Source organism: Pistacia vera, unplaced genomic scaffold (assembly GCF_008641045.1).
Source record: "Pistacia vera cultivar Batoury unplaced genomic scaffold, PisVer_v2 Contig512, whole genome shotgun sequence".
In the NCBI taxonomy this organism is placed as follows: Eukaryota; Viridiplantae; Streptophyta; class Magnoliopsida; order Sapindales; family Anacardiaceae; genus Pistacia; species Pistacia vera.
Genome location: NW_022196349.1, coordinates 181,174 through 325,352, shown reverse-complemented (window position 1 = coordinate 325,352; position 144,179 = coordinate 181,174). Strand labels below are relative to the sequence as shown.

Here is a 144,179-nt window from a genome sequence, read left to right as displayed (position 1 = left end):
TTTTGTTGCTGATTGGGTAAGAGTAGACTGTTTGTTGTAGGGTGTTGAATTCATAATAATAATATAAATGTATATATTATCCTTATTCGGAATGTTTTCAGTATATATTATCATTATATTTCATTTCAGATTATTCTACATTTCATTTCAGATTTAGGGTATTGATATTTCTTTTGGTATCAGTTGTTTTGTTTTTATTATTTCTGTTGCTGGTTGGGTAAGAGTACACTGTTGATTGTAGGGTGTTGAATTCATAATAATAACGTAAATGTATATATTATCCTTATTCTGGATGTTTTCAGTATATATTATCGTCACATTTTATTTCAGATTATTCTACATTTCATTTCAGATTATACTGTGGCACATATAATCTTCGTACATAACATTTAGACTAAGAATTAACAGTCATATGAAATTGGAGAAGTTCAGCTAATTGAGAACATATTTTGAAATCAAACTTTATTAATTGACATATTTCTGTACATACAGTTCAGTATTTGAACTACACATAATTACAATTAACATTCATAGTCCGTTCCCCAATTAACTACACAAATGTTAAGAAGACAGAGATTGTTCAGTAGTTCTTCATCCTAGTGTAGGGGGTGGAGGCTGACTGGAGGAGGACGAGGCTGGTGACAATTTCTTCATTATGTTGGATATTTCTGTCATGCGTTCCCCAAGGATGTCAACCGTTTCTTCTATTCTTGATGCGAACGAGTTGAAATCACTTTGTAACCGATCCTTTTGTTCCTGCATTTTCTTCTCAATACGTGAAAAACTCTCTTCTTGAAACCTTTCGATCCGATCAATTCTGCTTACTATTTCGTCTAAGGTTTGAAAAGACATTTCTTCTACATTCTGAGAAGATCCAGGTTCCATACTCGTTCTTCTTCTTTTTCGCACATAGACTCGTCCTTCATTTTCCCCTTCTGGAACAGGGACACCTCCCTACACCATTGCCTCTTCCTCAATTTCATCCCTAATCAACAACCATTCTCCTGACACATTCTTTTTAATCAAACCCCTTTTAGATAATGTGACATTCCCCAACAAATTATTTACAGAAAACGTTATCTTATTGGCTTCATCTGAAGGGGTGATCTGAAAACCCAACTTCTAACATATTAGCGTAACAATCATCCCCCAATAAATGTCACCTTTTTCTGCTTTAATCTCTCCCAACTTTTTAATTTATAACTGAGCTAAATTTACTTGCTTCCCTGTTACTGCTACTTCCATCAACAATAAATCCTTCACTGTCACATTTCCATTTGTCTCTTTCCTGCCATTAAATGTGAATATTAGAAATCTGTGAAAAACTCTCATGGTAGGATTTCTTAACTTCGTAGATTTACACCTATGTGGATGATAAACCCCTATTCCAGAAACATCTGTCCTAGCTTGTTTGGAATCCCACGTTTTGAGTACGCTATCCAAACCTTCAAAATCAATCCCTATCCAGTTTGCTAAGTCCTATGGCCTCATTACGCAATTCTGATTCCTTAATCTAAAAAACATTGTATACGGCGGTAAATCATCAGTACTTGTCTCCACAACTTCCAAACTACTAAAAAACTTGTAAATCAAATGCTTATATCTGTCATATGTACTACTCGCCAATTGCTCCCATTTCAAATTATGAATCCAACCATTAATCTCATCACCTAAACCCAAACTACTTATAAATCCTATATCTAAACTTCTTCCAAGACAAATATCTCTTTTCACCATCTCTTGGTATTGCTTTTTATGTTGCATGTCTTGAAATTGGACTCCAGATGACGAAGAGCCTCCAACCGGAGTGCTTGTGTTTTTTGCTCTTACCATTTTCTACTTCCTTCTAAAACCCTGCAAAAAACATATCCATAAGTAATTCATGTTATATGACAAAACATATATGACATTAAACCAATATCACAAACACAAAACACATACAGCATAACCATGTATCCCACTTTTAACAGTATACTATCAAAATCAATCACATTATAGACAATCAAAAGAGAAATTAATCAAAATGTTAAAGAATATAGTCATTTTTTGTTGCTGAACCTTTCCTCCCAATAAAAACAAAGTCTCTTTGATGACAATATCCATACAAGTTTAGAACCAGCAAATTATAATTAATGCGTCAATTAGTTAAAGTTGGTGGAGAAATATTTGTTGATGTTATCAAGAAAAGGAACGTATCCATCCACAACCATATATACTATAGTGCCTTGCTGGTTAACTAATGTTAATTAGTGGTTCTGTCTTGAAGTTTAATTGGAATCCACATTCTTGGGGTGAGTCATATTAAGAGTTGTTTGATTTCTGTATGTGTTTGAATGGGATTTCTTTGGTTATGTGTTATATGATGCATGCAATGATGGCTTGGATTCCATGTGATTATGAATTTTATGTCGACCGAAATTATACATGTAGTGATGGCTGGTTTTATATGCGTTTATGGGTTGCATTTTTGTTGAATAAAAGCATGAATTGAAGGCTGGAATTACATGGTTCTGGACTGCATTTTTGGCCAAATTATGCAGGTAAAGGTGGCTGGGATTTTATATTTAAAATCCGAGCCACCTTTACCTGCATAATTTGGCCAAAAATGCAGTCCAGAACCATGTAATTCCAACCTCCAATTCATGCTTCTGGACTGCATTTTTGGCCAAATTATGCAGGTAAAAGTGGCTCGGATTTTATATTTAAAATCCCAGCCACCTTTACCTGCATAATTTGGCCAAAAATGCAATCCAGAACCATGTAATTCCAGCCTCCAATTGATGCTTTTATTCAACAAAAATGCAACCCATAAACGCATATAAAACTAGCCACCACATGTATAATTTCGGTCGACATAAAATTCATAAACACACGGAATCCAAGCCATCATTGCATGCATCATATAACACATAACCAAAGAAATCCCATTCAAATAAAACTCCATTAAAGCAAGATGAGATTTAAAAAATATCAAGTGTTGGAGCATCCAGTAAGAATTGTTCAAGTGGCTGTACGTATCACCAAAGAGATGAACAGAAAATTAATTACAAAAAAAATGCATTAGTCAAGGAAATACAGTTATGGAATATGGCGTACTAAGTTGGGTTAAAGAAAGCGAAAGAAGACATAATGAGAAGAGTAGATTAATTTAGCATTTATCCAAAACCTACTGTGCAAAGTTTAGATTCAAAATGTAGGTCAGATCAGCAAAGATGCCCAATACAGGTGATGGAGATAAGAATCTTAACAAAGTAAGAAGGTGGACTCTAAAAAGAGGAGAACAGAATGTAACTCTCTTTGAAGGTCCTCAAACAACTGAATAATTTAAACTTATTAAGAGTTTATTCAACTCGTCTTTCCTTGATTGACTGTCTGCACTGCACAGCCACGGACTTTCTTTTCTTTTATTAGTTATTATCACAATGAAGTTAGGAATTTGAATGAGAAATAAGAGCATATAATTAAACCAAGAAAAAGTAAGCGTTATGAGAACCATAATTAAGTCTTTTCTTTATTTTCTTCCTCCACTTTTATCCATGGAAAAGTATGTGTTTCTTTACTAACATGACCAACATCCCATTTCCTACAGCCATGACCCCTTCCTGTTTGGAATTATGGGCTCATGACCTCTCTCTTTCTTTCTTGTCTATATCAATCGCAACAAACAATCTCAGTTATTCAAGTTAAACAAGGCATAACAACATTTCAATCATTTATTTTTCCCTTTCAATTGATCCCATACATGTATATATATTCTAACACCCAATTAAGTTGTCGAATAGGAAAAATGAATTCTAATTTCCTATTTATGTACAATAAGCCTAGCAGCAAAAAAACAAGGGCTCTACAACTGAGGATTCCTCCCTCTTCACAGCTCCCCTCACAATGTGGCAGCCTGAGGTCTCACCCGAACACATAAGACCCAATAAATATATCTATCTATTAATAATCAACTATATAAAATATGAATCCCACACACCCCAGGAAGCTATGACCTATGACATTGTTATGATGTTTATAATATACAAAAGCTCGATTGGTTGGTTTCAACAACTCATGATAAATCAAAAGATCCCTGCCCTTCACTGATTGCATATAGCAGTTTCTTCTAAAACACCCAAAACAGAACACTTCTATTTGTCAATCACACAAACCAGTCCCACCAAATTGACTGGATTTCTCTTTATCAAATCAACTCCATTCAACACAAATGTAAATCCAACACATTCATCCAACATTAAAAAAATAAAAAAAATAAAAAAAAAAAATTGAAAAAAAATTGGAAAACAGAAGTGTCTAATTACCGCAGCTGATTTGTTTTTTGAGATGAAGAAGACGATGAACCAGAGCGCACAGATGAGATGAAGAACCCGATGAACTAGAGCACAGATGGAAGAAAGAAAAAGAAGACCGTTGCCCTTTTTTTTTCAAACGCTTTCCCCAAAAGTTTTAAATAAACCTAAAACTTTTTTAATTCTAATTTTTGATTTTAATTAGAGGTGGAATGGGACGGGCGTCCAAATATTTTTTTTAAAATTTTTAAACCAAATTATGGACGGGCATCCATTCTATACGGACGCCCGTCCACACATTAGGGACGCCTGTCCACAATTTGTGGACGGTTGTCCTAGATTTTTTTAAAAGTTTTATATTTTATAAAAAGGACGGGCGTCCATTATTTAATGGACGCTCATCCAAAATTAAAGGACGGGCATCTATTAACATATGAACGCCCGTCCAATGTTAATTTTTTTAATATTTTTTATTTGTATTTAGCAATAGACAGGCGTCCTCTAAATCAGGACGCCCATCCGTAGTAAATGGACCCCCGTCCATATAATATGGATGGGGGTCCATATTAGTGAACAGCCGTCCATATGTTATAGACGGCTGTTCATTAGATAAAATTTAATAACGCTAAAACACGTTGGATGGTTGAGTCAATACACACGTCAGTCGATACAAAATTTCAGTGTAAAAACACTGGTGTCTCTAGCATTGTTGAAAATAATATTAGCAAAGGCTATACCGTCTAAAGTTTAGTTCAATTCAAGCCACTGTGGGTCAAAAAGCTAGCAACAGATTTGTGGGCCAGGAACTCCTTTTGAATAGCCCACGACCTAGCCTATGATTGGCTTCTATAAGCTCCATTAGGTAATAGCCTAGAAGAACTTCGTTTCAATAATTACAATGCCGTGGCAAAAGCCCAACATATGTTCTATGAGTAAGAATATGGATATGAATATGACATACTACTAATAGCTAGTATCTTTATTTTACAGATACAAATGAACATGAGGGAGCAGAGACAGAAGTTATATCATGTTTGAAACTGAGACTTAGACATTGGGCAAAAGCAAAAACACAAAACCCACAATCAATTAATGAATAATGAGTGGTTTCAAGCAATTAGTAAAAGATGAAAGACACCAAAATTACACTCTTCTCTTAACCCAAAGCACTTTTATAACCATCAGTTCCGTCATCAATCAGAGATCTCCATCTCTCAGCTTCTGTCTCTCTCCTTCACATCATTTTCGACTACCAGTTCCAAGCTGCACTTAAGAGATAAGAGAGCAGCAGTATTACAGAGCAATAACAAATGCCAACTGTTACAACAAGTAATCAGTAAGTAAATAGGGGTTCACATCACAATCTTTAATATGTAGTCTGAAGCTGAAGGTAATGCCACATTTGGGATTTGAAATCAAAGACAAGTAAAAAAAAATCCAAAATAGAAATGAGAGGACGAAAGGAGGACCACCTCAAGAATAAGAAATTCTGCTTTTGTTTTTTGATGTGCATCCCTTGATGAGACATCTCATTTCAAATTACCAAATAAACTCTTCAAGACAATTTTTTTGGGGTAAGTAATCAAGACAGAGATTCTTGCACCCAATAATATGTGGACCTGAGCCTAAGCGCGGAGGCTTTTGTGGGCCCTCGGTCTCTACTTGGGACCACTCAGGTCTTTTTTTATGTTACATTACAAGTTAAATTATCTGATTTTGTCGTCCCTATTTCATATTTACACTTGATTTAGGTTGAATCCAACTTCCCATTATTCTATTATTTAATCATTAATTTTTTTTGCACCCCCCTAAATCAATTATTTGACTATGAGTAAATTGGAAAACAATTAAAAAAGACTAAAAATAGAACAGTAAATTAAAATATGATCTCCACTTGGAAGTTGGAACTTCGTTTATGGGTTGAAGCCAACAATTTCCCACTATTCCAAAGATGGAAAAAGTTGAATTTAGACTTGTTATGGTGGCAGATTTGACAATTAAATTTAAATCACGCGTAAAAGAAATTTAGGGCCAAATCGTTTCCCTTTTCAATTCCAGTTTTTTCTTGGAAAATATAGTGTTAGTTCACCAATCAATTTGAGTCACTACAAGAAATAAAGTTTTTTGTGACAGCATTTACTGTCACAAAAGGGTTTTTGTAACAGTTTTGTAACACATTTAAACCTGTTACAAAAAACGCGGTGTTATAAAAAGTTTGCGAAAGCTTTGTAACAGATATAAAAACATTTGTAATGGCAAATAAATCACAAATAATCTTTTGTGACAACATATCTTAGGTCAAAGAGACATGGAGCAACTTCCCAAAAATACAAATAAGAATAGATAAATAATTCCAAAACGTCTTGCACCAGTTCCCAAAATTTTGAATCATACATTAATAATTCCAATACCAAAGGAGTTAGTAAGGCAGAGATGTTTTATAATTGATGCTCCCCTAACGGTAAATATTGCTAGCGTGCCACAGAGAGTTACAATATGGGAATTAAAATGACCACAAAGTAGATAAACAATTTACCCTTTAGGGTCAGTTTGGTTCGGGGTTAAGTGACATTACTGGGATAATGTCATCTTATATTACTTGATTACCACGTTTGGTTGTCAAGTAATATAAGATACAAGTAATCTTCAAATACCAATAGTGGTTACTATTGGTAATATAAGAGGTAATCTGATTACCTCCATTTTCTTAGGTTTTCTGAGATTACCAGGGTATCTTTTTTTGTTACAATTTTATCCCTTATAATAAAAATTTTGGACAATAATACCCCTACTTTAAAACAAATTTACATTAATATCCTATTTCAATTTTACCCTTGTTAATTAAATTTTGGACAATAATGCCCTTATATTTAAATAATTTACAGACCACCACTGCCACCCACAGCCACCACCACAGCCACCCAGCCACCACCGCCGACAGCGGTCAACCACCACGGACCATCGCCGGAAAATTGCCAGGTCCGTAAAAACACTGAAAATTCTGTGGGAGGCTCCGGAGGTTTCTCTATGGCCGTTTTTGGCCATATTGACGGCCGAAAACGGCCAAGGACCAATCTGGCCGGAAATGGCCAGATCCCTGGCCGTTTACGGCCAGGTTCTGAGCAGATCCCTTGATCTGGCCGGAAATGGCCAGAATAGATCTGGCCATTTCCGGCCAGATCTGGCCCGATATGGCCGTTTTCGGCCATCAATATGGCCAAAAACGGCCATAGCGGAGCCTCTTGGTCACCGTGACGTACTCACGGGCACATCCGTGGTGGTTCGCGGTGGCGGATGGAGGTGGGGGTGATTTCGTCATAAATTAAAGTTTTATATAGCGGGGGTGTTTTAGCTAAATCTGAAATATTGGGTGTTAAAAAGAATTATTCAAAAATTAATAATAAAAATAATTTTATATTAATATTTAAAAGGGGGACAATTTAGTAATTTAAATAGCATACCCACCAATTTATTCCCCATAACCAAACATATTAATATAACATACCCACCAACTAACCAAACATATTTTTCTAAAGATTCCCAGTAATCTTTCAAGGTAATCTATCTTTCCAGTAATTCAATATTCCCAGTAATCTAACATTCCTGAACCAAACACCCCCTTAAAAGGAGTCAACACCCTGTTTATTTCACTTCAACATTTACAAGTCAAAGAATTTCAACAGACACAAAAGAAGGGACAATGATGAAGAAATTCTAACCAGAGTATCCACAAATTATATCAATTGCAATTTGCATCCCTGCCACAAGTAGACCTGACAAAACGGGTCTGGACCCGCAGGTTGGACCGTACCCGGGTAAATAATATAGGGTACGGGTCCAATTTATTAAACCCATTTTTTTAGACCCGTACCCGTACCCGGCCCTAAAACAAATGGTTTATACGGGTGAACCCGTGGGCACCCGCGGGCACCCGTATTTGCAGAAATCAACTTTTTAATTTTTTGAATCCCTAATTTTTTTCACGCTCACGCCTCTCACTCTCTCAGTCTCATACTCTCAATCTCATCTTTGATTTGATCTCTCAAACTCCACATCTCTGATCTCTCACTCTCATAGTCTCATCTCATCTCTGATCTCTAACTCTCAGATTCTCAGCAACTTTATCGCGGCCGCATCTCAATCTCTCATCGTTCATCTTCGTCTGAAGTTCAACTAAATCAACTCCCTATCTCGGTGTCTCCATCTTCGATTAATAGTCAGTTCGTCACTCGTCGGCTGGTAATGAATCCCTAACCCCTAATTTTGTGTGTTTGTTTTTGTTTTTGTTTTTTATTTTTTTGACAGATTTTGTGTTTTCTTTTTTGTTTGAATGGTTAATATTTTGTATTTTAATTTTTGTTTGTGAGATTAATGTTGTTTACACTTATATTGTTGTCTGGTTGAGCTTTCCCTATACGTAGATCTGTAGAGTTGTTTGGGTTGAGTGTGTTTGTGTTTGGTTCCCCTGGTTGATGGGTTTTCCTCTTTGCAGATTATTACACTGATATAAAGATTAAAGACAGGCTTCCAAGTTCCAAGTAAAAGAAACTGTGAAGTGTGGAAGGATAATCTCTTTTGGCAAGGCAGAATCGAAATTACCTTCTTCACAGATCCATAATCTTGATACAGAGGTACTAAAATTTCAGTACCATGTATTGATGTATCATGTATGCAAATCCAACCATGTATGCAGGATTAAATGTTNACCAAAAAGAAATCCATTGTATGCAGCTTTGGGAATAATTATGGTTTTGTTAATATAAAGTGGGTTGGAATTAATTTGTGCACTCATTGCAATTAAAGGTTGTTGAGTATAAAAAGAGAATGTACAGTACCACCTTATAACAATTTAATTAATTAAATTGCCGCATTTTAAAATCATTAATTTATAAAACTATAAAAAAAATTGTATCTATAATGTATAAGATTTATTATTAGAGTTTATATACTATTTATTGGATTTGATCAGATTATTTAAATAAGAGTAAACGATATATTCTCACCCAAGGTTTGATGAAATCTCAAGTTGGTACTGTAGGTTACATTTATTCTAAATTTTCACCCTTAAAAAAACAGTATTAACAATTTTTAGGGTTTAGAAAGTGCAATTACCATAATGCTCTTAACTTTAAATTAATAAATTATGTTTTAATCCATAAATTAGTATAATTATACTTACCATTTTATTTTCAAATTATGTCAAAAATACCCTCAGTCACTATACACCCTCGTCAGAAACAGCCCAATCTAGGCTATTTTCGATGGCGTCAAACCCCCTGGTCACCTCCATCACCTTCCTCATAGTCTGTTGTCCAAAACCCCTCTGGTTCCCGACTCATTGGTCCCTCCAATCATCGATGTTGTTAGGCTTAGGGTTTCGGTGTTCTTCGTTGGATTTCAGTCGATTCCGATGGTGAAAATCCAATTGGACACTACCACTACAACCATCGTCTCCAAATCTATAAAACTCTTATGTTCCTAGTAACAGTTTCGTCGCCGTTCACCGGCCGAGAGTTCATGTTCATCAGTCGTTTTTTGGAGAAGTGGTGGACGACAAACGGTGAGATGTCATGGCTGAGAAGGTTAGGTGTTTTGTAGGGGATGATGCAATGAGTCAAATGGTGGTGATGGTTGGGGTTGTCGCTGTTCAAAACGGCCGGAAACCGGCAAAAACCAGTCGCATGTCGCGGCTACAGTGGCTAGCAATCGGCGAGTAATGAGGGGTTGTGAAGGGTATGGTTTTGTAGAGGGGAGGATGGGGGTTCAAACGGTGGTGACAAGAGTTATTTTGGGTGGAAGAATCGCCGGAAAAAGGGCGAAAAGTGTCGGGGACACCATTTGCTAATGTGCGTTGGAGGACAATTAGAGGCGATGGTCTACTAACGTGCACCGCCAATGTAAAATGACCAATTTACCCTTTTACCGTTACATCAAACATTTTTCCGTCACTTTAAGGATGGGAATCTGGAATAAATGTAACCTGAGGTACCAATTTAGGATTTCGTCAAACCTTGGGTGGGAATATGTTGTTTACTCTTTAAATAATTAATTAACAAGGATCATCATCATGGAATAAAATACCAAAGGTTTGTTGAATGCACATTTGTTATGTTTTGGAGCTTACACAAAAGCTATTAAATTGTTGCTTAATTAATGAGCATATGGCTATATATATAATTTTTTTTTAGAAAAACCATGTTTGCTTTTGAGTCAAATCATGAGGTATAATGTCATTACTGTTTATGATGGATGTTTTTTTCGGATCTTAGATTAAGAATTTTATTTAATTTTATCTTTAATAGAATGAGATACTTCTACAAAGGGTCAACAAATCCTTGGTGAGAAGAGGAACTTTACATATGATAATCACTAAATTAACTCTAATTAATAACGCCGTTTAATTTAAACCAATTTGATTGATAGTATAGATGTTAGCTACGGACGCATGACATAATAAATATCATTAGATAAAGAATAAACCATTTTTCCCACCCAAGGTTTGCCTTATTGACACTTTCTCACTCAAAAAGTTTTAAAGTACCACTTTCTTACCCAAAATTAATATGTCGATACTGCTCAAAGCCAATTCTGACGACAAAAATTTTTTTTGTCACTACCATTTGAACCTTTGGTCTTCTCTCTACAAAACACCTCTTACTCTAGTTTTTTATTTCTTATCAATTGTTGATCATTGCAAAATTAAGGTTTCTTATTCTTAATTGATTTCGACGACGGATATTCAATTAATCACTATTATTCGATCTGGTAGTCTCTATTATACAGAACCTTTCTTACTGGGCTCTTGATAACGTATCCAATACCGATTAAAAAAGTAAAATATATTTTAAATATTAATAAAATATAAACTTTAAATAGAAAAATACTATTTTGAAACTTTTTGCGTCAAAAGTATCTTTAACGCAAACCTTCGTTTTCTCGTAAATAAACATAAATGTAAAATGTTGACACAGCAGTTGCGCAGCATAGGGTACCACCAAACTAGTAAATTAACCATAGTATAAGGAAGGAGATCAATTGGTCCACTGGACTAAACTTTCAATGAAACTTTTGTCCTTTTCAATGGACCAACTTTCCCAAACGCACAGGCATTACCCTTTGTTTAAGTTTGTCTGATTATGTATCCATAACCATACCGATCACAAATTGCCAGCATCATTGTTAGGTAAGAAATTCTGCTACTTGTCTCCTTGAAGTTAGCCAGTTGGACCAACCAACAAAAAGACAAAAGCCAAGTTTGATTTATTAAACCTGGTTTGGCCTAGATTTCAAGGAGATAGCATAGACTTAGCATATTTAAAGACAGGAAAATCTCCTTTGGACATAGCAGAAAACCTCATAACCACTAGAGAAATGTAGTACATTGGAACTCATCAATTGTTATCATATCAACAATCATTACAACTTACAATCTTCGTAAGTTTTACCCTATATAGCTCCAAGAATTCATTTTTTTGCTTTTGCAGGTATTGCCCAGACTCACCTTAAAGATATTCTTAACTGTAATGCAGAAATTCATCCCTAGATATGACTGAACTTTAAGTCCCTAAAATGTTCTATGACGCAAAGCTTAAAAATAGACAACTGAAATTTTTCATATGTTTACTTGGGGAACAATTTTTTTTTTTTTTTTTTGGGATATATAATTAAATAAACAAGATATGGCAGTCTAGCTTGAATTCAGTTAGAAGCCAGGCTTACAGAATAGAACAAAGAAATATGCCGAATGCTGCAGAATCAAAATTTGTACATAATCAACCATAAGCAAATGTTGTTGAAGCAAAGTTACTTCCGCTTTGATTTTTTGGAGGCCCTTCGATTATCGAGTTTCTTCTGTGCAGCCTCAAATTCTTCATCAGTGGGTTCTGAATTTGCACTAACACCACCATACTTAGACACCAATGATGAGAACATGGAATCAAACCGGTCTTTCCTCTCAGTTCGGCGTTGAGATATAATTGCAACTAGATCTGACTCAGATTGCTTGTTTGCTCTGTTAAAAATAAAAAAGGCCAAGTCACATAAACAGTTGAGACATAAAGAATATACAAAAAGCATTCAGTAAAAAGACCCTAATGCAGAAAACTCACTTCCCCCTCCTTTTCAGAGGACTGGTTGGTGGTTTAGTTTCAGATACTTTTGTAGCCCATTTTTGGTAAGCTTTAGTAGCTTTCAGTTCTCCTACACAAGAAAAAGAAGATTTAGTATCACAATCACATTGGAAGTGCGAGAAAATAATGAATGTTTATAATTTACAAAATTTTAATTTTCTTAGATGGGACTCTATGGTGGAAGGGAAACTGACAATCCATGCCCACTCAGGTTGCAGGTGGGGTTAAAGTTCAGATGCAAAAATTTATTGAAAACACATTCAACAGCTCAATATCGTATGAAGCTTTACCTGCACCTAGTGCCTCATCAAGAATATCCTTGAAACGATGTGAATCAAGTTTAGGATCCGAACAGAGCATTGAACAGAAGAGCCTGTAACCAGAATTTCAAACCATCAAACCAGCAAAGTCAAAAGGAAAAAAGGAGAAACACATTGTTCTTTTACCTGTTCATATGCCCCTTGTACTTCTTATACAGATCAATCAAATCCTTCTTTTCTGAATCGGATCCCCTATAGTTTGCTTCAAACTCTTCAATATCAGCCTCAGTAACCTGAAATATTTGCAAACACTGTCAACAAATGGGAATGGAAAGCAATAAAGTACACCTGTACAATGCATCGCTAACAACCTTTTTGTAAATAGCTCCGAAAAATTCTTTCAAATTTTGAACAACATCACCTGCAAGATCCTGCTCAACCAAAAAAGACAGAATATAAGATACACAATGCCTTGGTAGTTAAGGAATTTCTCAGATTCCAGGACAGAATCTTTCATTTGATTGGCAAATAAATGAAAAAAAATTCATTTGTTTCTCGAAGTCTGAAATAGTGAAACAATTCTTCTTCATATTAGGAAGGCAAATTTTCCAAATGTCTGACATGGTTTAAGTTTTTTTTCCACTACAAATAAATTTGTCTCATAACAAAGGAATTCTGGAGGATAGACTCCTTCAGGTGGCAGAAAGCAGATAAACAATTTTCTATCACCATCGATATCAATTAGCCCAAACTAAATTCAGTAAAACAAAGTTATGCAAACAAAAAGTTGCTGGTACTCACAGCGTCATCAACACAACCAGTCTGATCATAAAGCGCCCTTTTCTCGTCATCGCCAAGAATTGATATGACCTTTTGCAATTGTTGAAATTTCTCCTTTGCTTCCTGTGGAAAGAAAATATGACAGAATACAAATACAGAGAAAAAAAAAGGGTTAATAAAATGCTTCAGATGAAATTTGACAGCAATACAGACCAATTTTACCTCATCCCCAGGATTTTTATCAGGATGGAGTTGCAAGGCTAACTTATAATATGCTTTCTTTATTTCCTTTTCAGATGCTGACCTTTCAACACCAAGAACCTAAAAGCAGAGAACCATCAGTTGATATATCTTGCTTGCTTCACTACAATTAATAAGACAAATTGAACATAATAGCAAACCAATGAAGGATGGATGTGACCATGCATAAGCCTAAATGTCCGAGTGCAATAAATAAAATATTTGAAGTAGCATTCACCTACTAAAACAAAGAACTACTTCAAAGCTAGCTGAAGTAATTGGTTAAGAAGATTAAACTTTACTGCACCTGATATGGAATAAACATGCTGCTTCTTCGCATTCAAATCGTTCATAAAAAAGGTTGAAACCTCAAAATAAACAACAATGTGTGAAGAAAAATGCACAGGATGGAATAAGATAAATATCTGGTTATTCAAAGCCAAACACACTATATTGTGAATACAGTTAGTCAAAAAACCGCTTACCCGAAAGTATTGAAACTAGAATCTAAATATATGTGAGCATGCAATCCATGGTATATGATCATCGAGTTTAAGAATGAAACCATTTATGTGTAAAGCAAAAGAAAAATACACACATGAAAGTTTTCCAGTAAGAAAACAAAAATATTAACATTTCATGCCCATTGGCTATTTAAGTATCTAAAGAATCGCAGAGATAGCATAATCTAGACAAACAATCTTCAAGAAGATCATTTTGAGATCAAAAGTTTCTTTCTGAACTTAAACCCACGTAGAACCTCAACAGAAATTAAATGAAGCATATCTTCTTAAGAAGTTTCCAGAGAAACTATAATATGTCTATTTACGTATTCCCACCCATCTGTCTCCACTAAAAGATTAGTCGAGTGTAAACATTAAGGTTCCACTCATGAGTTTAACATTTTTCTTAATTGATACTCACAGACACATTAATACCAATAGGGTGCTTTTTAAGTGGTTATCATTCAAGAACAGAACACTTCAAAACCAATCAAGGAACAAATCCAAACAAGCAACAAAGAGCCATCCACTGGGATCTTCAACCGAAGCGTCTTCATAATCATTTGTTTTCTCCTACGCAAAACCTAACCACCGGGATAGTATCTAAGCTTCTACATCATCCAAAAATTTAGAACATTTCTCATATTTTTAAAATATCATTGCAAATAAACAATAGCAAACTTCTCTTCATGATTCCAATTATCCGAACTATGTTTCTATTAATGGTTTACTTTTGCTGTCTCTTCCATTACGACTTCAAGTAATAGCAAGATAATAAACTGATCATTGATAAATTACAGATATATCAAATATAATAGTGACAACACTGCAACAAATAAAATAAACCCAGGTTCTAATTTCTAATCATTTCAAAAACAAAACATTGCGTTCAAAACAAAAATTAAAAGTTCGAGATAAAAATGAATTGGGAATGATACCTCGTAAAGGCTCTTCTCATTGGTCGAAGATTCATTCAGATTCTCGTGATTTATTTCTTCTTCTTCGTCTTCATGAGAAACCCTAGTTTTCTTTCCCTTTCCCTTCCCCTTTCCCATTTTAGCCTCCAAACACACTTTGAACTTTGATTTCTCTTTTAGAGCTTTCTGAAACAAGGTGAAATGAGTGGAAATAGGCTTTTAAATTAGTTTTGTTAATTACTAATGTTTTGGTCCCCGATTTATTCCCGCCATTTAGGTTTTTTTCCCGCCGGGATGAGTCTGGTGTGTGCTTGTGATAGGCGCGTTAACTTATTGCATCATTACCGTCAGCTGATGGGCCCGCGCAAAGATTATTCTCTTAGGCCGTAGATCTTTCAGACTGCTGACGTGTCAAGACACTTTCTGAGTTAAAGACTTAAAGTCAGTTTGATTTTATCAAAATAAAAAATTAATTTTTAAGAATTAATCAAGTTATTTATTATTATTTTAAAAATTGATGTATGATATTTTAAAAATAAGCTATCAATTTAAATTTAAAAAAAAACGATTTTTCTTTTAATTTTTACTGTTGTTATTATATTTGAAAATTATTTTAGAAGATACTTAAAAACAAATCTCCACAAAATTCTTTGAATCTTTGTTTTCGAAACAAATCTTTTAAAATTTTATATAAAAGCAGATTTGTAATTATATTATAATTATATTTATTTAGTACCATTAAAATTATAAACAAGAATGCTATAAATATTATCCCACCTAAAATTACAACTTTATTATGTTCTTTTTACATCCAAATTTTACTTCAAATCAGATTTGTAATTTTATTACAATTTCATTTGTTTAATGTTATGGAAAACTATAAATAATTTTTTCTTATGTTATAAATATTTCAACCCTAAATTTGGATATTGTAATATTATATATGTCTTATATATATAAGGAGATTACAATTTGGTACCATGTATTTTAATAACAAAAAAAAAAAAAAAAAAAAAAAGTTCACTAAACGATTTGAATATTGTTGAAATGATTAAGCTTAAGTGTCCAGTAGATCACTTTTGAAGGTAATTAAGTTTCAAGTTATTCATTTTATAAATGAATTTGAAAGCTCTCTTAATACACTTTTGAAAAATCAAATATTTTTAAGTTGATTTTACATATGAGAAATGACAATATATCAATAATTCTTTAAGTACAAAATGAACTAAAATAAATAACATAATTTATTGGGATAATTACGAAACCCACCATTTATTGTTATTTTTATTTTTGTAAGCATCCGGTGATTTGGAAAAAAAGATATTAACCCTCTTTCATTAATTTTTTCAATTATATTTAACAGATATTTAGGTATTTTTAACATTCTCTAGTTTAGTGAGGCTAATTTTGACTTTTCAATTTTACAAAAATACTAACTAATTTTCTTTCTCTCTTTTTTATTTATTTATTTTTCTTCCTCCGACCTTCTTCTTCCTCCCCATCCTCCACTTTCCTTCTCCCATTTCCTCCTCTCCTTATCTTTCTTCCTTTAAGTACCAACCGTGGGTTTGTATCCCTCAAGGGGTTAGCCTAGCGATCAAGAAGGTTTGTTCCCTTCCTTGAATTCTTGAGTTCAACCTTGAAACTACCTACCACATAACATTGTGGTTCATTTGGTTTTTTGGGCTTGTAAGGTTTCATGAACCCAAAAGATTAGTTGAGATGCGCGCAAGCTGACCCGACAACTCGTTACAAAAAAAAAACCGTGGGGTCATCAATGATAGATTGCATTGACCGGATTTGGACCTTCACGATTTGGCCATTGCTTGGCCAACTTCGGTGTTGGGATTGCAATGTTGGTTTTTTGGGCATAAAATGCATGTTATGGTACTAAGTTAAAGTAGTGGAGTTTTTTTTTTTTTTTTTTCTAATGAAAACCTCATGATTTGGGAGAGGAAAAAAAAATTGGATAGAATTTTTGTTGGTCAGAGAGACAAAAAATGATAGATTTTTTGTTAAAAATTGATAGAGTTCTATTTGTTGTGAAAAAAAAAAAAAAAAACATACAATTTGTTTGGCAAATGTTAGAGTCTGAAAGTGGCTCTATTTTGGTGATAAAAATACCCCATGTGTGATTAAATTGAAGTATATTGAGACAATTAAAGAATTTATGAATTTATTCACGAAAATCGCTTCCTAATATTTTTCTTATGAATTTAACGTGTTTGGAATGATTTTGGAAAGTTTATGAGTTGATATTAGGTTGTGGTTTATGGATTAGGGGTGATTTTGTCTCATTTATGCTATTTAGGGGGTAAAATGTCATGTTTTAAGGGGCTGATTTTGTCACTTTTTAATTATGCAGGGACCAAAGTGATATTTTTCATGTTGTTCTATAAAAGAAAATGAAAAGTCGCAGATCCAGGAGGCGCTGTTCATCCATCTTTTCCAGCGACGCTTCATCTTACTTTCCGGCGACCTTCGGCGACAGTTCAGCTTCCTTGTGCACAGATCATCGTCATCTCCATCGTCTCGGATCACCACCGTGGGAACCATCACGCCGCGGTGACGTTTCATCTTCCACCACCGCGACTTTTCGTTTTCCAGGCGAGATTTTACAGTTTTTCGGCGATGTTTCGGCTCCCCAGGACCTGATCTCCCTTCCCCACGGCCAGATCTACACTTCCCAAGCTTCAGCCGCCGCGAAAACCGCTAGAATCTGCTACTTTGCCGTCGCGCCTCTTCATCTTCCAGCCCAGATCTTGCTCATTTCAGGCGACTTCTCACCTCCCCATGACCTGATCTGAACTCCCCATCACCAGAGCTTTCCATCGGTACCTTCGGTGCCTTCGGATCCCATTTCCGCCACCATTTTTCGGAAGACCCGTCGGAAAATTAACGTTTTCCGGCGAGTGCGGCTGTTCATATTCTGGGCTGTCTGTTGGTCGTTTTCCCCCCTTCTTCGCATCATATCACTGTCGGTTACCTCCTCTCCGCCATGGTCAGCTTCGTTTCCATCGTTTCGGCCTCTGTCATCACCACCATGAGCGGCTAAGTTCTCGGTTGTCTGTTACGGCATAGGCAAGATCGAGTTTGACTCCACGACTCTCCTTATCAGCTCTCGACTAATTGGATGAGCCCGATTATAGGACATTTGGTAGTATTGTGCTTCGGATTATATTTGTTTTCGTTTCATGTTTGATTTCGATACTTTAATATGATTTGAGCATAACTTGTGATGAATATTGTTGTCCATTATGATTTAATGTTTAGATAGAACTTGCTGAATGATAAACGTTGGTTTGAAATAATTAAATGATGAATATAGCTTTTCATTACTTCGCATCGATTGTAATTGAGTTGTGTTCGGATTTAATTTAATTTCTACTATTGTTGCGTTTATTGTGAAGTTGGTTGATTGGATTATACGTGTTGACAAATTGTATTTGTTAATCACGTACAAACTAGTGGTATTGCCTTGTAGCGTTTATCGGCGTTCAATGATAGTCTTTAACCAATCGAACTTGAGTGATCAGGTGAGACAGGATAGATTATACCTAGAGTGTCGGGAAGCCATTTCATTGATTTACCTTGCCTTGTAGGTTTAGGGGATCGTAGAGGGTGGAGAAGAATTGTGTGAGTCGGTATCGTGTCGAACCAAAACCGTAACGGCAACATTTTTATTATAAAGTCTTTATTAGTTTTAATTTCACTCTTTCATTATTTGCATTTAGTCTATTTAGTTTCATTAATCAATTGTCAAATTCATTTCTACTACTCAAAATACATTAGGTTGTTAGTCTTGCTCCTTGTGGATTCGATCCTACTTACCGCTAACTATGGTATTTAGGTTTAATTTTGTGACTGTGACGATTGGTCTAACAGCAAAGAATAGAGTAAATGGTAAAAATTGTTTGTTATATATATGCGTGTGTGTGTGTGTTTATATTTAAATTGGAGGGTAAAAATATCAATTTATAATTTTTATTAACGTAAGTTAACGAAATGGGAGTTAAGCTCTATTTCCCGAACCAATGAGTGCTTAATAAATAATTTAACACGGGAGTTTCATGTAATTCTGCCTAATTATTTATAGTTAATGCAGTTGAATTGGCTAGATCATCCATATCGGGGATTCAGGATCAGCTTGCACCAAAATAATATACAAAAATGCTATATCCACCGAACAATTGCATTGAAACACGTGAAGGCCGCCACGTTGGACGATTGAATGCTGAGATAAATGGACGGCTGTCCAACAGTTTTGGACGGCCGTCCATACATCCTGGACGGTCATTCATAGTGGAATGGACAACCGTCCATAAAAAAGTTGTTTTGTTTTGAAAAAAAAAAAAAAAAACAATGGACTTCTATGGACGGGCATCCAGTTAATATGGACGGCCATCCAAATTATATGGACGGCCGTCCATAAAGATGGATGCCCGTCCATAAAGATGGATGCATGTCCATCTTCTGTGGACGGTCGTCCATCTTATAGGGACGGTCGTCCTCAAACGATGTTTGTGAATTTTTTTTTTTTAAATGGTTTTAAAATATAATGGGGACGATAGTCCATCTATTGTGGACGGTCGTCCACACTAGATGGATTGCCGTCCCTAGTTTGTGAAATTTTTATTTTTTAAAATATAATATACATATGGACTCCAGTCCATCTAGTGTAGACGGTCGTCCTGTAATAATTGCTTTATATTAGGATACTCATAGAAATATATCAAGTAAAATACATTTATATTAGTAGAAGTAAATGGGCCCAAAATTTTCTTTTATTACATATAAACATTCTTTATACAAAATAGAATATCATTTACAAAATGCCATTAGAACAGCAAACAGTGTAGCTATTGCTCCTTGCTTGCCGACGCCCATCCGACTGCGTTCTCACTTAGATCCTGCAACCATAAAGAAACACAATGGGGTGAGCACAAAATAATGCTCAGTAAGTAAATCTTCTACTCGACTGTCCCCGTACCTCTTTCTCTTAATTCTTTCCTTACACTCTTCTTATCTCATTTATTATTTTCTTTTTCACACAACTCTCGTTACTTAACTTCTGCTATATGTCAGGGCCTCATCTTACCGGAGGCACGGCCGGGTGGAGTTCACACAGCACCAACCCACTCATCGCGACTTTCAGGTGGAGATCACAAAGCACCAACCCGTTTTTAGTCTCTACTGGGTGGAAATCACAAAGCACCAACCCGTTTTTAGTATTTTTCTCATTTGTTACTCTTAGAGTAGTTCATACACAAAGTTCTCTACTCTTTCTCAAGCCACTTCTCAATGCACAATTAATCTTCTCCAAAAATGCACTCATGAAATGCCAACATGCAATGTTGCAAGAATTTAAGGTTTACTATTCATAATTCTCTTAGGCATTTCATCAAACAACTAGTGCGCATACATAAACGCTACTTTATCTATGGTTCTATCCCTCTCTTGAACCATTCAAAATGGGAGAAAACTCTCTCATCAAGCTATAATTCCTGTCACAACATAACACTTCCAAAGAGATTTCTCAATCTCCTCCAATTCCATTTCAAACTACATTCTCACCACACATCACACTTCTCATAATTGAAGTGTATTTAACAACCACAAAGCAATTCATCTCCATCTCAATTCTCAATAACATATCATCTAACATGCATACACAATTTCTATTAAATCTCTACTCAAAAGAGTTCTCAAATATCAACTTGGATTAGAATTTACTTACCTTGTAATGGAGAGATCTCACTAGCATTTTCCTTTCCTTTACAATGCTTGTCTCTTCTCTACCCTTTAAACAATAACACCATAAGATTTGAATACACAAATATATGCAAAACTTCACATCTAAAGCAAGAATCCTTACCTTAGGATGCCTTAGATTAATCTTCTACCTCAAACTACTCAAAAAGCCCTCTAAAATTCTTGAAAGGTTGAAGGGAAAGTTGAGAGGAAATAGAGAATGGAAGAGGCGGTGGAAGATGAAGAATGAAGGGTTCACTAAGCTTTATCCCTTTTTATCTTAAAATATCTTCATTCATTCCCATATTGCCCTTGCTCTTTCTTGAAAACTCTATCCTTGTCCTTTAAATCATTACAATCACACCCCCACTCTAACATATTCTCCATAAAATTTTCTTACAATTCACTCCTTACTCTTCATGCTAATTAAGGGTAGAAAGGTCATTTTATCCCTATGGAGAATTCTCTAGAAACCTCAATAAACTTTTCTACCATCCCGTCGCCGTAGCGAAGAACTTTTCGTTGCCCCAGCGAAAAATTACAGAATCGATACCGCAATTACAAAGCCAACATCGCCATGGCGAAGACTATTCTTCGCCCCGGCGAAGACCGAAATTCCAAACTTCACCAAAACTCAACCAAAATCAGCGTAAACACTTAACAAAACCAACTAAGGGCCAACCCACTGAAAATAACAACATACGAGCTCAAATAAGAACAAAGCAATAAACATTCAAACATACAAAATAATTTACTACGTACCTCAAGTGGGGCGTTACACGTCCCTTATGTATGGACGCCAGTCCATGTTCTTTGGATGGTCGCCTGCATTACATGGACTGGCGTCCATATTTGTTGAAAAAAATATTTTGTTTAATTAATATTAATGAATGGCTTGTCTAATATGCTTCATTTGTGAGCGCCAACATTTTTTTCTTCTCTTCTCCTTCGTCTTCGTCATTTGTTTTTCTTCTGTTCTTCGTCTGCGCCATTTGTTTTTCTTAGCTTCTCCTTCGTCTGCATGTTGTGATTCCTTGCTTCGACGCCGATTGCTTCCTCAACAACCAAGCACCAACAGCAATACCTTTTTTTATAGAGATAACCGAAAAACAAAAATAAATATCAAACCTTTCAAAGCTCAGAATTTTTTGTTAAGGTAAAGAATTTTTGACTTATTTTATATATTCATTTAGTTTCATATTCTGTTTTGGATTGAATATATGTTTGATAGATAATATTTGTTGGCGATTGTTGTGAACTAGATTCGTTAATGCGAAAACTGGTATTAGTTGTGGATGAAATAATAGAATATGGAAGAGTCTATTTTGCCTCGTTTCAATGATGTTGAGGTAAATTCTGTTTGAAACTTTTTTAAATGTGTTGTATTGTTTATTATGATGTGTTGTATTAGCACATTCTTATTTTCTTTATTATAAAACCATTGAATCAAGAAAATCAATGTGATGAATTAGAAGATACGAGATGTGCAAAGGAAGAAGTGGAGCCTCATATTGGAATGGTGTTTGATTCAGTTGATAGTTTGGTGAAGTATTACAGAAGGTATGAGAATAAAATGGGTTTTGAAGCAATAATACTTACGTCAAAGAAAGGAGATGATGGGGAGATGAGATACATGACAGTGGCGTGTTCTTATTATGGGAATGAGAGAAGTAAATGCAGAAATACCTTGAAAAAATAACCTGTTGCAAAAATAGATTGTAAGAGTCGGATTAGTGCAGCTTTGAATGGTGAATACAAATGGGAAATTAAATCAGTTGTGCTTGAACATAACCATGATCTTACAAGTCCGACAAAAAGAAGATATTTCAAGGTAAACTGAATGATACAAACTTTTGTGAAAATGAGGCTTAAAGTTAATGATCAGGCTAGGATTAGACAGTGTAAAAATTTTCAGTCATGTTCAGTTGAGGCAGGAGGTGTAGGGAATTTGACATTTCTACAAAAAGATTGTAGGAATTACATTGAAAAAGTTAGAAAGCTACGACTTGGAGTTGGAGATGCTTCGATAGTACTAGAGTATTTTATGAAAATGCAAAAGGAGAATTCAAATTTCTGGTACATGATTGATGTAGATGAAGAGAGTAGATTAAAGAATGTGCTATGGGTTGATGCTAGATGTAGAGCCGCATATAAAGATTTCGGTGATGTTGTGACCTTCGACACAATGTATCTGACGAACAAGTATGATATGCCATTTGTTGCTTTTATGGGGGTTGATCATCATGGACATTCGACATTGTTAGGTTATGGGTTAATTTCACATAAGGACACAGACACATTTATACGGCTATTTCATTCTTGGTTGAATGCATGGATGTTGCTCCTAATGGAATTATCACTGATCAAGATAAGGCCATGCAAAATGCAATTGAGATTGTTTTCCCGGATACAAGACATAGGTGGTGTTTGTGGCATATAATGAAGAAATTGCCTAAGAAGTTAAAAAGGTATAACGGATATGAAACTATATGTTAGAGTAGATGCTCTAGCGCCAATCAATTATTGTAGAATTGACTCTTTGTAATAATGTTCATTAATCAATAATAATAAAAGGCATTTTATTCTATATCGCGTAAATCATTATTATTGCAATATATACTGATATATGTCCTTAAAATGGTAGAACCATGACGAGGGTATCAAGTATTTCAAATCTTGATAGTGAGAACCCTATGAGCACATATGGTGGCCATTCTAGAAACGTCCGTAGCCCCAGTATTATTNTTTCAATAGAATTGGGGATTTCAGGAGACTTTGCTGGAATACTGAAAAGAGAAATACAAAGAAAAAATTGAATATTATATGTGAAAGATTTTGTGGTGATATATATATGAAGAAGAAATAATAATTACAGATTTACAGTTCATTAGCATGGCTTTATGCTTATTTTTAAGCAATAATTACAGTAAACTACAAACAAATTCAACTTCCAGAACTGCAGTCGCTTATTATAATCTTGTTTGTTCATTACAAAACAACAGCACTATTCTTTGATTATTCATTTATGAGTAATGCTGTATTTACATCATTCTTTTACACAATTTTTATTATATCATGATATAGTATATGCCACAACTATACAAATTCTTTTATAATATTAAAAATTAAAAATAATTAAAAATTTGTGTTGTTATGACATATGTTATATCATAATATAATGAAAATAGTATAAAAGAGTGGTGTAAATGTAGTATTACTCTTCATTTATTTGTACCAGAAAGAGAAGCAATTAAAAAAAAAAATGATAAAGGTTGGTGGGGTCTGAATATTAGGCAGATAGCCATCCACTTGATCTCATATGTTATTGGATTAGGTGTCGAGCATCTTGATTTTAACAAAAATGCTATATCCACCGAAAAGTTGCACTGAAAAATTGCACTGAAACACATGGAAGCCGCCACGTTGGACCGATTGAAAACAGACATCTCTATGGACAGGCATCCATATAATATGGACGCCCGTCCATAGAGATGGACGCCCGTCCATAGAGATGGACGCCCGTCCCCAGTTTGTAAAATTTTTTTATTATTTAAAATATTTTTTTAAAAATAATGTAAATATGGACGGCCGTCCCTAGTAGATGGAAGTCCATCTACTAGGGATGGCCGTCCAAATTACATGGACGCCAGTCCATCTACTAGGGACGGCCGTCCAAAGTAGTATAGACGGCCGTCCAAAGTAGTATGGACGGCTGTCTAAAATACATGGACTGGCGTCCATATTTGTTGAATTTTTTTTTAATTAATATTAATGAATGGCTTGTCTAATACGCTTCATTTTTAAGCGCCAAATTTTTTTCTTCTCTTCTCCTTCTCCTTCGTCTCCGTCATTTGTTTTTCAACAATTCTTCGTCTGCGTCATTTGGTTTTCTTAGCTTCTCCTTCGTTGCGTGTTGTGATTCCTTGACGTCGGTTGCTTCCTCAACAGCCAAGCACCAACAGCAATATCTCGTCCAAGCACCAGCAGCAATATCTCGTTTTACAGAGATAACCTTGAAACAAAAGTAAATACCAAAACTGTTAAAGCTAGGATTTGTTTGTTAAGGTAAAGAATTTTTGACTTATTTTATATATTCATTTTGTTTCCTATTCTATTTTAGATTGAATATATGTTTGATAGATAATATTTGTTGGTGATGGATTGAATACATGTTTGATAGATAATATTTGTTGGTGACAGTTGTGAACTAGATTCGTGAACGCAAAAACTGGTATTAGTTGTGCATGAAATAACTGAATATGGAAGAGTCCAGTTTGCCTCGTTTCAATGATGTTGAGGTAATGAGTTAGAAACTTTTTTAAATATGGGTGATTGTATTGTTATATGTTTGTTCACATTCTAATTTTCTTTATAAAACCATTGAATAGGAAGAAAATGAATGTGATGATGATTAGAGATACGGGATGTGCAGAGGAAGAAGTGGAGCCTCATTGGAATGGTTTGATCGTTGATTGTTGGTGAAGTATTACAGAATGTGGGGAATAAAATGGGTGTTTTGCAGCAATGATAAGCTCGTCAAAGAAGGAGATGATGGGGAGATGAGATTACGCTGAAGTGGCGGTTCTGTGTCTGGGAAGGAGAGAAGTAAATGCGAAATACATTGAAACAAAAAAAAACACCTGTTAGTTGCAAAAAACAGATTGTAAGAGTCGGATTAGGCACCGTAATGGTGAATGAATACAAATGGGAATTAAATCAGTTGTGCTTGAAATAACCATGATCTTACAAGTCTGACGAAAAGAAGATATTTCAAGGGGTAAACGAAACGATACAACCTTTGTGAAAAGGAGGCTTGAAGTTAAGATGATCAGGCTGGGATTAGACCGTGTAAAAATTTTTAGTTCAGTTCATATGTTGGCAAGGGAGCGGAGGTGTAGAGGATTGAACATTTCTACAAAAAGATTGTAGGAATTACATTGAAAAGTTAGAAGGCTATGACTTGGCGTTGGAGAGCTTCGGCAGTGCTGATATGTTGATAAGAGTTATGTTCATGAAAATTGCAACTGTATGATTATAATGACGGTTTTGGCGATTGAAGAATGTGTATGGGTTGATGCTAGATGTTGAGGGCCGCATATACGATTTTGGTGATGTTGTGACTTCGACACAAGTATTTGACGAACAAGTATGATATGGCCATTGCGGCTTTTGTGGTGGGTTGATCATCATGGACACGACATTTTAGGTTGTGGGTTAATTTTACATGAGGACAGCAGAGACATTTGTATGGCTGTTCGTCTGGTCTTGAATGCAAAGATGTTGCTCCTAAGGAAATTATCACTGATCAAGATAAGACCATGCCAAAATGCAATTGGGATTGTTTTCCCGGTACAAGACATAGGTGGTGTTGTGCATATAATGGAAGAAACTGCCTGAGAAGTTAAGAGGGTTAAAGAATATGAAAATATAAAGTTTACGTTACAAAATATGTGTATGATGTGGCACGGAAGAGTTTCGAAGAACGGTGGCACAATTATTGATGTGTTAACCTTCATGACGAATGAATGGTTATCTGGATTGATATAAAGAAAGAGTACGTCGGTGCCGCATTTCTTAAAGATATATTATGGGCAGGTATGTCTACTACCCAAGTAGTGAAAAGTATGCAGCATTTTCGATGGATATGTAAATTCCAAAACACATTGAAACAATTTGTGGGAAAAATATGATAATGCATGCGAGATAAAGTGGAAAAGGAGAGGGGGCGATAGTGATTTTAGATCTTCAAGTCTTAGATACCATGCATAACTAATACCCATTGAGAAACCATTTCAAAATGAATACACAACTGCAAAATTTAAAGAGTTTCAAGAAGAGATGCGAGGAAGAATTGTGTGAATTATCTTTTCTGAAAAAGTCCAATTCGTATATGACGAGTATTAGGTTTTAGAAGATGTTTGGTTTGGAGATAGTAATCGGCGTGTTCCCTTTTGGTTTACTTTGAAGAAATTTCAGTGATATTCGTGCCAATTGTCATTGTTTGAGTTCAAAGGGATTTATGCAGACATGCCATTATTATGTTGATTCATAAAAGGGTTTCACACATTCCAGATAATACATTCTACGGCGTTGGAGGGAAAAACATAAAGAAGATGTCATACGAAAATCAAGGTAAGTTATAATAGGTGGAGCACAAATGTTGAAGGACAGCGTTTTGAGAAGTGGTCTAATCTAATGGACAGTAGCTGATATGACATCAAACAATGAGGAGAGACTTAAAATTGATGAAATGATTACTGGAGTGAAAAAATCAGTTGGAGCAGAAGGAAAGTGAGGGAGGGTTTGGGTTAGTAAAGAGGGGGACAACTCCGCAAGAGAGGGAATAGTCTAATAATAGTCCACGGGTAGCTCGCAGCAAAGGTCGTCCTCCATGCAAAAGGAAAACAATCGAAGGTTGACAAAATTGTACGTAGGGCTAAAAATAAAAAATGCGGAAAACAAAGACTTGGTATGAGTTTTATACACCCATTCTGACATGATATTGTTTTTTTAAAGATTATTACATATTTGAAGTTATTATAATATTACTGATTATTAATGTGTTATGTACTTTATAGGAAAGAAATCATCAGCAGAGCGAAACAACATTACCGAAACTGTACTGGGAACTCAAGTATTGTCAAATGATAGTTGCTACTCAGGTATGTGTTATGTAGTTGGATAATTGTAAAAACCTTAAGTTTTCTAAAACATGTGCTAAATTGTGGTTATTAAACATTGACAGTTGTCCACTGGTCTGGTTTAGAATCTCGAAGCAAATGAATTTATGTCCTGGACAGGAAGATGTAAATGATGAACATGTTTCGTGGGAGAGATTTGATATGTTAACTGGTTGGAGCATTGTTGCATTGTATTCGGTAGAAATATTCACGTTGTGGTAATTTTGACGAATGCAGTTAGTTAGCTATATGCTGAATAAGGTGTTTGTTTTTATTCTTTTGTTGCGATTGGTAAGAGTAGACTGTTGGTTGTGGGGGGGAATTCAATAATAATAGAAATGGATAGATATATCTTATTCGGAATGTTTTCAGTATATATTATCGTTATATTTCATTTCAGATTATTCTACATTTCATTTCAAGATTTAGGGTTTGATATTTCTTTGGTATCAGTTGTTTGTGTTTTATTTTTCTGTTGCTGGTTGGGTAAGAATACATGTGATTGTAGGGTGTTGAATTCATATAATAACGTAATGTATAATTATCTATTCTGGATGTTTTCAGTATATATTATCTCACATTTATTTCAGATTATCTACATTTCATTTCAGATATACTGTGGCACATATAATCTTGTACATAACATTTATACAAAGACATTAACAGTCATATGAATTGGAGAGTTCAGCTAATTGAGATATTTTGAACATATTCTTGCACATACAGTTCAGTATTTGAACTACACATAATTACAATTAACATTCATAGTCCGTTCCCCAATTAATACCCAAATGTTGAGAAGATAGAGATTGTTCAGTAGTTCTTCATCCAAGTAGGGGGTGGAGGCTGACGGAGAAGCGAGGTGGTGACAATTTTTCATATGTTGGATATTTCTGTAATGCGTTCCCCAAGGATGTCAACCGTTTCTTCTATTCTTGATGCGAACGAGTTGAAATCACTTTGCAACTGATCTGTTGTTCCTGCATTTCCTCTCAATATGTGAAAAACTCTCTTCTTGAAACCTTTCGATCCGATCAATTCTGCTTACTATTTTGTCTAAGCTTTGAGAGACATTTCTTCACATTCTGAGAAGATCAGCTTCCATACTCGTTTCTTCTTTTCAGCACATAGACTCGTCCTTTATTTTACCCTTGGAACAGGGACACCTCCCTGCACCGTTGACTCTTCTCAATTCATCCCTAATCCAACAAACCATTCTTGACCACCTTCTTTTTAATCAAACCCATTTTAGACAATGGACATCCCCCACACAATTATTTGCAGAAAACGTTATCTTATTGGCTTCATCTAAAGGGGTGATTTAAAAACTTAACTTTGACATATTAGCGTAACAATCATCCCCAATAAATGTCACCTTTTTCTGCTTCAATCTCTCCCAACTTGTAATCAATAACTGAGCTGAATTTACTTGCTCCCTACTGCTGTTTCCATAACAATAAATCCTTCATGTCACATTTCCATTTGTCTCTTTCTGCCATTAAATGTGAATGTTAGAAATCTGTGAAAAACTCTCATGGCAGGATTTCTTAACTTCGTAGATTTACACCTTGTGGATGATAAACCCCTATTCAGAAACATCTGTCCAAGCTTGTTTGGAATCCCACGTTTTGGGTACGCTATCCAAACCTTCAAAATCAATCCTATCCAGTTTGCTAAGTCTTGGCCTCACTCCACAATTCTGATTCTTTAATCTAAAAAACATTGTATACGGCGGTAAATCATCAGTACTTGTCTCCACAACTTCCAAACTACTAAAAAACTCGTAAATCAAATGCTTGTATCCGTCATATGTAATACTCGCCAACTGCTCCCATTTCAAATTACGGATCCAACCATTAATCTCATCACCTAAACCCAAACTACTGAAAAATCCTATATCCAAACTTCTTCCAAGACAAATATCTCTTTTCGCCATCTCTTTGTATTGTTTTTTATGTTGCATGTCTTGAAATTGGACTCCAGATGACGAAGAGCCTCCAACCGGAGTGCTTGTGTTTTTTGCTCTTACCATTTTCTGCTTCCTTCTAAAACCCTGCAAAAAACATATCCATAAGTAATTCATGTTATATGACAAAACATATATGACATTAAACCAATATCACAAACACAAAACACATACAGCATACCCATATTAAGAGTTGTTTGATTTCTGTATGTGTTTGAATGGGATTTCTTTGGTTATGTGTTATATGATGCATGCAATGATGGCTTGGATTCCATGTGTTTATGAATTTTATGTCGATCGAAATTATACATGTAGTGGTGGCTGGTTTTATATGCGTTTATGGGTTGCATTTTTGTTGAATAAAAACATGAATTGGAGGCTGGAATTACGCGTTTATGGGTTACATTTTTGGCCAAATTATGCAGGTAAAGGTGGCTGGGATTTTATATTTAAAATCCCAGCCACCTTTACCTGCATAATTTGGCCAAAAATGTAGTCCAGAACCATGTAATTCCAACCTCCAATTCATGCTTCTGGACTGCATTTTTGGCCAAATTATGCAGGTAAAGGTGGCTGGGATTTGGCCAAAAATGCAGTCCAGAACCATGTAATTCCAGCCTCTAATTCATGCTTTTGGACTGCATTTTTGGCCAAATTATGCAGGTAAAGGTGGCTGGGATTTGGCCAAAAATGTAGTCCAGAACCATGTAATTCCAGCCTCCAATTCATGCTTTTATTCAACAAAAATGCAACCCATAAACGCATATAAAACCAGCGACCACTACATGTATAATTTCGGTCGACAAAAAATTCATAAACACATGAATCCAAGCCATCATTGCATACATCATATAACACATAACCAAAGAAATCCCATTCAAATAAAACTCCATTAAAGCAAGATGAGATTTAAAAAATATCAAGTGCTGGAGCATCCAGTAAGAACTGTTCAAGTGGCTGTACGTATCACCAAAGGGATGAATAGAAAATTAATTACAAAAAAAATGCATTAGCCAAGGAAATACAGTTATGGAATATGATGTACTAAATTGGGTTAAAGAAAGCGAAAGAAAACATAATGAGAAGAGTAGATTAATTTAGAATTTATCCAAAACCTACTGTGCAAAGTTTAGATTCAAAATGTAGGTCAGATCAACAAAGATGCCCACTACAGGTGATGGAGATAAGAATCTTAACAAAGTAAGAAGGTGCACTCTAAAAAGAGGAGAACAGAATGTAACTTTCTTTGAAGGTCCTCAAACAACTGAATAATTTAAACTTATTAAGAGTTTATTCAACTCGTCTTTCTTTGATTGAGTGTCTGCACTGCACAGCCACAGCCCCAGCCACAGCCACAGCCACAGACTTTTCTTTTCTTTTATTAGTTATTATCATAATGAAGTTAGGAATTTGAATGAGAAATAAGAGCATATAATTAAACCAAGAAAAAGTAAGCGTTATGAGAACCATAAGTAAGTCTTTTCTATTATTTTCTTCCTCCACTTTTCTCCATGGCAAAGTATGTGTTTCTTTACTAACATGACCAACATCCCATTTCCTACAGTGATGGCCCCTTCCTGTTTGGAATTATGGGCTCAAGACCTCTCTCTTTCTTTCTTGTCTATATCAATCGCAACAAACAGTCTCAGTTATTCAAGTTAAACAAGGCATAACAACATTTCAATCATTTATTTTTCCCTTTCAATTGGTCCCATACATGTATATATATTCTACCACCCAATTAAGTTGTCGAATAGGAAAAATGAATTCTAATTTCCTATTTATGTACAATAAGCCTAGCAACAAAAAAAACAAGGGCTCTACAACTGAGGATTCCTCCCTCTTCACAGCTCCCCTCACAATGTGGCAGCCTGAGGTCTCCCCCGAACACATAAGACCCAATAAATATATCTATCTATTAATAATCAACTATATAAAATATGAAACCCACACACCCCAGGAACCTGTGACCTATGACATTGTTCTGATGTTTATAATATACAAAAGCTCGATTGGTTAGTTTCAACAACTCATGATAAATGAAAAGATCCCTACCCTTCACTGATTGCATATAGCAGTTTCTTCTAAACACCCAAAAAAGAACACTTCTATTTGTCAATCACACAAACCAGTCCCACCAAATTGACTGGATTTCTCTTTATCAAATTAACTCCATTCAACACAAATGTAAATCCAACCACCATTCTCAAACATCAAAAAAAAAAAAAAAAAAAAAATTGAAAAAAAATTGAAAAACGGAAGTGTCTAATTACCGCGGCTGATTTGTTTTTTGAGATGAAGAAGACGATGAACCAGAGTGGCAGATGAGATGAAGAACCTGATGAACCAGAGCGCAGATGGAAGAAAGAAGAAGAAGACCGCTGCCCTTTTTTTGTTTTTTCAAACGCTTTCCCTAAACAACACCAAAAGTTTTAAATAAACCTAAAACTTTTTTAATTCTAATTTTTTATTTTAATTAGAGGTGGGACGGGCGTCCAAATATTTTTTTTTTTTAATTTTTAAACCAAATTATGGACGGGCGTCCATTCTATACGGACGCCCGTCCACACATTAGGGACGCCCGTCCACACATTAGGGATGCCCGTCCACAAATTGTGGACGGGCGTCCCAGATTTTTTTTAAATTTTTATATTTTATAAAAAGGACGGGCATCCATTATTTAATGGACGCCCGTCCAAAATTAAAGGATGGGCGTCCATTAACATATGAGCGCCCGTCCAATGTGTATGGATGGCCGTTCACTTCCCTAATTTTTTTTAATTTTTTTTATTTGTATTTAGCAATGGACGGGCGTCCTCTAAATCAGGACGTCCATCCGTAGTACATGGACCCCCGTCCATATAATATGGACAGGGGTCCATATTAGTGAACGACCATCCATATGTTATGGACGACCGTTCATTAGATAAAATTTAATAACGCTAAAACACGTTGGATGGTTCAGTCAGCACACACGTCAGCCGGTACAAAATTTCAGTGTAAAAACACCGGTGTCTGTAGCATTGTTGTGATTTTAAATTACTCCAGAAACATCCATCTTCTGTCTTTATCATTATGTTTGGTATCATTAAATTAAGAGTTGACAACTTTTTCCCACGCAAAAAATAGCGCACCAACATTTTCCCATCCCCACACTTTTAAAACACCATTTCACCACCCAAAAATTATATTCCTTTAACAATTTATATTGAATACATTATAAGGACGAAAATACCCCCAATCGTCGGCAACCACAACGCACCTCAACCAAATTTTGGCATGGGAAATCGACATAAAATTGACACCACTTTCCCCATTTTCCCTCTCTCCCCACCTGATTCCACCCGATTTTACGCCCATTGCCGCTAAGGTTCACGTTATTTCTCTTGCCGGATTTTGGCGATTTTCGACGACCAAAATAAAAATTGACACCACCCCTAGACTCACCATCAACCCCTTAACAAAACCCCCAACCTTTTGGCGCCTGATCACTCACCGTTCGCTAGCCACTACCTATTGTTAGTGTATGCCCTAGGAACCAATCGTGTCGTCGGTTCTAAGGTATTATGTTTTGTATATATATGTTAATGTATATATTTTGTATATACAGTACATTTTTATCTTATCAATAAAAGAAAGTGTTCTTATTTCACATGTGGTTTATTGCTTCATTTATATATATGTATTATATGTGAAATGTCCGGATGATACAAATCTTTAAAAGATCAAAATCATCAATGTATTCCCTACATAGATAATATTAATTGGGCAATAATATTATATAGTAGGTATGTTGAATGCCTCCATAGAATATCATATGATGGTGTTAGTGTGGGTGATTATAAAAGTTATATCACTAGGGCATTAGCATGGATAAACGGTTAGTGAACTGTTTATCGAATATGACCATTTATGATGAATCACATGGACATTTAAAATGTAGTAAATGATTCATCATAAGATCATACTAGTGTATTATTAATCCTTAGACCAGAGATATCATGGTTAGATTCTGCATAAATGCATATGGTTCATATGATGTATAAACACGAGGCTAATCATGTCATGTGTTAATAAGCCGATTTGACTATGTGTTGTTTATGTATGAGGACAAGTGATAGTCAAGATGGGATCTGTTGACTTGGTATAGATTGATATCAAGTTCCTAGACAAATGTCAAGATACATTGGAAAAGGGTCCGGCCGGCGTATATAAAATGTTATCTGAAAGCTTGTTTCATGGTGACACGTTCCATATGTATTGATTGTCAATTTGATATAAAATTAAGATAAGGATTTTGACATACCATGGATCCATTCTTAATTGGGATTAGACAATAGAAGGATTTGATTATACAACGCGCATGATTATAAAAGGGTTCGTTGGAGTATATCTTCATTGTGACTTAGGGGTTATGGAACATTGCTAGTTGTCTACCATAATCGGTGGAAGTTTTGTTCATAAAGAGTTATGACAAAACATATCAGAATAGACTATGATATTAAGCCCACAACTAGGCCACAGTAAACCTAAGAGGTCACACATAAAAAACTAAGGAGAATGAAGAAATAACCAACGAGAGTTGATTATCGAACGTTGACTAGCACCTACCAAGAGTAATAAAGTTATTTATATTATTATCATTGAATTAGATTCAATGGAGGATTATATTAGTTATTATGAATAATTTAAGAGTTAAATTGCTAATTGGAATTAAATGGAATTCTAATTCATAATTAATCATTTTCTTTATATTAAATTGAATTTAACAATGGGTTGTAATTTTAAACATATGAACAATTTAAGGGTTAAATTGTTATGTAAACAATTTAAGAGTTAAATTGTTAATTATGATTAAATGTTAATCCAATGTTATTATTTAAAGAAGTTTAATAACTTCATAATAATTATGAAATTATTTACAACTCCAAAACAATTATGGAATTGTTTAAGGAAGTCTAAAACAATTATGGAATTGTTTACAATGCTACATATATAAAGAAAATGATAAACCAATTTTAAGATAGAAATCAAAATTTTTTAGAACCCTAAATGTCTCTCTTGGCCTAATTCTTCTTTTATCTTAGTGTGGATACTCTTTTGTTTAATTTCTCTTGAAATTAAAAGTCTCTAAGGTTGCTAAGGGCTTAAGGTAACAAGTTATACCTTATTTGTTTTCAATTTAATTGAATTTTTTTTTGCAAAATATGAATATACATGTTATAGTATCACATACATCATTCTCTATGCATTCCATCTTTCATCTATTTGGTTGTTTCTCGATCTCACTGTTTCATGGCTAGATTCCAGCCGTTATTAACACCAGAAATCACCATTGTCACCACCATTCCAATCCCCATCCTCACCTCTTCAAAACCCCTACCTCCACTCGCCCTCCCATCTCGCCGTTTGCCGCCAGCGACCTGTGTAAAACCCCTCCTTAGTCAGGTACCCTTGAATATCTCTCAATGAGAATCCAGAGAATTCATGTCTGGGGAACGAGTTGTATCTAGAAAACATGTGGAAGAGTAATAATAATGTCCGAAACATTACTATAAGATGTACCGTAGGATCAAAATTTGTACCTTCAAAAATAAAAGTAAAAACTTAAATTCATTTGGGCATCAATCAATCAAAACATATTAATGTTATTTTCATTCATATGGTGGAAGCTTCAAAAAGGTGTTTCAAAAATATTTTTCATTTACATTATTTACATCAAGATAAAACGTCAGGATGACAATAAATTATCTCTCCTCATGCATAGCCTTGCTGTCTCCAGCATCCCTCGCTTCTGGATTACTTGTAAAACATTCAACCATGAAAGGGAGAGCGCTAATTACTCATTAAGGAATGATCCATTTAATACCAAGTATGTTATTTGACGTTCATTCAAACACATTCATTCACATACCACACCTCTTTTGCATCTAAGTATGGTTCTTTTTCTTTACTAACTCATATGTTTTTCATCATCTTCCCCAGGGTCATATAAAACATTAAGTGTACACATACAAAAAAATATGTAAATATAGTGCATACACATCACACGTCAAGACATAACATCTAAATATCATCTAACATGAGTACAAATCGTCTCATGATGTAAATAACATCATAACTCATGTAATGCAACTAAATGCATATGAATCATCCAACATCTAGCCGATCAAACTTTTCTTAGCATCTTAAGCACTTCATATCATCTAGTCTCAAATTCATCTAGAGCTCATATCACCGAGAGGCGTGCTTATGCGTTATTTAGAATCTAAAGCATATATTCATCTTTCCTGTCATCTAGCATCAAATTCATCTAGAGCTCATATCATTGAGAGACATGCTTACTCGTTATTTAGCATCTAAAGTATATATTCATCTTTCCTCAACCGGTATACTAGGATATGCTTACGTGTTTTCTATCCTATCTATATGCATCTCTAAAATTTTATGGCATTTAAATACATGTTTTAGTGAGCTTAATACTTTTGATTCATCTATGGATTATCAATCCATTTACATTACCTCTTGCTCACATTCATCATTTTGAAACATATATTACAATGCATCTTCATGCCATTTCATAACATTAATCATGCATTCGCATCCATGACCATGTATATCTTTCAAAGATCATCAAACTAATGGGTAAACATTAGTACATGTCTTAATTACAACAATACATTAATAATCAATTCATAATCATAAGAATTGATCATGTTAAATCTTAAACTTTAATAACTAGAAGTTTATTCTTCAGGCCATTTTCCATCCATTTCTCAAGTGAATTGGCTCTTGGCATAAACATAAAAGTTATAGGGCCATGTCTTAACTTTCTAATGCTTCAAGAATCATCTCATTTCGATTTTTATAAGTCAAGTTATGGTCAAAAAACTTAAGCATGTTTAACATAACTCCTAAAATTGCCAAATCCGAATTTTTCATATTAAACCATGCCATATCAACTTCTATTGACAATTAACAAATATGTCAACTTATGGAATTAAACCTCCCCTTAATAGTCTTTAACATCTTAAGGAAAGGGTAAAACTTCACTCCCATGATCATCCATCATTGCTGTAACATTGTAAGTTAATGCAAACAATACATCAATACTTCTAATAGCAACCATTCAACACCATGTGGCCTCCAATACTACAAGTTTTGCCATAATCAACATCAATAGTTCATTTTCTTCAATTAAACATAACAACTCATAAAACATAAGTGGCAATAACTTCATGTATAATGAATTCAAGGTAATAAATAACATTAATGAGTTCAACTACACGTGTCATCAACTAATTACATGCCTTAAAGCCTTAATTCAAGGTTTCATTAAAATCTACAAATCCTAGCATAACTCCTAAAGTCATGGGAGGTTCTTCCTTACCTTTTTAAAGAATTCCCCCACCAAATCTTTTACCTTTATCTTCTTTTACACCTTATTCCTACATATATAACATTATACCTTAACATCTGCCTCAAATCTTCAAATTACATCAAAACTAGGGTTTTTATTCCTTACCTTAAACCTTCAACTTGAAGATCCAAGGCTTCTATCTTCTTCTCCTTGAAAAATTATGCAAAACTCCTTTAAAACTTAGAGAGAGAAAGCTTGTTTCATAGAAGATTTGAGAGACAATGGAAGAAAGGTTGAAGAAATGATATCTCTTTTGGGTTGAACGAATTTCCTCTCATTTATAGGAAAATATTTCATTAATTTTCCAAAATTATGCTATTGGCAAATTATTTTAATTGTATAACTCATAAGTCCTTAATTTTTCATATAAGGGTATTTTGGTCATTTGACACCTAAGCATAATTATTACTTAATTAATGCAATTGAATGCAATTAAGTCTATTAATCCTTGACCTTTTCAATTCTTATCCATATTTTGCCCCTAATACCTGTTTATGGATAATTGATTCATACCTTTACAAATGAATTGACTATTTTGTCATTAGTTAGATTTTATGTTTTTTAACATAAAATTAACATCTAAATGACTATTTTGAGTTGGGAACATGCCTTTAACATCTTGGGTATTACAACCTGCCATTGTTGCCGCGAGACAGTCGCTTTTTTGCGACCCCAACCATCTGAAAACAACCTGATTTTACGACGATCGTCGCTAATAGGGCTAACGCCCTTAACAGTGAGTCGAATGGCGAGGTGGGGGATGATTTTCAGTGGAGAAAGTGGCTGGAAAAAGGTTGAGAAATTGCTAAAGACAGCTGGCATTTTAAGAGTGATTAAAGAAGTCAAAAGACCATCCTGCCCTCAATTTTGACTAACTTTTGATCATCCTGCCCTTCCTCACAATGAAAATTACTAATGGTGGGTAGTAAAATGGTATTTTAAAAGTGTGGCGATGGGAACATGTCAAATTTAACACTGTTTGACGAGCCGAGCAGCTCGCGAGCTGACTCGACTCGTCTAAAGTTCGTTAAAGACTCAGCTCCAAATTAGCCAAGTTAACTCATTTCGAACTTGCGGCTTGCGAGCCTGAGCTGGTTCGTATATGCAAGGTTACTTTAGTGACTTTTACAAACTATGGGGGAGTAAAACGCTATCTTCAATCTTAAAAATTGGTAAAAATAACATTTCACCCCAATGTAGTGAATGGAAAAACACGAAATAAGCCCCCCAAACCAAATTTCCCAAATTGAAAATAGAGTATGAAGTCTAAACCTTGAAATCCCTAAAATCATTTTTCCATAGAGTTGTGCAAAGGTATCATTATCAGCTGAAATTTCAGTAATTTCAGTATAAGAAATGAAGTTTGGCAACTTGAACCATCTAAATCTAATCTTCTTCAACAAAACCTTCTTTGTTTGACCAAAAATCCATGATTTAATTGGCAAAAATATAGTTTTAGCATTCGTGGGTGAATGGATCTAGAATGAGGATCTAGAGTGAGTCCAGTCCAAGAGGATATAAAGATAAGGGAAAAGAAAAATCAAGGGAATAATAATGGTGCACATAGATAAAGAAGAGAAGTAATTAGCAGAAGTTTAGAGAATAAGAAAAAGGAAGTTGTTTGTTTCTTCGTAAAGCTAGGGTTGAAGAAATTCGCACAAAAAAAATTGAAAGAAAAAGGAAGGTCAGAGGAAAATGAGGGTTGTGGAAGTTTTTCTCATTTGACTATCTTCAACCTCAAACACGAAACTAGGATTAAGAAGAGAAGATGTGATAAGAGCTTGAAAATACATGTTTTGTTAGTGATTCAATTGGATTATTTGTGAAAAAATGTGTTTTTATTGTGAAATTTGAGTTAATTATTTCATAAATACCTTTTATGAGATCTGGGGTGTATTTTGAGGTTAAAAACGATATTGGAATGAAGAAGAATGATTTCGATGGAATTCGTGATGAGTAGGAACAAACGGTGCAAGAATCGGAGTTGAAACGAGAAAGTTGTGACGCGTTAAAGATAAAACTTAAAACATGGAAATTTGTCAAGATGAGCATGCTTCGATGTTTTTATCATAACTTGAACTGTAGAAATCTGAATTCGATGATTCTTGTGGCATTGGACAGCTTATTCAGAGAGCTACAAGTTCATGTTGATGACTTCACTGCATTCTGAATATTCTAGACTTTTGGGACAGAAAGAACTATCATCGCGGTGACAGAAATGGTTTTGACAATTAATTCTTTCCTAATTAACCTCCAAACCCTGGCACTATAAATAAGGGTCTTTAATTAGTTTTTAGGGAGGTTAGAGAAGGAGAAAGAGCAGCTACTATTTTGAAGATCGGAATTCTTGCAGTTTTCGTTCACCAATTAAAGAAGTTTTTCTATTTTCTTTCTCGAACTCATGTTTGTCAATACAATGGTTGTTTTTATTACTGCAATTATGAACTAAATTCCTTTTTTAGGGCTAAAGATGTAACCCAATTTATGAATATGTGTTGACCTTATTGTTGTTAATTTTCATTTAGCATTAATTCTTAGTTTTATTACTGTGTATAATGCTTTCAATTCTTAAGGGCCTGAGAGTTGAATGATTTTATGAGTTAGGTTGAAATCGAGAGATGAAACCTGATTAGTCTAAGGTAATAAAACCATATATTGAGTGAACGCTAGAGATAGGTTACCGTGATCTTTGAGGCTCTGGTAAATTCCATAGAACTTAATGATCTCTTAGCTTCTAAATCCACTTTAGAGATATTTTGGGTTATTGCTTAAGAATTAATTTACTAATTATTCGAGAGAAAGTTAGTGAAACATTAGGGAGTTTAGCCTTTAGAATAAGCTTAATTAAGTTAGCAATAATTGTCAATGCATATGATTAAATTGGTGTAAAATATGTGTCCTAGGTTTAGTCATATTGATCTTTTTACCAAAATATTAATAAAATTTTTCTTTCGTTTAGTTTTAGTTTGTTTTATTTTTCATTAATTCATTCTTAAAATTTTGTTTTATCAAATAGTAATAAAATAGATTGGTTTGGTACTTTATAAGTAGTTCTCTTAAGATTTGATACTTGTTTACTCGAGCTTTACTATTTATGCAATTTCGTAGACTTACGAATAGCGTGTCAAGGTGCCTTTCATGAACATTTCAACTCACCTCTAGAGAGAGAAAGAAGAATTGCAAGTTTGACTTTCAAAAAAATCTGGGAAATTGTAATTATATATTAATATTATTAAGGAAAAATATATTAAATTAGGGATATGCTTAGAATATTCCCTAAATATGTGACGGATTTGCCCTGCTAAATCCTATAATCCTAGCACTACCCTAAGCAAGATAACAGCAACTTACAAATTCAATTCAATATTATATTATCGGCTCGGCTCGTGTAGGACTTAAAAAAACTCGGCTCAAGATAAGCCAAGTCAACTCAGCTTGAACTCGTTATACAATTCGAGTTTTGACCAAGCGCTGAAATCCAAAGCTTGATAAGCTTGGCTCGAACTCGAGCTCTAACCATTTGTATAGAGCCAAACTAATTAGCCAAATACTCAACTCGCTCGGCTCAATTACAGCCCTTTATGTCAGTAAACTATTTTTTGGGTGAGAAAAAGTCGTTAACTCTGAGAAGGTTTTGTATTAATTAAGATAAACCAACAGTGAAACCACTAAACCAGGGCATAAATCCCAGGAACCAAAACTGGGAATGGTTTTGCATCCTAGCTCGAAACAAAATCTAGCAACCGTATTGTCACAGCCGCCAATTCCATGTTTGTTTCGGAAGCTGTTTGGTTGAAAGAGGAAATTAAGCCAATAGAATCTCATTAATATAATACCTTAAATGTAAGTCTTTGTTTGTTTTCATGGGGTATAAATTGTTGTGTATGCCCTAGAACCAATCGTGTCATCGGTTCTGAGGCATTATGTTTTGTATATATATGTAATGTATATAGTTTGTATATACATTTTATCTCAATAAAGAAAGTGTTCTTATTTCACATGTGTTTATTGCTTCATTTATATATGTTATTACATGTGAATGTCCAGATGATACAATCTTTAGAAGATCAAAATCATCAAAGTATTCCCTACATAGGTAATATTAATTGGGAATAATATACATAGTAGACATGCTGAATGCCTCCTAGAATATCATGTGATGGTATTGGTGTGGGTGATTATAAAAGTTATATCACTAGGGCATTAGCATGATACGCGGTTAGTGAACGTTTATCGAATATGGCCATTTATGATGAATCACATGGACATTTAAAATGTAGTCAATGATTTATCATAAGATCATACTAGGGTATATATCTTTAGACCTGAGATACACGGTTGGATCTGCATAACGCATATGGTTCATATGGGTATAAACATGAGGCTAATCATGTCATGTGTTAATAAGCCGAATTGGCCATGTGTTGTTTATGTGTGAGGACAAGTGATAGTCAAGATGGGATCCGTTGACTTGGTAGATTGATATCAAGTTCCTAGACAAATGTCAGATATATTGGAAAAGGAAATCTCCGGCCGGGGTATATAAAATGTTACTGAAGGTTGTCATGGTGACATGTTCCGTATGTATTGTATTAAAATTAAGATAAGGATTTTGACATACCATGAATCCATTCTTAATTGGATTAGATACGAAGGATTTATTATACAACGTATATGATTGTAAAAGGTTCGTTGGAGTATATCTTCATTGTGACTTAGGGGTTATGGAGCATTGCTAGATGCCTACCATAATCATGGGAGTTTTGTTCATAAAGAGTTATGACAAAACATATCGAAATAGATTGTAATATTGGGCCCACGGCTAGGCCACAGTGAACCTAAGAGGTCACACATAAAAACTAAGGAGAATGGAGAAATAGCCAAGAGAGTTGATTATCCAAGGTTGGCTAACACCTACCGGTAATAAAGTTATTTATATGAACATTTTCTTTATATTAAATTGGATTTTACAAGGGGTTGTAATTGTAAACAATTAAGGGTTAATTGTTAGTAAACAATTTAAAGTTAATTGTAAATTGTGATTAAATGTTAATCCAATGTTATCATTTAAAGAAGTTTAACAACTTCATAACATTATGGAATTGTTTAAGAAGTCCAAAACAATTATTGAATTGTTTACAAGGATTCTTATATAAAGAAAATGATATATCAATTTTGTGTAGAGAAAAAAAAAATCTCTAAGAACCCTAAATCTCCCTCTGGTCAAATCTCTTCTTCCTTGGTGTGGATACTCTTTTGCTTAATTTCTCTTGAAATTAGAGTCTCCAAGGTTGCTAAGGGCTTAAGTAACATGTTCTACCTTGCTTATTTCAATTTATTGAAATTTATTTTTAAACTATGACTAACTTGTTTAGTATGATATGCTTGATTCTCCATGCACTATCTTTCAAATGGTATCAGAGCCAAGGATTTGATCCTTATTTGTCTAAAATTGGCCAAAAAGTTCATGTCATATGTTGAATAATGTTATGTATTTTTCCAAATTTTGATTTGTGAATGTTATGATAGCTTTCTTGTAAGAGTTGTAGATCCATGCATGTGTAGCCTTTATTGCCATAAAATTGTTTTTGACCTTTGGTTGCTTAGTAGAATTCGTACAAGAGATACCTTGTTTGAAATTTTTTTTTTCAATTAATTCTTATGAATTTTGTTTGAAGAACATGAAGGTTATGGCCAACACATCATATTTAATGGAAATTTTAGTGTTTGATTGAAGTTGGACAAATGAGTTTTGGTTAAAATGTTGCTTGTTCAATTTTATGGCTTGAATAAGATTCTTGATGGTTAGGACATTGTATGATGCTACTATGTCAATTTTGATGAAAATTGATGTTGTTCACATGATTTTGATTATGTGACATTTTGGCCATGACAAGTTTGGTAAATTAATTGTTGATTAATGAGCATACTTGTTTAGACAATTCAAATGAATGTTTTAATAGTATTAAAATGTTCATGGATCATGGAGATGTTTTTTGTTCATATGAGAAATAGTTGCATATTTTTTAGTAAGGTGCAAAAAGGGTTTTTTGATCTTGATTGGCATAATTTGTTATGTTATATTGTGTTTGTTAATATGTGATTTAATGGAATTAAAGGGTATAAGATAATTTGTCTTAAGAGTTAAGGGTAAAATTGTCTTTGTGCCAAAAACATGGAAAGTAGTGTGAACACAATTTAATTGTTAATTATGTGTTTGATAAGATTAATTAGATTAGTGTATATTATATGACATGTGTCTTATAAGATAAGCATGTTTAATTGTTAGTCTATGCGTTTGATAAGATTCAATGCCATGTGTCTTATAGATAAGGGTTGAATAATTGCTTATTTAGTAAATGTTCATTATACCCTAAAGTTTAATAAATTGTTTTTAATTTTGCTTATTGATGGGCAATGTTGAATATATTAATATATGAGATATGTGTGTTATATCAACATAATGCATTTTGTCATGTTTCATAACAGTAATGCTATATTGAAGCATGCAATATGCTGTATGTTTTATGCTATTAATTATGCCATTGATATAGTTAAGTTTTAATATTTATATGAAGTGTTGAAACTTAATTTATGACATGACATTTAGTTTTGGTTTGTAGTTTGGGGGTTTATGTTTTATATTTGTTGATACATATTATGAATATGTATAGGGTAGATATTAAAACATTAACCTAAAATTAAAACCTAAACTTTAAATCTCCCTAGTTAAAATATTAAGTCTATGCCTTCCATTATGAGTCCTTAATTCTTTGCCATAAAATTAGAGATCCCAAGATTTCTATTATGTGGGGATGCTAATTTATGACTTAGAATTTATTGTCTTAGTTCTTGGTAGAATTCATATTGTACCCAAGATTTCTATTATGTGAGGGTATAATAGGAATTCTATTTTAAGAAAGCATAATGGGTCGGATTTAACTAGTGTGGTACCAAGATTTCTATTATGTGAGGTATCTGAAACTAGAGGCAAGAAAATGAATCATAGCTTATATGTAGATAAAAGGAAATGTTTCCTACTTATTGAATTTAATAGACCAAGATTTCTATTATGTGAGGTTTATGAAATTTGATAAGAATTTGATTCCCCACTAGAAATTTTAATCCAGCAAAATTTCCGAATCTTTATCCGGAAGTATAGGTTTGAATAAATAGTGGAGCTAATTAGATTAGCAGAAAAGATTATTATATATAACAACACTCATAATTTTTTTTAATTTTCTTGCAGCATCTCTCATAAGATATAAAATAGTGAAAGATGATAATCTACTGTTGAAAATCCTGGATGACAAGAACAAGTTAGTTGGCCATAGTAATTTCAATGATTGGCTAGGAAACTGAAAAAATATTGAATTCAGAAACGCAGCCTATTTTTAGAAACACCCCTGCCTGAACCTCCTCCTTCTGATGCTCCTTCTGATAGCATAATGAATATAAAAATGGAAGAAAGATGAACTTAAGCTCGCTCTTATATGTTAGCATCGATGAGTGACAAGCTTCAGAGAAAGTGTGAAAAGATGAAAAATGCTAATGAAATTTACCTCGCGTTACAAGAGTTGTATCGTGAGAATTCGAGGATAAGGCAATATGAATTAAGTTCAACTTTATTTGGAATGAAGTTGAAAGAAGACGTGTCACCAGAAGACATGTCATGAAATGATTAACATTCTGGGGCAATTACATGCCATGAGAATTGAAATGGCCGGATACCCTCAAGGAGGATTTGGTTCTCCAACTCTCCCCATTTCACACCTTTCATCAATAATTATCATCTCAATGGATTGAGAGAAAACTTCCTGATTTGTTGAATGAGATTCAATAGTTTTATGATCAGGAAAGAAAAGGCAAAAGGCAGGAGGTTGTAAGTATGACTTCTTCCAGTAAGACAAAGAAGAAAAAGCCAATGAAATCTCAAAAGAAATTGGGAACAAGACCCAAGGGAAAGGGATTTAAGAACAAGGCTGCTCCTCAAGCCAATAAATCTAATGAAAGGGCCAATGCTTTTGGTGTAAAGAAGTGGCACTGGAGAGGAATTGTCCTCTTTATCTAGAAAGTCTTAAGAAGGCTAAAGCTCTTCGCATGCGAAGACTGGATCAAGTATGTCCCAATGCTATGTCATTGAATTGAATTAAATGTTAGTTCAAATAATTCAACCTGGATATTGGATTCAGCTGCTACTTCACATATTGTGTTTGTTGCAGGATCTGCAGAATAGTTCTGCTCTAGCAAAAGATCAAGTCTGTTAAGAATGGCAAATGGAACAAATGTTGCTGCCGAAGCCATGGGAACATGTAGTTTGAGGCTTCCTCAGGACACATTTTGTATTTGTAGAATGTCCTGTATTTTGCTAAAGCCACTAGAAATAAATTTCTGTTTCTGTATATGTAAATATGGTTACAGTGTCAATAGAAATGAATGTTTGTTTATTTTGGAAATAAACTTGTTGGCAAAGCTATCAATATAAATGGTTTGTATGTGCTGGAATTAATTGGGCATAGCAATGAATTCCATAACTAATAACAAACTCGGAATGAAATTAATCCTAAATTACTTTGGCATCATAGATTAGGTCATATAGGAGACAGAAGAATAAACTAGTTAGGAGAAAGTGGACTTTTAAGTTCACTGGGTTCAGAACCTTATCCGACCTCTGAATCTTGTCTTCAAGGAAAAATGACCAAGTCACCTTTAAGAGTAAAGGGGAAAGGGCCAAAGAATTGCTGGAATTATACATACAGATGTATGTGACCATTTAATGAAATGGCCAGAGGAGGTTTTCACTACTTTATTACCTTTACTGATGATTATTCAAGGTATGGGTATTTGTTTTAATGAAATACAAATCAGAATCTTTTGAAAATTCAAGAAATTTAAGAATGAAGTAGAGAAACAAACTGGAAAGAGTTATTAAAATTCTACGATCAGATCGTGGAGGTGATACTTGAGTACCGAATTTCGAGATTTTCTAAAAGAAAATGGGATTAATCACATTAACTCCTCCATTTACACCACACACAATGGTGTATCTGAAAAGAGAAATCGTACTTTATTGGATATGGTGCGATCGATGATGACTTTTACGGACTTGCCGATTTACTTGTGGGGGTATGCCTTACAAACAGCAGTGCATATTTTAAATAGAGACCCATCTAAATCAGTCCAGAAAACACCATATGAAGTGTGGTATGGCAAACCACCTAGCCTTAACTATTTAAGGTCTAGGGTTGTCCAGCTTTTGTCAAGTTGTTAAAACAGACAAGTTGGACGTAAGATCTGAAAAAGGTTGATTTATGGTTATCCTAAAGAAAGTTTAGGATATTATTTTACTTCCCTACTGATCAAAGAATTTCAATCAGTAGAAATGCACATTTCCTTGAAAGAATTCTAGAAAGAGGGTGTGGGAAGAAAAATTGAACTCAATAATTTTTTGAAGAGTCTCAAATCGATCATACTCAGATAGGTGGACCAGATCAAAACCTTCAACGCATTAACAATGTTCCAGCCCATAAATCTTCTAGAATCTCGACCCCAGAGGGATATTATGGCTTTTTACATGAAAAAGTTTTTAAATCTTTTTCAGTGGGAGAAGTTGATCATGGAGATGATCCTAAACTTATGAAGAGGCGATATTAGATGTCGATTCTAGAAGATGGCTAGAAGCAATGAATTCTGAATAGAATCCATGTACACTAATCAAGTTTGACACTTATTGATCCTCCAGAAGGAATAGTTCCTATTGGTTGTAAATGGGTTTTCAAGAGAAAGGTTGGAGCAGATGGAAGGTAGAGCCTATAAGGCTAGACGGTGGCGAAAGGTTATACTCAGAAATAAGGGTTGGATTAGAGGAAACTTCTCACCAGTTGCAATGCTTAAATCCATCAGAATCATGCTACTATAGCAGCACACTATGATTATGAAATTGGCAAATGGATGTCAAGACCACATTCCTCAATGGATTTATTGAGGAAAACATATATATGCAACAACCTGAAGGTTTTGTATCCAATGCTGAGAGATATAAAGTGTGCAAATTGCATAGATCTATTTATGGATTAAACAAGCTTCCAGAAGCTGGAATACTGATTTGATGAAACAATCAAAACTTTTGGTTTCATAAAGAATCTGGATGAACCATGTGTATACAAGTGGGTAAAAGATCATGTCATGATTTCCTCATATATATGTAGATGACATATATAATGGGAAATGATTGGCTGATGACTGAAGTTAAGATGTGGTTGTCAAAAGCTTTCTCAATGAAAGATTTGGGAAGCAAATACATCCTAGGAATTCGCATCTATAGAAATAGAGCGAAAGGATTGATAGGGTTATCTCAGAGCATGTATATAGAGAAAATGTTGAAAAAGTTCAACATGTAAGACTCCAAAGAGGTTTTTGCCTTGCGGCCATGGACTACATCTTTCTAAGGATATGAGTCCTAAGACTGATCAGGAGCGACAGCGGATACATAATATACCCTACGCTTCAGCCGTGGCAGTCTTATGTACGCAATGCTATGTACAAGGCCTGATATAGCTTATGTGTAAAGTATTGAGCAGATATCAATCAAATCCGAGAGAAAACATTGGTCATAGTTAAAACAATCTTAAGTACTTGAGAAGGACTAAATATTAATACTGAGTTATGGAGGTTCAGAATTGAAATCCAAGGATACTCAGATTCTGATTTTCAATCAGATGTGGATGATAGAAAGTCTACATCCGGATTCATCTTTACATGTAATGGAGGAGCAGTTAGTTGGAAAAGTTCCAAACAGTCGACCATGCCGACTCCACTACAGAAGCTGAATATATTGCTGCTTCAAAGCAGCAAAAGAAGGTGTGTGGATACGCAAATTTGTAGCTGAACTTGACGTGGTTCCGAACTGAGTTATCCGATAACCTTGTTTTGCAATAATAATGGTGCTATTGCACAACAAAAGAACCAGAGCACACCAAAATCAAAACATATTCAGCGTAAATATCATTTTGAGAGAGCTTGTTGAAGCTGGAAATTTTGGTGCAGAAAACACCTTCAGCGGATACGTAGCTGATCCACTTACTAAAGCGATGACACAGAAGCAATTAGATCATCATCTTGAGAAGATAGGTATATAGATACCACAATGATTGGCTCTAGTCAAGTGGGAGTTTTGTTAGTGTATGCCCTAGGAACCAATCGTGTCATCGGTTCTGAAGCATTATGTTTGTATATATTAGTTATGTTATTAGTTTATATATACTTTTATCTTATCAATAAAAGAAAGTGTTCTTATTTCACATGTGGTTTTTGCTTCATTATATATAGTATACATGTGAAATGTCCAGATGATACAAATCTTTAGAAGATCAAAATCACAAAGTATTCCCTACATAGGTAATATTATTGGGCAATAATATTACATAGTAGGCATGCTGATGCCTCCTGAATATCATGTGTGGTATTGTGTGGGTGATATAAAAGTTATATCACTAGGGCACTAGCATGGATACGCGGGTTAGTGAACTGTTTATCGAATATGGCCATTTATGATGAATCACATGGACATTTAAATGTAGTCAATGATTTATCATAAGATCATACTAGGTATTATTAATCCTTAGACCTGAGATATCACGGTTGGATTCTGCATAAAAGCATATGGTTCATATGATGTAAAACATCAGGCTATCATGCCATGTGTAATAAGCCGAATTGGCCATGTGTTGTTTATGTTGAGGACAAGTGATAGTCAGATGGGATCCGTTGACTTGGTATAGATTGATACAAGTTCCTAGACAAATGTCAAGATACATTGGAAAAGGAAATCTCCGACCGGGGTATATAAATGTTACATGAAAGGTTGTTTCATGGTGACATGTTCCGTATGTATTGTATTAAATTAAGTAAGGATTTTGACATACCATGAATCCATTCTTAATTGGGATTAAATAACGGAAGGATTTGATTATACAACGTATATGATTGTAAAGATTCGTTGGAGTATATCTTCATTGTATAGGGTTATGGAGCATTGCTAGATGTCTATCATAATTAGTGGGAGTTTTGTTCATAAAGAGTTATGACAAAACATATCGAAATAGATTGTGATATTGGGCTCAGGCTAGGCCACAGTGAACCTAAGAGGTCACACATAAAACTAAGGAGAATGGAGAAATAGCCAAAGAGGTTGATTATCCAAGGTTGGCTAGCACCTACCAAGGGTAATAAAGTTATTTATATGAAACATTTCTTATTAAATTGGATTTTACAAGGGTTGTAATTGTAACAATTTAAGGGTTAAATGTTATGTAAACAATTTAAGAGTTAAATTGTAAATTGTGATTAAATGTTAATCCAATGTTATCATTTAAAGAAGTTTAACAATTTCATAATAATTATGAATTGTTTAAGGAAGTCCAAACAATTATTGAATTGTTTACAAGGATTCCTATATAAAGAAAATGATATATCAATTTTTGTGTAGAGAAAAAAAATCTCTAAGAACCCTAATCTCCCTCTTGGTCAAATCTCTTCTCCCTTTTGTGGATACTCTTTTGCTTAATTTCTCTTGAAATTAAGAGTCTCCAAGGTTGCTAAGGGCTTAAGGTAACATGTTCTACCTTGCTTATTTCAATTTGATTGAAATTTATTTTTAAGCTATGACTATACTTGTTATAGTATGATATGCTTGATTCTCCATGCATCTATCTTTCATAAATATCCCCCCAAAGTAGAACCATTACCCACCAAGAGCAAATACTACTAAATGGGTGTTTGTCTAAGCTTATAAGCTGGTTAAACTAGCTTATAAGCTCTAAAATTAAGCTGATATGTTTGTTTATAACTTTTTTTAGCTTATAAGTTGAGCTTATAAGCCAAAAAAAATAAGTTGGGGGGAGGTACTTTTTTTTTTTTTTTTCTTATAAACACTCTGCTTATAAGTTAGTTCGACCAAGTATATTATTACATTATCATTGTTTAATTTTAAAATTCCATAATATACCCTTATTTAATGTAGTACCCTTTCTAGTCATTTTATAATAAAATATACTTATAAGCCATATTTTACCAAACACGTCAACTACTTATCAGCCATTTATAAGTAATTTAACCAAACACGTAATTACTTAAAATTTCAAATGCTTATAAGCTAAAATTAGCTTATAAGACTTGTTAATTATAAGCTAATTTTCTTATAAGCTACAAACACCCCCTAAAGCTTATAAAAATTTGCCCAAAATTTAATCTTTCAACTCTGTGTTTCGTTGTCAATTTCGAAGTATAGGAAGAGATGGCATGCACTGCTGGTCAGGTCATACGCTGCAAAGGTACATTGTTTTGATCATTTTACGTTTCTAAAGTTCAAGAGTTTATGATTCATGAGTTTCCTCTATTATATATATATATTTTTTTTTTCCTTAGCAACTAATGAGTTTTATATCATTTTATGTAGCTGCTGTGGCGTGGGAAGCTGGAAAGCCATTGGTAATTGAAGAAGTGGAGGTGGCTTCTCCACAAGCAAAAGAAGTTCGTTTGAAGATCCTCTACACTTCCCTTTGTCATACCGATGTTTACTTCTGGGAAGCCAAGGTAAATATCTTCACAATTTTGTAAACAAAAACACTTTGTAGTGACTTGTATACACTCTGAATTCATCAAAATGATATCTTTTTTTTTTTTTTTTAACTATTTTTATTTCTCAGGGGCAAAATCCTCTATTTCCTAGAATTTACAGCCATAAGGCTAGAGGGTATGTGAACTTTTATATTTGTGCACCATTTCAAATATCTGAATGTACATTTCGTTCATGCATATGCTAATTTGATTCTGTATGGTGATTATTGGTGAATAGGATTGTGGAGAGTGTTGGTGAGGGGGTGACTGATCTCAAACCGGGGGATCATGTGCTCCCTGTGTTCACTGAGGAATGCAAAGGCTGTGCTCATTGTAAGTCTGAAGAGAGCAACATGTGTGATCTTCTTAGGATCAACACTGATAGGGGTGTTATGCTCAATGATGGTAAATCAAGATTCTCCATCAATGGCAAACCAATTTACCATTTTGTTGGCACATCAACTTTTAGTGAGTACACAGTGGTCCATGTTGGTTGTGTTGCCGAGATCAACCCCTTGGCTCCTCTTGACAAAGTTTGTGTTCTCAGCTATGGAATTTCAACAGGTACAGAAACATGGGAATATTTTTTTCTTTTATTCCAGTAAAACTCAATTCTTTGCTGAATTGGTTATGAATTAATTTTTGTTCTTTTTTATTAGGTCTTGGTGCCACTCTTAATGTTGCAAAACCTTTAAAAGGGTCAATAGTTGCTATCTTTGGCTTGGGTGCCGTGGGGCTTGCTGTGAGTATTTTTACTGCCCATATGAATTGTTTTAGTGTCTTTCACTAAAATTTTCAATGACCATATGAAATTTATGTTTGTTACATTCGATTAGGCTGCTGAAGGAGCAAGGATTGCTGGGGCTTCTAGGATTATTGGTGTTGATTTGAATTCAAATAGATTTAAAGAAGGTAAACTATCTGTTTCTTACAATATATAACTATAACTAAGAGTTAAAATCTATCAGTGAAAGAACCATTGCTTGCTACAGTTCTGAGATTTTACTTTGTTTTTTCAGCAAAGAAGTTTGGAGTGACTGAATTTGTGAACCCAAAAGATCACAAGAAACCAGTTCAAGAGGTTTGTCTCTAGATTCTTTTTCCTCATATTCCTACTAGTGTTCACATTAATATTTCTGATCTAATATCTGATAATGATCTAAACAATTATCCTGCACATTGCTGAAATACTAGGTGATTGCTGAGATTACCAATGGAGGAGTAGACAGAAGCGTTGAATGTACTGGAAATGTTGACCCCTTGATTTCTGCATTTGAATGTGTCCATGATGTAAGTTCATAAAGTTCACATCCCTCAAATACTAGGTGATTGCTGAGATTACCAATGGAGGAGTAGACAAAAGCGTTGAATGTACTGGAAATGTTAACGCCATGATTTCTGCATTTGAATGTGTCCATGATGTAAGTTCATAAAGTTCACATCCCTCCTACATCAAACTAAATTTAGCATGAACTATTAGTCCAAACATGTTTATTTTAGAATGCTAATGAGCAATAAAATTTAATCTCAGGGTTGGGGTGTTGCTGTTCTTGTGGGGGTTCCTCATAAAGATGCTGTGTTCAAGACTCACCCTATGAATTTACTGAATGAAAGAACACTCAAGGGCACATTCTTTGGAAACTACAAGCCCCGTTCTGACCTTCCCTCTGTGGTTGAAAAATATATGACCAAGGTATGCAAACTAATTCGAAATCAACCGGTTTTAAACTAACTTTCAACATGGGAAAATTTAAATGCTTACTAAAATTATGCATACGCACATATTAATTCCATGTAAAATGTTGCAGGAGCTTGAAGTGGAAAAGTTCATCACCCATTCAGTTCCATTCTCTGAGATCAACAAGGCATTTGAGTACATGCTTAAAGGCGAAGGCCTTTGATGCATCATCCGTATGGAAGAGTAGGATTTGGTTGTAGAAAGCAAGAGTTTCTTGAATTGGCACATAAATAAACGTCGTCTTTATGACAATGTGTATATGCATATTAAGTACTTGTGGTAAATGTTGGTGTGTATTCAGTTGCATTCTTTACTGGAAAAGAGAATATGTGAATGTATTCAGTTCAGGCCCGGCTCAAGGGGTAGGCAGTCTCACCTAAAGTTTGACAAAATAACAAGTTTGTACTTCTAGTTTTATATATTCTAATTTACACCCCTAAATTAATACATTGAATTATTTTAACAATAAAAGCCTAAAATATCCATTTACATGTCTCAAATTATTCTACCCCAATTCCATCCCAAAATTTGACATTCACATAAATCATCTCCACCCCTCTTCCACTGTCAGCCGTTTGAAGTTGATTCCGATCAATTTTCTCACCAAAATTGACTAGAATCATCACTTTATCATTTCCCAAGTGTTTTTTCAACTTTGATAGCCCTCGATTTAGCCGATTTCTTACAAATCTCATAACCCAACTCCACCGTGCACGACAGCTATTTTTGGCCTTTTCAGCATGTACCTGACGTTGTTGGCCTTCCCTGACATCACAATTTTCCTCCACCCAAGGATCTCACCAAAATCCCTATCATACCTCATATGTTTACTCCGTCAATCACCAACCACTGATACCTTTCGGGTTATGACTTCTCAAGCCTTTTCTAGCCAATCCGGGTATTGGAAATTACCTATTTCACCACCCATCGCTTCTCCAACATCTGCTCTCCAAAACCCCCCACCAACCTAACCCCGTTAGTCTGCCAATCACCGTCCACTTCTCTTAGTGATTTTGCATCTCAAAAGGCAAGAAAATAAATTTGAAATAATTTTTTAATATATGCTTATATTATTAGAAGGCCCCCAAAGTAATTATTGCCTAGGATCACAAATGCTCTTAAGACGGCCCTGATTCAATTGTTCAAATTTCATCTTTATACAATAAAACTTTGGTTAGGAGATTGATTGAGGGAACATTATGAAATTCTCTAATACACTCAATATTCTTAGGCTTTTTGCTAAATTAGAAATGGAATGTGCAAGTTTGCAGTCAATCCTGGCTAGCTAATATAGTGGAAGCAAACCGTTGTCATTTTTTATTCAAAATGTGTCTAGGTATCTTAAAAATTGCTGGCTAAAACAACTTCACCTATGGCTGAAAGAGACTTTGGGACAATCTCTTATTGTAAAGCAAATTTCAGCACCTCAAATAGTATTAGAACATAATTGAACACTAGATTTCATATAAGAAAAAATATGGTTTTTTTTTTTTTCTTTGTTTTGGATGACCGGGGTGTTCGGGCCAATTTACGCACACCTTAATTAGTCTCTGAGACCTATTGAATACCTTACAAGCCCAATAATCCAAGGTCAACCACAAATGTAATTGATGATTTCAAGGTTTGAATCCAAGAAATCAATGAAAGAAGTAAATCTCATTGACCATCAGGCTAACCCTTTGGGGTTAAATGAAAAAAAAAAAAAAAAAAAAAAGGTCTTTTGCATGCAAGAAAATGTTCATGTGTGACAACAGATTCTCTAAGAATTTTTTAGTACCTTAGCATCTCATAGTTTCTTAACACCATTTCATTTATATCACTTAATTTTCAACCATATGATCTAAGTTTGAATAAAATGGATAGCTATAAATGAAACAAACATACTATTTTTGACGTGCCGATCTGTTATGCCTAAAAAGTCACATTGATGTCAACTCAATAAGTGCCTAAAAGACAAATTGTACTTCATGTCAAGCCCATACCGCCTCAAATATATCTTATACCAACCCTATCTCATTTTAAGGGAAGAACGGATGAGAGTTGTCTATGTGTCAAGGCAACTTACAAAACACTCATTACATTGACCTCAAAGGTGTATAAATTTGCACTTCTCTTCATGAAAGAAGGGGTTGGACATATGAGAGCTAGGCATAGATTTGAGCTTCATTATTTTTCTCTATAAACAAAGTATTTCTCCATCTTTGTATACTTTATGGGCAATATCATAGAATAGCCAAAGAAAATAAAATAACAGTGAATGTAGGATTTGCTTTAAGCATCCAAACCACTACAAAAACCTATCTTGTCAGTCTATTATTTATTTTTTCTGCAACATATATAATCTCAGCTCCATATTCAAATCTCTTGGATCCATCATGTGTAATTTCTAAGACTCTCCTAGCACTTTGCACGTGCGAGTTGTTGGTGTCCAAAATCAAGCATCAACAGTTTGGTGGCCCATGCAGGTCTCAAACCTGCGTCCAAGTTCCCTGAGGGTGTGGTCAGATTGCATATCGCACGCATCAGAGTTCTTCGACCACGTGGTCAGATCGTAGATCACACGCATCAGAGTTCTCCTACCGCATGACCAGATTGCAGATCTCACGCTGCACGCATCAAAGTTCTCTGATCGCGTGGCTAGATTGTAGATCGCATGCATTAGAGTTCTCAGATCATATGGCCAGATCGCTGATCGCACGCATCAGAGTTCTCAGATCGCGTGGCTGGATCGCTGATCGCACACTTAGATCATCTTAATCTTCAGTTTCAAATCGCTGATCTTTAGCTCTCCGATCGCTTGGCCAAATTGCTGATCGCACGCGTCAGAGTTCTCCGATCGCATGGCCAGATCCCAGAGCGCATGCATCAGAGTTCTCTGACATCGTGGCCAGATCGCAGATCGCACGTGTCAAAGTTCTCCGACCGCAAGGCCAAATCGCAAATCGCACGCGTTAGAGTTCTCCGATCGCATGGCCAGATCGCAGATTGCATGCATCAAAGTTCTCAAATCGCGTGGCCAGATTACTGATTGCATGCATCAGAGTTCTCAGAGCTCATGGCCAAATCGATGATCGCACGGATCAAAGTTCTCAGATCGCGTGGCCGGATCGCTGATCGCATGCTTAGATCGGCTTGATCTTCAACTTCAGATTGCTGATCTTTAGCTCTCTGATCGTGTGGCCGGATCGCTAATCGCACGCTCAGATCATCCTAATCTTCAGCTTCAGATCGTTGATGTTTAGCTCTCTGATCGCATGGCCAGATCGCTGATCGCATGCTTAGATTATCAGGATCGCGCGTTCAAGATCGTTGAGATCACGCGTTCAGATCACATGCCTCAGACTCTCAAGTCGAGCTCCTATCAAATCGCAATCAGCTCCTAACTCTCAGATCGCGATCAGCTCCTAGCTTTCAAATCGCGATCAGCTCTTAGCTTTGACGTTGTGAATAGCTTCAGGTCGTGTTCTCAACTCTCAGATCGCGATCAGTTCTCAAATTGCGACCAGTTGCCAACGTTAGAAAAAATGCGTAGAAAACTCAAAATAGCCCCGAAACATGCCAAAACAGTGGATCTTGGCCTCAAAAATTGCCCTAACTAGGTTCCCCAATTTCCACGACGTAGAGCGTGGAACAAGCTTTCCGTGGATATCTTACGGGCTCCAAAACTCCTCCCGAATCAAAAGTTATGGCTGTTTTAAGTTAGCTTATCCGTTTAAGGCCTCTAAGCCGTGCATTTGGGCTTCTGACGCTAGCTCCCTCTAGGAATTCATCTATTGGACCTTTCATGTCAGTAACCAGATTGCGCTCAGCTTCGGATCACTCCAAGATTTCAGATCGCAGTCCTAGCTCTCAGTACCCGATCGCGCCAGGCATAGTTCGAGCTCTTCAGTTCGAGACTGCAGCCTACAATGCGACAGCCATTCAGATCAAAGACCTAAGTTTTTGATGCACGATTACGCACTCCAAAAACTGGGGGGGGGGGGTTATTATGCCTAAAAAGTCATACTGATGTCAGCTGAATAAATGCCTAAAAGACAAATTGTACTTCCTGTCAAGCCCATACCGCCTCAAAGATATCTTATACCAACCCTATCTTATTTTAAGAGAAGAACGAATGAGAGTTGTCCATGTGTCAAGGAAACTTACAAAACACTCATTACATTGACCTTAGAGGTATATAAATTGGCACTTCTCTTCACGAAAGAGGGGGTTGGACATATGAGAGCTAGGCATAAATTTGAGCTTTATTATTTCTCTCTGAAAAACAAAGTATTTCTCCATCTTTGTATGCCTTACGGGCAATATCATAGAAATAGCTAGAGAAAATAAAATAACAGTAGATGTAGGATTTGCTTTAAGCATCTGAACCACTATAAAAACCTCTCTTGTCAGTTTATTATTTATGTTTTCTGCAACATATATAATCTCAGCTCCATATTCAAATCTCACAGATCCATCACGTGTAATTTCTAAGACTCTCTTAGCACTTTGCACATGCAAGTCGTTGGTGTCTAAAATCAAGCATCAACATGATCGTTTCTATTCCAATAATAAAGTTGTTTCTCTTCCATCATCCTACCTATTTTTGCAAACTCAAAACGAGCTAATCAACCTCAATTCTTGCTACAACTCGTTTCACTGAGACTTTCTTGTGATGCATTGATAAATTATACAATATTTTGTGTGTTTTTAACACGATACATGAGTTAACGACTTTTTCCCACTCGAACAAAAGTTTAATGACATTTTTCCACCCTCATACATTTCAAATATCAATAATACTGTATTTACAAAGAAATCTTACAAAGATTTCCATACAAAGTGATGTGGTAAAAAATAAATGGAAGAGTGAAACAAAAAGTCAAACTCATTATATTCACTCTTCCATTCATTTTTTATCACATCACTTTGTTTGGAGATCTTTGTAAGATTTCTTTGTAAATGTAGTATTACTATTAAAATATTACTTTATTACTTAAAAGCACAATTTTGTTAGTAACTTTTGTTGTGAATAAGGGCAAGATGGTCAAAAGTCTGTTATAAGTGAGGGCAGAATGGTTGACAAACATTTTGCATCTGAAATCAAAAATTAAAATTCGAAAAGATAGTGAACGACAGATGGCATCGATTCACGACCAAAGAACGGTGAGTAATCAAGTACAAGGGTTTGAGGGGTTTCGAAAAGGGAAGACGAAGGTTGAAAGTGTGGTGGAAAATTGGATTTTGGTTGCCGGAATCAGGAGGAATCGACGCAAAAATAGTGAAACCCTAGGTTGGTTGAGAGCTGCAAACGACGTGCAATTGGAGTTAAGAAGGTTGGGGTTTTGGAGATGGGGGCTGATGAGTTGATTAGTGGTCTCAAAAGGGATTTCCAACACTTGAATCGACCGGGAAATGGCAAGAATCATGCGAACCAACTGTGTGCTTTTTCGGTCGATTCTGTTACCAAAAATCGTCTCTGTCACCACCAATTGACTCCCTTGATCTTCCTCTCCAAAAGCCCCAACATTCTTGACCCCATTTCTCACCAATCGCCGGTGATTGAAGCCTTCCCACCCTAGGGTTTTCGAGTTTTGATTGATTAATTGGGTTTGACTCATTCAGTTTTTATATTTGTTGGGTTGAAAGACGATTGAGGAATATTTATTTATAGAATTTGTGGTTTGTTTGTTGATTTTTTGGTCGTCGACATTCCCCAACACCCGCAACAATTGTTGGCAATGGAAGAAGTTAAGAAGAGAAGAAAAAGAGTAAATCATTGTATTTCCACCAAACTAGAGTGAAACATAATGTTTGGATAGTAAAGGGGAATTTTAAAAGTTTTAGGGTAGGAAAGTGTCATTAAGTTCCTTTTTTTTTTTTTTTTTTTTTTTGGGGTGGCAAAAAATTGTTAACTCCACGGTATACTAAATACAGTTTACTACTTTGAAAATCTAATCCGCCTATAGTTTTAGAAAGGGACAAGGACATTTTCCCACCCAAGGTTTAGCAAAATAACCCTTTCCCACCCATCAAGTTTCAAAATGACACTTCTCACCCTTCGTTAAGTTATTTTAGTGTTTTCTGTTAATATTTGATTGAAAAGACGAAAAATGCCCTTAAATAATTTATTTCTTAATTAGTTTGTTATAAATTAAAATTTAGTTAGGTCAAAGTCTTTATTCGATTATTTATTAGTCTAAGTGTAAAGATACGTTTTTTTCTTTGTTTATTTAATTAATTAGAAATATTTTTTTCTATGTTAATTAGTAAAAGTAAAAAACATTATAAATTTAGTAGATTATTAAATAATAGTGATGGGATATTGATGACATTATAAATAAATATTAAGGTCATTTAACTTTAAACAATTTTATAGCATTACTCCTAACTTTTTGGGTGGGACTACCTATTTTCTCTTTTTTGATTTTTGGCTAATTAAAAATAATAAAAAATTTATAAAGTAAAATATTTAAGGTTATTTTCATTTTTTCAGTAAAATATAAACGGAAAACATAACAAAACATAACGAATGGTGGGCAAGTATCATTTTGAAACTTGATGCGTGGGAAAAGGGGATTCGCCAAACCTTGGGTGGGGTCTAATTTATCCAATTGGCATCCATCTTCACTTTTAAAATACTCTAGAAACATCGTAACCTTTCATCTTTATATTAGTCTTGATCAAAAAAAGAATAAACCAACACTGAAACCACTAAACCAGGGACTTATAAATTCCAGGAACCAAAATCTGGGAATGCTATTGTCACAGCCGCCAATTGCCTGTTGTTTTCAGAAACTGTTTTAGTTGAAAAGTCTAAATTAAGCCAATAAGAATCTCATTAATATAACTCTTTGTTTGCTTTCATGGGGTATAAATATCCCCTCAAACTGGATCTGGAACCATTACCCACCAAGAGAAAAAGAGTCCTAAAGCTTATAAAAAATTTAATCTTTCAGTTCTGTGTTTAATCTGTTCTTAATTTCAAAGTCTAAGAAAATAAAATGGCATGCACTGGTGGTCAGGTCATTCGCTGCAAAGGTAGATTGTTTTGTTCTTTTACATAAATAAAGTTCAAGAATTTATGTTTAATGTGGACTCAAGTTTGGATTTTTATGTGTCTCAGTTATCACTCGTTATTGTAACTAATGAGTTTTTTTTTTTTTTTTTTTCTTTTATGTTAGCTGCTGTGGCGTGGGAAGCTGGGAAGCCATTGGTGATTGAAGAAGTGGAGGTGGCTCCTCCACAAGCAAATGAAGTTCGTTTGAAGATCCTCTACACTTCCCTTTGTCATACCGATGTTTACTTCTGGGAAGCCAAAGTAAATATCTTCACAATTTTATAAACAAGAACGCTTTGTAGCGACTTGTATACACTCTGAATTCATCAAAATGATATCTTTTTTTTTTTTTTTTTTTTTTTTAATTTCTCAGGGGCAGAATCCTTTATTTCCTAGAATCTATGGCCATGAGGCTGGAGGGTATGTGAACTTTTATATTTGTGCATCATTTTAAATATCTGAGTGTACATTTCGTTCATGCATATGCTGATTTGATTCTGTATGGTGTTTATTGGTGAATAGGATTGTGGAGAGTGTTGGTGAGGGGGTGACTGATCTCAAACCGGAGGATCATGTGCTCCCTGTGTTCACCGGGGAATGCAAAAATTGTGCTCACTGTAAGTCTGAAGAGAGCAACATGTGTGATCTTCTCAGGATCAACACTGACAGGGGTGTTATGCTCAATGATGGAAAATCAAGATTCTCCATCAATGGCAAACCAATTTACCATTTTGTTGGCACATCAACCTTTAGTGAGTACACTGTGGTTCATGTTGGTTGTGTTGCCAAGATCAATCCTTTGGCTCCTCTTGACAAAGTCTGTGTTCTCAGCTGTGGAATTTCAACGGGTACTGAAACAGGATTTTTTTTTTTTTTTTTTTTAATTACTGTAAAACTCAATTCTTTGTTGAATTGGTGATGAATTGATGCTTCTTGTTGTTTAATAGGCCTTGGCGCCACTCTTAATGTTGCAAAACCTCCAAAAGGTTCTACGGTTGCTATATTCGGATTGGGTGCTGTTGGCCTAGCTGTGAGTATCTTTATCTGCCATATGAACAGTTGAGTTGTTTTCTCCACATTTTTCAATTGACCATCTGAATGTTATGTTGGTTCCATTTGATTAGGCTGCTGAAGGAGCCAGAATTGCTGGTGCTTCTCGGATAATTGGTGTTGATTTGAACTCGAATAGATTTGAAGAAGGTAAACTGTCTGTTTTCTTCTAAGTGTTATCATGTTTGCATTGACTATAACTATAACAAAGTGTTAATCTGTTAGTGAAAGAACCTTTGTTTGCTATAGTTCTGAAATTTTACTTCGCTTTTTCAGCAAAGAGGTTTGGAGTGACTGAATTTGTGAACCCAAAAGACCACAAGAAACCAGTTCAAGAGGTTTGTCTCCGGATTCTTTTCCCTTTTTTTTGTACTAGTGTTGACAATAATATATCTGATCTTGCATCTGATAATTTTCTAAACAATTAGCCTACACATTGCTGACTTACTAGGTGATTGCTGAAATTACCAATGGAGGAGTGGACCGAAGCGTTGAATGTACTGGAAATGTTGATGCCATGATTTCTGCATTCGAATGTGTCCATGATGTAAGTTCACCAAATTCACAATAGACAAATATTAGCATCAACAATTTGTCCAAACATGTTTTTCCTTCTAGAACACTAATGAGCCAATAAATTTTATCACAGGGTTGGGGGGTTGCTGTTCTAGTGGGGGTTCCTCACAAAGATGCTGTGTTCAAGACTCACCCTATGAATTTACTGAATGAAAGAACACTCAAGGGCACATTCTTTGGAAACTACAAGCCCCGTTCTGACCTTCCCTCTGTGGTTGAAAAATATATGACCAAGGTATGCAAACTATTCGAATTCAACCGGTTTTAAAGTAACTTTCAACATGGGAAAATTTAAATGCTTACTAAAATTATGCATACGCACATATTAATTCCATGAAAAATGTTGCAGGAGCTTGAAGTGGAAAAGTTCATCACCCATTCAGTTCCATTCTCTGAGATCAACAAGGCATTTGAGTACATGCTTAGAGGCGAAGGCCTTCGATGCATCATCCGTATGGAAGAGTAGAATTTGGTTGAAGAAAGCAAGAGTTTCTTGAATTGGCACATAAATTAAATGTCTGATAAAAGTAATTATGTTGATCTCTGGTGCATCCAGTTGCCTGTAAAACTGAGTATCTCAATGTCTTCAGGTGCCCAACTCTGGCTTATTATTAATATAAAATCAACTGTCAACATTTTCAACAGTTTCATTCCACTCGTTAACTCAGAAATTTAGAGCCTATTTAAATATATTATTTTGTTTTGAAAAGAAGTTTAAAAAAAAGAGTATCTAAAAACAATTTTTAGATACAATCTTAAAAATTAATTCAAAATTAAAAAACAATTAAAAGAAGTTTGTCACAGTTTTCTTCTATTTTAAATCTGAAAACAACATTTGAATATCATATCAAACATATTTGCAAATATTAAAAATGTTAAATTATAACACGTTTTAAAATATGAATTATATTTTAGTTTTTAAAATTTATTTATGTGTCATAGATCAAACAAACCCTTTGCAAGTTTAATATATGCAGGCGACACCAAAACAAGAAATTAGTAAAAGAAATTGGGATTATATGACTTAGAACTTTTAATAATAAAATTGCTCACTTATTTAATTTATAGAAACCCACCTTTTGTAGGCCTCTAAATTACAACATTCATTTTGTTTGAAATCCAAGGATTAAAAATCACAATCTGGAACTGGTTCTGGCATCGCCTGAGGTATATTTTATTTATTTATACACTTTACTTCAAAACCTGATGGAATTCAGCAATTAATTGTTTACTTTGTGAAGGAAAAAAATAACTTGAAATGAGAGGGAGCTTTCATTATTGATTGGAAATCCTCAAAATTAAGCATCAAGAACAATAATATACACTATGAATTTTAGTTTACTGCCATGTTAATGGCCTATCATGGTTGTGCTAATTTTGCTAATATAACCATGTCTAATATCTTAACATCCAGTGTGTCATCTACTTTTACAATTCCATCCGTACCATCCACACCAATTAATTTCCCAGTCGCACCACGCAGTGCACCACCCATGATCTTGATCTTGTCATTTTTCCTCGGCGCAACTATTTCAATTTCTGTGGGAAGGGCCGAAATTGTATCACCATTACCACTCGACCCAAGCACCACTCTACAAGATCCATCCTGGAACACAAACCACCAGAGTTAACAAACATGTACATAACCAAGCATTATTCTCCGAAATGCTAGTTAATCTGTGCATGTAATTGCTATATATATCACAACATATGGAATCAAGTTATTCTAATATATGTGAAAATTGATTGAGCTAATCCCTTCAACTGATAAACAGCAGCACAGCTCTCTGATAAGCTTTACGCTTTTAGTGAACTCACTATTGCAGATTCAAATAACAAAACTGAAAGCCAGATAGATGCCTTGAATCTGAACTTTTAACCATCAAAAACTATTTTTGAGGTAACTCACAAACAAATGTTAATAATGAGAAGAAAGGAAAACCATAAACTCCTCTTGGCTTATGGAGGACTTCCCAATAATAACTAACTGCCTAAGCATTCATCTTAGGATCAGTGTTAAATAATGTGTAGACAGAAGCAAAAATATAAACAAAGAGTGTTACTGGAATACATACCGGAAGCACTTCTCGGATAACTCCCATGCCAGAGTCCTCCCCTGACTTCCGTACATTAACCAAGATGTCTGGCATGAACCATGGACCTTCATTGTCTGATCCTGCAATTTAGTAAAAACGTTTAAAACCCTAAAGTCAACTTCTCCCAATATAAACTCAAAAGTTCTCAACAAGACAACTTCCCCAATAAAAAAATTAAAAAAACAAGACTTCAAACATTTATTACTTGCATGGAGGAGTGTAATGCCTAGGAAGGCAGAGTTAACACTTTGTTTAGCATATGAAGTATCTAGAGCCAAATGCTTCAATTTGATTTATAGGAAACTAAATAGCTCCTTAGCCAAGCAACATGAACTGAATACATCAACTTAAGGACCTCATCAGTTTCTTTTGAAATGATGCACCTTTAAAACCAGTTACTTGGTCACCCAATAATAAATGATTGTTATAAGATCTTTGCTGAGGTTGATTTAATTCTTAAGGGATGGGTATAAGCATAAAAAGACTACCCAAAAAAGGAAGGATCACTTTTATTCCCATCTGAAATTAATGAGCAATTTTAGCATGCAGACTGTTTTGAGTTTTGACTGACATGTCAAGATTGGCAACTTAATAAAAACCTCACATAAAGTATATTGTGGACTAGAATACAAATCAAATAATTAAAGAAAGAATATGCAAGTAGAAATCTAATCTTCACATCCCACAATTTTATACTTGCAAAGGAAGGGAAGAACCAATGATTGTACCTATAACAGGAGACATAGCATCCAGACCACCAGTTCCTGGTGTCATTGGTTGCCCTCCAGGAGTACCAGGAAGATAGGAGGCTGAGTTCGGTGTCATAGGCTGCCCACCTGGAGTAGATGGCAGGTAAGGACTTGGAGCATTGGCTGCAACAAGCACTTAACTTTAATTAAATGTACACTAAGAAAAAACATAAATTACTGAAACAAATTAAAAATAGCAAAATGATAAACAAACTACCATAGGCAGAACTGCTATCTCGTGGTGTTCCAGCTTCACTATAGTTGCCACCCGGAGTACTAGCCCAGCCTGAACCAGGTGTCGGTGCTTCATAAGCACGTGAAGGTGGACTTCCTGGCTGGAAGAAAACAGCAGCGCTTTTAATTTACAAACAAAGAATAAAATAATATCTATATCTTGTGGCCAGGACCAAATTATAAAGATCCCCAACCTGATATTGTGGACTGGTTCCCCAGGAAGCAGGGTTTCCCTCCTCCCAATTATCCCTGTTTGTTATCATGACAATTCCAAAGATCATCCATTAGTGAAAAAAAATATACTGATGTAGGAGAAATAGGATTAATTTTAGATTTAGTATTTTTAGTTTTATTTCAACCATGAGATGAAGTGGAAGTAGAAGATGAAGTGGAAGCTCATGTTGAAGTTGAAGCCGAGCAAGGGGAGAAGAATAATATCTTGAGATTGACTTGAAGCATTAGCTAAGCAATTTCAACCCTCTTGTGAATTCACTAGGGATTCTTTCATAGTCTACAGATCCTATATGAGTTCGTGTTACATCAAGATTGTTTTCTTTGCCTTATGTTGCCATGAGGAATGAACTCTATCCCATGCCTATGCAAGATCAGCTATGGTGTTATCTTATTTGTTGGAAATATCTGCTTGGTTCATTTTCTTTTAAGCAGGGGAGAATTCATGTAGGAGAAATAGGATTAGTATTTTTAGAGTTTTATTTCAATTATGAAAGTCTTTTTATTTCAATGTTTCAATGTTTAATTAGAGGATTAGACTGTTTATATGAAATCTTTTCTATATTCTTGTTGCTCTTCTTATTCTATTCGATATTTGTCTAGTTTCTCCCTGTTTTTCTATAATTCTTTGTTTATTTTCTAATTCTTCTTTATTTATGCCTTATTCTTCTCCCCCCTCCATCACATAGACTGCCTGAAAAACTTTAAGTGCTATAAACAACTCTCAATAGAATTGAGTACTCATAAACCATTTAAATACAATGAATATTAAGGTGTAGAATATGTTAACAATTCTACATATATTTAAAGTTACTATGCACACAAATTTCTTCTTCATTAAAAGTGATGAATCCTTTCAACCCCAGATGCATTTTCAGGTGGTTTTTTATACTGTAAATTGTGTTACAACAAGGTGACATGTTGATATTTGGACTTATTAAATTGACAAAAAAGGAAAAACCATTCAGAGACCAAAACCCACACAGTATATCTCTAAAATTTGAGCGAGAGAATGCTAATCCATTTTAACATTGTTTTCAACATGTAAAATCCTAAGAGATAAAGTACAAAAAATAGATAAAGGAGAAGGCAGAAATTGGTCAGATTTTAAGGCAAACCTTGGTGGACTCATTGGTGTGTAAGGATTCCATGCTCGGTCACGCATTGGCGTCCTCATGCCATCGTGAATTGGCGTTGCTGCAAGATAAATTAATGAAATAATTAAAGAAATTTAATACGCTAGCCAATGATTAATACATCCAAATTCTACAGAAAAATGGTAGATCAAGAAGATTTAGAAGACAATACCTGCAGCATCTCTCATTGGAGTGCTGTACGGATGCAGTGGAGTTCGTGAAGGATGCATTGGAGTTTCACTTCCCATACCATAACGAGGAGCATCACTGGCAAAGCACAATCAGATATTGAATTAGACTTCCAAAATTATGACAATATAAAACAACTTCAGACATCACTTTTACGTACCGGTACGGTGTTGAAACAACCACATTGTCAGAGATATAACTCCGATCAACTGCAAATAAAACAGTTGTTAATTGTCCATACAGATAACCATGAAAAAGAAATAAGATCAGGTTTCCCCACATGAGCAGCAACTTGCCTGTAACAACCTTCATTTGTGACTCCAACTCAACACGAACTGATTGTCCCTTAATTTCTACAACCCGCCCACGGTAGCCCTTGAAAGGGCCTTGGCGAATTTTTACTGTGGTTCCAATAAGAGGATCATGCCCTCCTCTTCCACCTCTATGCCTTCCCCCATCTGAAACATTCAAGTAGAAGGTGAAAAAATATTCCACTGTACTTTGACCCAAAAAGTACCAACTCAGTAAGAAAAAGTCCACTGATGATAAAATTTGTTAAACAAGCAAGTAATTATCATCAAGAACCATACAATCATTTTGATGGCCTCCTCTAGACAATCTCCTTGGGGACTGGGGTACACGAGGTGGAGGTCTATGATTATTAAATCTAAAGGCATCACCCTGAAAGATTTTGAAACACAAGTGAGCTAAAAACTGCCAAAAAAATTGTAACCAAAACATTACTTTAATGAATATAGTAAGAGCATAAAAGGCTTACATTTCTATCACCATTGCCACGTGATCCACCCACAACAGTACAAGAACTGGATTTAGCACATATAAAGCCAGCATGCTCAAGATGATGGCGATCATAGATGAACAAAATTCCTCTATATATGTGTTCTACAGGACCTTGCTTGCCCTAACACGGTAAAATGGGGAAACATGTTAACTACATACTCTACAGTAATAGCAATACAAATCAAATGAGAGATGAGAATCCTACTTTGCATGGACCCTCAAGGATCCTAACAACATCTTTCACTGAGACAGTATTCTTATTCTTATCTTGCACATTAGACTTTTTTTCAATCTTGTATTTTATTTCTCTCAATTTAACTAGAGCAACCTCTGGTCTATCAGGAACTCCCTTCAAAACCTGGAAAAAATGTAACATGCTTAGAAAGTTCAAAAGAGAATAGCTGCTTAGCTTTTAAGAAAGATCACTGACCTGAAATGCTTCACTTTCCACACGTATGATAACACCAAAGCTATTGTTACTGCACCAAGATAAAACAAGCAAATTAGACACAAATGAAAAATTGATTAACAATCATTTGATTCATCAACAAGCAAGAGCATACTCCAATAGCACAAGATCATGAAGCTCATAGTCCCCAATTTTTGTTACACCAGTAGTAACCTCAGAGCTCTCCACAACATCATCGGCAAACACCCGGATCTGAAGAGAACAGATATATTATTATTATTTTTAAATACATTTCATCCAAACAGTTATCTGAAGACAGGAGTTCGCTTCTCACATGTTCCTTGGTAGTATCAGATAGAATGATCAGAACATGCTGTTCAACCTTTACAACCATGCCAGTAGCACCTTCCTGAGTCCCGGAGACAACTTTCACATGATTCCCAGGTTCAAAGTACTTGCATAGTTCTTTTTGATTGAGAGCAAGTGTTTTCTGTACAAAGCCAGCCATATAAAGACCAATTGATTTCCAGTAAGCAGAAGAATTATTATCCCACACATAGTAGACAACTAATTTTGAAAAATAACTAGAAAAAAAGATAACAGGGTATCCAATAAAATTCTTACAGGAAGTCCTTTCATTTCTGGTCTGATATGCACATTCTCTTCATCAACCTTCTCAACCCATCCTTTCAAATTTTTGAGATCTCCCTTGATGACAATAACTGCATCACCCTTCATAAAATGCCCTTTCTTTCTGTTTGCAAATAAAGTTGAAAGACTAGCCATATCACTTTCTCCATTCTCTCCGGGTGTCCGGAATTTTTCAAGTTCATCAAAAGTTGGTTTAATGTTCGCTGCGCTAATTGATTTTGTCGACACTGTTTTGTACAAAAATCCATCTTTGAACAGCATACCCCCAATATTCTCAAAATAATCACCTGTGATTTGATCTCGTCTACGCTCTACACGTATATGCAATTCCCTGACATAAATCAGAAAACAATGGGCTCAAAAAGCAATGAATTAGGCTACAAATACATTTGAAATTTGATGATTTAGAAAGGATACAATTAACAATACCTGGCTTCATCAACATTCATAAAACGTGGAGGAGGGACAAATGCCTTTTTCTTTGGGGCGTCCCTACCTTCCTGTGCCCAAAAAAGAGATTGTCATTATAAACAGCATATACCAACAACTATTGCAAGAAAAGTCCACATAAAACCAAAAAAAATGAAAACGAACAATACCAAGTATATTTATGCAACCAATATGAGAACTTCCCTTTTTTTTCCTTCTTTTCTTCTTTTTTTTTTTTTTTTAATAAGAAACTATAAACTTTGTATTAAGTTAGAAAAAGGTGAACAGATACAATTGTCGACTAAGTTCCCACAAAGAATCAAAAATCTACTAGATGGGAAAAATAAACTGTCATAGCTAAGGCCATTATTGGACTAAATTCAGAATGTGTTGACTCACTCATACACAAGAAGGACCCAGATCAACCATTATACCAATCAAAGAGAAATAACCCAAAACATAGGTAACAAATATCATACCAACTTATTGGCAAGAGCCTGCAAATCTATTCTTGGGATTAATTTCACTGTTACTCTCTGTCGCACATTGTCCACATCAACTACCTATAAAGCACAAAAACTAAAGATTAGAAAAATCTAATTGAGCAAGAATGTCACAATATAGGGTGCTGATCATACTTTAGCAAGGTCCCCCTTGTAACTTCCGAGCTTCATTCTGACCCAAGTATCCCTAGAAAGGTCAATTGCTTTGCTTTCAACTGAAAGAACATCAGTCATTTCTCTTATAGGAACGAGCATTACTTTCTGGGAATATATATTTCGGAGACCCTTGCATGCCTGATGCAGAAGCCAATCAATGATAGATCAAACTTCAATAACATCACACCTTTAAAACAGAACAAGTTCACAAGCAAATAAGATATACCTCCTTCACATGGGCTTCTTTATCTGCTTCAACGTATATGTAGTTTTTCAGGTGATCAAGTGCAACAGCAGACCTAATCTGCAGCTCAGCTCCTTTATCTATATACTTTTGCATTAGACAGACAGCAGCCTCTCGTTCACGGCCAATCTAACATAAATTAACACAGTTAAATTAACATATACATGATATAACTCCCAACCCAAACCTTCAGTGGACATGAATAAGAAAATAATAATAGAAATGAAACATGCATCAACTTAAACCTTAACAGAATTATAATCATACCGCACATTTAACCATCCACAGCTTTGGATCCCTAACAGATGGCAAAAGTGCTTGCTGCTCCACATCTGTGGTCTCCTCATCATATTCTGTGTGACTTGACCTTGCATATCTTGCCTGAATTCTTCTCTCAAGATCTTCAACATCTTCTGCCTCATCCTCCCGAGGTAGCAGTGGACGACGATGAATCCCTCTACCATCCACTTCATCAGGTAGGTCAGCTCCACCATCAACTATGAAGTCTGCATTTTCCATGACAAATTAATCGGCAATGTCAGAAAAAAGAAGGAATAAGCTGGTTGAAATCTAGAATCAACAGAAACAGCCAAACTTCAGTGTATGCACAAGAGAAGTGAAATTATAATTATTAATGTCTACTAGTAATACAAACAAAAAATGGCTTAAGTGCCTGAAAGAGACACGACTTCTAATTTCATTTTCAGAATACAAAAACCTAATAGTGTACTTGCATTACTGTCATCTATAAAATCTAAATGGACGAAGCACCAAACAGCTGAAATGTCAGAACCATAAAAGTAGTTATCCAATAATTCTGATGAAAACATTTACCAATAAATGGAAGGATGTAAACATAAAAAAAAAACACACCCAAAAGGGCATTAAGCATCATGAACAATTTTGAGGACCAAATAGCTTCTTGATGATAAAAGAATCAACAGATATAGAATCAAGAGTCCAAGATACGGCTACTACAACATGCACCTGTAACCAATACATAAAGTTAAGTACATTGACCTATATATTGAGGCTAATGAAAAATAAACAAGTCAATTGTAGTTGTAAGAGGAAGAACCCTAAGAAAAATATTCACATTATAAATCCACCACTCCACAAGTCAATGAGGATTATGCCATTCAAGTTGTAAATCAAATGACAGAACACGTATATGCTTAAGTACTGTCTATACACACAGATCTTTCTCTTCTTCTATAAGATGAAGAGAATGAGTTTTATCCATTACACTACTTAATCAGCCATAACTATCTATAAGCCATTAAAATTGCAGACTCAATTCCAATACTTATTTAAATAAATATTTTGCACTTCATTTCTGAAGACATGACTCAAGGAACTTCAACTCTGAACTCCATTTCTAAAGACATGACTCAAGATTAATTTCAAATGCCCGTACAAAAGCAAAATTTCTATAGCTTCTCAGCAAATTATATAAGTCACCAAGGGAAGATATATTCCAAATCAATCATAGCCACACTTATTCATCACAAAAATTAAAAATTTAAAAAAAAAAAAAAACATTTGAGCAATCTCTTAGTCCAAAAAAAAATCCTTTTTAAAAGAGCACTGACCGTATGCAATGACAGTTATCAAACCATAACCTCCTAAATTCTAATTTTTTACCAATCCGGACATCATTAACAATTGCAAAACAAAACCACAAACATCAACATCCATTCAACATACCATTCTTCAGCGCATTTTTATCCTATTCACAATAAATCATCACTTATAAAAACTCTTTAAAGCATGGCCTTCATCCTAATCAATGAAACTAATCAAAAACTTCTCTATCCTCAATCGTTTCATTTCTACTTTCCACTCCATAATGAAGTTTCACATCACTTAACCCTACTTCAACCCAAGGTTCAGAAACCAATCAATTTCTACACAATTCTTTCACTATCTCTAACCTAATTTCAATCACTAAACCTTCTTTCCACTAAAATTCAAATACCATCTACCAAACAAACCAAAAATAAACCAGAAAAAGAATACATATTTCCAATTTATCACGCCCTAAATTCAATTCACTCAAATTAACGAACACATACCGTCCTCTCCTTCTTCTTCCTCCTCGTCTTCGTCACTATCAACTTGTGCCTCCAGATCGAAAAACTCCGACCCGGTCCGTCTCTTCGCCTTATGCTTTCTCCCGCCGCCTCCGCCGCCGCCGCCTCCGCCTCCGCCTCCGTAATCTTCATCCTCATCGTCATAATCTTCCTCTTCCTCATCCTCGTCCTCCTCCGCCACGTCGTCAATGAATTCAGATCTCCTGCGCTTCTTACTGGAGCGATCATCTTCCTCCTCTTCGTCCTCCAAGTCCTGCTCGTCATCGTACTCCTCATCCTCCATATCGTCTTCGTCTTCGTCTCTTCGGCGAGGCATGGCTGATAATTTAGGTGAGTTTGAGTGAGTTGAGTTAATAAGGGTTTGGTTTGATTGAAGATTTGTGTGAAACAAAGAAGAAAGAAAAAAACCCTAGGGTGATCCTAAGTTTTAAGACGGTTGTGCTGTGGTTAATGTAATATTTTCGCTTTGTCAGAGGTCTGTTAATTTTAATTTTTTTTTTTTTTAAAAAAAAATCTTTAGGTTGAAGAAAGGATTTGGGTATTTGGGCTTTCTATTTGGGCCTTCCGCCTATGGTTGTGTTGACACTTGACAGGGGAAATAGAAATCACCGCTTAGGCAACGTCTGGTTGAGGGATATATAAAATCAGTGAATAGATATCATTTTCTATTACTTAATTATCATGTTTGGTTATCAAGTAATATAAAATTATAGTAATATTTAAATATCAATAATAATTATTATTGATAATATAAGAGGTAATCTGATTATCTCTATTTTCTTAGGTATTGTAAAATTATTTTGTAATCTTATTTTTGTTATAATTTTACCTTTTACTATTAATTTTTTTGGATAATAATACCTTTATTTTGAAATTAATTTACATAAACCCTACAATTACAATTTTACCCCTAAATAATTAAAGTTTTGGACAGTAATGCCCTTGTTTCTAAAACAATTTACAAGCCACCCATGAGGATTGTTGCAGCTGGCCACCACCACCACCATCGACGGCCACTAGTGGCCAACGTTGCTGGAATGGCTCATGATTGGCCAAATCAGATCAATTGTGCGCTGATATGACCTTTTTCGATCTAAACAGTAAGATGATCGTAGATCTGGGATTTTTTAGGTTGGGCAATCACTAATATTAAGCCTGATCTGGGCTGATTCCGACATCACCGTCAGCCCCAACCACCACCATCTTACTCCTCTCGTTTTCCTCTTCAAATCCCACCAAACCCTATCACCGAAGCTGCCCCCAATCACTTGCAAAGTCCACTGTTTTCACGATTTCCCTTTTTCTCGATTCTTTTCTAGTTGTGTTTTCTACCGAAAATCACCCCTACTTGCACTGATTGACTCCCCTTTACCTCCTCTTCAAAACCCACCAAACCTAATCATTGAAGCTGCCCCCAATCGCCAGCGAAGCCCATTGTTTTTCCAAGCAATTTCCCTTTTTCTCAGCGCTTTTCCGATCATGTTTTCTACCGGAAATCACCCCCACTTGCACCGATCGACTTCCCTTCACCTCCTCTTCAAAACCCTCAAAGAACATCTCCATTGCACTTCTCGATTGATAGTAGGGGGTGGTTTAGGTGGCCAATAGTGGCTTAGGTGGGTCGGGGTGTTTTTGTTAAAAATTAAACTTTTATATGACTTAGGTGTTTTAGCAAAATCTCAAATGTAGGTGGTTAAAAAAAATAATGATTAAAATAATATTATATTAATATTTTAAAAGGAGAGCAATTTAGTAATCTATATAACGTACTCACCAATTTATTCCTCTCAACCAAAAATATAAATATAACATACCTACCAATTTATTCCAACAAATCAAACACGTTTTCCTAAACATTTCTAGTAATCTTTAAGGCAATCTATCTTTCTATTAATATAACATTCTTAATAATACAATATCCTCTGAACCAAACGCACTCCTATGGATATATTTGTAGAGTAAATGGTTTTTTCCCACCCAAGGTTTACCTTAATGACACTTTTCCACCTAAAGTTATTATATTGTTACTATCCAAAGCCGATTCCAGCTAACTCTAGCACCAAAATTCTCTCCGTCAATAGACTCAATACCATTTGAACCTCCGGTCTTTTCTTTACAAAACCACTTTCACTCTAGTACCTGAATTCTCACCGATTATTGACCACTGCAAAATTAGGGTTTCATGTTCTTAGCTAATTTCCAACTAATTTCAATGACGAATATTCAATCAGTTACTACCATTTAATCTATCGGCCTTCACTCTACGAAACTTTTCTTACTCTGGCTCTTGGTAACTAATCGAATACCAGCTGAGAAAGTGAAGTGTATTTTGAAACTTTTGGGTTGGAAAAGTGTTAACCTTGGGTGGGAAAAGTCGTTTACTCTATATTTGCATGAAAGCTGTATGGCAAACACATAATTTAATTTAGCCATATTGTTTTCAAGATTGACTCAGAAGAGAAATGTACTTTGTTGACTTCTTTGTCAATCTAGAGAGATAAACACATAACACCATTCTCTTCAATTATATCAGAAATCTGAGTCAACCATATACTTTGGACTCTATATCTCAGACAAAAACTACCAGCTTCCTACAACCTAACCCAATAAAGTTGAAGAAAATTTGAATGAAAAGTGTCTTCTTCCCCTGAGAAGGATGCCCGGTTGCCATAATTTGCAGATAATGATACCAAAATAAGCGTTACTTTGAAACTACGTACTTCAGCCACCCAGCTAGCTTCAGCTACTCCATATTCTAAAGATAGCAAGTTCTTTACTACGTGCCAGTTCCAGCTAACTATTAGTCAAGCATGTCATGAGATGACGATTTCTAAAGACTTTCTAAATATCAGAAAATGAAAATCTCTATATGAACTATAAATGTAGGATAGTATTCTTTAATCTTTAGCACCGAAAGTACTTCCCAAAAACAGTATCAGATTATTTCTCTTAATTAATCTCCATATGCTTTCAGGTTTACATGTTAAAAGACCCACAAATTTATGTTGGAACTTTGTTGAAAAATCAAAAACATTTCCCAAGAAAATAAGGGAAAAGACAGAAAATGATGGACACATTTCATTTCACGTGTATAACCCAACTCTATATAAAGATATAACACTCAGTTTCTCTGGTCATCATCTTTCAAAATGCTGAATTACAATTCGAAGCCTCTGCTTTTTGCTCTCGTTTTTATTCATAGCCTTTTCAGTTCTTCACAAGGGCAACTTCTAGTGGGCTTCTACTCACAAACATGCCCCACTGCCGAGTCCATTGTGCACTCCGTTGTTGATGAAAACTTTAAGCGAGACCCTGGAAATCCTGCAGTTTTATTAAGGCTTCAGTTTCATGACTGCTTTGTTAAGGTCATTTATTAATTCCATGTCTCTCTCTCCGTCTTAATCTTTCTCATGCACAAAATCTAATGGATATTTTATTTCAGGGCTGTGACGGGTCAATTCTGATTAACAATGGTGCTGAAGGCGAGCGAGGAGCAAGAGGAAATTTAGGAGTTGGCGGTTATGAAATTATAGAAGAGGCCAAAAAAATGCTGGAAAGCGTTTGCCCTGGAGTTGTTTCCTGTGCGGACATTGTGGCTTTGGCCGCTAGAGATGCTGTGTCTTTGGTAAGATATATAATCTATTTCAGGCTTTCGCTTTATTCATTAAACAGTCGCTCGATTGTAAGGGTTTATATCATTTTACGGTAATGTATTTAATATTTTCTGAAGGAAACAGACGAGTTTAATGCTAAAGGATCTGATAAAGGAAATTAAATTAACCCTCAATCTTAATATGTTTAATTGCCAGGTTAATGGGCAATTTTATGAAGTTCCAACTGGTCGAAGAGATGGACGAGTTTCAAGTAAATCTCTGGCTGCCAATCTTCCCGATGTTGATGACTCAATTCAGCTTCTTAAATCCAGGTTCCAGCAAAAGGGTCTTTCCGATAGAGACTTGGTTCTTCTCAGCGGCGGTATATATCATATATGCATACTTCATTTTCTAAATCTGATAGATTTTGTTCTGAATCTTAAAGGTGAAGTAATATTTTGCATGGTTTCAGGTGCGCATACAATCGGCCTCACAGCTTGTTTCTTCATGCAAAAACGACTCTACAACTTTACCCCCAGCGGTGGTTCTGATCCCTCGATCGATCCTGGTTTCCTCCGAGAACTTAAAGCGAATTGCCCTTTTAATGGCGACCCAAATGTCAAAATACCTCTTGATCCAGTAACGGAATTCAAGTTCGATGATCAGGTTTTTGTCAACATCAAAAATGGATTCGCCGTGATTGCGTCTGATGCGAGGCTCTACGATGACAATAATACAAGGCAGATTCTTGAGTCTTATATTGGGTCAGGACAAAATTTCCTGGCAGATTTTGCTAAAGCGATGGTGAAGATGGGGAAAATTGGCGTCAAAACTGGTTCACAGGGAGAGATTAGGCGAGTCTGTAGTAATGTTAACTGAGCTTATTTGAGTGGTTTAATAATTAGTGTTTGTTTATGTATTATGCAAGCCAAAAATGATATAATGGAATAAAACAAGGCTTAAAGAAAACTTTATTGAAATATAACAAGAACTTGAACTATTATGATTTTTTATTTTTTCGCTCCAACAGCCATGTCTGTAATGACTAATAGTTTTAATTGGTCATGGAAAAGTTAAACTCTGTTATATTTGTTATTTAAAAATAATTGTTATATCATATTTAAATATTGTTTTCGGATTAAAAATTAAATTATAATTATAATTTTTATTAATTATTTTTTAATTTTATATTAACTTTTAAAATAAAAATTATATTCAAATTTTATGTCTAACAATCGTGTTTTCATAGTAGAATTTTGCACTCTAACCATCAATTAACAAGAAAAAAATTCCTATAAAAGCAATCAATGATTAAATTTTTTATCCATAAGATTGTATTATGGTTCGAGTTTTGTTACTATTAAAATATTAACTTCAAATTAAAATTCGATCATGCAAACGGTGCCGTTTTTCATCACTTGTTCTTTGCTATGGTTACCGTCTAATTCATCCCGAAACCACTTCCCTTCCTGAAAGCTACTATAGCGATCGAGGTAGCGAAATGGGAAGCATAAACAACAAAAGAATCTTCACTCCTTACCACCACAGTCCATGCACCCGAACGCACCAGATCGGCGCTCTCCTCCTAGTAACCGCCACTTTCATTCTCACCAGACTCTTCGACCAAACACTTTCTCCCTGCAACTACTCCTCATTACTCAATCATGACCGTTCATCGCCAGAAAACCTCCTACGCATATCCCACAGCGGAGGATCGCTCTCCTGGCCTCAGAGAGGCTACGGCTCCCAACTCTCCCTCAAGATCTACATCTACGACGAGAACGAGATCGATGGCTTAAAATCTTTGTTGTATGGTCGTGATGGAACCATCTCTGCTGATTCTTGCGTTAAAGGCCAGTGGGGCACTCAGGTAGTTTTTGAATATCTAAAATTGGATTAAGACTTAGGATTTTGTGCTCATTAAAGTCATTGTTTAATAAGAATTGATTGATCTAATTGTGTTTAGCTGAAAGGTAAATGTTACTTCAAAATGGTACTAGTTGTTTATTTTTAGTTTAATATTGTGAAAACAGTAATGTTACGAGGATTGGTATCCAAGTAATGTAGCATTCTCACTAAAACGATATTTTAAGCGTTAATTTGTGTTAGTTTGGTGATAGTTGTAATTTAGTTTTGTTTATGTGTGTTTAAATTGTAGGTTAAAATACATAGGCTGCTTCTACAATCAAGATTTCGAACGAGAAAGAAAGAGGAAGCGGATTTATTCTTCGTACCTGCATATGTAAAATGTGTTAGGATGATGGGAGGTCTTAATGATAAGGAGATTAACCAAACCTATGTCAAGGTAAAAGTATTCATTTTCCATTGTTTGATGTTGAGTTGTTATGTGGTCATTTTGTTAAAGCTGTTGTTTTCAGGTCTTAAGTCAAATGCCATATTTTAGGCGTTCAGGTGGCCGTGACCACATATTCGTCTTCCCAAGGTATAATTGTTTGGATTCTGTCTGTTTTATTTTTATTTTTTGGTGATCTAAGATGGATGAGTTAATGGTAATATTGTTGTAAGTGCATTCCTGTGTCTGTTGACTTTAGCTGGCTCAACTGGTAAGATCTTTTGTAGAGCATTAGAGATCTTGGGATTGAATCTCACTCAAACTAAAGTTTGGGGATGCTAGTTTGGAATTCTTCTTTAAATAAAGTGCATTTGTGTGTGTGTGTTTTAAGTTGCTTCTATTGAGGCAAGACAACTTGTGGCATTTTGATGACATAGCGAAGTCCTGGTAATGATCCTGTTGTTGTTGCATCTCCTTTTAGTAAAAACTAATTGATTTCAATATTAGACTAAAGCAATATAAGCTTGAGCCTCCTCAAATGCATTAGCACAAGTGGAGAACAAGTCAAGATGTTTAATGTTATGGAAAGAGTAAATAAAGAAAGAGAAGGAGCAAGAAATAAGTCTTTCTCTTTTTCTTCTAATGAATTAAGGAATTTATCTTTTACCAAAGATATTACTAGTTTATAACTGAATTTAAATTTGTATTATTATATTGCTGAAGTATTGTTATTCGTTTCTGTTTCATATTACTTATGTCATGTAAGCAAAAAACTGACCTTTGTCAGTTTTTTAACAGAAAGAGTTGTTTGTAAGAACTTAATTTGTACAAGATGATCTCCTTTATTCTTGTTGTTGTGATATTGCTAACCTTGTACATGTATATATTTAATTTATGGTTTTTTTCTACTGTTTATTCATATTTTGGGTTTTTTCTTTGTATTAATACAAATTTGGATGTTTTTCTGCTATTGTAGTGGTGCTGGAGCTCACTTATTTAGATCTTGGGCAAGATACATAAATCGCTCCATAATTCTTACTCCTGAGGTATTATCCTTCTCAGCAAATTGTATCCTCTCTGTTGTATATATTCAGTTATGCTATTGAATCTGGTTTCTTACTTCTTGGCTCTTGCACTAGTTCAATGTAAAAAACACCTAATGATGTTGAAGTGCCCTTTTTGCAATTACTTCAAGAATGTGGAACTTGAAGCGGATGATAATAACCTGGTAGCAGGCATTATTTTTGTCGGATAGCCAATTGGTAGTTGTTTTGTTATGGCATAGAAACTGATCATGTAGTGAACTTTCAAGTTTCCAATCTGTTGCTTCACTTTGGGAAGAACCATTATTATTGTCTTATTGTGGCATTTTCTTTCTGATCCTTGGATGTTGACTTCTTCGTTATGAGTTCTTTTCTTCTGTTACTATATGTTCTTTCATTTGCTCATAATATTCCTGTAATGGGTCGGCATTGCTTACCAATATTGAATTTTTTTGGTAGGTTCCATGTAGTGTCTACTGTCCATTGGTTCTAATTTTATTATCCTCCGCCCTTAGTTTCTGACCAAAGATTGTTGGTTTGTGTTTTAGTGCAGGGGGATCGAACTGATAAGAGAGACACAAGTGCCTTTAATACATGGAAAGATATCATCATTCCTGGAAATGTTGATGATGGGATGACGAAACATGGGCCTACCTTAGTCCAGCCTTTGCCTCTATCAAAACGGAAGTATTTGGCTAATTATTTAGGTCGTGCACAAGGGAAGGCTGGCCGTCTTCGGTTGATTGAGCTTGCAAATCAATATCCAGATAAGGTATGTAATCCTCTGAGTCTAATTGATCATCTGAATGAAGATATCTTTTTGCCAAACTTTACGTCTTCTATTTATTTTTGGTTTATTAGAGTATTTGAATCACGAACAGATTTCCTATGATGAGGAACTACGATTCACTAAATTTACAGTGCTCAGCTATAAACTCTTGTGGTAGTGGTAATTGTATTTGGCTTGTTCTTTGATTCCTCTTAGTGCCTAAATTCAGAATCATTTAGGGTGCACTTGGTTCATTATTCTGATACTTTTTAGAATAATATTTTGAAAAAAATAAAATTGGATGGTTATTACGATGTAGGATATGAAAATTAACAAAAATACTCTCTAAGTTTGTTTATTTACTAAACACCCCTATAATAAAATTTTGAAAATGAACAAAAACACTCCCACCCCCCATTAAATACCGATAGTTGGCCACCACCGCCGGAGGGTGGCCAGAGTCGTCGACATGGCCTTTTCCGGCCAGATCCACCGCATTTGGTCGTTAACGACGGCCAAAGGTATGGTCGCCGTTGACGATTGGCTACGGCCAAAGATTTGGCCGTTTTGGTAGTAGATCTAGTCGGAAAAGGCTAGATCGACGCATTATCGGCCATATCCAGCCAATAGTGCGCCATTATACCAGATTCCGGCCAGTTTCCGACGGTGGTGACCAGAATCTGGCAAATGTGGGTTACTGGAGTGTTTTTGTCAATTTGTAAAAAAAAAATTTGGGGATGTTTAATTAAATTAACAAACCTAGGGGGTTTAAAAAGAATTGAATAAAATATAATAATATTTTGAAAATAAAGAAATAAATGTGAACCAAACACCAATATTACTGTTTAACTTTATTGGGAAAAGCAAATGACATTTTAAAGAGTGAACCAAAGGCTTACATATTATATTGTTGTTTACTTACTTGAAGTATTCAATAATTTCATTGAATTGCCGAGAGTTGCACTTCTATGATGTTCTTATATGCTCCTTGGTTAGGCAACAATTTTTTATGTCCTTTTCTTTTTATCGTAATTTTTTGTCTTTTCTCCATTATATTTAGGTTGCTTAAGCAGAATTGATCCTACTATCAAGCTCTGAATTTTGATAGTTTTTACTTTGTATGTTTTTAAGCAAGATAAATATATGCATTTTGATATTATAAACAGTTGGAATCGCCAGATTTAAAGTTCAAAGGCTCAGAAAAACTGGGAAGGATGGACTATTTTCAACACCTGCGCAATGCCAAGTTCTGTCTTGCTCCACGTGGGGAGTCATCATGGACACTTCGGTTTTACGAGTCATTTTTTGTGGTCTGTCCTCTCTTTTCACTAGTTGTTTTCTCTCCCCTAAATCTTGTGATCGATCAATTTAGATAATGGGAATGGTTTCTTCTGAGCAGGAGTGTGTCCCAGTTATTTTATCGGATGAAGCAGAATTTCCTTTTCAGAATGTCATTGACTACACCCAGATATCAATCAAATTGCCATCTACTCATATTGGTCCCCAACTTTTGGATTATCTAGCTTCTATACCAGGTCAGATTAAGCAATCTTTGCTTCTTGCTTCACTTACTTTTTAGCACCATACAACTAAACTTTGGATCTGCTCTTCAGATGAAGACATTGAGTGGATGATAGCCCATGGTAGACAAATAAGGTGCTTATGGGTCTATGCTCCAGAATCAGAACCATGTTCTGCAATGCAAGGAATATTGTGGGAACTACAGAGGAAAGTGAGGCAATTTCACCTGTCAGCTGAGACATTCTGGCTGCATAATGGATCTATTGTGAATAGAGACTTGGTTGAATTCACCAACTGGAAACTTCCTTTGCCATTGCCTTGAACGTGATTTGGATCGTCACACGTAACTGTATTTTTTCTGAGCACATCCCTGCAGTTCCATTAAATCTCAAGCTTTCCGAATACTGGGCTAAAACTATTTAGCTTCCTGTGGTGCCACTAATTCTTTTAATGTTGTAGATTATTTTCTCTTGGTAGACTAATAATCATATTCTTCTTTTCTTATAATTTTTACAAATTTAATCTTGTATAGACAGCTTAAGCCTTAAAGTTCTTGTATACTCTGTAAAAGAAATGGTTAATGGTACTATAGCTACTGATTATAATTTGGCTATATATTTCATTCAAGTCTCCACGTCACCAAACGGTTAATGGTGTTCATAGATTTTCTAGTTCATTGTTTGCTTCCTCATTTTCTCATAAATTGGTTTTAGAGAATGGTGTGGGGGCGAACAGCTAAAGTTAAGATGGGCCGGGTCAGCCCAAAAACGTTTCTACTGCCACGTGTTAAGCCAAAGATTTTCTATCAGAAAGAATCCAGTGAGGACATGATTGAAACACCACGTCCACAAAAAACCTTCAGTTTCTACGACTATTCTTTTAACTTTAATTAATTATTTATTTGACAAACATAAACCAAAACTCGAGAGAAGTCTGGAAATAAACATTGCAGTTTTCTCATTTCGAGAGAAATGGGAACAACCTTGTTCACAAGCTATAGCTTTTCTTGTAGTTGGAGATATTATCAGCACACAGAAAGGAGGCTGTCAAGTTTTAAAACTAGCGTTGCATGTTCAAGAGGAAGTGAATTGGTTGATGGAGACGGGGAAACTGAGTTATACAGGACTGGGGATGTGAAGAGAAGATCAGTTTTACTCTCCGGCGCTTCTTTGATTTCTTCTACAATTCTGGGATTTCCAGGAGATGGATTGGCTGTTGTCAAACAAGGCCCTTTAGCTGGACGGATACCCGGCTTGTCTGAACCAGATGAACAAGGTTGGTTTTAATATTTCTATAATCCATTTTGTCTTAACATTTAGAATTGTGATACCAGAGTTTATGATTGTTGGCACCTTTCTTGATATCATCTATCTCTTTATATGTAATTTGGGATTTAAGATCTAAACAGAGCTCGAAAGAGTTGTTAGATTGGAAACATAAGAATATAGCCAGCAAATGGCTCAGAATTGGAATTTTTTGCTGCATCGCTTGAAACTTAGTTTAACATGATGACTTCTATTTCTTGTCCCATTTTTCATTTGTAAAGTAATGGTCACCTTCTTTAGAAATTATATGCTCAGACAGGTTGGAGGACTTATCGCAGACCAGATGATAAATCTGGAGGCCATGGTGTTGGATGGAGTCCAATCATTCCTTACGCATTTTCAGTGCCACAAGAATGGGAAGAGGTAATAATCTTCTTGAGCTAAAGACTTGGCACTATACTTTTAGCTCTCAACTCCCTATTAAAGTTGTTCTCGCGTTTTCCATATTTTTTTCTCTTTCTATAACATCATAAATTCCTTGGAGTCGTCTGTTTATCTTTGCCACAGGTTCCAGTATCAATTGCGGATTTAGGTGGCACTGAGATTGACTTGAGATTTGCCAGTCCGAAGGAAGGGCGCTTGTTTGTCATCGTGGCACCTGTTCTCAGATTTGCTGATAGTAAGTTAATTGTTATTGTGCTAACTTTTGTTTCTGGTCGTTTTCTGCTATTGAATATTAATACTTAAAAAGTTTAAACACATTCTGAGCTGAAACAATTCGACTACAAATTTAATGAGAACAAACTCTGGCCACATTTTTCAATGATTTACATATTAGCATCATTTTCTGTGATATATAGATCTTGGTGATGATGCTACGATTGAAAAGATTGGACCTCCAGAGAAAGTGATTAATGCATTTGGACCGGAAGTGATAGGGGAGAATGTAGAGGGCAAGGTTTTAAGCACGAATGTGGCTGAACACTCTGGGCGAACATACTATCAATACGAGTTGGAGCCACCTCACGTACTGATTACAGCAACAGCTGCTGGAAATCGCTTATACATGTTCAATGTAACTGGAAGTGGTATGGTTTTTTACCCTACTTTTACACCTTCGTACATAAATTAAGAACTATATCAATAGATGCAAAGACTATGATGCTGCTATATGTTGTAGGTCTTCAATGGAAGAGGCACTACAAGGATTTGAAGAGGATAGCAGAGTCATTTCGTGTTGTCTAGTTAAATCTCTGAATTCAGATTGCACAGAGAATCGGAGATAGTGTTTATATCCTTTCATGATGTAATTTTTAACTATTACACAAAGGAGAGTGTATTTGCAGCGCAAATTAACTTCAAAATAGAACTTTCAATTTTTGTTCAATAATATCATTTGGGTAAATGTTCTAATAGAAGTTACAAGGTGTATATCTACAGAGCACTGAGGATTGGTAATTTGGTATTCAGCAGTACAGAAATTTGCTGGTTTTACCAACGACAAAAGCTCCCTGCAAGTTACCTTTTCAACTGAATAAAATTCAAGGGTTGAATATCTTCAGGACTGCAATTTTAACAACAAATATAATTGAAGCCTATCATCTAACTTCTCTCAGAAAACTGTCGCTCAGTGTTGCTGAGCATAACTGCACTGCGCCCTGGAATTTTTTGAAGTCCTTTATCTTGCATGACTTTTCTCATTGTTTCAGCCCTCTCCCATCTATCAGAAGCAGCATATATGTTTGATAGCAGCACATAATGTGAATCATCACCGGAATCCAAGCCAGAATTTGATGGGGCTAACTCTTCCATAAGCTTCTGAACCATATCTTCATCCACATGAATCCGGCAAGCCCCAAGCAGAGCCCCCCAAATAGCATCGTTTGGTTTCATCGCCATTTTTTTTATTAAATCATAAGCTTCTTTCAATCTTCCTGCACGTCCCAAAAGGTCAACCAAACATCCATAATGTTTTATGCGTGCTGCCAAGCCATATTTCTCCATCCTGGAGAAGATTTCCAAGCCTTCATCAACAAAACCGCCATGGGCACAAGCTGAGAGAACGGACAAAAATGTGATATCATCAGGTTTCTCATTTGAACACTCCATTCTTCCGAAAAACTGAAGAGCCTCTCTGCACTTTCCATGTATGGCAAAACCTGAGATCATAGAATTCCAACACGCACTGCTGCTATGCGCCATTCCTTCGAAGATCAATCTAGCATTGGTTAAATCCCCACACTTCGCATACATATCAACTAAGGCATTCGAAACAAACTGATTAAGCTTTATTCTATTATGATTAATCATACTGTGGATTTCTCTTCCAGCATCCAAAGAACCCAACTGAGCACAAGCTGATAAAACACTTGCAAAAGTAACTTCATCTGGCTCAAACCTCTCTTCTTGCATTTTGCTAAATGCTTCCAGGGCCTCCTCACAAAAACCATTTTGTGCATACCCAGAAATCAATGAATTCCAGTTCACCAAATTCCTAACCGGGATTCGATCAAACATAGCCTTAGCCTCCTTTACATCACCTCTCTTGCAATACCCAGAAATCATCGATGACCATACATAACAATTCCTTTCTGGCATCTCCTCAAATAGTTCCCTGGCTGCCTCCATTTCTCCGTTGCTTGTATACCCATCAACCATCACAGTCCATGTCACCACATTCTTCAATTCAAGGGGAACCCTGTTGAACAAGTATCTAGCTTTAACCGTATCCCCACTTCTCGTAAACCCATCAATCATCTCTATCCAAGTAACTTCTGTCCTTAATGACATCTGATCAAACAAAATCGATGCAGAATCTATATGTCCATGCTTCAAATACCCACCAATCATCGCATTCCAAGTTACAACATTTCTCTCAGGCATATAATCAAACACCTGACGCGACGCTGGTATATCGCTACATTTAGCATACATATTAATCAATGAAGTTCCAATCATTACATCAAAATCAGCACCAAATTTGATTGACTCAGCGTGCAAAGCTTTGCCGTAATCAAGACTCAATAAAGACCCACACGCCTTGAAAATTAAAGGGACTACTCCTAAAATGTAGGCTCCTTTAAGGCGAATTTGTTTATATATACCAAGGGCTTGTTCCGGTGAATTTTGAGAGAGGTGTTTTCTTATAAGGTGAGACCAATTAGGTTGATTTGGGAAATAATCTGAGTTTTGCTTGAGGAAGTTTGGATGGTTTTGTTGGATTTCTTGCTGGAGGCAATTTGTAATAACTCGTGGGTTCTGGGACATCATTGTTATTTTCATTTGTCCTGGAGGGAATTTTCACTTCTTAAAATTCTACATATATATTCCCTTTGACTAGGCTAACAGTATTTTGAAAACGAGTCCCTCAAAAATGGAGCAAAAAATTCTCAAAAAGTTACAAAAATGCAAAACTATCGAACAACTGAAACAAACCCATCTTCAGATTTTGATTCAAAAGCTACAACACAGCAATTTTGTAATGCCCAAGCTCATCACTCTCTCCTCACAACTTGATTCACTGCAGTACACCATCAAAATATTCCTAAACTTACAAAACCCCAACACCATTTCATACAATACAATCATAAAATGCTTTCTAGGAAAAACATACAAAGATGCATTGCTTGTTTACAATCAAATGAAGGCCTCAATGGTCGCACCTAATAGCTATACTTTTAGTTTTATTTTGAAATGTTTTGAGTCATTTGAGGCCTGGAAGTGTGGTATAGCAGTCCATAGTGAGATTGTGAAGATGGGCTTTTGTTCTAGTGTGTTTGTGCGGAATAATCTTTTGAATTTTTATGCGAAATGCGGCAAGAGTTCAGGATTAGCTTGGAGGGTGTTTGAAGAAATGACTAAAAGAGATGTTGTTTCTTGGAATTTGATGATTGGCGCATATATGGAGCATGGTGAGATTGATTGTGCAATGGGTTTGTTTGATTTTATGCCTGAGAGGAGTATTGTCACTTGGAATTCTGTCGTTTCGGGGCTTTCGAAAGAGGGGAATATGGAGTTGGCTCGTTCTGTTTTTGAGAAGATGCCAGAGAAAAATGAGGTTTCTTGGAACTCTATGATTTCTGGGTATGCGAGAATAGGGGATATGGAGGCTGCAAAGTGCATTTTCAATCAGATGCAAGAGAAAAGTATTGTTTCTTGGACAGCCTTGATATCAGGATACGCAACAATTGGCGATCTTGAATCTGCAAGTAGCTTTTTTAATCTGATGCCATTTAAATATGTAGTTACATGGAATGCAATGATTTCTGGTTATGTTAATAACAAGAAGTTTGATCTAGGCCTTTCTGTATTTCATCAAATGTTAACTGAGGGCAATTGCAAGCCTGATCACTCAACTTTAACTAGTGTGCTTTCTGCATGTTCTCATTTGGGTTCCTTGGAACATGGGAAGTGGATTGATTCCTACATTAAGAAAAAGAAGTTTCAATTGTCGATTCCATTAGGAAATGCTTTGATAGACATGTTTGCAAAATGTGGAGATTTGGAAAGTGCAAAAGCAGTTTTTGATAAGATGGATAATAGATGTATAATCACATGGACAGCAATGATCTCAGGCCTAGCCGTTAATGGGCAGTGTAGTGAAGCTCTAAATCTGTTTCCTAGAATGAAATTTGATGGAATAAAACCAGATCATGTCATTTTCATTGCCGTTTTATCAGCTTGTACACATGGAGGATTGGTAGAAGAGGGTAAATGGGTATATAAACAGATGGTAGAGGAGTATAACATTAAGCCCCGAATTGAGCATTATGGTTGCATGATTGATCTTCTTGGCCGAGCAGGGAAGTTAGAAGAAGCAGCCAGGTTCATTGAAAGCATGCATCTGAAACCAAATGCTGTCATTTGGGCCACGTTGCTTAGTGCTTGTAAGACCCATGGAAGTGGAGAGATGTTAGAATCAGTGGGCAAAATTTTTTTGGATCAGGAGCCTTCAAATCCTGACTATTTAATGTTGGTTTCAAATTTGAGTGCAGCAGCTGGACAGTGGGAAGAGTTTTCAAGCTTCAGGGTGGCAATGAGACAGCATGGGGTGGAAAAAGTTCCTGGTTGTAGCTCAATTCAGATTGCGAACAGGGTTCATGAGTTTCTAGCCAAAGACACCAGGCATGTGCAAAGAAAGGAAATTTATGGTGCTTTGTGCAGTTTAAATAAGCATCTACATGCAGACGGTGATATACTGTAACAGTTTTCAGAAAACAAGCAATGGTCTACTGAATGAATTTAGTCACCCCGAGAACAGATAAGATCATCTGGTAATTGTGATAGCTCTGAAAAAATAATTGATTTTTTTGAGTGAATCCAAACTCGAAACCAGACATAGGAAAAGAACATGTTCTTCCGTGAAGTCCTGAATTGGAGTGATTCAGGGAACAAGATAAACATTATAGTTATGGCGTCTTGAAGTCTGTCCTGGACAAATTATGCACTTTCATATGGATAAGTTATTAGTGAAGGTCTAATACTTATTGCTTCTGCACTTTTTAATTCTTTCGTCTTAGTAAACATAGTCTCTGCAATTGGATATAGACTTAAAGCGCATACCACTCAGTTTTCTTGTGTTTCTGTTTCTTTACCTTCTCTTCGCCATGAACCTTAAATTAGGGGCCTGTCAAAACACGAGGTCAGAAAAACAATACCTAATGTGAACGGAATTGTTAGAATTGGAACCAAAAAATAGTTTGTTTACGCTTAAAGAATAATGATGAACTGGTTGAATAAAAGAGGAATTGTATTCAACTTAAAATACTTCAGATACAACTTTCACAAAGATACGCACATTTCTAAACAGTTTAACACAAATTACATATATATAGAATATCTAAAGAGAGAACTCAAAATAACTCCTTAGCGGTTAAAAAAAGTTTGGTAGTTAACTTCCTTAACCAACTTAAACTGCTGTCCAAAAAGAAACCTGAACAATTCAATCTCTTCAAGGAATTTAACTCACGCTGCAGCGATAGAAACGGTCGCTGCAGCAATCGTCTATCACCCAACGAATGCCACCGCCGTGGCGATAGTTCTCTGCCACACGTTTAGAGGTCTTCATCAAGGTTGCTGCAGCCACCTTTTTCCATCGCTGCAGCATGAGCTTCTCCAACCAAAAATGGTTCATCTTTTAACAGGAATTTTGTAGTTTGAGCTAGGAATAGCAGTTGACAGTAAATATGCCTTTGAAGAACTATTTACTGAATACAGGAAATTGTGAGCCTTAAATAAGGAAAGAGCTGTGACCATGTTGCAACCACATCAAGAGATTTATTACCAATCATCGTTCGACCATATGGTGGGCTCTTCTTATGGAAAATCAGTATTGGTACTTGTAGCTGAGACTCTGAGAGGTGGTATTTGTTAGTGTATGTGCCCTAAAACCAACTATAGATGTAAGATTTAGGGCAACATTTATATATAAATTTTGTAATGTTTTACCATTAATAAAATGACGATTATTTTACGCTACTTTGTGTCATCTATATTTAATTAAGTTGCGTATGTCCCTGAGCTTATTCTGGAAAGAATACTATTTTTAAAGAGTTTGAGAATATGGGTATCAGGATTCTTTCATGTGACTCGCTCTTAAGTATGTTCCTAATCAGATGTGATAATAATCAGAGGCAATATTATCGCAAGATCAACATTATTGTGTTCCGCCATTGATTATCATGAGATGTTGATGGTTGGGTGATGAGACTCATATCATAAGGGCACGAGCAATGAGGTGATTTATTAGAGAACGAAGCATCAAACGTGACCAATGGACGATTGATCACATGAGTATAATATCTTCAGTCAATGATCATCGTTATGTGCATTAGTGTCACTTTATCCTTATACCTGAGATGCAATCATGTTTTGTGAATGGGTGCTCGTGGTTCTTCAATACGTTATCACTAGATTGTTTATAACTAGTGTGTAGTGCTTGTTGGTCATGAGTTAATCATGTATGGAGTCATATGTGTATTCAATAAGGAATCTGATGGCTTAGATATTATGAGCTTGAGTGTTCCAAGGGATCAACGAATGTGGAGGAAGTCTTTGGCCAAAGCATTTGTGTTTAATGAATAATTTCATAGAAACACAATTCCACATTTTAAGATGATCCGATTATATGATCAAGTTAGGGATTTGATTATACCATGGTCTGCACTTTATCGGAACACGACATCGGAGAGAATGAGGTGACATGACTAAAATACTCAATTTTACAAGTTCATATGATCCCACTTCATTCATTGATTGGGGGCCATGATATACTATTAAGTGTCATTCACGGTCTGTAAGGAAGATGGATATCAAGAGTTGATACTTACTTTACTGACAATTGATAAATGAACCTAGAAAGGTCACACACATTATGAATCTCTAAGCTTGATGTGAATCAGGGACTTTCTCATTAAAGAGTTAATGAGGATATTAAAGTTTCCGGAAGTCCTAATTGACTAATTAGTAGAATTGGTTAAAAATGTATTTTTGTAATTGAATAAATTAATTAATTGTTGATTAATTAATTAAAAATTAAGTCCAAAAAATGAGGCTTTATAAATGAATTTAATAATTAAACTTGGACCCAAATTGAGCTAGCACTCAAATGGGGCTAAGTTTAGTTATTAGTTAATCCATCAGAAAATAACTTAAGATATTCCAGGTATTGCCTACTAATCCAATTTTGGCGGCTATTTAAAGGAGGCTTAGGGTTTATTATTTCAGAAGAGTATAATTATAAGAAAACACTAGCCACCGATATTCTCTGCCATCCCAAGGAAGAAATTGTTCTTGATTCCATTGTAGTGGGTTAATTCCAATCAGCGAGAGATCCTGTGTGTATCGATCTAGAGGTATCACACTTGGGGTACTTTGTGAGGATTCAACAAGTAGAAAGAAATAGCAAAAGGAGTCCATAATTTTTCTTACTTACTCTTATTTTGTATTTCATATTTTTGATACATATATATATGCATGTGTTATTTGCATTAAATCGTCGTTACTTGGATCATAAGGGCATAATTGGGGAGGAAGTTTTAATATCCAGACAATTGGGTGCTTCAGCTAAGCGTTCTTAACCCCAACAGTATTGTTCTTCAATGCTGGAATAAAAAGGATATAAATGATACATTTTTGGAAATGGAACCTTTCAATTTGGTTTCTCAAAACTTGTAGAACGGAATAACTCTCCTGAAATGGTAGCATATGGGTTTCTTGATGCCATTCTGATTACCTTTGGTTCTTGTCATTTAACCTTGTTGTAATAATCATCATAGAATTCTATGGTATCAACATTGCTTTTCCATTATTAATACTGAAAGAAATCTGTTCTTTCTGATAATGGAGTGACAACAAATCAAGTTTTAAGTCACATTTCTATATGATATATAACAATGACATGACTTTCATTTTCCGTAAGTTTCAGGTCGGGCTTGGAAAATTAGGCTAATGCATGAGTCCAATATAGTTGGGCTTTCACCTGTTTCTGAGAAAAGCTGATGTGCTGCCTTTGATGCCAAATTAAGTGTAATTTATATATCCTTTTGTATTCAAATATTGTTCTTTAATGACTTGGTTAATTTAGTTATTTAAATATTTAGGTTATTTTTTTATAATTGATTCAGTTTGAAGTGAAATTAATATCTATACTAATGTGCCCAAATGTTAATTCCTACTGGTTATTGTTAATAATTTTTCTGGCATATTATTGCGAAAGAATTACATCACTTAAACAGAATGATGATTAGGTTATTTAATTAACAACTTAGCATCAACATCATGTTAATGAAAAGGATTAAAGTTTGCAAAAAATAGCTTATTATTAAACAAAGGGCATGACATTATTTGATTATGGACATTAATTAACAAGCTAAATTGAATTAATAAAAAAATGTATATGTTGTTTGATTTAAACTCATGAATTTGGAATTTATCTTTCATTATTAAGGACAATCTAATGTTACAGATCCTACATCGAAAGTGCATTGAGAAGGTCTTGAGCTTATAAGGGGGGAGTCCCTTCACCTAATGAGTTAGCTTTTTAGGTGTGAAACTCTCAATCCATATCACGGATCTTAGATTCTTATACACAAGTCTAGAGCTTTTCCGGATTGCAGTTCCATGAAGTTTAAATCAATGATTCTCAAAGAATAGTTGAGTAAATAATGCATTTTATCATGATAAGACAACCACATCAGTTTATGTGATTTGATTCATGTAATGCTTATTGCTTCTGTTCTGTTGAGGCTAAAAAAAGTGCAAATGTCTAAATTTTCTGTCATTATGATATGAACATTTGAGTAAATCACTGCATTTTATCATGATAAGACATCCAAAAACACGAACCATAAGCAGTCGAAATAATTGTCCATGTACCAATAACCAAATTGATTGTTAGTCTTGGCCTCATACAAAGATTTAATATCAGTCATTTTCTTATGCGAATTTTCGCATTTTAACAAAAGATGTACTATAAATGTGCACTCTTTTGTTTAGTGTCATTATCATGTGTGGAGGTGAGATGGTGGGGAGGGCTAACTAAAATGGCAAAGTTCAAACCTTCCAAAACTTTGAAGAGTGATGAATAACTTATTTTGGTAAGGGGAGGTGGATATGAAAACAACTTATAAATTTGTTTGTTCCATTGATAAAAACTATGAGCATGACATGTGTTATGATTTCAAAGAACATGCCAACCTTCAAAACTGGCTTTCGGTGAAGAGGCAAAAAGATTTTGCTGGTAAAGTTTGGCAAAATCTGTATTGTCAATTCATTCCAAACTTATATTATAGAATTGGGTTCTTTGTATGTTCTAGAATTTGAATAAGTCAAGACCAGTCTTCTCTTCTTTTTCCCTTTGTTCACATGGTGATTGGGCCAACATGACTAGCTCCTAAATCTCACTGAAATGAGTATCTGAATTTAGCAATCCATTTAAGGGAATGAATGACTGAAATTGGAAAGTGGAAAAGATTATGATAATTGGAGTCCTTATGTTGGTTAAAGTATAACATATCTTAGCTTTAATGAGTATGTTAAAATTTAAAAAATTCAATCATAAACTCCATTAAATAATGCAATTACCAAATGTCGGCAGCAATCCAGAAGCATGTACATCAATTCCCCTTTGCTTTCTTCTTGATAGGATTAGATTATGGTCCACCTTTTGTTCAGCTCTTACCTCAGCTAGCTTTGTGAAAAAGAAATCATGCCTAGTGGAAAAGAAATAGAACAATTTTATAAAAAGAAGAAATCGTATTCCGTTTTGAAAAGTGCCCATATTGATAAGTTTTGTTGATTCTCTAAAGAATTCAATTTGCTTGAATTGGATAGAAGTAAAAGGTAGGCAGCCATTGACAAAATGTTTGATCCTAAATTAATTGCAGGCAAGACTTACCTTGCTCGTAGGATACCAAAAGGGGCCAAATAAGAGAAGGGATTCAATGAAATTGATGAGAGAAATCATTAATGCAAAATGAACTTGCGTCCACGAATTGGATAGTTACTCTATTGAGTCCACTGAGTTGAATTATTGAAAATGTTTTTGGCCATGAATTTTGTCTCTATCCCTAAATTTGAATTATAAATGCTATGGCTTATAGCCAATCTGTGGAGCACTTTCAACCAGAAGCGCTTCTGTAAAAGCCCTTTCTTCCAGGGCAGTGAATGACCCACATGAAAACAATGGAATTAGTACCTGTTTCTTTGACATTATGGATCATTTCTGATGCAGCTTGGAGACGATTTTGGCTCATGATGATGCAAACAACTCCACGTTTTTTTGTTGGAGTTGAAAGAATCAAGAAAACAGAAAACAGGGAAGCAATGGGAAATGTGGTTTTTGAAAACATGGGTCAAGTGTGGAAATGACGTTCTCAAATTCTGGTTTCTGTTATCTCTTTCAAAGCATGGTGTGGCTTAAGTTACCGTTTTCTGAAATTGTGAAAATGTTTTCTAAAAACAAAGCCAAATAAATCCAAAAATGAACTTGACCACCTCAATATCAGATTGGTGGATTTGGTTATAATAATAACATAATCCCAACAACAAAAGGCCAAATTAAAGCCACTGCTACAAGTTCCTAAAGACCACAGTTTATGTATATCTGTCATCTGATTTCTGCCCTTCTGTTACCAATGCCCTCTGGCAAAATGTGGTGTTCTTGTTGTTTTTGACTCATTAAGTAAGAGAGCTTGATATGTTACAGAGGGGTAAAGTTAACCCCATTTGAACTGTTGAAACTTTCAGAAAAGACAATCTCACGGACACGGTTCACAGGAGAGAAACTGTATTCTGAATATAGGATAAGGAATTGCATTAATAGCAATGGAATTGAGGTGACCGTATCTTTAAAAATCGCCTTCTATTTTGGACTAAATAGAAGATGCTGTAGGTCCAGCCGTCCGGGTGACACCATAAACCAATTACAGTTTGATGAGAAGGGATTTCTCTAGAAAACTCTGTATGCAGGAAGATTTTGAGGGAATTAATAAGTAAGATCATTTATTAGCAGTAACAAAGAGAATTAAATACATTCATTTATAAGCTGTCTTTGTCTTTGATCTAACAAGACATAGCAATTGATGTAGCGTGCTGAACAGGCTGATGAATCAGCTGCTAACTTCAATACAATGGAATTGGATTCGACTCACATGTGGAACATTTACATCCTATCAGTTATTTAATTGCCTCGGTCATAACTCAGAAAAGCATGTCAGGAGGCTTTGATTGATCTAAATGGAGTAAACTTTGAACAGAGAGAAGCCTTTCAGCAGTTCGGCTGATTGCTCAAAATTGTTTTCATGGCATGTGATGAGACTGTGTTTGCAGCAAGGCCAACCATATCTGCAAATTCATTTCTATGTCAGATTTAGTTGGTGAAGTTGGATAAATAACTCTTTGGAACTTGGAATGATGTTATAATCTTTAGTTTTACTATGGTATGTATGTATTTATGATAATTAAATTAACCAAACTTCTTAATAGAATTAATTCAGGGTTTGCTTAGTACAAGTTCTTCCAATAGAGTTTATCAAAGTAATAAATTATCTATACATTGTGTTGTGTAATTCAAATATTAAATTACCCTATTTCTAAAAGTGGGATTTTTAATTTATATGATTAATGCCCAAAATATTTAAGATTGAACTACTTTTTCTCCACCCAAGGTTTGTCTTAATGACACTTTCTCACCCAAAAAGTTTTAGAATACCACTTTCCCACCTAATGTTTATATTTTGTTATTATCCAAAGCCGATTTTGGCCGATTTCAGCGGCGAAAATTATTTCCGTCACCACCATTTGAACATTTGTTCTCCTTTCTATAAAACCCCTCTCACTTTGGCATCTGATTTATCGCCGATTGCCGACTATCGTGAAGCTAATGTTTATTGTTCTTAGTTGATTTTCGACTGATTTCTGTGACAAATATTCAATCAATCACCACTATTTGATCTACTTGCCTCCACTCTACAAAAACTCTCTTACCCTAGCTCCTAGTAACTCTTCAAATGTTAGCTAAGAAAGTGAAAGTATATTTTAGGTATTAAGGGAATATCAACACTGGGTGAGAAAGTGGTTTTCTAAACTTTTTAGGGGAAAAAGTGTGAGTAAGACAAACCTTGGATGGGAAAAGTCCGCTTGCTCAATATTTAGTTACAAACTTGATTTCGTCTATTTAAAACCTAAGCGGGGCTTAAATATAAAACATGGTAATTGTACATTTGAAAAGATATTTTATTAAACAATGTAATAATTTATAATTAATATGTATATAGTCACGTTCATAACACCTTAATTTATTGCGTGGATCTTAATACAATTTCATGATATAATAATTGTCGTATCAATAGGTTGCTTAATTCAAATGTATAAATATAAATAATTGATGTGGGTAGGTGTGATTTGTAGATATCTGTCAAACCTTGATTAATCAGTAATGATTAATCTCCTTAATCTCTCATTAAGGAAGAGATTTGGACTTTTCTCCCACCTACAAAATTAGCTATTTTTCAAAGTATTGGAAATTTATAATTATTAAAACCTTTTTTCAATGTATTTTAAGGGAATTTTCCCTTTGAATTTTTTTCTCAGAAAATGCTCAATAATTCTAATTGAAGACCCACCTTTCATCAACATTATTAGGGTTCCATGATGCTAAATTTATCAAATAATTAAGAATTTTTTTTTTATCTGATCGAGATATCCGAGTTAATTTGCACGCATCTCAATTAATTCTCTGAACTTTAAAATAAACGATCGAGTAAATCCTTCGATAAGACAATAACCATCCTTATTAGTGTTTGGAAGAGCTCGAACTCATAAACTCATGTTGGACCATTTTGCTCTTTTACCATCAAGTCACTTAGTGATGGTTAATAATTATGAATTATTAGTTTTTTATTTTTTTTTATTTTGTTGATTTGTAAATAAATAAATAAAGGAAATTAAAACTGTTATAACCCATTACTTTATTTTTGTCATATTTGTCAATATTTAAAAAAGTTAATTAATTATCCCTCTTAACTGACTAATGAATTAAAATGAAATAATTTAATTATTAATTTGGCAATTTTCATCTGTGTACTTTGGATTATTACACTCATTCGGTTATTATTCTTTTTTTTTTTCTTTTTTCTTTTTTCTTTTTTTAAATCTTCTCTATGAAATAACTAAAATTCGTAAAAGAGAGTTCCCTTCCAATAGTTATAACAAAAAAATGAAATAAAAGAAGTGGCTAATTAATGAGATTACACTAAAACCTGATGAGTATATAATCTGTAACATTTAATTATATTTGAGTTTTCTTCAAGCATGTGTTTTTTCATTTTATATTAAAACTTTAGTTAATTAAATTAATTAATCTCAAAATGCATATGTAACAGTAAATGGTCCTGATAGAGAGAGTATATTTTAAAGAGAATCTGATTATAAATGCATATATTTAATTATTTTTATTTAAAGGGAGAACAACAATTTCCCCACCCAAGCTTTGGCCTAAATTATTTCCCACCCGAAAAGTTCAAAAAGACACCTTCCTACCCACCGTTAAAATTCAGGCGTTAGTTTTACTGGCAAAGGGTTAACACTTCTTACACCCCTAAATTATAAACAGATAACAATTTCCTTCACCAACTTGAGAATTAGTTTTTTAAACCCTTATCTTCAATCTCAATTTTTTTTATTTAACTTTTTTTTTTAAAATATGTGAAGAATAAAAATTGGCCAGTGTGTACGTCAACCAACCACTGTCTGCAAGATATGGGTTCAGTCATTGGCAACAAGTTTGGCCACACTGTCGGTGCCATGGGATAGATCGATCGATAATATATCCAATGGTGTAAACAAGAAGTCCCTTGGTGCGAGTCCGCCAACAACCATGGTTTATTTTAAATAACTGAGTTTATTTTTCAAATTTTTTTTTTTAAATGTATTAACCCTAAAAGTAAAATAAACCAAACTAGGGGTGAAAAATATATTTAATAAACTTTGGGTGGGAAAACGTTATTCAACCTCATTCAAGATTATAAAGTCAGATAGTAAAAGGTATTTTCGTCCTTACAGTGATTACACCGTGTTAATTAACGGATCTTAACGGTGGGTAGGAAAGTGTATTTGAAACTTTTCGGGTGGGAAAAGAATTTAGGCCAAACTTTGGGTGGGAAATACTGTTCTCCCTTTATTTAAATTTGATTTTTCAGTAAACATGAATCTGATTTTATATTAAAATTTTAATTAAGCGAATTAATTAATCTCACAAAGCACATGCACATTAACTGCTTCTTCTCAGAATTTAGTCGACAAAATTTCTGATAGCAAGTCTGTAATTCAGTGACGGAGCATTTCACTTGAAAGATAGTTAGAAACAACAAGCATTATAATTAAAATAAATAATTAATATTAACTTAAACATTTTGTTTAAAAGTGTTTTCTCACAACAAAAAAATTAAAGTGTGTTCGAAATGTTCACCTTAATCTTACCGGCATCCTCACCGATCGCACTTCTTTGGACGGAAACATCAAAGAAATTATAAAATCAAGAATTTTAAACCCAAATATTCTTAGATATTTTTGTTGATTTTATTTTATTTTATCTTATTTGTTTCAATCTCATCTCAATCCATATCTCTTATCCTCATTCATGTCAGTCTGCAAGAGTTTCAGTTTATCAGAACTGGGCATTTTTTTCTTTTTGCCTTTTCACTTTTCGGTGGATACTGGATAATGAATAGGCCACTTACATTTAAAAAAAATATATATACCCTTTTAAAAAATTATTAAATTAAGACAATAATTGTGATAACATTAATTATCATCCCATCATATACATTTTTTTTTTTTTTACTATTATTTACTGAATATTACCTAAATATTCATTGGTTTTTTTAATTTTATTTTCTTAATTAAAAAAAAAATTAGTGTCTTGTGTTTGTGGGTAGTGATAAAATATTTATATTATGAATATAAAATTTTTCCCTCCTTCCTTAATAAAACAACAATTTTACTGTTTAGCAGTTAGTTACTTCACGTTAAACCTTTCTCTCTCCATTTTTTTTTTTCTATATAAGCCGCTTGCTTCCAGTTTGTTCCTCACTGAGTCACTGGTCATTTCCAATTGCAAAGAAACTTGTGTTTGTTTTTTCACATTAATTTGCCTCTGCAAAAGACTTTCCTTATCTGGGTTGTAAGGTTTTAAGAAGAAGAAGAAGATTACAATGCATATTGCTCATTTCATATTCGGTATTTTTGGTGAGTTTCCAACTTTTTTATGAATTTTGTTTATGGGGTTAATTTTGTGATTAATTTATTGTTTTCTCTCTGTTTCTTTCAGGAAATGCCGCTGCTTTGTTTCTCTTCCTGGCTCCAACGTAAGAACTAAAACTTAATCTCACATACACACACAATCAAAGACTGATTTTTTGTCTGGTTTTTGGTGTTTAATTACAAAGTTAAATGAGTTGAAACTGGAAATGAGTTCTTCTTGATGAAAATTTATTTGTGTTGTTGAAATCAATTTGTTGCCTTTCTTTGCAATGCTTCTTTGATATTTTCTCCAAAAGGGTAACCATTATCAAGATTCAAGAACAAGAAAAGTTGCTTAATTTAACCTTCTTTCTGGTACAATTTTGTATGTTGAATGTTATTTCAAAGAAGTGTAAATCTGAAACAGGATCACATTCAAGAGGATCATAAGAAGCAAATCCACAGAGCAGTTCTCTGGAATCCCCTACGTCATGACTATGCTCAACTGCCTCCTTTCTGCTTGGTGGGTTTCTCGTTTCTTCTTCAACTGCTTTTTCTTTTTTCCTCTCAACTTTACACGGTTACCCCTTCAATGTTTTTTTAACCTTACTCAAGTTGTCTTTTGATCATTTCATGAGGGTATTCCTGTAAAGTTAAGAGTAGAATCAGATATCTTCTTGATGTTGCTTATAATGTTATGCATGCGACTGTTCTTGATTTGTTGCTGATCTTTGATTATTGATGATGTATTACTTACCAACAACATCTTCCTGTTCATTTTTCTGTAGTCAATGTAACATTTATTTCACTTACTTGAAATTTTGATCAGGTATGGTCTTCCTTTTATATCTGAAGACAACCTTCTGGTTTCAACAATCAATGGTGCAGGAGCCGCAATAGAGTTGGTTTATGTGTTAATTTTCCTAATCTTTGCACCAAAGAAGGAGAAGGCCAAAATTTTTGGCCTCTTTGTAACTATTCTTTCAGTATTTGCAACTGTAGCTTTAGTGTCCCTTTTAGCCCTCCATGGCAACGGTAGGAAAAACTTCTGTGGGTTCGCTGCCACAATTTTCTCAGTTATCATGTATGCCTCACCTCTCTCCGTCATGGTAAGATTAATTTACTAAATAATTACAGTCCCCATTTGTAAATTTTACAAGTAGATTCTTGATTGATAAAATATTTGCAGAGAATGGTGATTAAGACTAAGAGCGTGGAGTTTATGCCATTCTTCTTGTCACTGTTTGTGTTCTTCTGTGGCACTTCATTTTTCATTTATGGACTACTTGGTAAAGACCCTTTTGTGGCTGTAAGTATCCTGGCTTATACTTTAATTAATTCATGAACGAAACAAGAGAAAGAGGATTTGTGTTCTTAATTTTGGTGCTTAATTTGATGTTGCAGGTGCCGAATGGATTTGGGTGTGCGCTAGGGACAATGCAGCTGATCTTGTATTTCATCTACCACAAGAATAAGGATGAGCAAAAGAAACCTGAGGCGGCAAATGGGAGCGTTGAGATGGGCCAAGAGAAAAAAGCTCTGGCCAATGGGTCTAAAGCTGAAGAAGTTTAGGCCTTGTGCTGCGCAGGATTTGTAAAAATTTGTGCTGTCTCTAATTTCACTTCTTTTATGTTCTCTTTTTGTGTAATTTTGAATACTGTTGTTATTAATGGGAAAGCCATGTTAGATGATTGAAATGTGAATATGAACAAAGACCAAGACAATATTCTTGTGGTTAAATAAATCATGTGGTTCTGGGAATGATTTTCTCAGTGACCAAACAAGATAATTGTGCTCTAAATCTGTCGGTTTTTGCATCTGAAACTTGCAGAAAGAGACCTGCCACGTATATTTAAATTGGTAACCACATAATTTCGTCGTGTAATGAACTGATCTGAACCAGTGGACGTGAACAAATTGAGATCATGATCTTAGAAGTAGCGTGTTGAAGTTGAATATGACATGATTGTGATGTGGGTAAGTGCATCACACGGATGGGAAATTCCAAGCTATGTGTAACATTATTAGATGATATTTGGATTTCCTACTCAACTCTGATGTGTGATTTTCCCGGTGAAATTTGCTGAAAAAGACAATATTAGGTGCCTTAATGATCAGAGTAAACCACTTTTTTCCATCCAAATGATGGCTTAAAGACAATTTCTACCCGTAGGCATTTAAATTATCACTTTATTATCTAAATTTATATTCTGACGGTAAATAAAGAGTAAACGCAATCCAGACTATTGGAGCTTTTGAAGAGGGGAGGCTAATGAGTCTTTTGATAGTGGAAGATTGGATTTCGGTGTTTAGGATTGATCAAAATTTGAGTTGAAAGGGGCGGCTACGCAAACCCTAATTACTCGATTACCGACGATTTGAGGGGTCTGAGAGAGTATGGTTTGATGGGTTTTTGTGAGTGATGATCGGAGAAGAGAATGGTGATGGTATGGGGTCATAATGATGTCAAAATAAAAAAACGCAATGTAAATTTGAGTAGTAAAATGATATTTTAAAAGTCTGTAAGTGAAAAAGTTTCATTAAATCATTATTTTGGTGAAAAAAGATTGTTTACTCTTAATGAATATGACGATGATAATGATGATGTCATGGTCCAATTTCAATAGGGACCTGGACAGTGTAATGTCACAAATATTTATTCAATTTGGCGAAGCTTATTTCAAATTATATTTCCTGATGGCTATAGAAACACAAAACATAGCATCCTTGTCTTGTGATTGCCACCATAAAAAGTTTGATGATCCAACTTAATTTCAGCACTTGGTCTCTAATTAAAAAATCTAACAACTTATTTTTAGTATTAAATCTTAAATTCCGATGATTCTAATGTATACTAATAATCTTTATCTTTGTGATCAGATGATAAATCTTTTAACTATTAGATTAGTTATACCAAAGGTAGACTCGGCTAACAATTGTGTCTGAATATCTCGGTTATTAAAAAAATTAAAAAAAAATGCGCACTAGAACTGTTGAGTGTTGATGGCTGAAGAATTTTCAAATTTCATGGCAAAACTATTTACAATTTTTCAGAAATGGGCCGAGGGCCCAATGAAACAGAGCGCTGGTAGTAGCTCCCTCTGATAATTAATGACCATCTCCTGAAACTTTAGGTGTTATGTTCTTTTCTTTTTTTCCTTTAAAATCAGTGGCTATATTATAATACGTCCAGAAGCACAATAAATTGTGCTTTCAAACAATCGAATCTAGTTTCATGTTTATTTATTTGTTTGAATATAGTAAGATAAAAAAGAGGGCATTACTTGAAAAATATTCTTTATAAAAGCTCTTATAATACCTTTTAATTATTTATTTATATTTCCATATTAATCTATTGAAAAGATAGTAACTAGTTTAACTTTATGATGATATCTTGAATTTTAATCTTGCTCCATTTGGATACTGAGGAGTGAGGACTGGATTTGAGTTGGAGCAAGGAGTTGGAGAGAAAGAAATAAAGAAAAGCAATAATTTTTACAGGCTACATTGAAAAATATAACATATAACAACCTCTGAGTAGTCGAGTGTTTCGATAAGGACTCTTTGATGTATTATTCAAGAAGTCTTGAGTTTGAGTCTCTTCTCAGATGTTAATAGGATGACCCTTAGAGGGATCCTAGGGAATTAATTGAGGTATGCGTAAGTTGATCCGGACACCCTAATCATTAAAAAAAACAAAATATGTAGCATACATATTATGTTTACAACTATTAATTTCTTCATCAAATTGTATTTTAACAAATATATATATAGAATATCGGGTATTTTAGTTTAAATTACAAGAACAAGAACAGGAACGAGGACCAGCCCATTGAAACAACAACTCCACATAAACATAACATAAATCTGGCTGACTACGACAACACTTAACACATAGACACTTCTGTATATATATATATATATAGACCAGCCCGAGGCATGCAATTAGCTGATAACAAGCCTCTGCCTCCTGATCTCTAAGTTTAAGTTAGGGCTGGAAGCTTCATGTCATTGCCACTCTCACAGCCACTGCAAGGTCCAGTGCCACTGCCAGTGCTGGTGCCAGTTTCAGAGTTGATGCTGGTCCTAGTTTCAGTGGCAGTAATAGTGCTAGGGCCAGCACCGTCCTTGGCTTTTGGGAGTGGAGGTTTTCCCTCCGCCGCCTTCATAGCTTCCACCTGCTCAATCTGATCATTAGTACGGCAAAAATTTTATGTCAGAAATAGTTAATTAATTTATTGAAACTTTGGAACAAGACAAAACATTAAGGAAGAAATTAATTTTACTATAATGTCATAATATTATACATGCAAGTTTTTGCTTTAATGGTAGAAGAATAAACATGGAATCTTAAGTTTATATTTATATGCTATTCATTGAAAATCAAAGAGGTAGGCATGCAGGAAACAAGAAAACATGATCAAGATCCATCTGAAATAGAACTGTTCAATGCATTAAGAGAATAATTATTGATATATTATTTTGTGTTTAAGAGTACTTTCTGCATAATTTCCTCCTTTATATATCCTTCACCTATTAATTGCCAAACACTTACGAAAGCATCGGTCTCCTCCTCAATATTTCCATTCATGTAAGCTCTCAAAGCAGCCTGCAAGTAATTAAGCAACCCAAAATCGAGAATATCATTGATGGGCAAATTAAAATAACGAGATGAATAATGCTGAAAGGAAAAGAAAAGATGTGTTAAGATACCAAGGCTAGTTGGTATTCCTTAATCGACAAAGTTTGAGGCTCGGCCTCAAGAGAGGACTTGTGGTCAAGCTTCATCGAGGGTTGCCTCTCCATTATTTTAGAACTCTGATCTAAACACTCACAGAAGCTAGCTAACGGAGTTTGAGATGGAGAAATGTGAAGTGAAGCGGCGTTTATATAGTGAAATTGAGTGATTTAGCAGTGGTAAGGTGAGGTTGTGTGCCAAAACAAGATGCAAGGACGTGGCAGCCATGGTGGTCTGGCATTATGATTTTGCACATTTGGCAGCAAAGCCCTGTCTTTGGTGTAACCGTCGTCCGTAGATGAGGAGAGTTTCATTTTTTGGAGTGGATTCCATAGTTTTCTTTAACTCTTGAGATCTCACATCATCAGTCCATTGATTCACCACCTGCAGTTTCATTTTCATCTAGTAGATTATGCATCCATTGCAGAATCTCAATGCATATCTACATGAATACTCACATTGATATTGAAATTAATGCTTTGAAAACAATGGAAACAGTGGCAATTAACATTAATATTTCTAATAAAACTATAGTAATATTGTTGGCATTCTAAGGATGAATGATATTAATAAATGAATTTAGAACACATATATCAATCAAACATAGTTGATGGTAGATTATGAACTTATAATTATATGAGAAAATATAAGGAGAATCTAAAAAGTAAGTTTAATTCTGCGAATGATGATTATGTCAAATCTTATATATGCTACTTACTGGAATAATCTTGTCATTGTAAGTGATTATAGACTTTAAATCACAATAAAAGAATACTACATATATGAAAAAAAAATTATTACTCAAAAAATTATTACTCAATTCATATAGAATAATGAATATCATTATTACGATAATCCGATTGAGTGCGTTGTTTCGTATAATAATGAAAACAATAATTTTGTTGAGAAAAGACCAAAGGTTCTTTATTCTGTACGACAAAAATATACGTCATAACAAAATCTTATTTATAGAATATACGATAACAAAATGTTTAATCATTAGGATTTTTTTCTAACATAATACGACAAAAATATTTATTATCAAAAAACTTTCTTTATAGTATACAACAACAGAAGGTTTGATCATTATGATAACTTTTTCTTGACATGATACAACAAAAATATTTGTTATGAAAAAATTGTCTTTACAAAATACGTCAACCGAAGGTTCAATCATTACAATAAATTTTTTGAACATAATACGATAAAAATATTTATTATGATAAAAACTTATTTATAGAATTTAGAATGTTCAATTTCTATGATAAATATTTCTAATATAATACGACAAAGATATTTATTATGACAAAATCTTCTTTATAAAATATACGACAACAAAATGTTTAATGTTTAATTACTATGAAAAATAATTTCTTTTTTAAATAATACGACAAAAATATTTATTATGACAAAATCTTCTTTATAGAATATATGACAAGTGAATATTCAATTATTATGATAAATATTTTTAAACATAATAGAATAGAAATATATTCAATATAACTAGATCTTTTTTAAAGACTATACAAAAACAAAATGTTTGTAGGATAATTTTTCTAAACATAATACAATAATGATATTATATTTTCTTTATAAAATATATGACAACAAAATGTTTATCGATATTATAAATTTTTTCTTACAGACGTTTCACACTAATTATAATTATCTTCAATCAATATCATGATCAATAATATCGAAACAAAATGTTATGTTGAATTATATTGAATATCACTATATGAATAAAGATTTAGGATACAAAACTTAAGATATAGACTTTGAAAATGTATAATGCGACAATATTGCTTTTCGATAATAATTTTCTAGTATGGATATTCTTACGTAAATTTTGTGAGGACTATGCTTAAACATTATTGGATTCATCATTACAAACCATATTTAAATACCATTTGATTTATCTATAAAATATCATTTCGGTTCAATGACGAAGAATCTAATGATGTTTACGTATAATCGTCACAAAATTCATGTAAGAAGGTCCTTACTAAAAAAATTATTCTGTTTTTTGAGATATAATTTCAAACACTTAAAATATAGTTGAATTGCATTTCATTTGGCTTATATACGTACATGTTCATATGGATTTGACAATTGGATCGATGTCACATACATACAACCACAACCACTACAAGAAAAAGGACCAACCCCCATTGAAACAACTCCATAAACATAAACACAAACATAACATAACATAAACTGACCACCACCACAACACTTAACACAAAACACTTAAAGATAAACATAACATAGACCACACACACACACACACCCCTATATATATAGTAGACTAGCTAGAGGCAATGCGTGCAGCTGATAACAAACAAGCCTTCTCTCCTCTTTTAAGTTCAAGCTAGGGCTGGAAGCTTCATGTCACTCCCACTGCCTGCAGTTCCGGTACCACTGCCACTGCCGGTGGTGCTGCTGGAGCTGCTGCTAGTTTCAGTGCTGGTGTTGGTGCTAGGGCCAGCGCCATCCTTGGTGGCTTTTGGGAGTGGAGGTTTTCCCTCCGCCGCCTTCATAGCTTCAACCTGCTCAATCTGATCATCAGTACAGAAAAAGTTTAAAGTCAGAAATAATTTATTAATTTATTAACTTTGGAACAAGACAAAAGTTTAAGGAAGAAATTGATATTATTCTAGTGTCATAATAATATACATGCAAGTTTTTGCTTAAATGGTAAAAGAATTTATTATAAAAAGAATATCCTGCACACCATCACCAAGTAACCAGGCGAGCTAGAACCTTAAGTTTTATATTTATATCCTATTTATTGAAAATCAAAGGTAGGCAGGAAGCAAGAAAACATGATCAATATACATCTGAAATAAACTGATAAAAGCATTAATTATTTATATATTATTTTGTGTTTAAGATCGGACTTTTGGATTAAACATGCATGAACATGATATTTTCTGCATAATTTCCTCCTTTATCCTTCACCCAGTCCCAATTAATTGCATGCCAAATGAATACTTGGCAAACACTTACTAGGGCGTCGGTCTCCTCCTCAATATTTCCGTTCACATAAGCTCTCAGAGCTGCCTGCAAGTAATTAAACAACATAAATTTAGAAATTAAAAATAACCATACATATAATGCTGAAAGGAAAAGAAAAGAATGTGTTAAGATACCAAGGCGAGTTGGTATTCCTTATTCGACAAAGTTTGAGGCTCGGCCTCAAGAGAGGACTTGAGCTCGAGCTTCATCGAGGGCTGTCTTTCCATGATGCTAACTCTCTAGGTAAACACTCACAGAAGTTTGAGATTGTTTGTGACGGAGAAATGTGCAGTGAAGGGGGTGTTTATATAGCGAAATCGAGTGAAAAAGCAGTGGTAAGGTGATGTTGTGTGCCAAAACAAGAAGCAAGAACGTGGCAACCATGGTGGTCTGGCATTAAGATTTTGCACATTTGGCAACAACGCTTTGTCTTTGGCGTAACCGCCGTCTGTAGGAGATGAGGAGAATTACTTGTTTGGCAGTGGTTTCTATAGCTTTCTTTAACTCGGATCTCACATCAACCATCCACTGATTCACCACCAAATCCTCCCACAGTTTCATTTCCATCTTCTAGATGATGCATCCATTGCAGAATCTCAATGCATCTTTATATGAATACTCACATTAATTCCGTTGTGACTGTGTGATATTGAAATTAATGGTTTGAAAAAGTAACAATGGAAACAGTGGGAATTAACTATAGTTTTACGCGCAACCATAAGTTTCCCAAATCAAATTCTGGTGATCATGAACGGAGTTTCCAATGTTCTTGGTTTGACAAATATTCTTACTGGTTGGAATATAGTGTTAAGAATGATGTTGCATATTGTTTATGTTATTATCTTTTCAAACCAGATAAAGGTGAGCAAAGTGGCGGTGATTCTTTTGTTCTTGATGGGTTTCGAAATTGGAAGAGACTTGAAAAATTTTAATATCATATTGGAGGTCCTAACAGCTATCATAACCAAGCTGTGAAAAATTGTCAAGCTTTGATGAATCAAAAGCAGCATGTAAGTACAATTATTAATAAAAAATCTGACCAACAGTGAGAAGATTATCGTATTCGGTTGAAAGGATCAATTTCTGCTAGTCGGTTTCTTCTTCGACAAGGATTGCTTTTTCGTGGCCATGATGAGTCTGTTAATTCAATGAATCAGGGAAACTTTCTTGAACTTTTACACTATACAGCTGAACAAAATGAAGAATATAGATTAGTAGGATTGGAGAATGCTCCTGGACATGATAAATTGATTGCTCCTAGTATCCAAAAAGACATAATCAATGCATTTGCAGTTGAAACCATCAATAAACTAATTAGTGATCTTGGAGATGTTTTTTTTTCTATACTAGTTGATGAAGCTCGTGATGGATCCAACAAAAAGCAGATGACAATTATCTTACGTTATGTAAATAAAAGGAGATGTGTTGTTGAGTGTCTATTGATCATTATGCATGTCACAGATACGACTGCTTTGTCACTAATGATAGGAATCGAAACATTGTTCTCTAAATACAATTTGAGCATATCAAGATTACGTGGACAAGGTTATGATGGTGCGAGTAATATGGGAGGTCAGTTTAATAGGTTAAAGATACTTATATTGACAGATAATGAATATGCCTTCTATATTCATTGTTTTGCTCACCAACTTCAACTAGCACTTGTAGCTGTGGCAAAAAAGGATACAAATATTGAGAGACTTTTTTTGAAAGTTTCTTGTGTGATAAATATTGTTGGATGGTCACCTAGACGTAGGGATTTTCTTAATGAGAAACAAGCTTTGAAGGTGAAAAAAGCTATTGAAAGTGGTGAGCTTTCAACAGGGTAATGTCTTAATCAAGATATTAGTCTTAAGCGGCCAGGGGAAACACAGTGGGGTTCACATTATGGGACTTTATTGAGCTTGATTAATTTGTTTTCATCTGTTATTGAAGTGCTTGAGGATCTTATTGAAAATTCTGATAATCGAGTTGAAGCAAGTGATTTGGTGGATTATATGACTTCTTTTGATTTTGCTTTTAACCTGCACATGATGAAAAACATTTTGGGAATCACATTTGAACTTTCACAAGCATTGCAAAGGAAGGATCAAGATATTATAAATGCTATGTCTTTGGTTCACTTGTCAAAAAGAAGATTATTGTTGATAAGAAATAACGGATGGGATAATCTACTTGATGAAGTTTCTCATTTTTGCATTGCTCATAATATAGATATGCCAAATATGCAAGAGAAATTTGTTGCACGAGGGAGATCGCGGCGTAATGTTCAAGAGATGACAAATTTATTTCATTATCGTGTTGAGTTGTTCTATGCCATAATAGATTTGCAACTATCAGAGCTTGACAGTCGTTTTAATGAAGGTAATACAAAATTACTTATTTGCATGGCCTCCCTAAATCAAAGTGATTGTTTTCAAGCATTTGATAAGGGAAAATTAGTTTGTTTTGCTCAATTTTATCCACTTGAATTTTCTTCTACTGATCTTATGGCACTTGAACTTCAACTTGATAATTACATTGATGATATGCGCTCAAATATTGATTTTTCAGAACTAAATGATATTACCAGTCTTGCTCAAAAAATGGTTGAAAAGAAGAAGCATCTTATTTACTCATTGGTATATTTGCTCACCACATTGGCTTTAACCTTACCAGTTGCAACTGTAAGTGTAGAAAGGGCATTTTCTGCTATGAAAATTGTGAAGACTCATTTACGCAATCGGATGGGAGTTCAATTCTTGAATGATAGCCTAATTTCATATATTGAGAAAGATATATTTGACAGTGTTGATAAAGAGATGGTCATGCAACGATTCCTCAATATGAAGCTCCGCCGAGGACAATAGTAAATGTAATTTTTTTTTTTGTGACAATATTGACTGGAAAAATAGAATACAAATGTTATATACAATTAGTTTTTATTTGGCCCACCCTAATAGAAATTTCTGGATCCGCCCCTGACTATAAAGAGGTTATAACCTAATAGAGGTGTAGTTACAAAAATTATTGTTTTAACTTAGTTATTCTTAGTGCAAGTGGTATAGAGGTAAAATATGCACTCATTAATAATTAATTAATGGAGCATGTCAAGGTATAGACATTGATAAGAGATTCAAACGTAGTTTCATGCCAAGAAGCTCTAAACATGCTTGAAAACCTAGAAATATTTTAGCTTCAACAAGAAGATATACATGCTAACGAGTTATTACGTACCGACAAATTCAAAAATGTGGTAATAATTCTAAAGTAAGAATCATTGTCGCAAACAAATTTAGATGAGTATTTTATTTCATCTTAAACCTTTAATATAATATGACATAAATTTTTTGCAATTTATATATAATTATTACTATTTGGAGGCAAGTTCCTTGAGACGAAACCTAGAAAAATAATAATTAGATGAATTCTATTGTATAGAGTATCATTATATAGAAATTATATTGTATATTGAAAATTACTAGATGAATAAAGACTTAGGATACAAAAGTTAAAAGATATAAATTTGAAACCTATATATTATAATTTGAAAATATTTCTTTTCAATATATATATATATATATATTAGTTTATCTGTATTTTATTTTACTTATATGTACAGTAAAACTTCTTTATAATGATACTTTATGTAGGAATAACTTCTATATTGTCATAAAAAATTATAGTTCTCACTTGGGATGATTATAAATAAGAATAAACTCCACATTGTAATAAGTTATATTTTTTTCTAATTCTCGTCTTAAGAAAGTTGCCTTCATATAGTAATTATTATATGTATATTGTAAAAATATATATACTATGTTACATTAAAGGTTTAAGATGAAATAAAACATTTATCTAAAGTTCTTTGGGACAATAATTTATGTTTTAAAGTTGTTACTATATCTTTTAACTTGTGAGTACATAATAACTCGCTAATAAAGACACATTCTTGTTGAAGCCAGAACATTTATAGCTTCTAAAAAATGTTTAAAGCTTCTTAGCATGAAACTTTTTGTATTTTTGTACTATTATCCTCATAATTATTTCATTTCTATTCTTGCCTAATTGCAGCAATGACTACTAAAACAATTAATTGAAATCCTAATACATACTATTAAAACGTGAATTATAAAATAAGAAATTAAAACATTAATTTTTATAACTACATCTCTATTAAGTTATAACCTCCTTATGATAATAAATTAGTTTAATCCCACCATTGTGATTATAGAAAGGTTTAAGTGTAGATGCATATTCATATGAATTTGATAATCGGATCAATGTGACATTTAATTGTTTCTATTTTAGGCACCAAAATTTTAAACAGTGATATGAAGATATAAACTTAATTGAGACACGAAGGGACATAATTAATAGTTCAACGAAGCTACAATTTATTAAAGGTGACATATATATCACCATATTTCATACATAAGAAACAGCTTAATCAAAACAAGAAGGAACAACAACGCTGGCTTGAAAAAAGTCTTTGTGCTTCAACATGCAGATCACTGGAGTTCTCAAATGAAGTCAGTCCTTCAATCTTCCTCATAATCAGCTGCCTTGAACTCCCAAGTTGCCTTCACTGCACCTTGAATGGGATGCAGACCCTGAAACATCAAATTTTATATCATTAATTAATCTTCATTTAATTAACAAAATTAAGATGATGAGTTGATACCTCCAGAAATATCTTCAATGCCTCCTCTGGCGTGTTACTATTGATCACTTTCAGGGCTGCTTCCTGTATTAGTCAAACATAAATTTTAATAAAAAATACAAAAACAAAGAAACAATAATATTAAAAATTAATTAATATATATAATTATGCAGACCCTTGCTGAGTCCAGCTCCTTCTCAAACAATGTCTTGGGTTCAGTTTCCAGGGATGATTTCCTCTCTAGTTTTTTTTCAGAAGATGAAGGCTTTTCTTTTTCCATATTCATTCTCCTTTCAAACCAAAAACAAAAAAAAAAAAAACAAAAAAAAAAAAAAAAGATTCAATGGCTTGTTTATTATTGTTTAGGGTTGTTTTGTTTATATAAAAATAAAAGAGAAGAAGAGGATGCATGCATGGTGAGGGAGATGAGGTGTGATGATGCAAAAACGTGGCAGCCATGGTGGGAGAAGACAAGGAAATAGATACAGATGGCAGAAGGATAAAGTGTTGAATGTATAACCGTCGCTTGGCGAGTCAGTAACAGCCAATAATGGGAGCGTTTCTTTGAGAATTTTTCAGAAAAGGTGAGTGGATTTGTGCAGTGGCTGGCAGTACCAATCAGTAAAAGCTATTAGCTTCATGCAAACTGCTTTGATTCTCTCATGAAAATGTAACTCCATAACCATACATCCTTATTACGTCTTTCTATTAGATACACCTGCATATTGGCCATGGCTAATTCAATTAATTTATTGAAAAGAATTGCTGTTTTTAGCATTTAATTTCATCTTTTTAATATCTCTGTATATACAACATTATCATGTATAATGTCTTTAGTTGGGTTTATTTAATATTTATAGGTCAAAAGATTTTATTTAAAATTTTAGGTTGTTTGGTTGATTTTAAAGGTGCTTATAAGATTTTAAACAAATTATTTTGGGTTTTATTTAAAAATCAGATGCAACATTTACTTGTAATTATAAACTCTGTTTATTGAAATGGGAAATGATAATACATGATAACTATGGTGGTGCTATATATGGTGGAGCACCTACCATTTACAAACTGCACTTAAATATAAAGTAATTTATATAAAAACCAGAGCTTTCTGCTGCATGTTAAGCCTCCATCGATCACTTCAAATTCAGTTCCTTCAAGTTCTTCTCAACATTTTCATATCCTTCATCAGGTTTCGAGGTTGATGATGAACTCCCCTTTCCCGCTTCATCTGATATTGCAATTTCAACCTGAAATATAATTTAATTATATCAATCTCTCAGAAAAAAAAATATATATAAATAACAATTATATGTATAAATAACATATTAAACAACGATATTAGTATTTGTCATGGCCTGAAAATACTTACACCCATTAATTTAATGGTGTTCCTTTGTTCTAATGCTTGCATTGCTCCTAGTGCCTGCTTAATCCGCTAAAACATTATATATATTATCAAATGAATGGTATTTAATTAATTAAAAAAACATGGGAAATTAAAAAAAAAAAAAAAAAAAATTAATTACCCTTGCTACATTGATTTGTGCTACTGTAAGATTCTTTGTTTCAGTAGTTTGAACCTGAGAAGGCTGCTGGCTCGCCATTGTTATCTCTCTAATTGCAGTGACTGATTATCAATGAAGGGGTGTGTTATTAGATATATAAAGTGTCATGGAAGGAGTCGAGACAAAAAATAATTGCCATTTGGCAACCCTCAAAATGTAACGCATTTTGAACAGGTAATTAAAACTTATCTAATTTTGAATATCATACCATCTATATACTTATTCTCTCTTTAATTTATTTGTAAAAGTTTTAATTAAATCTTATATATGCTATTTCTTGGAATAAAGTGGTTATAGAAATTAAATCACAATAAAACAATATTGTGTGCAAAAAAAAATTATTAATCGATTCATTTACGATAATGAATATTATTATTATTATGATTTATAATGAATATCATGATTATGATTTATGATTCCGACAGAGTACGACAATTTAATTTGTCGTTACATAATAATGAAGACGATAACTTTGTTGAAGTATGAACAAAGTTTCATTATTATGTACGACAAAAATATCCGTTATGATAGAATCTTACTTATAGAATATACAGAGACAGAATGTTTTACTATTATAATATTTTTTCTCGACATAATATGACAAAAGTATTCATTATAAAAAATATATATATATTTATAGAATGTACTACAACAGAGGTTCGATCGTTATGATAATTGTTTCTTGATATAACACGACAAAAATATTAGTTATGAAAAAAATCCTTTATGAAATAAAAACATTTATTTTGACAAAATCTTCTTTATATAATATATGACAACAAAATGTTCAATTATTATGATAAATATTTTTTAACATAATACAACAAAGATAATTATTATGAAAAAAAAAATTTATTCTTTAAACAAAAAACATCAATAGAACATTCAATTATTATGATAAATATTTCTAAACATATTACGACAAAAATATTTGATACAACAAAATCTTCTTTAAAGAATATATGACAACTGAATTTTCATATAATAATTTTTCTAAACATAATATGATAAATATATTATATTTTCTTTATAGAATATACAAACAACAAAATGTTTGATCATATTATAAATTTACTCAAAATTTATTTTACTTTTTCTTGATTAATTACAATTTTTTCATAAAAAATAATTTTCTTAAACTCTTCTTTTGTAAGATTCATTCTAATAAGTGGTACCAAACAAATCTAAAAAAAAAAAAAAAAATTATATGTTTTTCAGTAAATCATATATATATATATTAACTAAACCTATAAGCAAAATCAGAAATCAAATACAACATTAATTAGATTCATAAACTCTGTTTATTCAAACGGAAAACAGTAATACATGATAACCATGGCGGTGATATATATGCTAGAGCAAGCACCTGCCATTTAGAACCAGCATTGAAACACAAAGTAATTTATTTTATATTAAAAGCAAGGGCTTTTTTTCAGAAAATTAAGCCTCATTATTTCACATTTAGATCCTTCAGAGTCTGCTGAAGATTTTGATATTCTTGGTCACGATCATTCGAGCTGGAACTGGAACTCCCTTCTCCCCCTTCGTCTCATATTGCGATGCCACCCTTCATTTAATCACCACATAAAACTAATAAATACTTTAAAAATATATATCATTAATATTTATAGGAATTGGCCTAAAATATATACAGTACTTACACTGTTCCTTTGTTTGAAGTCTTGCCTTCCTCCCTTTCCTTGTTCAATACATTCATTATCCGCTATATATATATACACATATCAAATGAATGGTATTTGATTAATTAAACCAAACATGGGAAATAAAAAATAATAAAAATTTTCTTGAGTTTATATAATTACCATTACTACCGTAAGCTTCTTTGTTACAGTAGTTTGAAACTGAGGAGGCTGCTGGCTCGCCATTGTTATCCCTGTAATTGCAGTGACTGATTTTGAATTTGGTGAGCAAAAGAGTAGGTTATAAAAGAGTTGTGGGGGGAATCGAGACGAAAAAAACAAAAAAAAAAATTGCCATTTGGCAATCTCATATGGTCTATAAAATGTAACGTCAGTTTTTTTACTCTATAATCAATGCATATATCTGTATTTTAGAAACAAACAACTTTTAATTAAAAAAATTCTAATTTTGAAATTCCCAGAGTGAATATAATATCTTCAAACATATTAAATATGTTAATTTATTATATAGTCTTTTAAACAGCAATCTCAGATTTGGACCCGCTGGCCCGTGTCCTACAAGGCCCAATGGGCCTCAAATTTTTCTACTTTTTTGGTGGAGTCTCATTATTACTTCAATTTGATTATTTTTCAAAAGTTAAAAGTATGACTTGAGTTTTTAGTCATCTTTTTTCTTTTTTAGTAATTCTCCAATTCTTCAATTATACTCCTTTTATTTTTATTATAATTTACTCCCATTTACAGCTTTATTTCAATCAATTACTTCTTCAATTTTTTAACTTTCACTCTTTACTCCTACCATTCACATTCTAAACATTTTTCACTCTTTTAATAATTTCCTCTTGCCAAAAATAAATCAATTCATATTATTTTTTAACATAAATATCCCTCAATGACAAGATGACATGTCATCTCCCACGTCATATATCTTATCAAAATTGGATATCGTCAAAAGAAAAAGTTAAATAATAAAAAATAAAAAGTGGATTCAATTATATATTTATATATAAATTTGACTAATTCATTGGTTTGACCAAATGACTTGGTGGTGTGCTTTAAGAAGAGTGGAAATAGTGTTGTAATCTAACCCAACAAACCTACCGTATAATCCCAATGAGCCTATTGAGTAGTTAAGAAGGTTTGCTCTATTCATTAACTTTTGGAGTTTAAGTCATCTTGGACTCGTCTATTATATTTGTAGCTTACCTGAAACATTAGGCTTGTAAGGTGTTCAATGAATCATGAAGATTATTTGAGATACGTGTAAACTGATTCGGACACCTCGATTATAATTATTTGAGATACGTGTAAACTGATTCGGACACCTCGATTATAAAAAATAAAAAAAAAACCCACGTGTAAGTTTATGATTGATATTTTGCATAACTCCATTTAAAACTATAATTAATAATCTCTAATTACTTATACATTAATCAAAAAGTGATTGTGGGACCTAAACCCAAAACATGAATTAGAGTTATAAATTATTTATTTTATGAAAATCCCAAAATAACCAAAACAATTTTATCAACATTCTTTATCAATAATACTACGTGTATTAACCATTTTATACTAATCTAAATATTAATATTGAAAATTTGAATTTTTTTTTTGGAGAATTTTAAATTTTCAATATTAGTATTTGGATTAGTACAAATAATTAGTGCAGATAACATTGGCCATTCTTTATACTCTAATTCAATATAAATAAATTATATTAATTTTAAATTTCTTTTTCCCAAAGAAGAATACTTATTTTTCTGATTAAGACAGTTATTCCTATCGATATTAAACTCAAACCCCAAAAAGAGAAAAAAATATCAGTTTAGGAAATTGCATCTCCACCGTTGAATAATATCTAATCGTCATCACATCTTACTAATATAGTCCACCTTACATCTTAACGCATCACACTAATCAATATTAAAATGTTACACTTTATCTACCCTGCATCGCGAGCCGCACAATTAACTAATCCAGTGATTTTCCCGTGTGTTTCTCTTAACCTACACCCATTTCTCGAGCCTACAGATTTGAAGTCAAACGAAAAGTAATGTCACAACAGGTTGATGCGGGAGAGTTGCAAGGTTATACGATCAGATATGAAGCAGCGGATTGGACCTCAAAAATATATTATTTTAAGAGAGAGAATCTTCTTTTGAAGCACTTAAGTTCAGAGTCCAACTGTCAGCGCTGCGCTAGCTGATATTAAGCTTTTAAACGGCCGTTATGCCTTTTATCTGAATAACGCAACGGTGTTCTTTCCGTCAAATTCCACGTAGCACGTGACTCAATATATCACACACATGATACATCAAATACATGTCATATCATGTCATTTCATCTCATAATATAATATTCGTTTAATATAAATATAAGATGGATGGATGGATGGCCATGTATGTATAAATATGTATGTCTATTCGTATGATGTATGGCATGGGAGGCGATGGAATGTATATGTAATTATGTATGTACGTTGATGTGATTACGTAATTTTCGCTTCAAGTGACAGGATGTTGCGTGTTTTTATGCAGGTTAGGGTTTCTTCTAGTCCAGCTCTACATGGCGTCACTTACGTTAAATTTAGGAAACTCGGTGAAGTTACTATTTTACCCTTATTTAGTTATGTCCTTTCTTTAATTATTTTAATTACCAATTATTGATATGAGATTATATACGTGTTTTACATGTGTATAATATATCAATCTATGAAATAATTTTATATTATAACCAAAATTTTTGAAATTAAAATCATACTATTTCCTCAAACTACAGTAAAACTCCTCTATAGTCATAATGGGGGGACTAACTAATTTTATTACTATAAGCAGGTTATAACTTAATAGAAGTGTAGTTAAAAAAAAAATTTTATTTCATAATTCATGTTTTAGTAGTACAATATTAGGATTTCAATTCATGTTCTCATAATATTAGAGTTTCAATTCAGCGTTTCAATTGCCTACTTTTAAAACAGATAGAATATCGTGTTTTGAAACTAACAAAGATAACTGTCTTTGATGGAATTGTAAAGGCAGTTGCTGCATGACAACTGATGTGAAACCACAGAGAATTGTCAATTGTTTTAAACATTACAAAATTAGGACCTCTGATGTCGATGAATTGCGAGTTACAAATGAAGTAAATGATGAGAATCAAAGAGTCATTGTAGAATTGAGTGATCAGATTCGACAACTTCACTACACTAATCGAATGAATATTAATGTCTTCCTTAATCATCCAAATGAGTAACAAGTCATGTATGCTTTAACAAAAGAAGAAATCATTTTTACAATTAAACAAGAAGAGAAATAAAATAATTATGAGGATGATAGTATGGAAATACAAAAAGTTTCATGTCAAGAAACTTTAAACATGCTTGAGAAGCTATAAATGTTTTGGCTTTAACAAGAAAATGTCTATGCTAGTGAGTAATGTACCCGCAAGTTAAAAGATGTAGTAATAACTCTAAAGCATAAATTATTGTCTCAAACAACTTCAAATAAATATTTTATTTCATCTTAAACTTTAATGTAACATACCATATTTTTTTTTTTTTTTACAATATACAGATAATTATTACTATATGGAGGCAACTTTCCTTAAGACGGAAATTCAAAAAATTATAATTTATTACAATGTGGAGTTTATTCTTATTTATAATTACCTCAAATTAGGAATATAATTTTTTATGACTATGTAGAGTTTATTTCTATATAGAGTATCACTATAGAGAGGTTTTACTGTATTAAACATACATTAATCCCAATATGAGATTATGAATTAATCCTAGTGATAAATCGTCAATATTCTAGAGTGTGTTTGGTTTAGTATTTATAATAGTATTTTTGAAATAGTAAGAGTTGTGTAGGAATAACGAGGCAAGATTTAAAAATTAACAAAACACCCCCTAGGTTTGTTAATTTACTAAACACCCTAGTAATAAAAACATTAAAAATTTCAAAAACACCCCCACCCACCCATTAAATACCAGTAGCCGACCATCACCACCGGAGGGTGGCCGGAGTTGCCGTATCATCGCACGACCGGCTGGATATGGTTGATTGTGCACCGAGATAGCCTTTTCCAACCAAATCCACCTTGGATCTGGCCGCGTTTGGTCGTCAACGACGGCCAAAGATATTGCCATCGTTGACAACTAGCTACGGCTAAAGATCCACAGTAGATTTGGCTGGAAAATGATATATCGGTGCACTACTAGCCAAATCCAGCCGGTAGTGCGCCATTATACCAGATTCTGGCCACCTTCCGGCGGTGGTGGCCGGAATCTGGCAAATGTGGGTGGTGGGTGTGTTTTTGTCAATTTCTAAACTTTTTTGGGGGGTCTTTTAGTTAAATTAACAAACTTAAGATATTTAAAAGATAATTAAATAAAATATAATAGTATTTTCATAATAGAGAAACAAATGTGTATTTTGAAAATAGTAAGAATAGGATAGGGGAAAATATTGAAACAAACGGAACTACCAACTAAATTACTAATTGCCTGATCTATTAAAGTATACTTACGTAAAATAAGTTTAGAAAAATTTTAAAAATATTTTTGAGAAGGGTGATATTTTGACATTTTTATCCATTGATTCGTGATTCAAGGACCACAATCAACCCTTGGTTTGAGATCCAAATGATCAAAATTTCTTATAAGATTGTTGGGTAGGTGAGTTTCACTTTTCTCTTTTATAAATCATAGTTTTATATACAATTATATAGTTTATTTTAACCAACAATGGGTTGGCCGAGTGGTAAAAGCTTAGGGTCAAGGGGTTTGCTCCCCCTATGTCTCAGGTTCGAATCACAAGAACGATTGCTAATATTATTGACCACAGATCACAGGGTTTGCCTCCCTAATTCGGAAGCCTTGTTCAACGTCGGGGATATATATATATATTAAAAAGTTTATTCTCCATGCTCATTTGAATTTGTATTAAAAAAAGACATTATATAAAAATGGTCGATTGAAATAATTATGTTATATTGTTTAATAAAATTATTTTTATGAATTGTATCATATACATAATTTTCTGTTATTATCATTTATACATATATTAATATGTATAAAAGAGTTTGAATATAATATTACTCATATTTACATATATGATTCCACTCCAACGTTGTCACCATGCTAATGTTCTTATGTGACAAATTCATTGTTTAATGGGTCATTCTAATTGCAACTTATCATAATTGTATATCTTATAAAGGACTTAATAACGTGTTAAACTTGATTAATAACCAATAGATTGGTGCGTAAATATTAACTTGAAACAATTAATGATAGATTTGTATTGCAATCACAAATTATAATAGCCAATATTGCATTGAAATGTTAAATTGTAATAAAACCAACAACATATGTACACTGGAGAAGTCAAGTTTGTAAACATGATCTGTTGACATGACATAAACCTGAGTGGTTTAAGTGGATTATGGTTGATCTTAATCTTAATCTTACTCATACTTTATTCATGTTGATAAAACTCAATATGTTTAACCTATAAACCTATTTAGTGACACAATTAATTAATAAGTTGTGTAATCAATTTATAACACATAATTAATCAAACAAAATGATAAACCACCACGTCGTTCCCACCGTCTTCCTAAACCAAACCCAAAGTACGTGGCGTAAGAGGTTGCATGATGCACCATGATTTGATGCGGCTTTGTGGGAAAACGTGGTTTAGTTCCAACGTTCATATGCTTAGGAATAGGACAAAGTTTGTTTGCATTTGTTAGCTATTATCTTGCATTTGTTGTTTGAGTCTTTTATTCATGCAGTTAGTGGTCGTAAGTTTAGGAAGAGTTGTTGAACTTTGTCTATTTAAATTCCACCCAAGTGCAGTAAAAAAGTAGACAATTTTCATCCTATGGTTTATTTCTCACCCAAAGAGAATTAATTATCTTGCTATGATTAATCAACCTTGATTGGGACCTTATCATTGGTATCAGAGCAGGTTTAACAATGGCATCTAACAAGGAAAAGATTGAGAGTTTAGAGGCAGGGCTTGATGGACTTCAAGATGGCATGAGCCGAATAGAACTTGGTGTTGCTGAAAAGTTACGCCAATTGGAAGAAACTATCAAAAGGTTGTATGAAGCTTTATTCTCAAACAAAGAAGGATCCAGCAACAATAATAGTAGTTGAGATAGTTACTCTCGTATCAACAAGGAGGAAAATAGAGAGGACACAGAAGGGAATCGACAAATTTTTTCAGCCAAAATGGCCAAGCTTGAGTTTCCAAGATACTCCGGTGACGATCCAACCGAATGGTTCAACCGCGTTGATCAATTCTTTGAGTTTCAAGGGACTATTGAAACAAAAAAGGTCTCTCTAGCATCATTCCATCTTGAAGGTGAAGCCAGCCAGTGGTGGTAGTGGTTACAACGACCTTATAAGGAGGAAGGCAGAACGGTGACATGGTCGATTTTTGAGGAAGAACTATGGGCTCGATTTGGACCTACGGAATGCGAAGATTTCGACGAGGCATTATCACAGGTTAGAGAGATGGGCTCCCTGTGAGATTATTAGAAGGAGTTTGAAAGATTGGGCAATCGAGTACATGGCATGTCAATAAGGAGTTGGTGGGACCTTCATGGGGGGTTCAAGCCTGAAATTGCAGAAGGCATCAGGATGTTAAAACAAAATACTAAAAGAAGCCATTAGTCTTGCACGCATGAGAGAGGACCAACTTCTTCGTCAACAAAGTTCAACAGACCGCCTCAATTTAACCGACTCTCCTATTTCAGTTAGATCCAATGCCAACTTCGATGAAACGTCTGTCTTGGGAAGAAATGCAAAAAAAAAAAAAAAAAAAAAAGGGTGCTCAGGTTTGTGTTTCAATTGCAATGATAAATTCACTACAGGCCATAAATGCAGGGGGCCACAACTCTTTTTGCTCGAAGGATGTTCCGGTGAAAGTAGTATTACGCCTGAGGAGAACACAAGCGATACAGCAAGGATGCCTACCCGATTTCCAGCCCAAACAGAAATATCATTACATGTTTTTGCTGGGTGGTCGACCTTAGAAAACATGTGAGTCACGGCCAAGATAGGACCGATGAAGTCTTGTCCTCATTGACAGTGGGTCTACTCACAACTTCATAAGTGAGAAGGTGGCTAATTTATTGCATTTACTAGTAATTCCCATCGAATCATTTACTGTCCGAGTGGCTAATGGAAATCGACTACAGTGCCAAGGAAGATATGAACAAGCACATGTACTTCTTCAAGGCATTCCCTTTTACCTTACTTTATATTCATTACCACTAACAGGTTTGGACTTAGTATTGGGTATCCAATGGCTAGAGCAATTGTGGTCAGTTGTCTGCAATTGGAAACAAATGACAATGGAGTTCCAATGGGAGAATAAGCTCATAAATTACAAGGCACCAATGCACAAACCATTCAATCCGCATCTTTGAAGGTAGTGACTAAATAGGTGAGACAAGGAAGTTCAACTTTTGCAATTTGCTTGCAATCAATAGAGGAAGTGTCACAACCACATGTTTACAAGGACATGCAACAAATACTGGAGGCCTATGCTGATATTTTTAAAGAACCTACACAACTACCCCCGACAAAAGAAGTTGACCACTACATTCTCCTTAAGGAAGGCACCGAACCAGTTAATGTACGACCCTACAGGTATGCCTATTTCCAAAAAGCTGAAATTGAAAAACAAGTTCTTGACATGTTAAAATTGGGGCATATAAGACCTAATACCAGTCCATTTTCATCTCCTGTTTTACTGGTTAAAAAGAAAGATGGTACATGGCGTTTTTGCACTGATTTTAGAGCTCTTAATGTCGTTACTATTAAAGATCGATTTCCCATACCCATAGTCGATGACATGCTAGATGAATTTCATGGGGCAACTTACTTCACCAAATTAGATCTAAGGGTCGGCTACCATCAGGTACGAGTACATTCCCAAGATATTCCTAAAACTGCTTTTCATTCTCATAATGGTCATTATGAATATTTAGTTATGCCCTTTGGCCTTTGAAATACACCATCTACGTTTCAGGCTATTATGAATTCCATATTTTGCCCTTACCTCTGTAAATTTATCTTAGTATTTTTTGATGACATTTTGATTTATAGCCCCAATTGGACCATGCACCTTGAACATGTTCAACAAGCTTTGGAAATGCTAAGGCACAGCCAATTTTTTGTTAAAGTCAGCAAATGTGCATTTGGACAACAAGAATTAGAGTATTTGGGTCATATTGTTACTCCTAAAGGAGTCAAGGTGGACCAAGGCAAAATTAAGGCGATGCTTAAGTAGCCTAGACCTACTACTATTTCTGAATTACGTGGTTTCTTAGGTCTTACAAGTTATTACAGGAAATTTGTTCACCATTATGGCATCCTAGCTCGACCAATCACCAGCCTCTTGAAGAAAGGATAGTTTGGATGGACAGATGAGGCAGACGCTACCTTCAATTCCCTTAAACAAGCCATAACATCTACTCCTACTCTTGCTATGCCTAACGTCAATGAACCTTTTGTTATTGAATTTGATGCTTCCGGTGATGGGATTGGCTCAATTCTAACTCAACAAAATAAACTGATTGCCTTCATGAGTTAGGCCTTGGGACTTTCAAAACGATCATGGTCTACATACGCCAGAGAGATGCTAGCCATAATTGAAGCAATACGAGTTTGGCGGCCATACTTGTTAGGCTGAAAGTTCTACATTCAAACAGACCAACGTAGCCTCAAGTATTTGTTAGAGCAAAGTGTGGGTACACTGGAACAACAAAAATGGGTGGCGAAGTTGTTTGGATTTGACTATTGTTAGGGCCAAAAATCATCATCGGCCTAAATAGGAAAGCAGGACCACTTGTGAAGAAGAGACCAAGCCTAAATCCCAAAGAGGCCCAAGCCAGATTAGTCCCATTCGATACAAGATATGGCCTGCCCAAACCATCTGGGCACGGGCCTCCCAGTTCCAGTTCACTTCCTGGGCCTATAGGCGAGTTCCGAGCCCACGGCCCACTGATCACATTCCTGTTCCTGAACAATCTCCTACTTGAAGTCATTTTCCTGTTCAGAACACTTTTCTACTCGAAGTTACTTTCCTGATCAAAATCACCTTCCTATCCGTACACTGGTAAGACAGTTTACCAAGGCCATAATTCTTCTAGGGTTTGCATTAGAGTCACATTAGGACTCCTACTCCCACCAGGATTGGGAGACCAGATAGTCACTATATAAACAGAGGCCAGCCCTCTCATAGAGGACACTACATTACACCTTCACATTCGAAGCTCCTACTTGAGAGCTTTACATCACTGCCGTAGTTACAGTCTCCGACTAGACTTCCGGTAACCTCTTTACTCCCTAGCCCTCAGTATACTAACCTCTTTCAGCCTTGCTGACTTGAGCGTCGGAGTGCCTATGGCAAACACCACCCCGGTGTTTCTCGTTCGCTTCACGCGTTTGTTTTTCTACATGTGCAGGTAAAACGGATCGCTAGTGGCCTCAACCTCACAGGATCAGACCCCCCTTCTGTACAGGTAGATTTTTACGTCTACAATTTGACACCCACCGTGGGGCCTCTAGCAACCATTCGGCTTAACGAACCTTGCTACGTAGAGGAACTTTCCATGGCTGACAACTCTGACAACACTAACCCTGGCCTCGAGGCCAAACTGGAAGCTCTAACCGTTCTCATGCAATAGAACTTGGACAAGGTAGCCACATTGGAAGCCGAGAACAATGCCATCCGGACAAAAACACGTCCATCAGGTCAGAAAACCAGTCTCTCAAGGAGAAGGTTAGTTAATTCTACAATCTAGAGTTCCTGCCTGGCTAGGAACCCCCAATCGGTTCTGTACCCCTATTCTGTCCATGCAACCTCTCCTTACGCCAGAGCACCGACCCTCGGTCTTCGGCAAAACGCCACGTCTGTTAAACCCGTCTGTAGTCAACGATTCTATCCTGATCCATGGAGATAAAGATATGCCTGTGGAACATCATTCAGCCGATTCATCCCAGCATCAAGATCAAGACGACCTAGTGGGAGAAAGCCCTTATCCACAAGATCAGCCTAATCTGATCATCCCACCTTACATCCAGTCGACCATCCCAACACATACTCCACTCGGCTCGGCTCGGCTCGGCTCATCCTCACGGGATGAACGACCAAATTAAACAAACAGCACCCGAGCCCATCCATCCTGACCAACCAAATGACTATCAGAAGACTCCCTTGACCATCCATGTAGGGCGAAACACCAGAACAGTTACCATGGGAGTCATCCAACCAAAAGGAATGACCGAAGATCTATGCTACCAGGGAACGCACGAAGGAACAACTCGTCAGACTACCCCACGAAGGATGACCCAACGGAATGTACCAAAGACAATTGCAAAGGCTGACCCGGTCATGCAAGATGACCTAGTGGCTTCCCCTTCTCCTATGGAACAGGTACTAGCCAAGAGATTGGCCGATGTGGAAGCAATGATGCGACGCATTCTAGGAATGCCGATCCCAACCAAGAAGAACAAGCCCCATTGTTACGCGGATGCACCCTTCGTGGATGAGATCGCCCAAGCCGACATGTCTCAGAAGTTTACTATCCCCAACATGAAACTGTACGACGGCACAATCGATCCGGACGATCACATAGCCTCGTACAAGCAGCGGATTTCACCGTGTCAATACCCCGATCGCTTAGGGAAGCCTGCATGTGCAAAAGTTTCGGTTCGAGTTTATCTGGCCTAGCACTCCAATGGTACACGAACCTCCTGAACGGATCCATTAATTCATTCGCTCAACTCACCGACACATTTGTTGAACAGTTCGCCAGCAGCAAGAAACTCGAGAAGTTGTCAGCTGACCTATACAGAGTATACCAGAGAAGGGGAGAGCCACTAAGAGAGTATGTCAGTAGGTTTAACAAAGAGAAGATCTCCATCCCTGCATGTAACCCTGAGACAGTTGTAGATGCCTTCAGGAAGGGTCTCCTCCCGGACAAAGAGCTATACAAAGAACTTACAAAGCTGGGTTGCACCACAATGGAAGACGCCTTAGCCTGGGCAGTGATCCAAATAAGATAGGAGGAGGATGAAATAAACCGAACGATTCACTCCAGATACGATTCAAGGCGGAATGATAGGAAGCCAGAACACAGGCCAACGGAGCACCGCTACCAACCCCCAGCACGCAATTCCAACAGAGCAAGGAAACCGTATGATCGTCAACCGACAAGAACCGAGAGGAAACAATTCAGACCGAACCGGTACAAGATACCGGAATACAACCTCAATGTCGAGCCAACCCAGGTCGTCGCTATTATGAAAGGAATGGGGTCCACTGTTAAGTGGCCAGGCAAGCTCAATCCCAAGGCAAGGAAAGACAAGACCAAATGATGCGAATTCCACGACAATCATGGGCACAATACCGCAGACTGCATAGCCTTACGGCTAGAGGTCGTTACACTTCTAAAGAGGGGACATCTCCGGGATTTGCTAACCAACAAGGGGAAGAACAGCATCAGCCATAAGAATTTAAAAGATCCATCACCACCTCCGCGAGAACCTACAACAAAAGGTTTATGTTCGCTCATCTCCGGAGGATCAGAGATCAGTGGAGTAAGTTACTCATCGACCAAGCGATACGCCAGAGCCAACGACCACCATGAAGTCCAGTCCATCCATCCGATCTCTCGGTCACACACACATCAAGTAATTCAGTTTGAAGATGACGAGTCAGTCACCTTAGCCGCTCCTCATCACGATGCCCTAGTCATCTCCTTACAGGTCGCCAACTGATAAGAGCTTGAATGTTTATATTTTGTTAGTGATTTAATTGGTTTATTTATGGAAAAATGTGTTTAAAGTGTGGAATTTGGATTATTTCTTTCATAAATACCATTTATGGGATCACGGGTGCATATTGAGTGTTTTCAAGCTCAAACAGGTTGTTGAAGGGAAAAGAATGATGTCGATAGGATTCATGACGCGTAGGAACAAATGGCACAAGAATTAGGGTCGAAATGAGGGAGTTGTGGTACGTCGAAGATGTTATAGAAAATCTGGAAATTCTTCATCATGAGTATGCCTCGATGTTTCTATCATAACTTGAGTTGTAGAAGTCAGAATTTGACAATTCTGGTGGCGTTGGAAAGCTTATTCAGAGAGCTACAATTTTTGACTTCATCTAATTCTGAAGTTTACAGATGTGTTGGACAGAAGGAACGATCGCCACGGCGACCATTCTTACCGTTGCGGCAATAGGTCACGGGTTTGTGTTAATTCATTACCCTAATCTGAATCTGAATGGGTTAAGTTTTCTAATCTTTTTCCTAAGCACGACCAAGAACCCCAGTGAGATAAAAGAGAGTTTTTAAGAAATTAAAGAGGACTTTTTTTTGGGAAGAGGAAGACGGCTATCAAGTTGGAGATCGGGATCCTGAGAGCTCTCGTTCACCGATTAGAGAAGTTTTTATCTTTTTCTTTCTTGAACTGATGTCATTGAAGAGAATGATGGATTTTGTTATTTTCATTATGAACTAATTTTCTTTTCTAGGGCTAAGATGTAGCCCAATTTATGATTATGTGTTGACTTGGATTGTTGTTAATTCTTATTAAGCTTTTAATTCTAAGTTTTATTATTGTGCATAATACTTTCAATTCTCAAGGGCCCGAGAGTTGAATGATATCATGGGTTAGGTTAAGATCGAGAGATGAAACCTGATTTGTCTTAGATAATAAAACCATAGGTTGAGCGAACGCTAGAGATAGGTTACCGCGATCTGTGAGGCTCTGGTAAATTCCATAGAGCTTAATGATCTCTTAGCTCCTAAATCCAACTTAGAGATATCTTGGGTTATTGCTTAAGGGTTAATTTGCTAATTGCTCGAGAGAGAGTTAGTAAAATCAGAGGGGATTTGGCTTTTAGAATACGCTTGATTAGGTTAACAATAGATGTCAATGCGTAGGATTAAATTTGTGTGAAATCTATGCCCTAGGTTTAGTCATATTGATTTTTACTTCAAAGTGTTTACAAATTCTGCCTTTATTTAGTACTTAATTTTTAGTTTTTAGTTTATTTACTTTTTCATTAAATTCATTCTTAAACTTCAGTTTAATCAAATAGCAATAGAATATAATAGTTTGGTACTTGGTAGGTAGTTCCCTTGGGATTCGACACTCGTTTACTCGAGTTTTACTACTTGCACGATTTCGTGCACTTGCGAAAAGCCTGTCACCAACATCCTAGTAAAAAGAGTATTTGTAGATGGAGGTTCTTCAGCAAACATCCTATTTCTCGAAACGGTGAAGGCTATGGGATTGGAAGAGGCAAACATCAACAGGCAGCTGACGCTGCTAGTTGGTTTCAGCTCTGAGCAGAAGTATACTATCGGGGAGATCATCCTCCCTATCTACGCCGGCGGAGTTAACAAACAACCATTTTTCTGATAATCGACTACCCCTCGCCATACAACATCATCTTGGGCCGACCTTGGATCCACGACATGCGGGCAGTCCCATCTACCTTCCACAAGACGATCAAATTTCCTACCAAGTGGGGGGTACGAGAGATCAAAGGTGACCCCAAAACTTTTAGGGATTGCTACAAGAACGCCTTCAAAGGCAAGGGTAACTCTTCATAGCAATTACAGTCTCATCCAACCCCACCGACCAAGCCGGATCAATCATCTATGGAAGAGTTGGATGAAGTACAGACACATTCGGACGATCCCAAGAGAAAGACACATATAGGGTCCCGCCTCAAGCCTGAGACAAGAGAGAAGCTGATAGAATTCCTCAAACTGAACCAAGACTGTTTCGCCTGGTCCCGTGCCGACATGACCGGAGTCATCCCAGAAGCAATGGTCCACCAGCTCAAGGTAGACCCAGATCACCCACCAGTGAAACAGAAGAGAAGGAAATTCACACCAAAGCGTAACCGAATTGTCAACGAAGAGGTCGAGAAGCTCCTGAGCAATGGTATGATCATAGAGGTCCATTACCCCGAATGGCTAGCGAATGTCGTGGTCGTAAAGAAAAAGAACAGGAAATGGAGAGTATGCATCGACTTCACAGACTTAAACAAAGCCTGCCCCAAGGATTCCTTCCCGCTCCCACATATCGATATGATGGTCGATACAACCGCAGGTCACGAGCTCCTTAGTTTTATGGATGCTTTCTCAGGGTACAACCAAATCTTGATGCACCCGAACGACCAAGAGAAGACAACCTTCATCACGGAAAGGGGAACCTATTGCTATAAGGTGATGCCATTCGGCCTGAAGAATGTCGTAGCCACCTACTAGCGGCTGGTTAACAAGATGTTCGCCTAGTACCTAGGAGACACCATGGAGGTATACATCGACGACATGCTCGTCAAGTCAGTGATGGCCGAACAGCACCTTGACCACCTCAGCCAGGCATTTGCCATCCTCAGAAAGTACAACATGAAGCTAAATCCAACCAAGTGCTTATTCGGGGTCTCGTCAGGAAAGTTCTTAGGCTACATGATAACTCAGGGAGGGATAGAAGCCAACCCCGACCAAATCAGAGCAATCCTTGGTATACCGTCTCCAACTTGCTTGAAAGACGTCCAGCGCCTCACAGGACGTGTAGTCGCCTTGAGTCGTTTCATCTCCAGGTCAGCCGACAAGTGTCATCTCTTCTTCCATGCCCTCAAGAAATCCAAGAAGTTCGAGTGGACCACCTCCTACGAAGAAGCCTTGCAACAACTGAAAAGGTACTTAACCTCCCCTCCGTTCCTCTCCAAACCTTTGGACGGGGAGAAGCTCTACTCTTACCTAGCAGTCTCAGAGACAACTATCTCAGTAGTACTAGTTCGGGAAGAAGAAACGAAGCAGTTGCCAGTCTACTATGTAAGTAAGTCACTCCTTGACGCGGAAACGCGATACAGTCAGCTAGAAAAGTTAGCCCTCGCCCTCATCCATGCATCCAGGAAGCTTAGGTCGTACTTTCAGTGCCACTCAATAGTTGTACTCACCTCCTTCCCACGCAAGAAGATACTGCACAAACCGGAACTATCAGGCCGACTCCTATAGTGGACAATAGAGCTCAGTGAATTTGACATATCATACCAGCCTCGCACCGCTGTCAAATCCCAGGCCTTGGCCGACTTCATTGCTAATTTCACCCCGAATACCACCACCCAAGCAGAAAGTGAGTTATTATGCATGAACGGTGGATCACCATCCAAGTGGACCCTCTTAGTGGACGGCTCGAGTAACGTAAATGGAAGCGGACTTGGAGTGGTACTGGTCGCGCTAGAAGGAGACATCATCCAACGGGTAATACGGTGTAGGTTCAAGTGCACGAACAACGAAGTCGAATATAAAGCACTCATAGCTAGACTTTCCTTAGCCAAAGAAATTGGAGCGAAGAAACTATAAGTGAAGTCTGACTCCCAGCTCATGGTCAATCAATTACAAGGCACGTATCAAGCACGCAACTCGAAAATGACATCCTACTTGAGCATGGTCAAGGAGCTGCAGGCACAATTCGATGAGTTATCCATCGTCCAAATCCCCAGAGCGGAGAACTCCCATGTTGATGCTCTTGCCAATCTCGGCTCAGCCCTCAAATGCTCTTCCCCCTCGTCCATCCTTCTATTATTCATGTAGTGGCCTGCCAACTGGGAGGGATAACAACCAAACAAGCCACCCGAGGAAGCCATGGGAGTTGAACTAGCCAACTGCTGGATGACTCCGATAGTGAGGTACTTGGAGCATGACGAACTCCTTGCTGACAAGAACGAGGCACGACGACTAAAAACAAGAGCCACCAGATTCACCATATATGAGGACCAACTCCTTAGAAAATCATTCTCGGGTCCCTACCTCAAGTGCACAAGCCTAGAGGAGGCTCAACGTGTCTTTGCCGAGTTACATAAAGGCGAATGTGGAAACCATGCTGGGGGACGCAGTCTTGCACACCGAGTGATCACTGCTGGATATTACTGGCCGACCATGTGCGCCAATTCGGTCACTTATGTGAAAAAGTGCGACAGTTGTCAGAGGTTCGCCTATATCTCACACCTCCCACCAGAGCGACTACATTCCATCCTCACACCCTTGCCCTTTATGAAGTGGGGAATGGACATCGTGGGAAAACTACCTACTGCACCTGGACAGCGAGTATTCATGTTAGCTGTGACAGACTACTTTACAAAGTGGATTGAAGCCGAAGCCTTCGCACAAGTCAGAGACCGAGAGGTAAAAGCCTTCATCTGGAAGAATATTATCTGCCGGTTCATGATACCGAAGGAGATCGTCACCAACAATGGATCCCAATTCATCAACTCAGGCTTCAGGGATTTCTGCGATATGTGGAGAATAAAGTTGAGGTTCTCAACCCCCCGCAACCCCCAGTCTAACGGCCAGGCCGAGTCGTTAAACAGGACCATCATTCAGACACTAAAGAAGCGATTACAGAAAGCCAATGGTGCATGGGCAGATGAACTACCTGGAGTCCTCTGGTCATACCGAACCACGGCTCGCTCGTCAACGGGCAAGACCCCATTCTCCCTCACATATGGTTCGGAAGTAGTAATCCCAACTGAAGTGTCAGTCCCGTCCACCAGGCTCTAATGGGCGGACGAAGAATCAAACGACCAGAACCTTTGCCAGAACCTGGACACCATCACCGAGCTACGCGATCGGGCGAGCATCCGTAACGCAGTCTATCAACAATAGGCCGCCCGACATTACAACCGCAACGTGAGGATCTGGACTTTCAAGATAGGCGACTGCGTCGTCTGCAAGGTCTTTCAAAACACTAAGGAGGTTAATTCTGGCAAACTCGGCCCCACTTGGGAAGGCCCGTACAAGATAACTAAAGAAGCAGGGAATGGCGCCTACAAATTCCAGACCCCCAAGGGCAGAGACATCAGTAGTAGTTGGAATGCCGTTCACCTCAAGTGCTACTACTTCTAGGTAAACTTAATCTTTTTTCTATTTTTTCCTTGTTTATTTTTAAAAGGATGAGTAGACCTATCCACCTCCTCTTAGACAGTCAGCCTCATGGCCAAATATTAATAAAGTACTATTCAAAAATCTTACATCTCCAAATCGACTCCGGTCGATTGATTATTGTTTACACCTCTAAATTGGCCCTGTCCGATCCACGATTTCGCACCTTTGAATCGACCCAGCTCGGTTCAACACCTTCGGATCGACCTTGTTCGGTTCATGGAAACACCTTCAAATCGACCTAACTCGGTTCACGAAAACACCTTCGAATCGACTCAGCTCGGTTCACGAAAACACCTTCGAATCGACCTCGTTCGGTTCATGAATACACCTTCGAATCGACCCAGCTCGGTTTAACACCTTCTGATCGACCTTGTTCGGTTCACAAAAATACCTTCGAATCGACCCAGCTAGGTTCACAAAACACCTTCGAATCGACCCCGTTCGGTTCACGAAAATACCTTCGAATCGACCCTGCTCTGTTCACGAAAACATCGTCAAATCGACCTCGCTCGGTTCACGGGATCATCTTCAATCGGTCCAGCCCTATCCATGAAGAGACGCCGTCAAATCGGCTCAGCCCAACCTACAATTTGCACCTTAGAGTTGGACCCGTCCGACCCAAGAACTCACACCTCCGGGTTGACTTCATCCAATCCAAGACTTAATACTCAGTCGGCTAGACCGAATGAATGGTTCTTACACCGGCAATAAGCGAAACGACAACCTAGCTCAACATAAGGCTTACATGCCTTAGCCGCTGGGTCACACTGAAGTAACAAACACAACCTGGTGCATCTACAAGAAAAGAAATAATGAACTCATTCATCCATAAAGGAAGCATCAGAAGTTAGAACAACCGAGTACAATAACATATGGCCTCAAAGGGCTCAGTTCAAAATACAAACGAACGGCATACGCCAAGAAAAAAGGCATCGCAGACCCCAAAATATAGGAAAATACTAAGCTAACTATCCCCAGCACGAGCCGCCTCCTCCATCTCCGACTCAGTCACAATGTCTGCACCACTAGCACCCATCTTAGCAGCCCAGTCGCTCGCATCCCCAACATCCGACGGCCCCGGCTGACTAGCAAGGTCAGGCATCTGCTCCTCGTCTTACAAACCCAGATGACTGGCTCCCTCTTCCAGTAACTCCTGCATGAGTTGGATGTCTTCATTCGGATCCCAGTGAGAAGTCTTCCCTTCCTTGAACTCAAGCATGAGTTCACCGCGGGCCTTGATGATAGCGTCATTAGCAATAGAAATACACTGCTCCCTTAGAGACTCAACCTCTACGGTCTTCTCAGCCAACTCATGCCTCAACTGCTCCAACTCACTCTCGCTATCCCGCAGACGCTGTTGAAAGTCTTGCTCGGCCTTCCGAGCTGCCGCTTCCTTTTGATGCAGACTGGTGTTGGCCTTAGATGCATCCTATATCCGTTTCTCCTGCGCCACGATAGACTTCCTCATATGAAGACTACTAGTGAGTACCTGCACAACAAAACATTGCCATCAGAACGAGATTCAAGAACAAAATCATCAAATACAACTGTCATACCTGAACGGTGCGGGCTACCCCTCAATCAGCCACAGCAACTGCACCTATCTGGTTAAGACGTGCCTCGTCTGTCGGGAGCAAAAATGAGTCGGCCAACTTACTCATGGTAGTCGCATCAGAGTAAGTTGACGTATTAGCTAGAATCATGATGGTAATCGTCCCGGCCTCTTCATCCATAACCGCGGTCTAGGACGACCCAGACCCAGACCCAACCCCAGCTGCAGGCTGCTGACTCAGCGACGTCACTAACACATCCTCTGCTCTCCTGTCCTCCCTGGCTAAAGACTCCCTCCTCCTCTTCTCGCGGCGTCGGGCGATAGATTCACTCGCGCTCAAGACGATCAACTTCCTCATCAGTGACTTTGCAAGTGCAAACTCTCCAACGATTAGTGGGTTCAGCCAAGACTCACCAAAAATGATATGGTTGCAGTATCGACTCAGAAGCACATCCCAAGTCTGCTTCAGCGAGGGGAAGGGAGTACCTCTCTGTATCGCCTCTACTCCGGCCCAAAGAATGCTAGTCCTCAGGTTGGACTCGGCTAGCACTACTCGCCAAGTGAGACCGATCATGCCTCAAGTTCAATAGATACCGACCCTTCTCCTTATCGTTATACTTTAAGAAATACGAATATAGCAGTTTGTGCAGCCCGAACCTCACTTGGTTCCGAACATAAAGGTCTTCCAAGGCCATCAGCAATCTCCAAGCATTCGGCATAAGCTGAGATTGGGCAATCATAAAATGGTTCAATACCTCCCACACGAGGCGAGGGACAGGTAGCCTCAACTCGTCATGAAACCACTTCTCGTAAACACTAGTTCAGCCTTTTGCCTCCCAGTCGACCCGCTAGTACGACCGCGGTGTCTAGATATCAACCAAACTCGGAATGTGATACAAGGTTCGGATACGCCAAACATCACTATCCTTCAACACGGGCGGATAATCTCTAGTCAAAATGCCGCTACCCTGCTGGCTCAGCTCTCGCTTGGAGCCGCTATTGGAGGAAGCTGGAATATCAACTCCTTCGGAGTCTTCCCCACTTCCCCCATGCCTACCCGAACCACTCGGCCCATGAGTACTCGCACCTGGGGTAGCTATACTAACTCCGGTCGGCACCCCAATCGGGACGCCCTCTTCGGGTATCATCACTATGGTGGGGGCACGCTCATACTCATCCCCAACACCCATCACAATTTCACTTGACCTTGCTGACTCAGTATCTGACATAATGGCCCAATCGTCCCACCCGATCGACTGACTCGGTCTTGGATTCGAAATTCACAACTATCGAAGAAACACTCGTCCTGAGGCACCGACAGAATGAAGATACTACACCCAGCCGTCGATCGCCCTTCAGCACCAGTCGACCAACCCAGCTACACGTCAAACTGCTAAACCTCGGTCGACCTTATGTATCGACCGACCGGCCCTACCCAAAACTTTGGAACTCAAAGAAAGCCAAGTGCCAAGCGGCCGATCGCCTGTTCCACCCGACCGAGTAAGGCCACAAACACCCAGTTGTCGCTCGTCCCCCAACACCGATCGACCTACTAGGCAACGAGTTCACCCCTAAGCCCTGATCGACCCTTCCTACCGACCAACCCATACCTTGAGTTGAGCCTTTCTTCGCTCGCCCAAAGTGGTCGACTCGCCTTCAGATCCAACACAGCCTACTCGCCCTTGCCCTCCGAACAACCAACTCAAAATTGCCCACTCGGTCTAGGTAACCGATCACCTATTCAATCTATTATGCACGCCCCCTCCCCACTCGGTCAGACAGACCAACCGAGCTAAACAAAACTTAATTTGGCTTCGTCTTCCCAATTCCATCTAAAACGTTTGAAACGCCACAAAAAAACCAGCCAACCTATCGGAAACACACCAGAAATCCAAAAATCCGAGCCTACTCTAGAAAACCAAAATGCCAACATTCCTAAACTCTTCAAAACCAGTCAAAACTACTCAAGTTTTCAGAAAACTTCACCCTATTATCTAAAACCCAGCAAACAATGAAAACAAACCAAAAAATCAGTCCAAAGGAAAGAGGATTTACCGTAAAACACTAGACTGTAGACAGAAAGTCGTCGTCGTTAAAGAGAAACTGGAACGAAATTGAAGAAACGAAAAGAGAAGAAAATGTTTTGAAGAGAAAAGTGGAGAAAAATGAGAATTGGAAGATGAACAGTCCACCCATTCATTTTTAAAGGGGAAAACTGACAGGCAAGGACACGTGGCGGCCCGCGATTGGCCACAGGTCAAAATGCCTTTTCATTTTCTCGCCTCGAAAATAAAGACCTGATCCCCGCCGAACACGTGGCAAGCATCCGTGCCGCCTGGGAAACTACAACGACATATAGAAGCTTGAATCGATCGCCCGGACCTGTCGACCGAGTCAAACACGCGCCCATCAGTGGACCCAACATACCCCCACGAGTCACAGGCTCAGGAGGCCCCCCCGACTGGTCGATCGACTAGGAACGATCCAGCCCGAGCTCTCGCCCAGTCGTTCTTCCGTAGCGGACGAATGGACAACTAATGTCAAAGCTCGCATATCCCTTCCACTCAATCGCCTGATCCCCCTGACCGATTAAGTCCTCGACTTTCGGAGGCATTCTAAATGTCCCATGCTTCACCAACCGAAAGGTCTGGCCAACCGGTCAATCAGCTTGGAACAACCCGGTTCGAGCCCTCTTCAGAACAAGGCAGGAGGCCTCGCCCGTTCATCCTTCCATAGCTAACGAACAGTCTTCAGTCGAGGTGTGTGTCTCATCCACTCGATCGTTCATGCATCCCGACCGAGCGAAAATTTTTAGATTAATAAAATCCCTACCTCACTCGACTCGGCATGCCGAGCGAACACCCAGGCTGTAGAATGATCTCTCCTCTCCAATCGGTCGGACGTACCGAACGAGCGCGTGAGCTCCGAAGCCTACTTCTCTTACCCTTCGGCCCCTCACACCGATCTGGCACACCACCTTGCAATGATGGCATACTCCGGATCATGTACAGATACCGAACGACACCCAACCATGAGTCTCACCTACAATAATCAGTTATCCACGCCGACAATCGTTTGTCCACGAAGAAAGACCGAGCTCGCCTCGATCGCTACCCACTCTCTGACTTAAGAAACTCTTAACTTAGAGAGTGGGGGACAAACTGTTAGGGCCAAAAATCGTCCTCGGCTCAAATAGGAAAGCAGGACCATTTGTGAAGAAGAGACAAGGCCTAAATCCCAAAGAGGCCTAAGCCAGATTAGTCCCATTCGATACGAGATACGGCCTGCCCAAACCATCTGGGCACGGGCCTCCTAGTTCCAGTTCACTTCTTGGGCCTATAGGCGAGTTCCGAGCCCACGGCCCACTGATCACATTCCTGTTCCTGATCAATCTCCTACTCGAAGTTATTTTCCTGTTCAGAACACTTTCCTACTCGAAGTTACTTTTTTTATCAGAATCACCTTCCTATCCGGACACTGGTAAGACAACTTACCACGACCCTAATTCTTCTAGGGTTTGCATCAGAGTCACATTAGGACTCCTACTCCCACTAGGATTGGGAGACTAGACAGTCACTATATAAACAAAGGCCAACCCTCTCATAGAGGACACTACATTACACCTTCACATCCGAAGCTCCTACTTGAGAGTTTTACATCACTGCCGTAGTCACAGTCTCAGACTAGACTTCCGGTAACATCTTTACTCCCTAGCCATCACTATACTAGCCTCTTTCAGCCTTGCTGACTTGAGCGTCGGAGTGCCTACGGCAAACACCACCCCGGTGTTTCTCGTTCGCTTCACGTGTTTGTTTTTCTATGTGTGCAGGTACAGCGGATCGCTAGTGGCCTCAACCTTATGGAATCAGACCCCCCTTCCGTACAGGTAGATTTTTACGTCTACAACTATGAAATACATTACAAACCAGGCTGAGAAAATTCAACAGCAGATGCCCTCTCCCGTGTACCTGGAAGCCCAATTCTTAATGCATTATTTGTTTTGCAAGTCCACTTATGGGATGAAATTAAAGCTACAGCTGTTGGACATTCATATATGGAGAAAATTGGCAAGTTGGTTACCGAAAAACCGGGATCTCCTTATACATGGCGTAATGGGTTGGTTTTCTACAACAATCGGGTGGTGGTGCCTCCCAGCTCCCCCATAGTTGACCACATACTGAAAGAATTCCATGATTCACCACTTGGGGGCCACTCCAGTGTGCTGCGAACATTTAAACGACTTTCCCAACAATTTTATTGGCCCTCAATGTATTAGGTGGTGCACAACTATGTGTCGTCATGCGATGTTTGTCAATAAGCCAAGGTGTCCACATTAGCATCGGTAGGTCTACTACAACCACTACCTATTCCGAGCCAAGAATGGGACGATATCACCATATATTTCATCGAAGGACTTCCCTCATCCAACGGAAAAAATATTATCCTTGTTGTTGTGGATCGACTCAACAAGTCGACACATTTCCTGGCTTTGGCTCATCCATTCACAGCAAAAACAGTGATTGAAAGGTTTATGGATGGTGTCGTTAAGCTTCACGGAATGCCTAGATCAATTATTAGTGACTGTGACCCAGTTTTCATAAGCAGCTTTTGGTGAGAATTCTTCAAGTTATCCGGAACTTAACTAAAGATGAGTTCAGCTTACCAGCCTCAAACGGATGGACAATCAGAAGTGGTTAATAGGTGTGTGGAGCAATATCTACGTTGCCTGGTCCATCAACAAGCACGCAAGTGGAGTTCTCTTCTTCCTTGGGCAGAATTCTAGTATAACACAACTTATCGTGCCTCCATAGGGATGACACCTTTTCAAGCATTATATGGCCGGCTACCTCCCACTATTCTTCACTATCAGATTGGCCAATCTCCCGTCCATGAAGTTGATCAACAGCTCATGTCCCGCGATGTTTTGTTACGCCAATTAAAGGATAATTTGCATGCCGCTAGTAATCGAATGAAGCGGGTGACTGACTCTAAGCGGTGCAACATCAAATTCCAAGCAGGGGATTTTGTATTTCTAAAACTACTTCCTTACCGACAACAAACAATTTTTAAACGCGCATCTCAAAAGTTAGCTAGCCGATTCTACGGACCTTATCTCGTTGAGCCCCGTATTGGCAAAGTGGCTCATCAACTCAAGCTACTAGAAGGGTCTCGTATCCATCCTGTTTTCCATGTCTCTTTACTTAAGAAAAATTAGGTGAGTCTTGTGCACCAAGTACCAATTTACCACCTCTTAATGATGAAGGGCAACTTGTCATGCCTCCAGAAGCTATCTTGGACATCATTGGATTAAACAAGATATAGATTTGTTGAAGAGAGTCTAGTTAAGTGGCATGGCCTTTCGGTAGATGACGCTACATGGGAAAACACTACCGAGTTGCGGGAAAGGTTCCAGAACTTGGACCTTGAGGACAAGGATCCAGTGAAAGAGGGGGGTATTGATAAACCACCACGTCGTTCCCACCGTCTTCCTAAACCAAACCCAAAGTACGTGGCGTAAGAGGCTGCATGATCCACCATGATCTGATGTGGCTCTGTGGGAGAACGTGGTTTAGTTCCAACGTTCATATGCTTAGGAATAGGACAAAGTTTGTTTGCATTTGTTGTTTGAGTCTTTTATTCGTGCAGTTAGTGGTCGTAAGTTTAGGAAGAGTTGTTGAACTTTGTTTATTTAAATTCCACCCAAGTGCAGTAAAAAGGTAGATAATTTTCATCCAAACAATTGTGGTTTATTTTTCACCCAAAGAGAATTAATTATCTTGCTATTATTAATCAGCCTTGATTGGGACCTTATCACAAAACGTATTTAAATTAACTAAAATTTCGTTATTTCTTAATTAAATTAAAATCATTCAACACAGTGAAAAGGAGAAATTGGTCCAATAGAACGGACCGCGTGGCATAGGAAGTATTGTGATGGTCATTAATGTCAGAAAAAGGCTTTTAGAATTTAGATAGGTATGTCTTTATAAGGAAGTGGCCCTTAATCAGAAGGTCCAGAATCTGTTAGATAAATGGATGGTTTGGGTTTTTGTCAAAAGCTGTGGGGACAGATTTGAGGTTTGGGTTTTGCTCAGTGCGGCTCTTGATGCTTCATTATCACAAACTGTTTGTCTAAGAATGTTCTGTTTTCCGAATTAAATCTTTAATTACGTTTATTCTTACCTTTTACTCACCATTTTTTTTTATGTTTCTTTATTTTACCACAATTTCCAACTCTTTAAATAAAAAAATTAAAAGAAGAAATAAGGAATAGAAATTAATGATGGCCTCTTTCTATGTTTATTAATAGTGGCCGACCTTATAGTTATAAATGAGTTGGCTTACAGTATGCGCATGATCTGTAGGACTTCATTGCACACCCTATCCCTATTTATATATGTATTTTGACTAAATAATTACCGCCCCTAAAGTTTTGAGAAATTATATTTTCACCCTTGAATTGTACATGACAAAAGGGTTAAATCATAGACATAAGACACTGAGGTTTTATGTAATAATAGGAACCCTTATTATTTTTAAAATAACAAAAAAATTTCTACTGTTAGTAAATCTTTAATGACCAATTAAAACATATATTATTATGTGTTTAAAAAATATTTGTCAAATTACCTTTCTACCATTTGTTTTAACAGTTAAAACTTAACTTAAGGGAATTATTATTTAAAAACAGATGATGATTAACTCAAATATAAACTAACATCTCTCGTCATGTGAAACTACCTTTTGCTTCACCTCGAGGAAGATTTTTTCAAAGGAGCCTATTGTTTTCTAAAAATATAAAGTAGGTTACCATCTTCCAAAACCAGGCAGAAAAGCCCATTTATTGTTCTCAATTAAAGGATTTTATAGAGGTAATTCCTCATTTTCTTGAAATCTAAAGGATGCAAATGTATTTTCCCAAAAGTTGAAGGCATGTCATAATGTTTACCCAATTATTTATTCATCTACTTGACTGGCTCATAGGTCAGGGGTTCACATGTAATTTCATAGATTAAGCTGAGATATGGAGATATGTGGGCTATATTCATCATTGGAAATGATTCAGTTGATAGCAGCTATATACAGAGGATTTGCTGTCAGTATGTGTACATGAGGCTATTTTCGTCATTTCAAGAAGTTAGACAATATCTTATCTATGGTTTCAGCAATTGGTTATCTACAAGGGCGGTGATTTTAGCATCTCTCTCGGGTCTGCTTTTTGTTTTTGCTTTTGTGTCATTTAGTATATGGGTTTCTTCGTGTGTAATGTGTTCACACCTTCTAAATTCAATGATTGACACGTAGCTGACGCTTGACACATGACCCCTAAATTGGAGATTAATGGTTGTCTTAAAGTAAAGCTTTAAATTTTAGAGATAAAGTTGCTAATTCAAATTTGATAGAGAATCAATTCTTTTGCCAATATCTAAATAAATAACAATTTTTTTTTTTTCCTTTTACGATTATACCGTCAATTTTCTGTGATTTCTTAATTAATTATCTAATATAAATAAATCAATTTTAAAAATATTATGCGATTTAATCTTATAAATTTTTTTTTTATGACCGGGACGTTCGGGTTAGCTTACGCGTACCTCAACTAATCTTTCAGGATCTTTAAACTACCGATTAGATAAAAGTTCCAATGATTATCCCAATGAACAACTGATGAGGAACTCAAACTTATAACTTCTTAAATAATATATCTAAAAGTCTTTATCAAATCACTCAATCACCCGAGATAGTTCTTATGCAAGTTTTTCGTTTGAAAAAATTATTGTATGGAGGCTGAGCATTGTTGGATAGAGCTTGGAATGATTTGTGGTTATGAATTAGTTGATTCTTATACTAATTTGAATTAGAAAATTAATGTTGTCATTAATGTTATTTAATATTAATCATCTAATTTTGGTAATGGTATAATTTTGATTTATGACATTAAAGTAAAAAAATAATAAAAAAAGGGAAAAAGGGAAAAATAGGTTAGTGACCCACGACCCTTCAACGGCCATGATTGAGACGCCCAAACGAACAAAAAGTGTTTGAACATTCCTTCTCTCTTTTATTTTTTATTTTTTTTTTGTAACAAAATGTTTGTAGTTTGTACATTATGATATGATACGACCCCATTAAAAAATGTGTTAATATGTACATGTTAAATGTGATAATTTTTGAGCCGCAAAACAAGAACCCCATTTTTATTTATATTAATCATGCACGTTTTCAAAATAAAAATTCTGTCAATTTTCATATTGTGAAAATTTATTAGCACGTTTCAAAAGAGATAAATATTTGATTAATTATCGTCAAGTATTATGTTTTATTTAATTGAATACGTCTTATGGATTACTCACTTTTAATCTTAAATATTTTGATAATTAATTTATTTTCACTCTTTATTTATTAATTTAGACAAAATATTTGCTAAAGTCACTTTTAGGCATCCCTTATTTGATGTCTTACACTTACTCAATCGTTTTCCAATTAGGATTGATTAATTATTTTAGTTTAATCCCTTTTCAGATAATTATCACTTTATTACCAAATAATAAGCACAATAAAGTCGATCTTAATAGTAATTAGTATTAATTTATTAGGTTGGTTGGATAATTTAAGGAGTGTAAGAAGCTTCATTATCAAATCTTGTGTCACACATTAGACTTAATAGTGTAAAGACACTGATTTAATTTTAACCACTACTAGGTAACCCAACGGTAGAAAAGCAAATAAAGATTTAACATAACCTCCCAAGTTTGAGTCGTATTGAGGGTAAAAGAACAAGAGGAGAATCTAACATGGTCTACCAAGTTTTAGTCTCTACGGTTGCTAATATGCAAGGGCGGATCTAACCTACTTTTGGGTGGGTCATGGTCCATCCTCAATTTTATTTTAAAAAATACTAATATATATAATTTCTAGATTTTAGCCCACTTTAACAAAAATATTAATGTGTAATTAGTTTTTATTTTAGTCTACCCTAACAAAAATTTATGGATCCACTACTGCTAATAGAGGTGACCATTAGAGCTCTTATCCGATCAATAATTTTAGGATCCCGACGAATTAGTTGAGGTGTACTGGTCAAGGCACTCTCGGTCATTAAAAAAAAATTTTAATTTTTATAGAAATTGACAATAAAAAAAATCTAAAAAAAAGCCTCCACGTCTAGATACCTTGTTATTGGTATGCCTATTTTGTATTTTGAATTCGTTGTAAATTTAGGACTTGTTTGATATAAAATTTAAATATTCCTTTTTTTTTTTTTTTATGAAAACAAGGAGTACAAAAAATCTTATAAAAACGTGTCTGGTAAAAATGAGTCGAAATATTTTTGAAATAGTTTTGAGATAGAATAAAAAAAACTAATGTAAATTCATAAAATGATTAAAAGTTGTTTTAACCGTTTTCTATAGCTTTTAATCTAAAAATAATTTTTGAATATTATACTAAACACATTTTTAAATATTGAAAATACTAAAATACAAAACTCAAAAACTTGAATCCTATTATAATTTGAAAATTATTTTTGGATCACAGAATTTTGATACGATTTTGTGTATGAAAATGAAAGATCCACCTTAATAGGAATCCATTTAATTTGAATTTATTTTTTACTTGTTGAAGCAATTGTACATAAATTTTGATTTTAAATATTGCGTATTGGGATGGAATTGTAGACAAAAGGTCAAAAAAATTTGATGGCATTAAGATGTACCAAAGTTAAAAAGAATTAATTTTGACCTACTTCTTTTATCACTCATATCATACCATAGAATTGTACGAGTGAATACACGCAAGGCCTTCCCCACGCCACGCGAAAATCATATTATTACATGATGGATGGTGATGATGTTATGACAAACGGATATACATACATGCTGGAAGACATACATGACATGACGTGATGTACATAAGATGACATGGAAATAGAAGTAAAGTAACTTAAACAACATAAGTGAATAGAGAGAAGGAATAGCATTTGACTTCGTTTGAGAGGAGAGAGAGAGAGAGAGAAGAAGAGAAAAAAAGGTTAAGAAAAGAAAGAATGAAGAAAATTCAATCAGATCGAATACAATTTTGACGTCCGCAAGGACAGACACATAACACATTCCATTCCCCCTTCTCTCTTTCTCGCTCCGTTTCTCTTTCTCACTCTACCGCTTTCTCTCCCTAGATTACATACCAGCGAAGAACAGGGCACACTTGAAAGTACAAAATACGAACACCCACCCAGAACGCATAAAGATAGTCTTCTTTTCTTTTTTTTCCGTTTTGATTCAGGGAAGCTAAGTGAGATAACAACTTTTGTTTCAGTGATTGGGTTTTGAAGAAGAAGAATAAGGAGGAGTTGGAAGTAAAAGGGGAGCTAATTGTTGTGATTTTAGTTGTTGTTGTGTTATGTTGTTTTGGAGATTCTCGAAGACTATTATATATTTGTTACTGTTCATTTTCAACTTTTGGTAAGTTCGTTTATTTAAAGTTTTTGTTTTGACCCTTTTGGTGTTTTTCTCATTTGGTTGAATACCCATTATTTTTAATCACTCGTTTGTGCGTCTGGATCGTTGATTTATCCACTTTAGGACTCGATCGAGCTGTTTTACTTGTTGTTTTAGCTGTTTGGTGGTTGTTTTGAGAAGTAATTGTGTTTTGGGTGGTTAAAGTTTGTGTTTGTTGGGTTTTGGAATTGTGTTTTGGGGTTCTTGGGGTTGAAAATTTGAGCTTGTGGTGGTAAGTTTGAGGGGTTGTTTTGTGGGGTTTGTTTAATTTTGATAAATCTTTTGCGGGTCGTGAGTTTTTTTTATTTGGGTTTTGTTTTACATTTGATTGAAGTTGATTTGTTTTTATGAACCGAGAGTTCTTGTTGATAGTGTGGTTATGTTGGGATTCAGAAGCTGTACTTTGTACTGAAAGTTAAGATGTTTTTTGTTAATCGTCTGTTTGCTTGGAATGTTTTTGGTTATGGTGGATCTAAGAGTTCTTGTATCACGCAGAGTTCATGCCAAAGCTTTTCAAGTATTGCTCGCCTAGCGGAGATAGTACAACTCTAGAATGTTCAGAATCAAAGCTTGTTCCTCGGTTTTGGTTCTTTTTAGTTTGTGGCTTGTCTATGGTAAAACTCAACACCATATGCTCAGGCACAAAACATACCCTTTTCTGTGGGTGCACAACGAGGACTTGGAAGCCTATAATCTTGGATGCTTGGATGAAATGCTAATTGAGTTGAGCTCTTTGACCAGTTTTTCGCGTTTGGTTGTGTAATTTTAATTTTTGTTTGAATTCATGTCATTTTAGATATAGTTGTAGTTTTCGCTGAGTGTTTGTAGATTATTGTTATTCTCAAAAGATGGTTCCGCCAGGCCAGGCTCCAATTGGTGGTGCCCAGTCTGTTTCGCCTTCTCTTTTGCGTTCAAACTCGGGAATGTTGGGAGGTCAGGGTGGTCCTTTGCCTTCCCAGGCAGCGTTCCCATCCCTTATTTCGCCACGGACACAGTACAATAACATGAATATGCTTGGAAATGTTCCCAATGTAACTTCACTACTAAATCAGTCTTTTGGAAATGGTGGTCCAAATCCAGGGCTTTCTGGCCCTGGGAATAATCAGCGTGGAGGTATGGATAGTGGGGCTGAGTCAGATCCACTTTCAGGTGTTGGTAACGGAATGGGTTTTAATGCTCCTTCATCGTCGTTTGTATCATCGAACTTGGTGAGTCCTGGTTCATCTGGTCAAGTTCAGGGTCAGCAGTTCTCAAACCCTTCTGGTAATCAGTTGCCTGATCAACAGCAGTCGCAGCAGCTTGAACCTCAAAATTTTCAGCATGGCCAGCAACCAATGCAACAATTTTCTGCTGCTCACAACACCCAACAGGTACAGCAGCAACAACAATATCAATCGATTCGAGGATTAGCTGTTGGGCCGGTGAAGTTGGAGCCACAGGTGGGTAATGATCAACATGGACAGCAGCAGCAGCAGCAACAGTTGCAACCGTTGAGAAACCTTGGTCCAGTGAAATTGGAACCACAACAAATTCCAACAATGAGAAATCTGGCACCGGTAAAAATGGAACCACAACATTCAGATCAGTCATTGTTTTTGCATCATCATCATCAACAACAGCAGCAGCAGCAACAACAACAGCAACAGCAACAGCAGTTCCTTCACATGTCGAGGCAGTCCTCTCAGCAGGCTGTTGCCCAAATGAACCTTTTACAGCAACAAAGATACTTGCAACTACAACAACATCACCAGCAACAGCAACTCTTAAAGGCAATGCCTCAACAACGTCCCCAATTGCCACAGCCATTTCAACAGCAGAATTTGCCTATGAGATCTCCTGTGAAACCTGTATATGAACCTGGGATGTGTGCCCGGCGTCTGACACATTACATGTATCAGCAACAACATAGACCTGAAGTAAGATCTTATAAACATGATGAGTATATTTTTAGCTTATTGTGCATGGCTGTAATGGTTGCTAATTTGTCCCATTATTATGCAGGACAACAACATTGACTTTTGGAGAAAATTTGTTGCTGAGTACTTTGCTCCTAATGCTAAGAAAAAGTGGTGTGTGTCTATGTATGGAAGTGGCCGGCAAACGACTGGAGTTTTTCCTCAGGTCTGCTGCTTAAGAAATCTAGGGGATTGACTATTGCTGTTTAAGATGAATAGATGCTGTTGATCTCAGCTTAGCTGGTGTCTTTAGTATAAATGATTGAATGAGTTAATTGTTTGTATGAGTTACATGGTTGCTCCTTCTATTATCTTCTTAATGTTGTATCTGAACTTCTTCATTCTTTTTTAGTGCTTTTATTTTAATTGTCTCTAGCACATGGATCAGAATTATCTTATTTCCCCTTTTGTACTTGCTTAACAATGCCAACTGCTGGTGTATACTGTAATGATAAT

General features: G+C 35.7%; 12 protein-coding genes across 14 annotated transcripts in view; 9 read left to right on the top strand and 3 right to left on the bottom strand.

Moving 5' to 3' along the window:
• Nucleotides 1-11,901: 11,901 nt before the first annotated feature.
• Nucleotides 11,902-15,340, bottom strand: LOC116106381 (chaperone protein dnaJ 6-like). Its single transcript, XM_031392741.1, has 8 exons — nt 15,143-15,340; nt 13,684-13,782; nt 13,483-13,584; nt 13,053-13,112; nt 12,868-12,974; nt 12,712-12,794; nt 12,401-12,491; nt 11,902-12,303 (listed from the first exon to the last, which is right to left on the bottom strand). Exons 1-8 carry the CDS (start codon nt 15,257-15,259, stop codon nt 12,096-12,098), a joined length of 867 nt encoding a protein of 288 aa, XP_031248601.1. The 5' UTR covers nt 15,260-15,340; the 3' UTR covers nt 11,902-12,095.
• Nucleotides 15,341-50,226: 34,886 nt separating this feature from the next.
• On the top strand, nt 50,227-52,668 carry LOC116106357 (alcohol dehydrogenase 1-like). 2 transcript variants are annotated; one of them, XM_031392710.1, is made up of 10 exons: nt 50,227-50,269; nt 50,395-50,531; nt 50,645-50,691; nt 50,794-51,119; nt 51,215-51,297; nt 51,392-51,467; nt 51,575-51,636; nt 51,881-51,976; nt 52,087-52,248; nt 52,364-52,668. In XM_031392710.1, exons 1-10 carry the CDS (start codon nt 50,233-50,235, stop codon nt 52,454-52,456), a joined length of 1,119 nt encoding a protein of 372 aa, XP_031248570.1. In that variant the 5' UTR covers nt 50,227-50,232; the 3' UTR covers nt 52,457-52,668. The 2 variants fall into 2 exon arrangements, with proteins under 2 accessions (XP_031248570.1, XP_031248571.1); XM_031392711.1 differs by lacking the exon at nt 51,881-51,976 and adding an exon at nt 51,750-51,845.
• Nucleotides 52,669-59,033: 6,365 nt separating this feature from the next.
• On the top strand, nt 59,034-61,595 carry LOC116106356 (alcohol dehydrogenase-like). Its single transcript, XM_031392709.1, has 10 exons — nt 59,034-59,313; nt 59,457-59,593; nt 59,706-59,752; nt 59,855-60,180; nt 60,280-60,362; nt 60,457-60,532; nt 60,659-60,720; nt 60,834-60,929; nt 61,032-61,193; nt 61,308-61,595. Exons 1-10 carry the CDS (start codon nt 59,277-59,279, stop codon nt 61,422-61,424), a joined length of 1,143 nt encoding a protein of 380 aa, XP_031248569.1. The 5' UTR covers nt 59,034-59,276; the 3' UTR covers nt 61,425-61,595.
• Nucleotides 61,596-62,207: 612 nt separating this feature from the next.
• On the bottom strand, nt 62,208-71,352 carry LOC116106324 (putative transcription elongation factor SPT5 homolog 1). 2 transcript variants are annotated; one of them, XM_031392687.1, is made up of 22 exons: nt 70,862-71,195; nt 69,054-69,292; nt 68,769-68,915; nt 68,522-68,680; nt 68,363-68,446; nt 67,884-67,954; nt 67,428-67,785; nt 67,138-67,293; nt 66,958-67,055; nt 66,825-66,873; nt 66,600-66,752; nt 66,372-66,515; nt 66,184-66,274; nt 65,890-66,051; nt 65,754-65,802; nt 65,577-65,671; nt 65,387-65,465; nt 64,232-64,286; nt 64,021-64,138; nt 63,783-63,926; nt 63,034-63,134; nt 62,208-62,564 (listed from the first exon to the last, which is right to left on the bottom strand). In XM_031392687.1, the coding sequence occupies exons 1-22, from the start codon at nt 71,193-71,195 to the stop codon at nt 62,319-62,321; spliced, it is 3,132 nt and encodes a 1,043-aa protein (XP_031248547.1). In that variant the 3' UTR covers nt 62,208-62,318. The 2 variants fall into 2 exon arrangements, 1 of the variants encoding a protein (XP_031248547.1); XR_004124301.1 differs by lacking the exon at nt 62,208-62,564 and having other exon boundaries at nt 64,021-64,134; nt 70,862-71,352.
• A 2,676-nt stretch (nt 71,353-74,028) lies between these two features.
• Nucleotides 74,029-75,351, top strand: LOC116106327 (peroxidase 43-like). Its single transcript, XM_031392690.1, has 4 exons — nt 74,029-74,244; nt 74,322-74,504; nt 74,689-74,854; nt 74,945-75,351. The coding sequence occupies exons 1-4, from the start codon at nt 74,029-74,031 to the stop codon at nt 75,349-75,351; spliced, it is 972 nt and encodes a 323-aa protein (XP_031248550.1).
• A 622-nt stretch (nt 75,352-75,973) lies between these two features.
• Nucleotides 75,974-80,772, top strand: LOC116106325 (probable glucuronosyltransferase GUT1). The gene is made up of 8 exons (XM_031392688.1): nt 75,974-76,342; nt 76,631-76,777; nt 76,851-76,915; nt 77,742-77,811; nt 78,362-78,580; nt 79,744-79,887; nt 79,977-80,112; nt 80,191-80,772. Exons 1-8 carry the CDS (start codon nt 75,974-75,976, stop codon nt 80,418-80,420), a joined length of 1,380 nt encoding a protein of 459 aa, XP_031248548.1. The 3' UTR covers nt 80,421-80,772.
• A 210-nt stretch (nt 80,773-80,982) lies between these two features.
• LOC116106328 (psbP domain-containing protein 4, chloroplastic) lies at nt 80,983-82,736 on the top strand. The gene is made up of 5 exons (XM_031392691.1): nt 80,983-81,373; nt 81,683-81,786; nt 81,931-82,042; nt 82,224-82,451; nt 82,544-82,736. The coding sequence occupies exons 1-5, from the start codon at nt 81,070-81,072 to the stop codon at nt 82,606-82,608; spliced, it is 813 nt and encodes a 270-aa protein (XP_031248551.1). The 5' UTR covers nt 80,983-81,069; the 3' UTR covers nt 82,609-82,736.
• A 202-nt stretch (nt 82,737-82,938) lies between these two features.
• LOC116106326 (pentatricopeptide repeat-containing protein At3g21470) lies at nt 82,939-84,606 on the bottom strand. The gene has a single exon (XM_031392689.1). It carries the CDS (start codon nt 84,319-84,321, stop codon nt 82,966-82,968), a length of 1,356 nt encoding a protein of 451 aa, XP_031248549.1. The 5' UTR covers nt 84,322-84,606; the 3' UTR covers nt 82,939-82,965.
• Nucleotides 84,607-84,736: 130 nt separating this feature from the next.
• LOC116106391 (pentatricopeptide repeat-containing protein At1g08070, chloroplastic-like) lies at nt 84,737-86,915 on the top strand. Its single transcript, XM_031392759.1, has one exon. It carries the CDS (start codon nt 84,737-84,739, stop codon nt 86,564-86,566), a length of 1,830 nt encoding a protein of 609 aa, XP_031248619.1. The 3' UTR covers nt 86,567-86,915.
• Nucleotides 86,916-96,970: 10,055 nt separating this feature from the next.
• On the top strand, nt 96,971-98,711 carry LOC116106377 (bidirectional sugar transporter SWEET1). The gene is made up of 6 exons (XM_031392733.1): nt 96,971-97,110; nt 97,193-97,229; nt 97,532-97,627; nt 97,934-98,213; nt 98,294-98,413; nt 98,509-98,711. The coding sequence occupies exons 1-6, from the start codon at nt 97,077-97,079 to the stop codon at nt 98,674-98,676; spliced, it is 735 nt and encodes a 244-aa protein (XP_031248593.1). The 5' UTR covers nt 96,971-97,076; the 3' UTR covers nt 98,677-98,711.
• A 7,297-nt stretch (nt 98,712-106,008) lies between these two features.
• Nucleotides 106,009-107,709, top strand: LOC116106332 (zinc finger MYM-type protein 1-like). Its single transcript, XM_031392693.1, has 2 exons — nt 106,009-106,669; nt 106,796-107,709. Exons 1-2 carry the CDS (start codon nt 106,009-106,011, stop codon nt 107,707-107,709), a joined length of 1,575 nt encoding a protein of 524 aa, XP_031248553.1.
• A 33,560-nt stretch (nt 107,710-141,269) lies between these two features.
• Nucleotides 141,270-144,179, top strand: part of LOC116106393 (transcriptional corepressor SEUSS) — a 7,635-nt gene continuing 4,725 nt past the window's right edge. Inside the window, exons 1-3 of the mRNA XM_031392763.1 lie at nt 141,270-141,732; nt 142,264-143,684; nt 143,770-143,889. Of these exons, the coding sequence (XP_031248623.1) occupies nt 142,617-143,684; nt 143,770-143,889 (1,188 nt within the window). The 5' untranslated portion in view covers nt 141,270-141,732; nt 142,264-142,616. The remainder of the gene's footprint in view (nt 141,733-142,263; nt 143,685-143,769; nt 143,890-144,179) is intronic.

Excerpts from the sequence above, each read along its gene's own strand:
- LOC116106328 (XM_031392691.1), top strand. The coding sequence starts at position 81,070 with ATGGGAACAACCTTGTTCACAAGCTATAGCTTTTCTTGTAGTTGGAGA. Across the intron at positions 81,374-81,682 it reads GTCTGAACCAGATGAACAAG|GTTGGAGGACTTATCGCAGA; the intron begins GTTGGTTTTAAT and ends ATGCTCAGACAG. Across the intron at positions 82,452-82,543 it reads GTTCAATGTAACTGGAAGTG|GTCTTCAATGGAAGAGGCAC; the intron begins GTATGGTTTTTT and ends TATATGTTGTAG.
- LOC116106332 (XM_031392693.1), top strand. The coding sequence starts at position 106,009 with ATGAATCAGGGAAACTTTCTTGAACTTTTACACTATACAGCTGAACAA. Across the intron at positions 106,670-106,795 it reads GAAAAAAGCTATTGAAAGTG|TGCTTGAGGATCTTATTGAA; the intron begins GTGAGCTTTCAA and ends CTGTTATTGAAG.
- LOC116106326 (XM_031392689.1), bottom strand. The coding sequence starts at position 84,321 with ATGATTGGAACTTCATTGATTAATATGTATGCTAAATGTAGCGATATA.
- LOC116106327 (XM_031392690.1), top strand. The coding sequence starts at position 74,029 with ATGCTGAATTACAATTCGAAGCCTCTGCTTTTTGCTCTCGTTTTTATT. Across the intron at positions 74,505-74,688 it reads CTAGAGATGCTGTGTCTTTG|GTTAATGGGCAATTTTATGA; the intron begins GTAAGATATATA and ends TTTAATTGCCAG. Across the intron at positions 74,855-74,944 it reads CTTGGTTCTTCTCAGCGGCG|GTGCGCATACAATCGGCCTC; the intron begins GTATATATCATA and ends GCATGGTTTCAG.
- LOC116106377 (XM_031392733.1), top strand. The coding sequence starts at position 97,077 with ATGCATATTGCTCATTTCATATTCGGTATTTTTG. Across the intron at positions 97,230-97,531 it reads TTTCTCTTCCTGGCTCCAAC|GATCACATTCAAGAGGATCA; the intron begins GTAAGAACTAAA and ends AATCTGAAACAG. Across the intron at positions 98,414-98,508 it reads GTAAAGACCCTTTTGTGGCT|GTGCCGAATGGATTTGGGTG; the intron begins GTAAGTATCCTG and ends TTGATGTTGCAG.
- LOC116106324 (XM_031392687.1), bottom strand. The coding sequence starts at position 71,195 with ATGCCTCGCCGAAGAGACGAAGACGAAGACGATATGGAGGATGAGGAG. Across the intron at positions 69,293-70,861 it reads GGAAGAAGAAGGAGAGGACG|ACTTCATAGTTGATGGTGGA; the intron begins GTATGTGTTCGT and ends TGGAAAATGCAG. Across the intron at positions 65,466-65,576 it reads TCCAATGAGAGATGCTGCAG|CAACGCCAATTCACGATGGC; the intron begins GTATTGTCTTCT and ends TTTATCTTGCAG.
- LOC116106357 (XM_031392710.1), top strand. The coding sequence starts at position 50,233 with ATGGCATGCACTGCTGGTCAGGTCATACGCTGCAAAG. Across the intron at positions 51,637-51,880 it reads ACAAGAAACCAGTTCAAGAG|GTGATTGCTGAGATTACCAA; the intron begins GTTTGTCTCTAG and ends CTCAAATACTAG. Across the intron at positions 51,977-52,086 it reads CATTTGAATGTGTCCATGAT|GGTTGGGGTGTTGCTGTTCT; the intron begins GTAAGTTCATAA and ends ATTTAATCTCAG.
- LOC116106356 (XM_031392709.1), top strand. The coding sequence starts at position 59,277 with ATGGCATGCACTGGTGGTCAGGTCATTCGCTGCAAAG. Across the intron at positions 59,314-59,456 it reads TCAGGTCATTCGCTGCAAAG|CTGCTGTGGCGTGGGAAGCT; the intron begins GTAGATTGTTTT and ends CTTTTATGTTAG. Across the intron at positions 59,753-59,854 it reads TATGGCCATGAGGCTGGAGG|GATTGTGGAGAGTGTTGGTG; the intron begins GTATGTGAACTT and ends ATTGGTGAATAG.
- LOC116106381 (XM_031392741.1), bottom strand. The coding sequence starts at position 15,259 with ATGGGAAAGGGGAAGGGAAAGGGAAAGAAAACTAGGGTTTCTCATGAA. Across the intron at positions 13,783-15,142 it reads ATGAGAAGAGCCTTTACGAG|GTTCTTGGTGTTGAAAGGTC; the intron begins GTATCATTCCCA and ends CTCTGCTTTTAG. Across the intron at positions 13,113-13,482 it reads CTGGTTGTGTTGATGACGCT|GATCTTGCAGGTGATGTTGT; the intron begins GTGAGTACCAGC and ends TTGGTTGAGCAG.
- LOC116106391 (XM_031392759.1), top strand. The coding sequence starts at position 84,737 with ATGGAGCAAAAAATTCTCAAAAAGTTACAAAAATGCAAAACTATCGAA.
- LOC116106325 (XM_031392688.1), top strand. The coding sequence starts at position 75,974 with ATGGGAAGCATAAACAACAAAAGAATCTTCACTCCTTACCACCACAGT. Across the intron at positions 76,343-76,630 it reads AAGGCCAGTGGGGCACTCAG|GTTAAAATACATAGGCTGCT; the intron begins GTAGTTTTTGAA and ends TTTAAATTGTAG. Across the intron at positions 80,113-80,190 it reads TTATCTAGCTTCTATACCAG|ATGAAGACATTGAGTGGATG; the intron begins GTCAGATTAAGC and ends TCTGCTCTTCAG.